The sequence below is a fragment of the Notolepis coatsorum genome (genome assembly GCF_963971535.1).
Source record: "Notolepis coatsorum genome assembly, chromosome: 16".
In the NCBI taxonomy this organism is placed as follows: domain Eukaryota; kingdom Metazoa; phylum Chordata; class Actinopteri; order Aulopiformes; family Paralepididae; genus Notolepis; species Notolepis coatsorum.
Genome location: NC_140180.1, coordinates 34,212,954 through 34,357,132, shown reverse-complemented (window position 1 = coordinate 34,357,132; position 144,179 = coordinate 34,212,954). Strand labels below are relative to the sequence as shown.

The 144,179-nt window shown below is 44.8% G+C and overlaps 1 long non-coding RNA gene across 1 annotated transcript; it reads left to right on the top strand.

Moving 5' to 3' along the window:
* The first annotated feature begins 55,011 nt into the window (after window positions 1-55,011).
* Window positions 55,012-55,802, top strand: LOC311242816. Its single transcript, XR_014620640.1, has 3 exons — window positions 55,012-55,082; window positions 55,344-55,509; window positions 55,695-55,802. It is a non-coding gene; the product is annotated as an uncharacterized lncRNA (long non-coding RNA).
* Window positions 55,803-144,179: the final 88,377 nt, after the last annotated feature.

Below are 144,179 nucleotides of genomic sequence, written 5' to 3'. Positions count from 1 at the left end.
AATTGCTCCATATGGATTTTAAATAATATATCATGCTTTTAAGTACTGTAGTTTTTTTTTAATATAGTGGTGATTTTTACTGTAGTTTTAATGTAGTTGGTGTTTTTTTTTTTTTTTTTTTTTTTTTTTTTTTTATTGGTGAGTATGTATTGTGACTGTATGTTTGTCTTTTAACCACTGCACAAATGAAGTTCCGAAAGGAAAACAAAGTAGTTTGAAGTTGAATATTTAAAATGTAGAACTGAGAGACTGATTGGAGGAATGGGGAAGTCTATATATTGAGACTATTGGAAGGAATAGGGGAGGGGATAGGTGGTATTGCCATGTGTGTCCTGTCCGCCTGTAGCTGTTCCGCAACCGTTCCTACTTCCGGGGTAGGCCTGATTGGCCCCGACAGGCACGTGACCCGCCGCGGCCACGCCCCACGGCAGCCCCAGGAGCAAGCGCGCTACTGCTGGAGTTCGCTTTGCGCGTCCTGTCCTCTTCCTCCCCCTCTGTATCTCCCCACTGAACCTATCACAGACACTGGCCATTAACTAGGCTTGTAGCCGAACCCCCTGAGGAGGCGCATTTCATTGGACAGCTTTGGAATGAAGAATATCGATGCGGAACTGACACAGACAGAGCCCTGCCACGGAGAACCGCCCAACCAGTGAGGAAGCCCTAGACCTAGAGGAGAGTCCCCCCCCCCCCCCCCATGGAAAAAAAATTGTTGTGATTCATTGCCGTCTAGCCCCTACTCTGAGGGACGTGCAAGTATCTTTTACACTATTTTTATACAAGTGTGTATTAGAATGAGAATAGATTTCCTCTGAGAGCAAGCTCTCCTATCTTGCCCCAGTTATTCCTCTCTCCAACTTCGCCCCCTGCTGCTGTCAACGAAGGCCAGACCGGTGACGAAGTCCCTCTCGCTGCGTCCAGACAGGAGTTACTGAATGAGGACTTGTGGGGGTATACGCCGTGCACTATTCTCCACTCTTAACACATTAACTGCCACAGAGTTTGCCCGTCTCATACCACTCTCTGCCACCACTCTAAGCCTATGGAGATGTTCACCTTCTTTGCAGGGCTATAACTTTTTAAATTGTATTGCTAAATTGACATTACTATGGCCCATTCAACATCGATTATCTATCGTTCAGGATGTAGGAACGTTATACTTTTTCATTCATAGATTCATACGAAAATACAGTCTAGAATATAAATATGTTTTTATCGTTTTCTGCAGTAATTCCTAGAACGTGAGTTATAGGCATAAACGCATATATAGATTATCAACTGCCGTTTATTGCCGATACACGCTATATTAAAAATTTCAACTGTACATGATCCTAAACGTTATGACTCATCATACGCGGATGAACGGGGGGGGGGGTCGTTTATAAATCCGTGATCGTCAGTAAATGCTTTATGTAGTATGGGTGATATATTGATGAGAGCAGTTTGCATTAATAGTTTCAAGTTTCTTTAATAGTTGTCATACAGAAGTACAGAATACTTTCATACAAAATGCTTCTTACTGTTACGCTCCAGAGACTGTGCTAGACAAGATAGTATCAAATAACATAGTATAGCATGTAAATTAGAAGTAGAAAATGAGGTCACAGTGTTCAGTATAGACATATGTACAATGTTCGATGCATAATAGACGTAACTGAGTTACCATATAATATACAATACTATGCAGTGTACTAATGTACAATACTATATAGTGCAAAGCAGAAATGGGATGAGGTACAATTTAGGTACAATTTACAGTAAGGTGTACGAGTTGTAGTGCAATCCTTCATCAATAAATATAAAGTGTGGGGAGTGGGTGCTACAGTGTGTTTGTTTAAAGTGAGTGTGTGCTATAAAGTGTGGGGAGTGGGTGCTACAGTGTGTTTGTTTAAAGTGAGTGTGTGCGTGTGGATGTGTGTGCTATGCGTTTGATGGTTGTTGTGTAGTGTTCATTGTTCGTTGAGCAGCCTGATGGCCTGGGGATAGAAGCTTCTTCTGAGTCTTTCTGTGCTTGCCTTGAGACTCCGGTATCGCTTGCCTGACCGCAGCAGTTCAAAGAGGCAGTTGTTCGGGTGACTGGAGTCTTTAATGATTCTCTTAGCCTTGCCCCTGCACCGCTTGTTGTAAATGTTCTGGAGGGTGGGGAGCCCCCCTCCAATTGTGCGTTCGGCTGAACGTGTCACTCTTTGTAGTCTGCTTCGGTCTTGTGCAGTGCTATTCCCAAACCAGGAGGTGATGTTGCCAGTCAGGATGCTCTCTATTGTACATGAGTAGAAGTTCTTAAGGATCTTCTGACTGACTTGGAACTTCCTTAGGCGCCTGAGGAAGTAGAGGCGTTGTCGTGCCTTCTTCACAACACTGTCAATGTGTGTGGTCCATGTCAAATCCTCGGATATGTAGGCTCCGAGGTACTTAAAGCTGTTCACTCTCTCAACCGGTGCCCCGTCGATGCTGAGGGGGCTGTAGTCCTTGACCCCCGATCTCCTGAAGTCCACAATCATCTCCTTTGTTTTGCTGACGTTCAGGGAGAGGCTGTTTTCCTGGCACCTACTTCGCTGAGCCACACAGTCGTGTGTGTACAGGGAGTAGAGGAGGGGACTCAGAACACAGCCCTGGGGGGCCCCTATGTTGAGGTTGATGGATGAGGAGGTGCAGTTGCCTGCTCTCACCACCTGGGGTCTGCCCGTCAGGAAGTCCAAGACCCACTGGCAGATGTCTGTAGTCGATGAATAGCATTCTCACATAGTTCCCCTTCCTCTTGTCCAGGTGTGATGCTGCTGTGTGCAGCACATGGGCTATGGCGTCCTCCGTGGACCTGTTGGGGCGGTATGCAAATTGCAGGGGGTCCATGTTGATGGGGAGGGAGGAGCAGATGTAGCCCTTTACTAGCTTCTCAAAGCACTTCATGGCTATGGAGGTGAGAGCTACAGGGCGGTAGTCGTTGAGGCAAGCAGGCTTGGACTTTTTGGGTACAGGGATAATAGTGGACTTCTTCAGGCAGGTGGGGATGACAGCCTGTTGTAAGGACAGGTTAAATATGTCAGTGAGTACCGGGGCCAGTTGGTCGGCACAGACTTTTAGGACGCGGCCAGGGATGCCGTCCGGTCCTGCTGCCTTCCTGATATTCACTTTTTTAAAGGTCCGCCTCACCTCATGCTTGATTGATTGATTGAAAACTTTATTAACAGATTGCAGAATGGGTACAGTACAGCTCAATACATACAATTGTTAAGGGGATGCAGACCAGAGAAAGACTTTCGTCTTGTTTACATCAGGGTCCCCCATTTTCAATTCATCGTAACATATATGACATACAGATAGACAGTACTGCTACATCTATACATTTATGACATATCAGATTTGCAATTACAGTACTGTTTGTGATACAAAAAGAGTCCAGAAAAGAGTATATACATTTGACGTAGAAACTGTACATTGGATTGGGTAGGTGGGGGTGGACTGTACATTGGAGGTGGTTGGGTGGGTAGGGGGGGGGGGGGGGTTGGGTAGGAGGGGTGGGTGGGTGACACTGTACAACTGTACAAACAAAACTGTACATTGGATTATTGACAAGACCATACTTGGTAATTTACTGTACATTGGAGGGGGTTGTGTTCGGACATTTACAGGGGCCAGTTTCGAGTTGCAGTCTCCCTTAGGTGTTTTTTGAGAGTGTTTTTGAAAGTGGGTAGTGATTCACATTCCTTTACAGCTTTGGGTAGGGCGTTCCACATTGATGTGGCATAATTGCGAAACGTGTTTAGTCCCTTGTTTGAGCCGAATCTGGGTTTAACATGATTTGTGGAGCTCCCTCTGGTGTTGTGATCGTGGTATTCACTGACCTTTGGTAAGTATTTTGAGTTTTGACATGTACATGGGTACCTTGGTCGTGTAGTCATTGCAAGTTGCTGTACTCTGTCGTCTACTCTAAGCCATCCTAGGTTGTCAAAGTGGGCAGGGGTGAGGTGGGTTCTAGGAGTAAGGTCAAGCAGTAGTCTGACCAGTTTGTTTTGAGATGTTTGTAATTTTGTTTTTAGCGCCTTTGAGGTGCTTTGGTACCATGAGGTGCAAGCATAGTCGTAGTACCCTTGAATGAGTGCTCCTGCTAGTCTTCAGGGTATTCTTGTTTACCAGTGAGGAGATCCGGTACAAGAATCGAGTTCGTTGGTTGAAATTTTTTATTACATTGGATGCCATTTTGTCACAGGAAAGATTTGCCTCTAGGATGGAACCCAGGTAGGTAATATCTTCTTTCCTTGTGACAATATTGTCACCCACTGTAACTGAGAAGCCGTCTGTCTTGCTGAGTTTGTTATTTGAACCGAAGAGAATGGACTCTGTTTTGCCCATGTGTAATGATAGTTTGTTATCAGCGAGCCATATGCAGATTTTGCCTAGTTCTGAGCTGAGGGTTTTTTCAACCTGTAACTTGTTCTTGTCAGAGACCAGCAGGGCTGAGTCGTCCGCAAACAGGAACAAGTTGCAGTCACAAGCTGACGACATGTCATTTGCATAAATTAGGAACAGTAGCGGACCTAGTATGCTTCCTTGTGGAACACCACAGCTTACTGTGAGGGGGGGGGGGGGGGGTAGGGTACCGTTTACCTCCACCATCTGCTCTCTCCCCTCCAGGTAGGATTGCATCCAGCTCACTGATAGACTATCAAAACCAATTGCTTTTAGCTTGTCAATCAGAATGGTGTGATTGACAGTGTCAAAGGCCTTTTGTAGGTCCAGCATGACCATGCCGCAGTATTTGCCCGCGTCCACCTCTTGTTTGATGTGGTCGTTTAAATAGAGAAGGCATGTGTCAGTGGAGTGGGATGTTCTGAAGCCAGATTGGAATTCGTAGATTAGATTTTTTTCCGCAAGGTATTTTTCGACCTGTTCGTATACAATTTTTTCCATGACTTTCGAGATGGAGGTAAGGATAGAAACAGGGCGGTAGTTGCCTGGGTCTAATTTACTGCCTTTTTTGTGCAGAGGGGTCACTCTCGCAATTTTGAAGTCCTTGGGGACGTGTCCCTGTTTTATGGAGAGGTTTATTATGTGTGTGATGACTGGGGTGATGGCGGCTGCTGAGTCTCTGAGGAATTTGGAGGGGATGTTGTCATGGCCAGTGGCCTTGTTAGGTTGGAGGGCGCTCAGTTTTTTGAGTACCTCATCTGTTGTTACCATTTCCAGTTTGAAGTCGTCTTTGTGGACCCCTAGGTTCTTGTAGTATGCTACTATGTGTTCTACCCCATAATGCCCTGAGTGGGAGGGTAGTTTGTTTACCAGTGTTGTGGCTATGTTTGTAAAGAAACTATTTAAGTAATTGGCTACATCCAGCTTTTCTGTGATGAGCGTGTTGTCCGTCTTTATGTTTATGTTTGAGAATCTGGTTTTAAGTTTTTTACTGCAGCCTAGTTGGTTATTGAGTAATTTCCAAAGTTCACATGGTTTGTTTTTGTTTTCCTCGGTTTTGTCATTGATGATTTTTTTTTTTTGCTGTTTTGATCATGGAGTTTACATCATTTCTTAGTCTGTTTCTTTCCAGTTTGAGTTCAGTCACGTGGGCTTGGAGTTCACTGCTCGTGCTTATGGTAAGCTTTGACTGACTTTTACGAAACTCAGAGCATTTTTTGTCTCTGGTTTTCATAGCGGTCATTATTTCAGCGTGCATCCACGGCTCTGTGCAATCTTTTACCCTGGTGGTTCTTAGGGGGGCCATGTTGTTTAGTATCGTTGAACATTTGGTTTTGAAGCCAAGCCATGTTTCTTCAACCAGTGTACCATTGAGCTCATCTGACCAGTCCAGACCCTCCAGTTCAAGGTTAAAGGCCTCGCTAGAGTAGGTTTTGAGGTCTCTAGATGTGACTGTTTTGTGACAGCCAGCCTTTTGTTTTAGCTTTTTGCGCATACAGAATATCATATAATGATCACTTAACCCGCATGCTATAACCCCTTTATTGGCGATCTTGGACTTGTCAGAGGTCAGGATGAGGTCAATGGTAGTCTGAGTTGACTCACACACACGTGTGGGTTGTGTGATTAGCTGGCTGAGGCCGTGCAGATCACAAAACCTATTGTAGGATTTGAAGACGGGTGCATTTTTGTTGCATATCCGTGTTCCAATCCCCAATAAGAATCATTTCTGTATCCTCAGCTCCAGCTAAGCACGCATTCCAACACATCATAAAAGCCATTTTGGTCTAGCGGTCTGTAAATTGTGCCGACTAGAACAGATTTAGCCCTTTCAAATAGAATTTCTACAAAAACAGTTTCAATAGCCTCGTGATCTAGGTCTGTACGGTTAATACATTTGGTGTCTTTATGGATGTACATACAGACACCTCCTCCATGCCTGTTCCTGTCATTGCGGACTAAAGAATAGTTCTCTAATTCAATTTCCGGGTCTGTTACTGATGAGTCCAGTTTCGTTTCTGAGAAACATAGTATGTTTACCTTACCGCTACTGAAATGTTGTCTTATTTCTGCCAGTTTGTGCCTGAGGCTATTTACATTAAGATGAAAAATATATAGTCAGTTTTTTTTTGCTGTGTTGTCAATATCCTTGAGATAAAGGTAGGGTTCTTCTTCTGTGGGAAGGGGGGGGGGGGGCTCTGTGATGTCCGGAGGGGGGGTGGGGGATCCTTTGATCAAGGTGGGTGTCCCGCGACGGGAGGGGGGTGGGGCTGTGTTGTTATTATTTGGTCCGTGTGTGGGAGGGGGGGGGTGGGTGAGATTCTTTGTCATGTTCATCTGCTGGCTGTGTTGCTTCCGCCTGGTGGTGGAATTCCGTGGGGAGGGGGCAGGGGCCAGGGGCTGTGTTTATTCCATCCCGCCGGCTCCCTGCTGTGGAGACGTCTCGTCCTCCCGTGTGTTCCTCTGCGGCGGCGCCGGGTGTGTTGATTGCTCCGGCATCGGGTGGAAAGTAGGCACCCGAAGCCATCGTTGCATCCTGTAGTGCCAGACCCAGTCGTCGCGTCTGGGTTCGCGTCCTGACGGGGGTCCTGACGTGGCTGGGTCCGGGGTTGACACTGTTGTTGTTGTTGAAAAGGATGTTGTTGTCGTTGTTGATCGCGACGGCAGTCATCACCGCTCCGGGTGGAATGTATGCACCCGACGCCGGTGTTAGGATGTTGGTGTTGTTGAAAAGGATGTTGTCATTATTGTTGATCGCGTCGGTAGCCGTCACTATTTGTGGGAGCCTCTGATTCATCACTTTCTGTTGTAGTCGTGTAGTCGGGCCCGGGTTTAATTTAATATCTCCCGCAAGGAGTAGATAAAGGATGATTATCGTCCTTCGATCTAGTTTACCTGCTGGGGGCATTTTCTTCCGCTCCGGATTTGCCGTTAGGAACCCGTGGATAGCTGCGGTTCCAATGGCCAGATGTTTCTGCTCCGAGCCGTCGAGGAGGTAAAAGTCATTGTGTCTACCGCTTTGTCTTTCTCTTCCGATTTCTCTTTTATCCGTTTGGTTTAGCTTTCTTGATGAATTAAAGTAATCTGTAATCCATAGTACGAAGATGATGAAATGTATGAAAAACCTTGTTGGTTTTCCGTGTTGGTTATAGTTGTTGCTGGAGTTCTTGCTGGAGCTCAGAGATTTGCGAGCGTCCATGGCGAGCGTCCATTAACTCATGCTGTTACCCTGAACACTGAGTCTCCATCAGCAGCAGACCCCCCCCCCCCCATTGCCGTGGCTTGTGGGCTGGTGTTGTTTTTACCAGCATCAAACCTCGCATAGAAGGTATTGAGGTAATTTGCTAAGGAGATGTCACTGTTCAGTTTGAGGGAGGTGCCTTTGTAGTCTGTCATCGTTTTGAGCCCCTGCCACATAGCTCTGGAGTCAGCCTGTTCAAACTGGAGTTCAATTTTATCCCTGTAGCGCCGTTTTGCCTCTGTCACTGTCCTCCTTACGTTGTATAGCGCCACCTTGTGGTCATTCATGTTGCCTGCCACCAGGCCGTCGTTGTATGCTTTGGTGCGCGCTTTCAGAGCTTCACGGACGGATTTGTCTACCCAGGGTTTTTGATTTGGGTAAACTCTAATTGTGGTAGTGGGGATTGTTTCTTCCACCAAAGTACGAACAAAGTCCAGCACTGTCTCCGTGTAGACATTAATGTTATCTGTGTCGCGGAACACGCTCCTCCAGTCTGTGCACTCAAGCGCAGCTTGGAGCGTCTCCTCTGACGTCACATCCCATTTCTGCACCTCTCGCGAGACTACAGGAGTGCTCTTGATTCTTTGTTTATATTTTGGTGAAAGAAAGATGGATCAGACTTACCAAAGCCACTAGCAGAATGAGCCTTGTAGCCACCCTTGAATTGCGTGTAACAGTGGTCTAAAATGTTACCGCCTCTGGTGTTACAAGTCACATGCTGATAGAAGTCAGGCAAAACCTTTCTCAGATTGGCGCTATTGAAATCACCCACTACTACAATGGCGGCGTTAACGTTCGCTGCTTGGATTCTATTTACCTCGTCATGGAGTCTGGAGAGCGCGGCACTATTGCTGGCTTGCGGTGGAATATACACTCCGACCAGGATGATCGCCGTTAACTCCCTCGGGAGGAAGAAAGGACGGCACTTGATGGTTATATATTCCAGGTTGGGGCAGCAGTGGTTCGATAATTCCTTCACGTTGGCTGTTTATTGTTTATTGTTTAAAAAGGATCCCCATTAGCTGTCACCTAAGTGGCGAGCTAGTCTTCCTGGGGTCCACATAGAAAGACAACACAAAACACAAAACATAACAACATAAGATACATATGACAATCACAATTAACAATGATAATCTAAAAACAGTAAAACATTGTAGACATCATTATCTAAAAACATTGTAACATTGTCTAAAAACAGTAAAACATTGTAGACATCATTATCAACATCAGAATATTTTGCTCACATATTTAAGTAGTGCATTCTCAGGTGGTATTTGAAAGACACTTTACTATTCAATTTACTTATGTTCAGTGGGCAGTTATTCCAATGATTGATGGCACGATAAACAACAGTCCTCTTTAAAGCATTTGATTTTGGACGTGGTAACATAATCTGTCCATCATCAGCTGACCTAGTAAAATAAGAATGAACCTGACTGCATCTGACAATTTGTTTGTATAAGAAAACAGGTTGAGACGAAAAGACAGTGTTCCTGAAAAATTTAACTGTGTTGAAAACCAGCCTATTCTCTACCGTTAACCATGAGAGTTGCCGGTGCATAGTGATGGTGTTTGTTCTCATGGAACAATGTAAAACTAACCTTGCAGCTCTGTTCTGGGCAGTTTGCAATTTCTTTAGTTGACCTTTGGATGCAGAGGACCATACTGGTGCACAATAATCTAGGTGACATAAAATTAAAGATTTCGCCACTTGTCCCACAATATATGTAGGGACATAAGAAAGACATTTCCTCACCATGGAGATACCACTCCCCATCTTCTTCACTATGGTATCAATGTGTTCTGCCCATGACAGCTGGCTATCAATTATTATGCCCAGTAATTTTACTTTATTTACCTGTTCTATGGGTTCATCAGACACGTTCAAACTCATTTTTGGTATTGATGACAATTTATGACTCGAACCCAAGATAATTTATTTGGTTTTTGAGATGTTTAGTACCAACTTATTCCGTTTTATCCAATCAAACACCATATTTAACTCAGCTGATAAAACATTGTCCAGTTCACTGACAGTTTTTGCAGCATAGTACAATGTGGAATCATCAGCATACATTTGTACAGTTGCTTTACACAGAACTGATGGTAAGTCGTTTGTGAAGATGGCGTATAGGAGTGGTCCAAGGCAGCTCCCTTGCGGGACCCCGCAGTCTAAGACCTTAGAGTGAGACCAGCTGCCAGTGTAATAAACCCTTTGTGTCCTACTTGTGAGATAACTCTTCATAAATATGATGGCTGTTGGACAAAACCCATAGCATTCTAGTTTACCGATGAGCAGATCATGGTCTATGACATCGAATGCAGCACTAAAATCAAGTAATACTACACCAGTCATCTTTGAGTTATCAATTTCCTTGAGCCAGTCATCTGTCATTACTGTAAGGGCAGAACAAGTAGAATGATTAGGTTTGTAAGCATGTTGAAAACTTGTGTTCAAGCCATTACAGTCAAAGTAATCCTGTATTTGTGAGTGGACTATTCTCTCCATCAGTTTACTGAGAACTGGGAGAATAGCGATAGGTCTACTGTTCTTCCCAGTGAGTGCTAGTCTGCCATCTTTAGGTAAGGGAATAATTTTACCATTATTAAATGTATCGCTCCAATTGTTGTTCAACATGATAATAATAAACAATCACGCTGAAAATGACGTCAGCGTCCTCTTACCGTTCGCCGATGAGACTGGAGGAAAAAGATCCCACTTATTTGACGTGGATCGACTAGATCCATTTCCGGTTTGTATAATAATAATAAACGCCCAAATCATATTGATTATTGAGTTATGGCAGCGATCCATATACACGGATGTGTGTCTAGAGTCCCGCAACAATATGTGAGTGCCGGACGCATATCCCAGATGCACGGAGATCACCAGAGATCCATTTCCGGTTGTAACTCGCCGATCATCTACCAGGCGGCAGTATTGAAGCGTTGCAGAGTTGTGCAGGCTCCCACTGTATCAGCCGAGGCTGGGTGAGGGAATTATGAATACCATGGCGAAAAAATTAAATATGATCTCAATAACGTCATACGCCGTGGAATGGCAGAATTAGCATGACCTTGAAACACGTTGTACGACATTATTGGCGCCCAATGTGTTAACGGTATATTTTTTTAATGATTCGTTACGGCGAAATCAATACTTCCATTTGTATAAATTGCGTTAAGCGGAGCTTAGTATTCCTGCCTGGCTGAGGGGCTTGTCGCGGCTCATACGCATGCGCGCGCTCGGCCAATCAGAGCAACGCGGAAGGGCTTGTTGCTTGCCGAAAGTATTCACGCCTCCCTGCATCCGGCCTCACACACACAGCTGTCGGGCCCCTTGATTTGTTGGGTTGTTGTTCGGCCAGCGGAGACTTGTAGGGGTCTCTCCCTACATCTTGAACCCATTACTCCTAGCCCCCCTTCTTCTGACACACACATACAATACACACACACTCTCCCCTCCCTTCCTTTGTCTACGAGAGTATAAGTTCTGTCTTCATTCTGTGAGACGCGGAGCCCCGTGGAGGGCGACTGTTCTTCTTCTCTGTGTGATCAACAATAAAGACTCCGTGAATACAACTTTGCCGCTTTGAATATCTGGTCAGCTGGTTCATACTAATATCAATTAAAGGACTTGGGTGGCTTGAATTCCCTGCAGTACCATTGTGTACCGTTACACCCCTACCTATTATATACCTTTGAATTGGAAATAGCGTGTCCAGGCGAGAAACGGCAACGACTTTAGTCAAATTCACAGTGCCCTATAAGGGGCCGGCCGTTTCCACAGAAATAATTTGATGTAGCCTATACCGTTGAACTTGGACCTCAATCTGCTTGAGTCTCGCGGCTCCGCCACTTGCTCGATTTTGATTGGTCGTCGAAAAAAGTTACCTTGATGAGCGGCGCTCCTCTCAAAGTTTAACTATTTTCAACTTTATGCGCTGGGAGCGCTCCGCCCAATAACGCTAGCCGCTGAGAGCGCTAAAACGCGAGGCACGGCGCTGGGAAATGGAGCGCACCTGTCGCGTATTTAGCATAGAAATGAATGACAGAAAGGAGCTGGCAACTCATAAAAAGCTGGCTGTGGATACGGCCCCTAACTCAGCTTTTCAGGAATTATCCCAGATCACTCCTAAACTATACAATATTCACTACGGGATAATGCTGGAACCTATACATGAAAGAATGATCTCTTTTTTGCATGTTCGACGGGAGAAAGTGACTGTCAAATGACTATAGTATTGTCTCCATAGCTATAATATAGAATATAGATATAGCTCTCCAAACATAGTGATGCACAGTGAAAATAGGCTATGGAAAGCTGGCACATTAGTTACAATTCTAACCATATACTCAATACAAACAATGTTCACAGCACATTCAATTAAAGATATATTTACCATACACTCCAGCAAGAAGATTACCACCATACACTAAGGTTAGTAATGTAACTCGACAATGAACAAATATCATATACCACTAATAGTGGTAATAGTGCCTAATAGTGGTTACCATCTACTGAATTTGGACTAAAGAAAACAATAACCTAATTACCCCCAATACTAACATCAGTTTAAAACATGGCCAAGACACAACTAAAACACATTTAAGAACAGTACTACAACTAGTTAGGCCGACCCTGGACTCCAGCACCAAACATAGAGCACGGTTGAATGCAGCACAACAGTCTTTTCTTCTTCATTACGACCTCCGCACTGCAGTAGCCTCCAATTTGTTTAGCCATGGCAGATGTAATGGCTAACGGAGTCCGCCTAGTGAGAGCCTCGCCTACCCGCTTGTCCTCACACAGGTAGAGAGAGAGGGAGCCAGGAGGAGGGGAGGCGAGAGTACGGGAGAGGAGAAAAGTGCACTTAACGACTGTCATTCTTATTCAGCCATTATGTTTATTCAGGCCGGTACTTATAACATCCCTTAACTGGAATATGTTGTTTCTTTACACATATGTTGGATTATGTAATTGGTTTGTCATGACACGGACAAGTTAAACTAACCTAAAGTTAGTTGTTCACCAACAATCTACAGACACAAACAAACACAGAACCAGACTGTTATATTCAATGAATTGATTGCTGTTTAACTTGTCTGTGTCCAGTCCTTTCGATTAGCCCCACCGTTCATTGTAAACAATGATGCATGTAGTTACTGTGTTGTAGCCACCGGTTAATTCGCGATTTGTCATGACAAACCAATTACATAATCCAACATATGTGTAAAGAAACAACATATTCCAGTTAACGGCAAAATCAATACTTCCATTTGTATAAATAGCGTTAAGCGGAGCTTAGTATTCCTGCCTGGCTGAGGGGCTTGTCGTGGCTCATGCGCATGCGCACGCTCGGCCAATCAGAGCAACGCGGAAGGGCTTGTTGCTTGCCGAAAAGTATTCACGCTGCAGGGAGACGCCCAGGCCCCCCTCTACAAGGGTGCCGCCTGCACAAGCACAGATATCACCAGACATTAATGAACTGAAAAACCTATCAACTTAAGATATTCGACATCAAATATTACTAGATCAAGTACGTACCTCGGTTTTGAAGTCAAGGTTCGGTACGGGTTTTCGGTACAGTGGGGGAAAGTTTGGCTTTCCATGTTCCACTCAGGGGTGATGCAGTGTGCAGTAACTAATTGTACTTGTAGGGCTGTCAACTAATATTCTATATTGAAATTAATAATCGACTTGTAATTTTTTTTAAAGATAATAATAATTATATTAGATTGTGAAAACGGTTAACATACCATTGTATTCGTTCGGTACACTACACAGCCGTTCGGTACGGACACGTGTACACCCCTAATAGGTATTATGTTTCATCATGAATGCATCAAAGGGGGGGGGGGGGTAATTTTTTTATGCTCTGATCGTCATCAATGGCATTCGTTTTAAACACCACACACGCTGATCAGCTGGATCGATATGAAATCATTGTAGGATAAAGGTGGAATTGACGTTCAGATAGTCCTTACCTTTGATCAGGGGTATCCCAAAAATAATATTCCAATTGTCTGATCGCGATTTCCAGTATTGGTGTCCATCGTGTCCCCGACATAATCCGGCACAACACATGCATCGAGGGGCAGGGACGCGTTCCAATGTGATTGGGTGAACCGCTAGGCTTGCCTGTACCAAAATTCTGCGCCCGGAGGGGTTTAGATGTAACACACGGTTTTATTGTTTTATTGTGGATCCCCATTAGTCTACACACCAAAGTGAGACTACTCTTCCTGGGTAATCTTATAAATTGCCAATGTTTATCATTGTTTTCTAGCAATGGGGGTTTGTATCAATGGGGTCTGTGTCTCTAATTCTCATTTTGGCTCATCAGTCTAGTCTCGAGTTCACGAGATCCTCACTCAACTAAACCATTCTGATTTTACTGTTTTGCTGACGTGGTTAAGGCACTGGTTGTAGTCACCGCCCACAATCAACAATTCGCTCAACAACATAGCGAGTAGAAATACTTCCTTAAAAGGGTTGACGTGTGCGGGTGCCGACAGAGACAGCAGAGAATGAGCGAGAGAGATAGAGGGAGAAATAGAGAGAGAGGGACACAAGCATTTACACACAACCTCCCGACCGCGTGCGGGAGTGTGTGTGTAAATGTGTGTTCGTGCGGGGCTGGAGCTTCTCCACTCGCATATCACTGTCAAAATATTGTTGCGCACGCTCCCACGCACGTGCCCGTATTCCAATCTGTGCAATAATATTCAAAGGGTTATATATTGTCATTTCAAAACTAGTTAAACTTTTGGAGAGGAGCACCGCTCATCAAGGTAACTGTTTTCGACCGACCAATCAACATCGAGCAAGTGGCGGAGCCGCGGCAGTCACAAGACTCAGGAAAACGCTGAGCTTTTTTTTTTTGCTTTTCAAAGCGGTCCGTCTTGAAAAAAACGTCCCCGGTGGACACAAAGCCTTAGAGTACTTGATTAGAAATACAAAACAATTAATTATTTTGAAAAAAACTTTACAGATGTGTTCCATAGACTCACAGGAATTGTGTAAAGTTGCCCAAATAGTGAAAGGAATAGCAAGACATGTCCCCTTTAACACATTGAGTGCCACGCCCCTTCCGGGAAGTGACCTGGCCATTAACCCCATGTAAACGTAGTTGTACTTTGTAGAGCTAAACCTATATTTTATAGTATAGCTATGGGTCTAATAACGCCGTTGAGTCATTGAGCTGCTTCTGGTCAACGTGCAAAAAACTGATTCTTTTTTCATCCGTACATTTCCGTTTTATACCATTTTGAATATGAACATAGTCCGGCCGCTTCTGAGCAATTCCAGGGAAAAGACACGAAAACAGCGTTTTTATGTAATTCAATAAACACGTTGTCATTTTTCGCCTGATTATCGGATCTTCCTGAAATCAACGCTAGATCATCACTATTATCCTTTGTCGTGCACGCATGCAATGTGATTTAGACCGGCGCCCCCCCCCCCCCCCCCCTCCTGCAACCCAACGGCAGACAGCCAGACACATAAAACACATATAGCTTCAATCGCAGTAGAAATAAATATCAGATCAACACAAGCTTTCATATATGGTGTCCTTACCTGGTCTCTGAAGTAATGCAAAAAAAAGAATCCAATAATCTCATCGCCATTCCAGTTATCCACAGCAATCCTGCCTCCGACGTTGTTGGGCATTGCACTTCAAAGGGGCGGGCGGGGTCAGTAGTCCAAACCATCCCTACAAGCGTGTGTTTTGCCGGAGTGTTTAGGACCCGCCCCCATGCCACAGCTCAGTAGAGAAAATAAACAAACCTGTTTCTAACGGGGTGAAATAATGCCGGAAGGTGTTAACACTTTGAGCGCCACGCCGTGTTTTCCTTTTTACCCCCTTGAATGCCACGGTCCACTCCCAATGTTAACGTTAATATCGCCTAATCTATGTTTTAAATTATGGCTATGTGTCTAATCTGCCCGTCGCTTATCAAAGAATCATTTTCCAGTGTGTTGTCAAGGCAGATTGGTTTTTTATCGCTTCATTTCTGTTTGAGAGCATTTTGAAAAGCACCCGTTTTCAGGTGAAAAACAACATATTCTATGATAATCGCCTTTTACTGGAATATTCCAGAACGTTGATATTTGTCGGCCTATTTATGAATTGTTTTCAAATAAACGCTAGATGATCAATAGTATACGTGCACGCACGCACGTTCGAGCCGCGCGCTGATAATAGCTGCTTTCATTTCCTCATGGATTTTACAGTGAAACAGCTAGAGCACAAAAAAGCTTATATCTCCTCGAAAACGAGTCTGATTATCCTAACACTGATAACATAGATTCCTTACCCGAAATCAGATGGTATCCAAATGGTATATTCCAATTCCTGATCACCATTCGAAAAAATCGATAAGTATATTGATCCAACGTGTGTACAGTATAACCCATGCTTGCCGCGGCTCAGAGGATCCAGAATGAACTCTGGTAACTCCGGCTGCATCAGTGGACTGGAAAATGTGGACTGGAATATTTTTTTTCCCCCATCCATTTTAATTGAGTCCATTCCAAAAGGGTGATTTACCATCTGGGAGACGATAGGGGGCGCTTTTTTCACATCTGATCGCCGGCGGCCCCTGGGTAGACTAGGGTAGGCTCGCGTGATGCAATATGATTTCAGATCGCAAAAAAAAAAACAGAGAAAAGCAGTGACGTGGCTTTTAACGTAACTATCGTAAACACGAGATTAGCCGTGAGTGGCGCTCAACGTTTTAAGAGGGTGGTATAAGACCGTCTGCCAGCTCAGACACACTCAGAACAGTATGCACAAGGTGCCCCGCTGAATTATGAATGGCAATAGATAATAAAATAAATACCGTGACAGAACCGTAGATCTACGTTTTCGGCAATCAAAGTGTTAACTCGTCCTTGGCGCTGAATGTGTTAACTCATTGACTGCCAGCTATTAGACGGCATAGCAATGCCACGCTTTAAAAGATAGGAGTGCGTCACCTTGTTTGTAGAGCTATAACTATATTCTATATTATAGCTATGGGTACAATACTATGGCCCATTTGACATCACCTATCTATTGTTCAATATGTGAAAAATAATGAAGTTTTCCATCCATACGTTCCCCTTATACCGTGGTGAATATAAGTATGGTTATAGCGTGGTCCGGGGTAATTCCCAAAGGGCTGAGTAATAGCCTTATACATCAATTCTACTATAAACGTTGCCGTTTTGATGAAATATGACAATGAAATATGATATAGCAGACATTCCTCACACAAAGGGATCACTCTCTTCCTCTCCCCCATGCCCCATACAGATACACACTCTGACCTTCTGACACGCTCATACACATAAGGCCCCAAACTTCTCTCTCTCCCTCTCCTTATCCCTCCCCTGCTCCCATCTCTCTCTCGGACATCCTAGTACCACTTAACCAGGGTGAGGATTCTAATTCAAATAAATCCCACCAAATGTGTTTACACCAAATGCCACAACAAGCTAGCCAGATGGCTGCACCACATATCAACACATAGTCTTATCTCAACTCATTTGACACGAAATGCCACAAGTCACTGCCAGATATAGGTTAAGTACCTCACCACAAGGATCACAGATCATTGACGATAAGACACACACACACATAGCTCAAAAAACACACAGCCCCCTCTCCACTCTCTCCCTCTATCTCAGCACACGCGCACACAGGCACACTCACATGCACAAAATGTGCACACCTCCAACGCAGACTCGCCAACACACATTAAGTTGACACATGCACTGAATGTGACAGATACACACACGACATGCACTCAGGACAGAGACACATACACACTCGACTGTGGGGCCGCTAATAAAGAGCACCCTGACAGGGAGGACTTCTCTGCTTTGACTTCTTCTCTGCTTCACGGACTGGACGAGACTGCTGGACACTGACTGGACGGACGGACTGGACTGACGGGACAATGACTTGACTGCATTTTCTTTTATACACTGGATTTCAATTGTACTTTGCTTATTCACTTTTTTATAATACTTTGCTTATTCACTTTTTATAATACCTTGCTATTCACTTTTTATAATAAATACCCTCAAAAGTGTTTCATCTCTTTAAATGTCTTATTACAACTTTCAAGTATCCGAGTCAAAAACGTGACAGTTTCTTGCCTGTACACGCTACTATTCCCAAATCAAATCTATGTCATAGGTATTATGTTTCATCATGAATGCATGAAAGGGGGGGGGGGGGGGGGGTTTGATGCTTTGATCGTCACCAATGGCATACGTTGTGGAGTAACGTTACACATTCACGTTGTGACCCTTGTGGCTTCCTGGTCATGTATTCTACTTTCTTGAAATGTTTTGTGTGTGTGTGTGTGTGAGCACAGCGGTGTCTGTTTATTATTATTTCATGAAATTGGGAAAATAACCACATTTTACATATATTTTCATTATGTCAAAAGCTTATGATTTGAAACACTCTAAAACAAAACTTATTAGCATAGGGTACCTACGGTGGACCTGGCGTCAGTTTTCATCAGCACCGCTCCCATGTTAAAAGGCATTTTTTAATCTGCTCTCATTCGTTCAATTCTAGATATAATTATAAAATACAATGTTCTACACACTGTCAGTGATCAAGCTTTCGACCCATGATGCCGATTTCGAACACAAGGTGGCGCAATTACACTGCAGACCACCGGCTACTAACCATGCAAGAGGCGGGGATATAATGGGGAATGTGGCTGCAGCCACCATACTGCTCCGGTGTGTGTGTGTGTGTGTGTGTGTGTGTGTGTGTGAGATGAAAGAGCAGCATGGGGACAGACAGGGTCACTTTCAAACACATTCCCCCGAAGTGGGCCAAAACAATATTGGGGTGTGTGTGAGATACAGGTCATGCACAGAAGCTTCAAACATGTACGGCAAAGTGGGCCAAAACAATATTCGCGGGAGGCAGTGGTTGTTTACGCAGGTGCGACTGATGAAAGCAATTGTTCGGGGAGGTGGCCCGTTGTGGGGACCTACAGCTTGTGGGGACCTACAGTTGCCGGAGGGGGACGCGTCGCTGGCCGATGAAATTCTTCTCCAACATGCTGGACGTGTCCCTCTACAATGCATTGGTGCTGTGGCTGGCCATAGAACCAGGCTGGACCGTCGGGAGGAAGTACCGAAGGAGGCTGTTTATTGATGAGCTGGCAACCAAGCTTGTCATGCCGCAGGTGGCCATCAGAGAGAGGTTGTCCCGTGGGCTAAGCGCTGCCGGCATTGTGCAAGATTTTGAGAAGATAATAGCAAACAAATCCATCGGATCCCTCACTGCACCCATATCACCAACTGACACAAGCAGTGCAATTACACCACCCGACTTCAACTCACTGACTATCCTGATGAAAGAACAGATGGTCGCTTTAAAATTACACATCGATTCTAAATTCGAACACATCGATGCTAAATTAGAAGAAGTTAAGAAAGCGGTCGCTGTACAGTCCGAGCGAATCACGACAGTGGAGAATACGGTGACAGATATTACACGGGCAGTCAAAGTGAACGAGAACACCATCAACGTTGGCATGACAGAGGTAACAAAGGAGATAAAAAGGGTGGAAGAGGCATGCCGGAGGAAAATACAAGATGTTAAAGATGAAGCGATGGAGAGGCTACTCGAAACCCAACGCTACTACAGGCGAAATAACATCCGCATTGTAGGACTTGATGAAGCAGTCAATTGCGCAGACGACAACTTTCCAACAGTGCTATCAGTGATTTTGGGTAACAACTTTCTAAACACAGTGCCGACAGTGGACCAAGCTTACAGAATCGGTACTCGGGATCAAAGAAGCAACGGGCCAAGAGTCATCATTGTTACTCTGCGGAAGACGGCAATAAGAGATGACATCATCAAAATTGCTCGCATCCAAAGGGGGAAGCTGAAACATGGTGAACACTCAATATTTATCTATGAGGATCTTTGCAAAGAGGCCATCGCTCGACATCTCCCCTACAAGGAGGTGATGCAGAAATTGTTCATGTCTGGCCTCAGACCAAGGCTAGCATACCCGGCGCTGTTATCGATCGTGGGCAGGGACAGCCGTAGGGTAGGATTACACACGCCTAAAGAAGCCGAGGAATACTGGAACCGACATGGAGCAGAACCCCCAAGGCAGAACGAAACACTGTCTGAAAACAGATAAGCCTTCTCATCTCTCTCTTTCTCTGTGTATATCAGTATTAGAATGACTTTATCTGGGCTCAACAAAAGTAGCAGATGATATGCAGGCCGGCTACACCAAAGCATATTGTGTATAATATGATTCGTAATGCATTATATTTTCAGACCTCTGGTCTCCGTGGAGACAAGAACATATCATTGACAATAAGAACAATCTGGAATATTCTGGGCTTATCGCTCGACTGCTCTGGGTCACTAGTCATGAACCCTGGGTAGGAAGATCATTCTGGAACATAACAACAGTCTGTTAGTATATACTAGTGTATTCTACAATCTTCTAGAATATAATGCACCATAACAACGAAGGCTTGCAACTCTAACATTAACATCCGGTGTGTATAAACATAAGCATATGATCAATTGACTGAAGTTTAATCGGGCCTTAATAAAACTTTAAAAAAAAAATCAACCACACCTAAACGTATGCGCACAACAAGGTTATTCTAACAATTTAAGTAATCACTCCACTGATGTAGAGATTGGCACATTGTAGCTCTAAAAGGCTCTGTTTTTTTCTCTTATCTAATTACTCAATTCTGTTCTAGTGGCTTCTCCACGTTGAGTTTTATTCTATCTCTCACTCCTTATTTTTATCTTTTTTTTCTCTCTTTTATCTTACATTGTTCTTTCCCATTGTTCTTCATATTAAGGTGTTAATGTTTCTCTACAATATTTTCCTTTTTTCTGATGTTTCCTACATAAGTTAGTAGAGGGTTCAAATGAATATATCGATGAACTTTTTTTTTTTTTTTTTCATTTTTCATAATATTTCATTACAGTAAGGGAAGGCGCAAGACCAAAAGCGACATTCTATTGTATTAGAATGAAAATGTTAGATCCTATGGCAATTAGCATAGGAAGATTAGGATTACAAAAAGTTTGGGCAATCCGGTGGCCTAAGGGAGGGAGTCATACGCGGAGGATGTGTTTTTGGAACACAGGCCTGTACGACTCTGGGTGAGGGGAAAATAGGGGATTTTTATTTGTATATATATATGTTTTTAAGCTCGGCTATCAACGGGACCTCAATAATTGGATGTACATCTATTGTAGCTTCGCACTCCAGAAGCATTACCAAAAACTACACAAAAACATGTATAGATTATGGCTAGTTTGAATATAATGATATGGAACACTGGTGGGATAAACAAACAACACAAACGCAAAAGCGTGCTCACACTGATGAAAAAAGAACATGTGGACGTGGCTCTACTAAGCGAAACGCACATTTTAGAGGAAGACATAGATACGTTAGCGGATAACACATACCATAATATTAGTCACTCTTCTTTTGGTACGAGAACTCGAGGTGTAGCCATAGTCGTCAGACGTAAGTTAAATATCGAATTAAAGGGGGTATGGTCGGATGCGGAGGGGCGTATAACTATAGCTAGGATTGTACACAATAACAGGAAAATAGCGTTGGCAGCGGTATATGCCCCAAATTTGTACGAAGAGGGTTTCTTCACTACACTAACCGATGAAATGTTAAACCATCCCGATTACTCATTTATAATAGGTGCGGATTTTAATGCCATTTGGAATCCAAGGATGGACAAATCTTACCTCACCTTTTCCAGCGAACAAAACAATTCATCTAAAGCATTAAAGGATTGGTCAAAGACTACAGGTGTAAATGATTTATGGCGTTCACTTAATCCCACGACCCGAAAGTACTCTTGTCGATCGGCGAGACATAACACATTATCCAGAATTGATTATGTCTTTGCATCCCCGAGACTATTTGATAAATATGAAGTGGAAATGATACCCAATGCACTATCAGATCACTGTTATTTACTCCTAAAAGCAACATTTGGTATACTATCTTCCCGGGCCCCAAGATGGCGTTTTAATTCGATGCTGCTTAATAACAAGGAATTCATTACACAACTCAAAGAAGCTCTCACAGTATTCCTACGGGAGAATGCAAACTCGGTGCAAGACCCCAGAATAATATGGATGTCGGTAAAGGGTATGATCAAGGATTTCACTGATAGATTTTCCTCCATAATGCGCAAGAATCAATGCACAAAACTGTCTGAACTGGAAACGCTTTACTCAACGTTATTTAATTCTTTAAAATACAACAACTCAACTAGACTAGAAAATCAAGTTAACATACTAAAAACAGAGATCAATGCCATATACAGACAACAATCGGAAATGCAAATACGCAGCACAAGACAACAGCAGTACTCCCAAGGTTCTAAACCTAGTCACCTATTAGCCATGCGATTAAGAATTAATGCAAAATTTGCAGATATAACTGCCATTAGAAAACAACAAGTACTTGAAACAGACCCCAAAATAATAAACGATACATTCAAATAATTCTACTCCGACTTATATAAATCAGAAACAACCTTTGATCAAAACAAAATGGACACATATCTTAATCAAATTATTCTCCCTAAACTTTCGGAGGATGACGCTAAACAGTTAGAAGCACCGATCACACTAGAGGAACTCAAGAAGGCCATATCCGAAATGAAAAATGGTAAGGCTCCCGGAAGAGACGGTATCCCATCAGAAATGTACCTTTCTTGTTGGGACATAATTGGACCCTTATTACTAAATATGATCTTATACTCAGTCAAGGAGGGGAGCTTCCATAAACACGACAATATTGCACTCATTTCAGTCCTTCTCAAAAAAGACAAAGACCCCACCGAGTGCGGTAGTTACAGACCCTTAAGCCTCCTCGGAACCGATGTCAAACTGTACTCTAAGGTATTAGCCATCAGATTACAAAAGCATATGACGTCTTTAGTTCATCCGGACCAAACTGGCTTCATAAGAGGTCGCCTGATCACTGATAACATAAGACGAATACTGCACATACTAGATGCAGACAAAGAAGACACCATACCTAAGGCGATGCTGTCCCTGGATGCTATGAAAGCCTTTGACAGGCTGGAATGGTCGTATCTATGGGCAGTATTAGAAAGGATGGGGTTAGGAAAAGGATTCATTGATATGATTAAAGTATTATACAAAGACCCATCGGCCATGATTACATTCATCTCCAAAATCTTTCCGGTATCACGCTCAGCCAGACAGGGTTGCCCTCTTAGTCCCGGACTATTCGATTTATCATTAGAGCCTTTAGCACAATATATAAGACAATCCCAATCCATAGAACCAATCGTAATCAAGGGCACACAACATAAAATTAGTTTATATGCGGACGACGTAATATTGTTCATGCAAAGCCCCAACACCACATTGCCTCATCTCAAGTTGATAGAGAACTTTGGTGATTTATCGGGATTTCAAATAAATTGGCCGAAGTCGGCTTTCCTTCCACTTAACACCCATGCAAAAAAAGATACAAACCTCCCAGGTGAGATACCCATGGTAAAACATTTTAGATGCTTGTGTGTGGAAATATTTCCCACCATAAGACAAACGGTGAAGCACAATTACACAAAAATACAGAACAAAATCAAAGACGACCTGGACAGGTGGGCAAAACTTAAAAACTCAGTACAGGCAAGGGTATCAATAGTTAAGATGGATGTACTACCAAGAATCAACTTCATCAGTTCAATGCTACCGTTACCCCCTCCAGAGGGTTACTGGAAAAGATTACACTCCTCCACATACAAATTTATTTGGAATAACAAACCACCTCGCATAAAAAGATCCACCGCACAGAGAAATAAAGCAGACGGTGGCATGGCAGTTCCAGATTTTTTCCAATATTTTAAGGCATACACATTAAGACCATTGACTATATGGTTTGATCCCCAGGCATTGGTATCCTGGAGAAAATTGGAAGAAAACATAGTAGCCCCACATAGACTGAAGGACATAGCACACACTAAACTACCAATCAAGCACTGTGAGCGGAAATTTGGCCCCATAATTACCCATGCAATCCGGATATGGCGTGAAACACAAAAGAAATATCCTAACCCACAAAAATGGCATAATCACACTCCCTTATTCAATAACAATGCACTCTTAATTGAAAAACGTCCTATAAGATTCCCTATATGGGAAGAGCAAGGCATACACTCATTAGGGGATATTTTTTAATAACCAGGGTTTTTGTAGTTATGGAGAAATATGCACAAAGTTTAACCTCACCGAGTCCACATGGCTTTTTTACATAGTTACGCCTATGTTTGAGGTCTCACGGTGTTCCATTAGACAAACCAGTTGAACACCACAGATACCACAAATTCTTCTATATGTGCCGGAAGGTTTGGTTTCTTACATATCTCGATGTGATTTATCAAGAAATATCTACAGCAAGAATTCTGGGTCTCAACGAATCCAAAATGTCAATGTGGTTAGAAGTGGTGGAGAGAATAAAAGCTAGCTTATAATGGTAGTGTCTGGTTAGGAGTGAGGGATAATGGAGGTACTATCCAAGGAGGGGTCCGGGAGGGGGGGGGGGGTTCGAGCTGGAGCATGTGTGTAGGGTTTTAGAAAATAGGTATTAGGGGTATATCCTGTATAAGGCATTTGTATAATTGGTAATTTCGTTGGATATACACTGTATACGGTAAAATATTATTATAGACTTTTTTTTTGTTTTCTGTTTCTGTACTTGCATGTCATTTTAGCCACCTTGATTGTTAGTTTCATTATGCATTGTGTGTTGAGTACTGACTTTTAATAATTTTTGTTTTGCAATAATACAAAAAAAATAATAATAATATGAGGCATAAAATGGTAATGCGATTAAAATGCGATTAATTAGATTAATTAATTACAAATCCTGTAATTAATTAGATACATTTTTTTAATCGCCTGACAGCACTAATATATATATAAATCATTTGTGAAATGGGCTGAAACTCTCGCCCCGTAATATACCTCTTTGCACTTTGTAATGTCAAATGGTACAGTAACAATTTCCTCAGCTCCTCAGCATCAAGTCCTGTGCTGAAAGGCTAACTGCTAACAACTGTTGTGTCCAATGACCTCCTCTGAGGCGCTTAATTCTTGCACTTGTGACCTTGATTCATATTTAATTGCTGTTCCATGGTACAAATGAATGAATGGAGACTAATCAGAATGTTCTCTGCACTAATGGCAACATGACCATCAACACACAGACGCACACACACACACACGTCTTCAAAAATATTCTACAGTTTAAGCTTTGTTTAAAAAAAAAAAAAAAAACTAAACAAAAAAAGTTATATTTCACATTTTCATCGTAATAATATCTCCAGACAATCTTCCAATGTCTTGTTTTGTAATTGTGATTGAAAGGTTGAATGAATAAAATTGTCATTCCCAATTTGAAAAAAAAGAAATAAAAATAAAAAATTTAAATGAATTATAAAGAAATCTATTTGTCTTTTTTCTTCAGGTATTTTCATAAACGTGCGTTTCGCCATATCCTGACCAATATGCGTAAATTCTTTTTTCTAATGAGCACCTAATGTGAGTATAATGTGCAGCTGGTTGAAACGCTGGGATATATTATGTATAAAATGTAGAAATGAATATTTGTATGCACGTCAATATACTTTCCTCACAGAGCGAGCCCACTTGTGTGAGTTGTGTCACCAGCCAGCTAGATCACTGTGATTGGTCACGCCCCTCTGCTCCCGGCTGCTCACTGGTGAGACGAGAGAGGGCTCGCTCTATCATGGGAGGGGCTCTGTGTTGAGAAATATACCGGCAACTAAGGCTACGTTTAGACGGAAACGCTAGCAGGTGAATCCGCAAAAAAAAAAAAATTCGGATGTGCCTTTTGTTTATACGGAAACAGCGTTTTTACGGGGTGAAACCGCAAAAAAGTGAAACCACCTTCCAGGGTGGAATTCCTAGAAACGCTAAACGTTTGCGCTCTCATCTAAACTGTCAAACCGCATAAAACGATGACGAAAGGGTTGTCAAGGCTCTCGTTGCGCGTACTGCTTACGTCACAGGTATCAGGTATGCGTCAGTAGCCGAGAAGCGTAAACAAAGCGAACAAGTATGTCTGACTATATCAACGGAGATCACTTGAAGGCTACATTGGCAGTACTTTTAAAGACACAATAATCAGTCCAGCGCCTATCACAACTATTTACATACAGTATTACCGACCAGAGAAGACGCATAAACTATCTGCATCAAAAACTTTGATGCACCAATTTGACGGAGGCAAACCAGACGGATTTGGACGAGACCTGGAAGAACAAGTCAATGGTGGGACAATTTCGTGAATGACGTGGTCGATGAGCGTGCATGGCATGAAAACTTTCGCATGTCAAAAGAGTCTCCTCTTTTTCGGCCATATATTGAGGGTGAAATCACCAACATGCGAGCACCGGTTGACGTCCTGAAGAAGGTGGCATGTACACTCTATTACCTGAGTGATGAGGGACGCCTAAGGAAGACTGCTAACGCCTTCGGCTTAGCGAGATCCACTGTGTCAATCATAATCGGGCAGACGTGTACAGCCATCACTGTCCACCTCGGACCAAAATACATCAAGCTGCCATTTACTGCCCCCGAGGCAGAGGAGATAGTGGCTGGATTTCTCCAGGATCATGGATTTCCACAAACGCTAGGCGCGGTTGACGGGACCCACATAGAGATCAAACAGCCATCGAGCAACGCCATGGATTACATAAACAGGAAGGGCAAGTTCTCCCTGAATGTCCAGGCTGTATGCGACCACAAATACAGGTAGGTCTAATCATATATGCACCCCCTCTTCTGTTCAACTGTGTCTGTGAGATAACACTGCTTCCCATTGCCATTTGCCAGTGATAATGATGGCATAACAGTAGCCTAGACTTTGATCTGGGTCACCTTCATTTGTTTTCAATGTATTTCTATTGCATTGACAGGTGCTATATTTCTGTGTCTTACAGATTCATGGATGTAGTCATCAAGTGGCCTGGAAGTGTCCATGACGCGCGTGTCTTTGCCAATTCACAAGTGAACACCTATCTCAAAACCGGGAAGATACCTTCACTGGAAAAGCAGATAGTGGAAGATGAGGAACCCATACCTATCTTTCTGTTGGGTGACCCTGCCTATCCCCTTCTCCCTTACCTCATGAAGGAGTACTCAGGTGGAGGCTCTACCCCATCTGAACAGTATTATGGACTTTGTTTGTGTAGGGCCCGCATGGTTATAGAGTGTTCATTTGGTCGTCTCAAGGCCAGGTTCTCAGCCCTGAGGCGGCCCATGGACATAAATCTTAGCGACCTGCCAAGTGTGATTTATGCATGCTTTGTCCTACATAATTATTGTGAGGTCAGCAACAACCCTGTAGATCACCACGTTGAGCAGGAAGCCATACAGGGTGACAAGGATCTGCAGCCTCCCACACAAACAAACTGCTATATCACGGACTCTAATGCGGAACGTGGAAGGAGAGTGAGGAGAATCCTCACCATGTACCTTGACCCTTAATGGACTAAAGTATGGATGTGTGTACAGTGACCAAGGTAGTACTCAGTCCCACCATTGACTTGTTCTTCCAGGTCTCGTCCAAATCCCGTCTGGTTTGCCTCCGTCGAATTGGTGCATCAAAAACTTGATGCAGATAGTTTATGCGTCTTCTCTGGTCGGTAATGCTGTATGTAAATAGTTGTGATAGCCGCTGGACTGATTCTTGTGTCTTTAAAAGTACTGCTCAGTACTCAGACCAAGCTCATCTGCTTCCTGAAAGTACACTAGCATGTTTGCTCCCTGTCTTATATTATTGGATTAAGTGATTGATCAGCTGTGCAGCACTACAACCCTACAACACTACAACCCTACAACGCTACAACACTGCAACCCTACTACAATACTACAACAACACTACAATACTACAACACTACAACACTAGTATGAACACTACAACACTAGTCTACTCTGAACACTACAACCCTACAATACTACACCACTCACCACTGTATCCTTTATGCTAAGGTCAGTTGGTCCTCCTCATTAACCGACAGGCATGATAACAATTGGTATTTGTATATTTATAAAGCCCTACTCTGTAAATTGCCATCTTATATCTCAGCTATGTTGCAGTGGAATACTGGTCTGCGTGTGACGCGCTCCAGTGACTGACTGGGTCTTCAGGCACCCTGTGTCAGGACTGAACTTGGAAAGACGGCTTTTTGTGTTGATGCATGAGTCTCTTGCAAACGGACCTAACATGTTGTACTTTTGTCTCATTAGGGAGCTTTAGATCATTAATCAACAACAGAACATTGTCAACTTGTAACTGTTTTAGATCATTAATCAACAACAGAACATTGTCAACTTGTAACTGTTTTAAATGAATAATCAACAACAGAACGTTGTCAACTTGTAACTGTTTTAGATTATTGATCAACAACAGAAGAACATTGTCGACTTGTAACTGTTTCCCTTGACCTGCTACTGTCTCATCATCTTATTTATTAATACTATACTGTTGTTTTTGAATGTCCCCTGAATTCCCAAGGGGATCAATAAAGGAATATCTTATTTTATCTTGTGTATGACTGCTCTTGTTTTACTGTTTACTTTAAATTATTGAATGTTCTGTAATGTATGATGCTATCATTGAAAATGAGGGTCCCCCTCAATTGAAAAAAAAGTATAGTACAATTCCTAACAGATATAAACTATTGTTAATAGTTTCCTTGGCCTGTGACTAGTCAAGATATACAGTCCAGTCACCTTGGCAACAGCAAGTTGTATTAAATAGATAATGGCTTAAATTAAAGAAGACACGTGTATAATGTGCATTATTTTGGGGAAACACATTTGGTACAATTGCTGGAATGTAGGCTACTCTTGGCTAGATCCACAAAGAATGGATTGCACGATGCTAGTTGCACCCTTATTACAATTCATTATGAATTGAAAATGGGGGACCCTGATGTAAACAAGACGAAAGTCTCTCTGGTCTGCATCCCCTTAACAATTGTTTGTATTGAGCCTTATTGTAGTACCCATTCTGCAATCTGTTAATAAAATGTTCAATCAATCTGCACAGTGATTGAATGAAAATTGTATTAACAGATTGCAGAATGTTATTACAATTCATTATGAATTGAAAATGGGGGACCCTGATGTAAACAAGACGAAAGTCTTTCTCTGGTCTGCATCCCCTTAACAATTGTTTGTATTGAGCCTTATTGTAGTACCCATTCTGCAATCTGTTAATAAAATGTTCAATCAATCTGCACAGTGATTGAATGAAAATTGTATTAACAGATTGCAGAATGGGTACAATACAGTACAGCTCAATACACACAATTGTTATGCAGACCAGAGCAATGAATTGTAAGTAAGGGTGCAACTAGCACCATGCAATCCATTCTTTGTGGATCTAGCCCTTGGTTGTTATATAAAGTCAGTTTCCCCATGAGCGTTTCAGTGCAACCTGAGTAAGCAGAAAATAGCGACAAGTATACTTAAACAAGTGTAAACATTAAAATAAGAATAGGCAGGTAACATTCAATACTGTATATAAAGTCAGTTTCCCCATGAGCTCAATGTTCAGGAAGCGGGAGGACTACATTGGTCTATTGAAACAAATAAACATTTATTTTATTGCAACAACCGTTCTCACATGTGCATTATTTTGGGGAAACACATTTGGTACAATTGCTGGAATGTAGGCTACTCTTGGGGCTAGATCCACAAAGAATGGATTGCACGATGCTAGTTGCACCCTTATTACAATTCATTATGAATTGAAAATGGGGGACCCTGATGTAAACAAGACGAAAGTCTTTCTCTGGTCTGCATCCCCTTAACAATTGTTTGTATTGAGCCTTATTGTAGTACCCATTCTGCAATCTGTTAATAAAATGTTCAATCAATCTGCACAGTGATTGAATGAAAATTGTATTAACAGATTGCAGAATGGGTACAATACAGTACAGCTCAATACACACAATTGTTATGCATACCAGAGAGACTTTCGTCTTGTTTACATCAGGGTCCCCTATTTTCAATTCATAATGAATTGTAAGTAAGGGTGCAACTAGCACCATGCAATCCATTCTTTGTGGATCTAGCCCTTGGTTGTTATATAAAGTCAGTTTCCCCATGAGCGTTTCAGTGCAACCTGAGTAAGCAAAAAATAGCGACAAGTATACTTAAAAAAGTGTAAACATTAAAATAAGAATAGGCAGGTAACATTCAATACTGTATAAAAAATAAAGTGACAAGTAAACTGAACAATTGAATGTCCTTCCTGAGCCCTTCTTCAGGACGTCAACCGGTGCTCGCATGTTGGTGATTTCACCCTCAATATATGGCCGAAGTTCATTACTTAAAAAGAGGAGAGACTCTTTGACATGCGAAAGTTCTCATGCCATGCACGCTCATCGACCACGTCATTCACAAAATTGTCCCACCATTGACTTTTTCTTATGTCGGACAAAAATACGGGATGGTTTGAACGCTCAGCGTTGCTAATAAACATTTAAAAAACAATTTATAAACTGGTCGACACTGCATTATTTCCGGCATTGGGTGCATGATGCGCAATGCGCTGTGATCACAGCGCAGGCGCACCAGGCAGCCAATGCCGGAAAAAAATGCCGCTTTGAGCAGTGTTGACCAGTTTATAAAAAAATATTTAAAATGTTTATTAGCAACCCAGAGCTTTCAAACAATCATGTATTTTTGTCCGAATTTCTCTGTGATACTTGTATAACGAACGGTTCGGCCAGAACCAGTCCTTCATGGTCAACATACGTTGGTTTCCTATTGAGGAGCAAGTGACTGTGGATTCACTCGGTGCATCAGTCACTTTCTCCTCTCATCACTCCTCACTTTCTCCTCTCCTTCTCCTCTCATCACTCCTCCTCTCCTTCTCCTCATCACTCCTCCTCACTTTCTCCTCTCTTCACTTTCTCCTCTCATCACTCCTCCTCACTTTCTCCTCTCCTTCTCCTCCTCCTCTCTTCACTTTCTCCTCTCATCACTCCTCCTCACTTTCTCCTCTCCTTACTCTCTCTTCACTTTCTCCTCTCATCACTCCTCCTCACTTTCTCCTCTCCTTCTCCTCTCTTCACTCTCTCTCTTCACTTTCTCCTCTCTTCACTCCTCCTCACCTTCTCCTCTCCTCCTCTTCTTCACTCTCTCCTCACTCTCTCATCACTCAAATAGAAAATGGGAGAAAAAAATAAGGCAGGCAACATTCAATACTGTATAAAAATAACTTGTGCAGTAAACTGAACAGCGAGCATCAAACTATAAATTGTCACATGAACATCAGTGGTTCAAGAATAGGCAGGTAACATTCAGTGCTAAACAATCTACTTATTCATCTGTGTGTTCCTCCAACAGTGCATGCATGTAGGAATATGACGGTGCTGGGTCCATCATGGGTGGTGGGGTGTGTGCTGAGACCATGGATGGAGTGTAGTGGTCAAGTGCTGGTGTGTATGTATAAGGCATAGGGGCATGTGTAGAACGCACAGGTGGGACAAACCTGGATGTCAGGGTGGGCACGACAGCATACGCTTGTGGCTGAGATGTCATGTGTCTCACAAGGATGTCAAAACTGTTGCTCATTCTATTTTGAGACTCGGCAAGTCTATCTAACCTCTCACTGTTTCTTCTCTCTGCCTGCTCCATGGTGTCCACAATCTTCATCTTTATATCAAGGTCGGCCTGCACTTGATCAACACGAAGCTTTTTCTTTATCTTTTCCCCTTTGTAACCATCGAGCCTTGACTGAAAAAAAAGCAGAGGGAAGATATTTCTATTAATTAATTTGTGATGTATGGGCAGCACGTGGCTCAGTGGTAACACTTGTGCCTCACAGCACGAAGGTCCTGGGTTCGAGTTTGCGTGTTCTCCCCGTGTCTGCGTGAGTTTCCTCCGGGTACTCCGGTGTCCCCCTCTCACACACAAGACATGCATTGTATGAATGTGTATGAATTTGTTTGAAATGGGAATGAATGCTGTGGTGGTCAGAGGGTCTGGTAGGCACTGTTTGCTAGCCACGCTTCTGCCACAGTGTGGTATGATTGTGTGTGAATGATTAATCACATACATATGTAAAGCGCTTTGAGAAATGGGATGATTATCATGATTAAATGTCTGTGGTATTGGAAATAATACACAGTATTAACAACAACATACCTGAAGCATCTCTCTCCGCTGCTTCCGGACATTACCAAAGGATTCATCGATTGAGCTCGACAGATCAGATGATGTGCTGGCTGCGCTCGGGGAGTCTGGACGGTGAACACTGTCTTCAGATGTGAGTTCAGATGATTCCTGGGCTGCCTCTATAGTTGTAGTGGCTGGAGACCCACCCCATATCTCATGACACAGGTCAAAATAAAGATGGATCACACGTCCGTGCCCACTCCGTCTAGCAGTGTCCACAGCCTGTCTGTATTTTATTCGAATGACTTTGAGCTTTGAGGTGATCTGATTTCTGGAAATCTGTTCTTTGTTGTGTGGATAGGCTGTCCCTCGTTCTCCAGATTCACTTGTTTGATACTGCTGTAGAAACTCTTCCCAGATGTCAGCATACTTCGACTGGCACGACTCCCAATCTACGCCTTCTAGGGTCCTGGAGGCTTTATAGTCCAGGGTCGTCTGGAGCAACAATTCCACTTCCTCGTCCGTCCACACAAAATGATCGCCCTTTGTGGGTTTCTTCGCCATAGCAGCGGGGTCTGGCCTGCACCTGGACAAGAGGCAGGGGAACTATGTGAGAATGCTGTTCATCGACTACAGCTCAGCATTCAATACCATAGTCCCCTCCAAACTCATAGCCAAGCTCAGGGACCTGGGCTTGAACTATGACCTCTGCCAGTGGGTCCTGGACTTCCTGACGGGCAGACCCCAGGTGGTAAGAGCAGGCAACTGCACCTCCTCATCCATCACGCTCAACATAGGGGCCCCCCAGGGCTGTGTTCTGAGCCCCCTCCTCTACTCCCTGTACACACATGACTGCGTGGCACAGCGGAACAACAACACAATCATCAAATTTGCTGATGACACAGTAGTGGTGGGCCTGATCTCTGCCAACGACGAGAGGGCCTACCTGGAAGAGGTAGAGAATCTGTCACAGTGGTGCCAGGAGAACTGCCTCTCCCTGAACGTCAGCAAAACAAAAGAGATGATTGTGGACTTCAGGAGGTCGGGGGTCAAGGACTACAGCCCCCATAGCATCGACGGGGCACCGGTTGAGAGAGTGAACAGTTTCAAGTACCTCGGAGCCCACATATCCGAGGACTTGACATGGACCACACACATTGACAGTGTTGTGAAGAAGGCACGACAACGCCTCTACTTCCTCAGGCGCCTAAGGAAGTTCCATGTCAGTCAGAAGATCATTAGGAACTTCTACTCATGTACAATAGAGAGCATCCTGACTGGCAACATCACCTCCTGGTTTGGGAATAGCACTGCACAGCCGAACGCACAATTGGAGGGGGGCTTCCCACCCTCCAGAACATTTACAACAAGCGGTGCAGGGGGAAGCCGAAGAGAATTATTAAGGACTCAAGCCACCCGAACAACTGCCTCTTTGAACTGCTGCGGTCAGGCAAGCGATACCGGAGTCTTAAGGCGAGCACAGAAAGACTCAGAAGAAGCTTCTATCCCCAGGCCATCAGGCTGCTAAACGAACAATAAACACTATGCAACAACCATCAAATGCACACACACCCACACGCACACACTCACTTAAACCACACAAACACACTTTATATTTATTGATAAAGGATTTGCACTACAACTCGTACACCTACTGTAAATTGTACCTAAATTGCACCTCATCCCATTTCTGCCTTGCACTATATAGTATTGTATATTAGTACACTGCATAGTATTGTATATTATATGGTAACTCAGTTACGTCTATTCTGCATCGAACATTGTACATGTCTATACTGAATACTGTGACCTCATTTTTTTTTTTACTTCTAATTTACATGCTATACTATGTTATTTTATTTCATACTTATATTGTCTTGCACAGTCTCTGGAGCGTAACAGTAAGAAGCATTTTGTATAAAAGTATTCTGTACTTCTGTATGACAACTATTAAATAAACTTGAACTTGAAACTTGAGATAGAGACAGCACCACTGTGACATGAGACCAAAACCAACAGAGAGAGAAGGAAGCAAGAAGTCAACACGCTCCCCATAATTAATTACCCCCGGGCAGGGGGCTTGGTGGTTAGAGTGTCCGCCCTGAGTCCAGGGAGCTGTGAATTCAATCCCCGACCGAGTCATACCAAAGACGGGGTCCTTGCGACATACTAGCGTCATATCCAAGGGGTGTACTTGTACATCAAGCTGTCTCACGCTATGGAAATAGATGATAGGCTCTCGCCCCTATGGGTCTGAAGGCTTGAGAATGTTCTCAAGGTTACTTCTTCTAGCAGGGGTGAATAGAGCAGGTGCGGCTGTGAAGGACAGCACCTGGCGACAGACAGCATCACAATAGCTAACATTAGTATGTCTATGTTCCCCTCTTTAAGTGTTACTGGGTTAAACCTAACCCTTCCCCCTAACCCTATTCAACAAAAGAGGGGAACATAGGGATGACCCCACTTGGGACAAATTATGACATCAGAAGAAGCAGGGGTGAACATACCACGACGACTCTACATGGGTGCACTGCAGATCAATATCTTCAGCTGTGAAGGGGGCTGGTGGAACCTGGAGACAGACAGCATCACAATAGCTAACATTAGTATGTCTATGTTCCCCTCTTTAAGTGTTACTGGGTTAAACCTAACCCTTCCCCCTAACCCTATTCAACAAAAGAGGGGAACATAGGGATGACCCCACTTGGGACTAGCACATATGACATCAGAAGCAGGGGTAAGTGTTACTGGGTTAAACCTAACCCTTCCCCCTAACCCTATTCAACAAAAGAGGGGAACATAGGGTTGACCCCACTTGGGACTAGCACATATGACATCAGAATAAGCAGGGGTGAACATACCACAACGACTCTACTAGCTACATCTACACCATGTGCTCCAGTATATACCAACTAGCTACATCTACACCATGTGCTCCAGTATCTACCAACTAGCTACATCTACACCATGTGCTCCAGTATATACCAACTAGCTACATCTACACCATGTGCTCCAGTATATACCAACTAACTACATCTACACCATGTGCTCCAGTATCTACCAACTAGCTACATCTACACCATGTGCTCCAGTATATACCAACTAGCTACATCTACACCATGTGCTCCAGTATATACCAACTAGCTACATCTACACCATGTGCTCCAGTATCTACCAACTAGCTACATCTACACCATGTGCTCCAGTATATACCAACTAGCTACATCTACACCATGTGCTCCAGTATCTACCAACTAGCTACATCTACATGTGCTCCAGTATCTACCAACTAGCTACATCTACACCATGTGCTCCAGTATCTACCAACTAGCTACATCTACACCATGTGCTCCAGTATCTACCAACTAGCTACATCTACACCATGTGCGCCAGTATCTACCAACTAGCTACATCTATACCATGTGCTCCAGTATCTACCAACTAGCTAACGGAACGTAAACCAATCCCGGTCACCCTCTTTATCTGGGAACGCCCAAACCCAACTTCGGTCACGCCCCATCTTGCGCGGCATTCTGGATCTTTACTCACAGCCCCACCAGATTTTGACGTCGAAAGGTAGGTGATATGAAATCATACTTATTTTAGAGTATATATATCAAATGTCATGAGTATTCATCTATATTTAGTCATCTAAAGATGTGAACGTTTGTACCACTGCGACGTTATAATTGTTCGAATGTGTTCGGGGCGACGCTGTTTTCCAAGTAAAAGTAGCACCCTGTTCTTTAACCATTAACTCCCACTCGCCCCAAGATGAAGTCAGATTGTTTGTTTATGTTGCTAGCATATATAGCCAGTGTTTTGTCCGACGAAATGTGTTGTACATTTGTAATTTTTTTTTTTTTTTTACTTTATTTTTTAGCGTTTATCGCTTTTCTGGTCAAGCATGACCGACAGAAACAGGTTGAAATGGGATGTAGAGTAGGGGAAGACATTCTGAGAAATGACGGCGGGTCCGGGAATCAAACTTGTGTCCCCCAGATCCGTGACGAGCACGGTTTTCCCCGACGCAGAAATAGCGCCGAGATATGCTGTGAGCTACGGGAGCTCCCCTACATTTGTAATCTTAAGAAGAGATCTAAGTTTGTCTGAAGTGATGAACTGAGGTCGCGCGAAAATAAACGAGAACAATTGTCACAGGGAAAATAATGAACTGGTTTTCTCTCTCTCTCTCTCTCAATCTCTGTATAAAAAAACATCTGAAGCATAGACAGAGTGACACAAAGTCCAGAGACAGCACAGCACAGACGGTAGGTTTGTGTGTGCTTGTTTGTTTCTCTACAGATATTCCTTTATTGATCCCCTTGGGGAAATTCAGGCATCATAGCAGCGAGGGGGGGAGGGGTACAGGTAGTAAAACAACACAGTATACAGGTAGTAAAAGACAACACAGGCAGTGTAAACAATTTGATCAATATGGTCAATATAATTTACTATCTGACTAGCTGAGGAATATTCACATTATTCACAGTGTCACATAAGGTGCAGTATGCATGAGGTAGTGTTATAATTTACTATCTACTGAGTATACATTAATCAAAGTACCAGGGTAGTCTACTACTTTGTCCCCCTTGGGTTCATATAAGTCCCAGGTCAATGTCTGGTAGCAGTCGCTGTCCCCTGTTGTGGGGCCTGGAGGCTGCTAGTCGCTGCCCACTGTTGTGGAGCCTGATGGCCGCTGGTATGAAGGACTGTCCGAGGCGGTTAGTTGAGTGTCGGGGGGGGGATGAGTCTGTGGCTGAACGAGCTTCTCATCTTGACTAGCTCGTCGTAGAGGGGGTGGTAGGGGTTCTCCATGATGGCATCCAGCTTCCTTATCATCCCCCTCTCTACCATCACCTCAAGTCTAGGTAGCTCGACTCCCACCACAGAGCTAGCCTTCCTCACCAGCTTGTTGAGCTTGTTGGTGTCCCTTGAGTTGATGTAGCCTCCCCAGCATGCCACAGCATAGAAGAGGATGCTGGCCACAACAGACTGGTAAAAAGACTGCAGCAGTTTGTTGCACACATTGAAGGACCTGAGTCTCCTCAGGAAGAACAGCCTGCTCTGTCCCTTCCTGTAGAGGGCCTCTGTGTTGTCCGACCAGTCCAGTTTATTGTTCAGGTGTACCCCAAGGAACTTGTATGAGTCCACCATCTCCACATCCACCCCTCGGATGGAGATGGGAATCGGGGGGGGCCTCTTCTTGCCCCTCCGGAAGTCCACCACCAGCTCCTTGGTCTTACTGGTGTTGAGTTGGAGGTGGTTGCTGTCGCTCCACCCCACAGGTGAATGGAGGTGTGTGTGTGAGGCTGCCATGCTGAACTGGGTGAACGTAAGGTTGTGTGTGTTTGCATGTCTGGTAATATTTCAGCATAATCATTTTGGTTTCATGCTCATTCATATTCAAGTTCATTAACAATAGGCAAGATGTTCTTGATACCTTCCATTGTTCATCTTTTCATCAGAATTTCACTCATATCCAACAAACCATAGCAATAAACTAAATTCATCATTGAGGTCAACAACCTCCTTATCCATATTTAAAAAAAACAATTCAAATCTAATTTCATTTCATCATAAATCACTCACATAAGTTCCCTCCTAGCACTGTTTTGTTTAAATAATGTGCTAAATAAATCAAATAAAATAAACTTGTCAGTCGTACAATAATAATAAAGTTCATATTATTTTACTTTCTTGTTTAAAATATTTTTGTGTGTTTGCAGAGCATGCCTAATATCCGGCAAATGCGGAAGAGGGAGAGGAAGGTGCGTCTGTGGGCCCCGGAGGCCATGGATCAGGCCATTGCAGAGGTCAGAGCAGGCAGGTGGAGTGCGAGGCGGGCAGCCACGTTGTTTGAGGTCCCTAAGTCCAGCCTGATCGACCGACTCAGCGGAAAGGTGTCTCTGGCCTGCAACATCGGCCGGAGCACCTATCTTACCCCTGAAGATGAAAGTTCCCTGGTGGAGTACTGCTTGTACTCTGCCAGTTATGGGTTTCCGCTGACGAGGTCGCAGGTCCTGGCCCACGCCCTGACCATCTATAACCTCCGCCACCCAGGGAACCTAAAAACATCCCTTGGCCAGGGGTGGTGGATTAATTTCAGGGAGAGGCAACACCATCGCCTCACGATCCGGATCCCGACACCATTGACCGTGGGAGGGCAGCCTGCGCCAAGAGGGGGGCCATAGAAGACTACTTCAAGCTCCTCACCACCACCTTGGAGGAACATGGGCTGAGGGAGAAACCCCGTCATATTTACAACTGTGACGAGACAGGGTTTCAGATGGACTCCAACCGGAGGAAGGTCGTTGTGCCCCGTGGGACGAAGCACGCCTACAGGCAGGCCCAGGGAACCAGGGAATACATCACGGTCTTGGCCTGCCTCAACGCGGCTGGGGAGGACGTCCCCCTTTATTATTTATAAGGGGGGCTACCCAGGAGGGCCCTACAATAGGGAGGGAGTCCCCAATGCCCTCTACGGGAAGTCGCCAGCGGGGTACATTGACTCAGAGCTTTTTAGGAAGTGGTTCACCGACCACTTCCTGAAGTATGCCACGGAGGAGCGCCCGCTGCTGCTTGTGATGGACAGTCACCAGTCCCACCTGGATCCAGAGCTGGTCCGGACGGCACAGAGGGAGAGGGTCATTCTCCTGTGCGTACCACCACACACCTCTCACATCCTTCAGCCTCTGGATGTGAGTTTCTTTGCACCCTTGAAGGCAGATTTCTCCGGGCTTGTGGGAGATCTGTCGGCAGTTAGCCACTCCTTCATGATTTCTAAAAAGGAGTTTTCAAGGGTGTTCAGAGACACCTACCAGAGGCAGAAAGATCGGAGTGTGGTGGTGGCTGGCCTCAGGAGGTGTGGCCTCTACCCTCTGGACCCTGCGGCTATTGATTGGTCGCGGGTCATGCCGTCTGCCCCTCCCCCTGCATCTCCTGGTGCCAACCCTGCTGTTACCCCCCAGCCCAGCCCCCCACTCAGCCCCCGTGCTCCTAGTCGGACTCACCCCCCAACCCCTACCTCAACCACCCCCTTGTAACAGCAGGGAGGATCACAGCGGACCTGGGACAACTCCTGGCCCAGATAGAGTTCACCCGAAGATCTGGAAAGGTCAGGAGGAACACCACCAAGGCCCGCCTGCTCACCGCCCAGGAGATGACGGATGCCATCGACAAGACAGAGGACCGCGCCGAGGCAGGAGCTCTGGCCAGGGCAGACCGACAGCGGTAGCGGGCTGAAACATCAAGGACTCCCACAACCTCCTCCCGTACCCCGCGTGGCGGCTCTCTCCCCAGCCGCAGAAGAGGAGTGTCCCCCCGGGCCGCTCCCACCACCAGCTCCGGTCTTGCCATCGCCGGTCCCTCAGCCTCCATGCCCCCCCCTCCTGCCTCCCACAGTCTGCTGCCCGCCTGTAGCCTCCACACCAGCACTCGCCTGCCTGCTTTGAGAGGGGAAGATTACCACCCCTCCACCTCTTCCTCCCCAACAGCCATAATGGATGGTATTTATTTATTTGTTTTCTTTTAACAGTTATTTGGGAGACAACATTCTCAGTTAGCAAAAAAGTATACATTTTCATATGAATAAATAATCATGTTTTATTGTTTCTTAACCATTTACTCAGAGCCGGCAGTCCCACCGCAGTCCCACTGGGTGTCCCAGCCAACTTCCTCTCCCTCCCACCGTAAGCTTTTTCAAACTGTGAAAAAAACATGATCTACAAATGTCCATGGCCAAAAGGAACAGGAAGAAAAACTCTTATTGTACCTGCCCCTACGGCCTACACACACACAGTACACTGATACTGTTCATAGCGCAATATTTACCAAACCAAACAAAATTAATTTTTTGAGTGGTGCTCCCTTTTTGTGTCTGCAGCCTCCTGTATTCCTGGACCAACAGGAGCATCGACGTCCTCCTCCTCCTCCCACGACACCCATCGGCATGTTACTTATGTTTTTTTAGTTTGTCAGGGCAAACTTATGAATTGTTATTCATTTTGTAAAAAATTTGCTGATTTTATACAAATTGCTGTGGGGCACTTTGAACTGTGGTCCATGTGTGAAAAGTACTATATAGATAGTTATTCATATTTATTATTGGTATATTGTAATCAAGCAGCGTCATAATAATACATTTCTTTTTAACTGCAGGTCACACCACCAAGAGGCAGAAGCTGGGGATCTGGCGGTGTGGCCGGTGTAAAAAGGCGAACCCCCCTGTGGACTCTGAGGGTTTGGTGTCGTGGGTCCAGTGTGACAACTGTCACAAATGGTTCCACACCATCTGTGTTCAGTGGGAGGAGGAGGAGGACGAAGATGCTAGTTTCTGGTGTTACTGGTGTTTGGATGAATGAGTGAGCGTATGAATGAAAAAATGTATAAATATGTATGGTGTGCTGTAAGTTATGTTTATTATATATTTTATATATTGTTTATAAAATTTTATGAAGTGCTGGCTGTTGTGTTAAATGTCATATTTTTGTTGAAAACACATGTACTCACAAAGGTTAATGTGACAAGTGATTGTGATTAATATTTTGTTTGTTAGACAAATAAAATGGGGATGTTGTTTGCTCCTGAGATGAGATGGTAGACAAATGATTTATACACTACCTTCCAGTTGACAGTAGATGGCAGCATTGATTAAAAGGATTTAAAACAGGTTCAAACTAAAGAACTCTATTTTCCAAGATCTTTTTTCACAGTTCACAGGTCAGTAAAAGGTGATGAAAATGCGATCTGAACATGGGAGCGTTAAACTATGAATGCGCCCTCACGTCACCTCTACAGTGACCGTGAATGGCCACCTAATTATCATAATTAAAGTGCATCATTAGCATTATGTTTGTTGTCTAAAGGGAACCAAAATGGTACAATTTAAGTTTTTAAATGATATCCGCATATATAGGACAAATAAAACAGCGTTAATTTGTAAAAAACTCCAATGAAAACGGCGCAAGGTACGTAATATTCGCTATTGTTATGCAAATGTGATAGAATCCTATAAAAAGGTGGACGCATTTGGGCACCATGACGTTACATCTACACCATGTGCTCCAGTATCTACTAACTAGCTACATCTCTGGACTGCATCCCCAATGCTGCATCGGGCCACGCTGAATTATACTAACCTGTAACGCTAGGTGTGCTATTGAAGATGAGAGCACAGTTAGCAGACAAGGGAGAATGAACGTAGGCAGAGACGAGGAGCGATGCTTGAAGAAGGGTGTTTACTTCTTATCCAAACGTAAATACAAAACAACACTACTAACACATGACAGAAAACAAGAAAACGACAGAAGTATACAGGACTCACTAGACATCAACGGGAAAGGCATGCACGACACGGGGAACACACAGGATACTGGAGGAATGTCGCCACAAGGAAGTGAGGAACAAACAGACACCTAAATACCAACACTAATTAATAACGATCAACACCTGGCAGGGCCAGGCCAAAACACAGAATCACAAACACAACCTAGACACAAAAGCACTGACACACTAAACACAACTAGACACTTAAGGCAATGACACACAACAACTCAACAGGGGTGTAACATCAAACACAGACAGGGATGGCCCAGCATAACATAATATTACAAAGCAAATCAACAATGTGCAACCAACACAAAATGGCCGACCGCACCATCGGGCTTAGGTCACCAGAGGGAGCAATGTCAGGAGGAGAGCACTGTCCAATGTTATTCTCCTGCCGGTCAGCAGGACCGGCCCTTGGGTCGTAACACTAACCTCCACAGCCTGGCTAGCTATGCTAAAGTAGCTAGCTAGCATCCCCCTTGCTAATACTAATAGCAACCCGATATGAGTGCAACAGCATAGGAGCAAGGACTAAAACGTTATGTCGCAGTCCGGTGCGTTATTTGAATACACAATAAGAGCATTTTGAATTAAACAAACAGCTTACCTTTTGAAAGTCCGGGTGTATGTTTTTAACGCCGCCAGCCCGCCAACTTGCCAAGGGTTCTGAGCGTGTGTTATATTCACTCAGCAGCGGAAGTGACTCGAAGAAAGTGTTCTACGCAGGCGCGTGACCTATCCACCGGCATGACTGCAGCACCCCCTATAGACCTGGCATGCATATTACATCAATAACGCCGACATTTACTCACACTTTTACAGCTTCGTCTGCACGCAGAATTCCATCCCAAAATGCTAGTCTAAACGCAAAATTAAAAGTGAGACAAGACGACTTTTGTGGTTTCTGTTCAGACTCTCTCCGTCTAAACGTAGCCTAAGTCTACTGTACCCCCGCTAGAAATATTTGTTATAACCGGTCCTTTCTAACGTTAGACTCTTCTGACCGAAATAGTCTACCTTTCTTTTTTATAATGGGTTTTTTCAATAAAAACTGACGTGGTATCAAACGAACACTAATTTAAGTGGTTAAAATTCGAAAATATGTGTAATTTGTTAGATATCTTGAGATTAGGCTATGAATGTTAATCATGGGAAATAAATGTTTTAAAAATAGTAAACAGTTAAAATTATATGGCTTTAAACATGATCCATAATTTCATCTCTTAAGCCCAGTGAGTGTCAGCAGTTCTAGGAAGCCACAAGGGTGAAGACATGGTTGGATCAACGCAGGATTGATATAATATAGTCCTTACCTTCACTAGGATGTACCCCAAAAAGAATATTCCAATTATCTGATCGCGATTCCAAATATTGGTGTCCATCGTGTAGCCAACATAATCCATCACACATCATGCATCGGGAGCATTTGGCACTTCTCAATCCGATCGTTATAACTGCTCCGCTCGCCCGACAAAGAAAAGTGAGCCCGGAGACATTTGGCCATTACACAGGCCAAGATACAAGGTTACAAAGGGTGCTCGATACCGCCGTCTAGCTGGATGCGGCCGGTATTGCACTTTAGCTATCTCAGACTCATTCCCTGGATGAATAATGAATAAAAATATCGAATAAAAGAATAAACGACCAAAACCTTTTCCAAAATGGCCAACTTTCACAATAAAAACAGAAAAACGAAAACTAAAATCTATCTAATAACACTTTAACCTATTGGTAAACTAACGTATTGATGATAATATACATTATAACTGCTGTTGTGACATCGTTATGTTTATACTTGAATACGTTTGAAAAATTAAACGATAATTTTGTCAGACATCTGCGGCGGACCGCATGGGCGGAAGAGGTTAAATGTGCTATAGATCAGGGGTTCTCAACCTTTCTGCTGCCAAGGCACCCCTGTGTCCAAAAAAATATTCCAGGGCACCCCTACATACGATAAAGACTTTTGCGGTCCTGTCTTTTTTGCTACAATGATGACAAACGTGCTTGCTTTCAAAATAACGTTTATTTAACCCATTGAAACCGGGAAACAAACAGAAAATCATGTATTTTATTTTTAAATACAGAAAAATATCAAAGTGCTCTGTTGCAGCTGCACTGTTTTCCATAAAAATAACATAGTGTGACCATTTATCAAACAGAAAATCATGTATTTATTTTTTTAAATACAGAAAAATATCAATAAAGTGCTATCTGTTGCAGCTGCACTGTTTTCTATACAAATAACATTGTGACCATTTATCAAACAGAAAATCATGTATTTGTAATGGCCATGTTTTGTCTGTAAATGTCTGATTAACTTGGAGGGTGCCAAAGACTTGTTGGACAGCACTTGAGAACAAATGACACACTGTGGTTGTGGTGAGCTTTTGCTCCCAGGGAATACAACAAAGCCATAATTAAGGTATCCATCTTCATATTTCCGACATTTTGCCAGTTTTGGTTTAGCCGAACATTTTAGCTTTTTGTTATTAACAGCTTCTGTGTCATCATCTTCTGTGTCCAAGACTGGGTCAATCTCAGCAGTCGAATTGGTAATAGAAGGTACTGAATTGGTATTGGTAACTGTAACCTGTTTCGATGGACGAGTCAGAAACTTGTCCATTTTGTGTGAAAATTCAGCTTTGCGTTTCACGTTGGAAATATTATTCTAGTGAGGTGACGCTTGTTTATGACATCACATCCTGCCATTCTTTGTTGACGGCCAGGGACACAATGTTGACTTATAAAACAGCTATATATAAATGTAATCTGCAGAGTGCCTTTTACTGTTTATCTGTTAAATACAGTTTTCATTCATTCATTCATTCACATTTTGTATCATAATAACAGCAGCGGATACACTCACTTTGTCTGCACTTGGCGAGTAGCCCATCACCGTAGCCCAAGCGTGTAATTAGCACGCTTGTGATCCGGTCTTGAACTTTCCATAACGTGTCTCGATAAATCCATTTGATTAGATCCAGCACTGAATGCATTTAGTAATTATTATCACGACAGCCGCCCGCTTTGCAATTCATTGATAACGGATCAGAGCCGGCTCTGTAACGGAGATAGGACCCGCGATGTGACGTCACACGAATGCGACTTCTCTGGAAATGCGTTGGAAAATCTGTTGGTAAAAGCAATGACGCCTGACGCGGACGTTAAGTTGTTTCTATAATAACTTTACGAAACGTGTGAAGACATTTTGATTGATTTCTTTTTTAGTTCATGTTATTAGATTAGGCAATTATTGTATACACATGAAGCACTAGATAGACTATTTGTTTAGTTAATAGTTGTCATTCTATATTCTTAAAGAAACATTCCCATCAGGCATCTCGCGGAACCCCAGGCAGCTCTCCGCGGAACCCCTGTGTGCCGCGGAACCCCTGTTGAGAACCGCTGCTATAGATAGCATATAGTTTATTTAATTTATTAATTATTATTATTATTTGAATATAGAAATAATATAGAAATGTTGATTGCATGTGTTGCATGCATGTATCCCCTCCCTACTTCCCATTTCTCGCATGTGGAATGCACCTGATTGGATAAATTGCATGCTGGTGCTCCAATGTGACATCTAGTGGCTGAATGTTATCTATAGCACCTTTTAAAGCCACCGTCGTCTGTCCATCCTTCAGACATTGTTCTCGCCGTGATTCTTGGATTGTTTTGCTGGAAGGTCCTTTCAGGGCATTCAGATGCGCTCTTGTGAAAAAATGGAAATGTGATTTTGTCCAAAGGACTCCCAGCATCCACCATAATCCAATGTATTTTTTTTTTTTATAAATCTTATCAAAGCTAAGGGTCTGCGGAAAAGAAAGGAAAGCAGTTGACTGCAAAGCACAGGCATAGTCAGGAAGCTGATCAAAAGAAGACAGCCAACAAAGACAAATCATCTTCATTGGCTGCACATACTTTGGCTGGAAAATAAATATTTGCTTTAAAAAGGAGATAGGTACATGACTCAGCTATTTGAGCACTTATGATCCAGGGTTAATTTGCTGTTTGACATCAAACGGGGGCTATACAGGCCTTATACAGTATGTTGCTTAGGCACTGTGCTGCTATTTATTTAATCATGGACCGTATGGAGAAGGTTATTCTTGTTAGGGTGGCGTCTGGTTTTGAACCCAAGAGCAGAACACAAGGCAGAGGAGAATGAGGCGGTTTAGGATGTTTTAATTAGGTACCATGCAGACAGGGTTAGAATTACTGGAATGTGCAATAGGAGAGAGGAAGGTCACATGTGATTCCCAGGGAGAGTCCAGACTGGTGATGTCTCGGGGTGAAGCGCAGACCGGGGGTGTGCAATCCTACACACAGAGAATAGGACAAGGCAACAGTTAAGATGCATTTGATTTTTTAACTGTAGCCTGTGTAGGGACAAAGCGCCATTGGATTTGGTATAATACACGTCGCGGCTTATAAATACCCTCACAGGAATTAGCCCCGATCATTCAGAAATAACACTCATATTCACCACGGTATAAAACGGGAACATATGGATGGATTTTTTATTTTTTTTTGCATCTTGAACGGAAGGTTCTTACTGTCAAATGACCATAATATTGTATCCATAGCTATAATATAAAATATAGATTAATCTTTTGTTTCGCACACAGGGACATTGAGGACAGGAAGATACCCTGGTTCTACATTTTGCATCACATAGGTGACCTGATGTTAAAGACACCAGCTTTAGAGTGAGCACCACCACCTGTACTTTTGGGCGCCAGCGCCTGTAAGGGGGGTGGGTTTCATTTCCTTTTGGTATTTCATTTGGTGCCACTAGGTAGTCCTCCTTGCTCTGTGTTGCTGAGTTTTTTTTGTGTTTTTAAAAATAAATACTATTATTTAGCTAATTGTTTCCTTGGTTTTGTGTCACTGCACCCTCACCTACCCTGTCTGTGGCCTTGTGTTGCCAGGAAGATACCCTGGGTCTACATTTTGCATCACGTAGGTGACCTGATGTTAAAGACACCAGCTTTAGAGTGAGCACCACCACCTGTACTTTTGGGCGCTAGCACCTGTAATGGGGGGTGGGTTTTCATATCCTTTTGGTATTTCATTTGGTGCCACTAGGTAGTCCTCCTTGCTCTGTGTTGCTGAGTTTTTTTTGTGTTTGTAAAAATAAATACTATTATTTTGCAAATTGTTTTCTTGGTTTTGTGTCACTGCACTCTCACCTACCCTGTCTGTGGCCTTGTGTTGCGTCTCCTTACTGGGGTACGTAACAGTTAACAATCGTCTGTATTACAAGCCGTATTGTATTTTACCCATTCTGCAATGGCTGCGCGTACCGCACCGTGACGGCCGTACCGTAAATTCACGGGACGAATACACGTAGTTACACCCCTAATACCTATATTTTTTGCCTTGCGTGATAATATGTGACCCAGCAGACATTGGGTCCTTTAGAGGCGTCTTCATTTATTATAATAATTTTTTTAATACCTTCAAAATAAGCCATCACTTGTACAAATCGGGCGGATACTTTTCAATATATCATGCTGATAACATACTACTCATTCCTGAGCTACGGGGCTTCTAAGAAACCATAGCCATTTATCTTGTCATGCATAATGACTACTCTACCTAGAAACCAATGTAACCCCCCCCCCCCCCCCCCGGACTTGACACCAATGACAACACAATGGCAACACTGTGTCGTCGACTCCAACAAAGTTAATTATTTCATCTGCAAAAACGCTCTTAAATGGCTTAAAGAAATAATTTTTTCATCAATACGTTCTCATTTGATAGCGTCTTGAATATAAGCGTTATAAGGGATTCCGGCTAGGATATGGTGTGGGTGAATTGGGATGAAGGGCGTTTGTTTTCACTGTAGGCTCCTCCCGTTTTGCCAGTACTGTGGTACGACTGATAGCGTGTGGTTTAGGAAGAGGGCGTTTTACACAAATCCAGCGCTCCCTTTCTTGACTGTGACGTAGCCACGTAAGTTTCGAAGCAGCGCAGATGTAAAGAAAGATGGCATCAGTAGTGTGGGAATAGTTTCAGAGGAAAAAAGTTTGCTTGCTATTTGTAACAAATGCTATGCAGAAGTTCCACGAGGAGGTTAAAGGGCAACAACTTATAATACATCCAACCTAACAAGTCACCTGCAATATCACCACCGCTACGATGGTGTGTTAACACTTTGGCGACCACAGTCTTGCGGCGATTTATGCCTCAGAGGACAGAGGTTTGTTTACAAACCGATGTACTTTCTAAGAGCTATATATATAATTTATAGTATTGCTATCTGTCCATTCTCATTGTCACTTGAGTGCATACACCGTGCCTTCATAATGGCTTAAAGAAAATAAAAATCTATCGGTTGGTTGTCATTTTATAGCGTCGTGAATATAAGGTTTATCGTGCTTTTCGTCTCGTCTTTTTTCCAGGAAGCTAGATAATAGGCTAAACGTTGGCGCCGTTCTATCAAACGCCATTTCTGCTGTATATATACGAATGAAATAAAACAAACTGCGTAGCATCCGGACTATTACAGAGCATCTATGGATGAAATGGGGGCGGCGGGGAACGCCGATTAGTATTATTGATTAGCAATAGAGTGTGCGTTCAGGTAGCCAATGTCAGTGATCAATCACGTTAGGTTTTAAAACAATGTCCAATCCAGCTGTAATTTGGGGGAATAGTATCCTACCGTCAGGCCATGTGATCGCCGGCAGCATTTCTTCATTAGTCATCGGATTCTGGTAGATCGATATGTCCATTGGCTAATCATAAATCCCATTATTCCAGGCTGAAATATGCGTTCGGTAACGGGATCAAAGATGGAGGGTCTTCGTTTGCAATCAAGGCTCATATGATCTGCCCACAGACTGTAAACATTTTTTTTTTTTTTACAATCGCCCTCAATGATACTGCAGTGGAGCGATGGCGCCCCTAAGCGGATCTGGCCGGTATTGCATGTTTCGAAAATCAAATATGTGGGTAGGTCATGCATCTCGATCGCGGACGTTAATAGAGTTATAAATATGGAATAAAACAATAACAACTTGCCACGGCTATATACGTGGCTCTCTGGTCCACAACGCATGGAATCGAAACACGTATATATACGTGGATGGTCCTTAAAGTATTAAAAGCATACGACGACGCGCGAGCAGCTAGAGCTGCTGCAAATCTATCCCCTTTCATGACTGTGATCAGGGTTCGAATTATCATCTGAGAGCTATGGGGGCCCCCTGAATTTTATTTTTTTACAATTTTTTTTCCTGAAATTGTGGCTGAAAAATGAGACCAAATTTATGAACTTGAATTAACATTTATTTGTCTCTGCACTTATAAATCAAAAACTAACAAAATAATCTAATGGAAAATAAATAGTTGTATGGCACAACAGCAGCATTTATCAGGATACAGTAAGTAACATTATCATCTGTTATTACATGGCGTTTTCACATTCGCCGAAATGCTTGCTTGTGATTGGTCAATAGCCCCCCGACTGCGGTCATTATTTTTCATAATGACCGCAGATTTTTCAATAATGACCGCAGAGCGCAGCTGTTCGCAATCAAGCCCACTGACACACTGTTTCAGTGCAATTAGACACTGCCGTGCCGGCGATGACAGGGGGCGGAGCCAGAACACAGCGGAGCCAGAACACAGAGGCTGCCCGCGATAATAATAATCACTTTATTTGGGCTGACAGAGCCACAGAACTGCGATTTGTCAAATGAATTAGGTATATTGTTAGTAAGTTAGCCATGTAATAAGCGGGATAATGTATAGCGCTGCACTGACAGCGGAGCCAGAGGCTGCCCGCGATAATAATAATCACTTTATTTGGGCTGACAGAGCCACAGAACAACTGCGATTTGTCAAATGAATTAGGTATATTGTTAGTAAGTTAGCCATGTAATAAGCGGGATAATGTATAGCCTACTCGGTCATTGTCGCAAAATAATTGACCTTCACTACGTTTAAAACACCTCGGTGCGGCGCCTCGGTATTTTAAACTCTGTGTCGGTCAATTATTTTGCGACAATGACCTCTCGTAGGCATACATTATCCCTTACATAATAAAATGAACATAAAATAAATACTTGTATAAATCAAAATAAATAATGTTATAAACAAATGTGCACAGGTAATCAAGAACTGAATGAAAAATAAATGAGAAGTAGCAGCATCTTCTTAGAACAACAAGAAGAAAAGTAACTACTGCAGCATGTCACCGACATGCAGACTGAAAGAGCCGGGATTCAAACCACTGACCTCTTTTATCCAAAGCGAGTAGTGACGACTAGCTCAAACCACTGACCTCTTTTATCCAAAGCGAGTAGTGACGACTAGCTCTACCTCCTGAGCTACAGCCGCCACATCATGACCTCTTAAACGACTTAAAGTGTCACACAGGCAGCCAGGGGTTGATGCCTTTCTATCTCAGACCACGAGAGTAATAACAACATCTGCAATTAGAGCTCTGCATTATCAGAAGCCATTACATCAAGCTATAGATATAGATATAGTAATCTCAAGTGGCAATTATTACGTTTTTCTTAACACTTTCTCCCACAAATCTGTCAAAATGCAAAAACTATACAATGATCAAAATACCAGGAGCATGTTACCAAATAAGCAGGAACATTACATCAAGTAAACAACAGTAACAACAACTTCCTCAGTTTTTCCTCCTACAGCTCTATGTCTCATGTCAGTCCAGAATCCAGAAGACCCATCACGCCCGCTCCCTGCAGCTGAGTTTTTCCTCTTCACTCATTCTCTCTTCGGTTCCGTCTGTCTGCCTGTTGAAGGACAGCACATTTGAGGTTTATTGTTTATTTATATATGTATAGTTGTTGTGTTACAAACATACATTTACTCTATATCCGAGGGACAAATTGTATTAGTGTAGGGTTGAATATTGGGGGGCTTGGAGTCTGGACAGTGCTGCTTGTTAGTCACGGCCAATGCTTTTTTTGCCATTTTTCTATAGATACGTTATGCTTACACAGAGGCAGATGAGGGGTAAATGCATATAAATAGCCTGGTTAAAAGTAAAAGCCATTCTCTTACCATTACACAGAGAAGATAGACCAAAGTGCTCTGTTTTCAGGAGGCTTTGGTTGTGATCCTGGAACCCATGATGTTGAAGTACGATGTCCTTTCTTTATCCAGGATTGTATGTATGGGAGAGGGTTGAATTTGTTGATAGGAGGCCCATTCAGGTCCACAAACAACAGTGCGGTAAGGCTCCTAGCTTGCAGCCGATTCCTGGTCTTACGGTCTGTGTCGTTGCAAGCAGAAAAGCCCCTCTCGCACTCTGCAGAGGTCAGAAGGATGGTGTTGCTTGCCACTATGAGTCTTTTCAAGGTTTCACCCTGTCCCTGATGTGCCTTGCCTGAAGATAAGATCAAGATTCCATTATTGTCATTGCTAGTGCATACACCAAAATGCAGGCGCACTGCCAGTGGAGCAAAAACAATTAAATAAAGAAATGTATATAATAATATAGATACAAAATAAAAAAAATTATGCTTTCAAGACTATTCATGCATACATCTTCACACATCACACACGTACAGTACACACTGAGTATTACATGAAGCTATAGCTTAATTAAGATCTAAAAGAAGAGGCATGTTAGTTGTCATGCCTTTCACTCTCCCGTAAGGAGAAAACATTTAGTTGTCACACCCAAACTTTTATACAATCGTATATTCTATTAGGCCTACTAAAGAATAATTACACACCTTGTAGTTTCCAGTCTCCAAACACATTGACAGCGTCATTGGCAGACTCTCCGAGAAGTTTAGCAAACTTCACCACCTCACGTTCTCCAAACAGAATAAGTTCTGCCCTCTCTTCCGGCCAGAAGTGCTGATCCATAGGCTTCAACATGGTTACCAGCTCACTATCAGGGAGACGCCTGGTGAGGTTATCGATAATTGGGTTTTCTTTATCTTAGGCAGCGTTTTGGTGAGATCGACCTCTTTGAAGTGGCTGCTGGCTATGCCTGTTTTCACTTTAATTTCCGTTTTCCCTCCTTGGTCCTTCATGGCAGAGAGCACCTCGATTGTCACGTCGCTGTAGTTTCAGGGAGAGACGTTGTAGTTCACGCAACACGTCTTTCATTGTGGCCAAATCAGCAAGAAATCCAGTAGATGTCAGATGCTTATGTAAACCAGTGTACTTGGCCTTCTCAACACCGGAATGTGAGTCATCTTCACTAGCAGTTTTGAAGTGATGTGCTAACACTGGAAAATCCTTCAGCACAGCTTTGACAGTGTTGAAACTGCTTGACACCCATCTTATTGTAAACACTTGTCCGATCTTCAGAATCTGCATATTCAGTTCAGCAGCCGCTTCCTGTAGCTCCCTTGCATTTTTCGTGGACTGGTGGTAAAGAGAATAGTTTTGCGAGGAAAAACTCTAAATGATTGCAGCCAGCTACTTCCTTCAAGGAGTCATTCACTGCTAATTCTAAACGATGAGCCAGACAATGAACTGACTGAAGTTGACGGAAATCCTGCTTCAGTCTAGCTATGAGTCCAGTCTTTCTCCCAGTTAGAGCAGCTGCCCCGTCTGTGGCTATGCTGATTAGATGTTTCCTTAGAAAGGCTTCATCCATCCCCACTGCCTGAAGGCTGGTTTTCAGCGCATTACACAGTGACTCTGCATCTGTGCCCTGATCAAGTTCAACAAGGTCAAGAAAAACTTTGTCCACATCTCCATCCCCAGTGACATCACATCTGACATAAATGATCATGTAAGCTTTCCCATGAATTGTGCTTTCATCCAGTGTTATACTGATACGTGAATCCTGCGATTTGACATGAGATTTTTTTTTTCATCTCTGTGGCAATGTGCTCTATGATCTTTGCACAAGAAGGATCGGATCGGTGAGCTGGCCCGACTGCGTGTACCGCTTCAGCAACGGATCCTATTTCCGGGGTTGCCCTGATTGGCCGTGACGGCCACGTGACACGCCGCGGTCACGCCCCGCGGCAAAACGCAGAGGCTGCTGTGTTTCACTGCCGCTTCACCACTTCAACGCCAGTGCAGCAGCAGCAATTGTCGCGCCACATTTTTTTTCTGAGTGCAGAGCTGTTTAATCACTCGCCCCACTGCCTTTCACATCGCGCCACGCTTAATCATTTATCATTTAACATTTGAAAGGCATACATTGTTGTCATACAGAAGTACAGAATACTTTTATCCAAAATGCTTCTCATTGTCGCACCACATCTCCCGAGTGCAGAGCTGTGCCCCACTGCCTTTCACATCGCGCCACGCTTAATCATTTATCATTTAACATTTGAAAGGCATACATTGTTGTCATACAGAAGTACAGAATACTTTTATCCAAAATGCTTCTCATTGTCGCACCACATCTCCCAAGTGCAGAGCTGTGCCCCACTGCCTTTCACATCGCGCCACGCTTAATCATTTATCATTTAACATTTGAAAGGCATACATTGTTGTCATACAGAAGTACAGAATACTTTTATCCAAAATGCTTCTCATTGTCGCGCCACATCTCCCGAGTGCAGAGCTGTGCCCCACTGCCTTTCACACCGCGCCACGCTTAATCATTTATCATTTAACATTTGAAAGGCATACATTGTTGTCATACAGAAGTACAGAATACTTTTATCCAAAATGCTTCTCATTGTCGCGCCACATCTCCCGAGTGCAGAGCTGTGCCCCACTGCCTTTCACATCATGCCACGCTTAATCATTTATCATTTAACATTTGAAAGGCATACATTGTTGTCATACAGAAGTACAGAATACTTTTATCCAAAATGCTTCTCATTGTCGCGCCACATCTCCCGAGTGCAGAGCTGTGCCCCACTGCCTTTCACATCGCGCCACGCTTAATCATTTATCATTTAACATTTGAAAGGCATACATTGTTGTCATACAGAAGTACAGAATACTTTTATCCAAAATGCTTATCATTGTCGCGCCACATCTCCCGAGTGCAGAGATGTGCCCCACTGCCTTTCACATCGCGCCACGCTTAATCATTTATCATTTAACATTTGAAAGGCATACATTGTTGTCATACAGAAGTACAGAATACTTTTATCCAAAATGCTACAATTGCTGCTGCTGCACTGGCGTTGAAGTGGGGAAGCGGCAGTGAAACACAGCAGCCTCGGCGTTTTGCCGCGGGGCGTGGCCGCGGCGTGTCACGTGGCCGTCACGGCCAATCAGGGCAACCCCGGAAATAGGATCCGTTGCTGAAGCGGTACACGCGGCCCGACTGTCGCACCGTTCAACTCATTAAGTGTCATAAGGGGGTTCAATTTGGTATAAGGCAACCTTTCTTTAGCGACAGTATATGCTGCCCTGAATGAACTGGCTGTCTCCTTGAGCAAAGCAGATGTGATTTCGCTCACTTTTTTTGGAAGTACTTCCTTCTGGTTTTGACTTTCTATTTCTATAGCTTGCTTATGAGCAACGCTATCACTGTGCAAGTATATGTTCTTCCTAAACTTCTTGCTCTGAGAGCTAGTCACAGTCACATTCCTCCACTGCTCTGCCAAATGGGCTCCAAATGATTTATTTGACAATATCTTGGCGTTTTTACATGGAAGGCAGACAATGCATCCCTCCTTGGCAAATAACCAGCTATATTTATTTTTCCAAAAGTTCCACTGACTCGGACCCCAGCATTGTGGTGGTTGAGTAGCAGCGCAAGTCAGGTCTGGCAGTGGCAACCGGCGCGGTTGCCAATAACAGGTGCACTGCACTAAAAGGTTCTACCCCCGTGCCTTCCCTTATAATGTAACCTACGGTGCCTCCAATGAAAAGGATCATGATATACTCTCGGATCTTCCACTTATACTGTAAATTAACCCTGGGTTCTTTTAATTGAATGTCGGCGAGGCGAGCAGAGACGAGACACGAGTCAGATGTGGTAGTCTGCAGTTTACTGAACTCTCACAGACAACGCATATAACACAATCTGGACCCCATTTGACATGTACTCCCCTCGCAGGGAGGGCACAGTTGCAAAGAGGCCCCGATAATACAGAAGTCAGCTCATTTATACATTTGTCGTTGGACACACCTCTTTCTGGTTTGATGATTGATAGCTGTCACCGTCATCGTTGAGGACAAAGAGAATATGAGCGGGAATAGAAGATACGAGGGAGGGGGATTCCGGGGGATTTTCAGTACATGCTTCCTCGTAGAGGTGGGGGCTTGAGCTAAATGAGCCATCTGCAGTCCTCCGGTTGTGGGGGCCTGCATGTCTGTGTGTATATGAGTGTGCTCATTGTCCTACCCTAGTCATTACTCTTTAAGTCCGTTCTCATCATGACACTTGAGGCAGATCATTGAGAGTTCGAAGCAATTATGCTTGTATGTAAGTGCACGCGAGCTATGTGTGTGTGTGTGTACGTGAGTGTGTGTGCGTGTGCGCGTCGGAAGAGGAGGCAATAATGACTAATGCCCGCTCTTAACTGGGAGATATTTTGCATCTTATAAGTTCCTTGCAAGCCACACTGTGCGACACAAATTGAATAATCTTGGGTACGACCATCAATCTGATGCATGTACACTGCGATGAGAATCGTAGGCTACGACGCAGACTACGTAGCGTCATAATAAAGCGTAGCATCATCATAAAGCGTTATCCTGTGTGTCATCAGTGTGCGTCAACCTGACGAGTTGTAAACAAGACGGTCGTGATACGAAGAAGAAGCAGACTGTGAACATGCCAATGTCCAGGAAGCGAACACTTGCCATAGTGGCTTTTATGTGCCCAGAGAGGCCGGCTATATTTAAAAAAAAAAGAGAGAAAGAGAACAAAGTCGTGGCTAGGGAAAAGAGGCCAACTGGGAATGCCAGTCCTGCAAATGGAACTTGAGGTAAGTAACGTTATTAACGTCAGCATGCTAACGCTACATGTGTCGTAGCCTCCTAATGAATGTTGAGCTTGTTATCACTGCTAGCTTGTGTTGTTCCCAATGCACTCATTAATGTCTGCCTGTTGTACTTCTAGATACTAACGTCAGCATGCTAACGCTACATGTGTCGTACCCTCCTAATGAATGTTGAGCTTGTTTACCTCACTGCTAGCTTGTGTTGTTCTCAATGCACTCATTAAAGTCTGCCTGTTGTACTTCTAGACAGATGATCGAAGTGGATTCAGAAGTCTACTCCGCATGGATGTGGAACAGTTCGATCATCTGCTACAGCTGGTGGCTCCTTATATCTCCAAAGCAGACACCCAGATGAGGAGAGCGATCACTGCCAGAGAGAGACTGTCCATCACACTGCGATACTTAGCAACAGGTAATAATCAGGGGTTGTAGTGGAGGGTAAACCCAAGTGAACTCAGGCTACAGTGTATCCGCGGTGACCAGAATGTAACTATAGAATGTGTCAGTCTAATAGTTCTGATATGCTGCAGTTTGGCACATTTATTTGTCGACGCGCATACATAAATGATATTCTACAATCATTCTCCATGCTGAAAGGAGAGTCGTTCACTTCCCTGAGCTTCCAGTACCGTATTGGACAGAGCACTGTTGGTGTGATTGTCAAGGAGACATGCAAGGTGTTGCACCAGGTCCTGAAGAAGGATCACCTGGCGGTAAGATCCATTTAGAAGCAGCTAGAATGTAACATATGGGACAATCATACCTAGATCAGATAAATATTGATAGATTCATGTCACTGTTCTGATGCAGTCTGTCTGTCTGTTTGTGTAGACACCGACTACAGAGGCTGAGTGGAGAGCAGTGGCCAGTGGCTTCCAGGAGAATTGGCAATTCCCTCACTGTCTCGGAGCCATAGATGGAAAACACATCACCATCCGCCCACCAGGCAACAGTGGGAGCACCTTCAGGAACTACAAGTCTCGTTTCTCTGTGGTCCTGATGGCTGTTGTAGACGCCAATTATCGTTTCCTCTATGCGAATATTGGAACCCAGGGCAGAGTGTCTGATGGAGGTGTTTATGCCCACTGTGACCTGAAAAAGGCATTGGACAGCAACCAGTTAAATGTCCCGCCAGCCCAAAGTCTGCCAGGTACAGATGTAGTCACCCCTTTCATGTTCATTGCAGACGAGGCTTTTCCGCTCCACACACACCTGATGAAGCCATACCCCTTCAGACAGCTTGACCATGACCAGCGTGTCTACAACTACAGACTGTCAAGAGCGAGGCGTGTTGTAGAGAATGCGTTTGGCATACTTGCCAACAAATGGCGAGTCTTTCTCACCATCATTCCCCTAGAACCAGATACAGTGTCCCAGGTAACCCTGGCTGCTCTCTCCCTGCACAACTACCTACGAGCCCAGGCCACAGACACCTACATCCCCCCTGCTCTGGTCGACACGGAGGATGAGGACCACCACATCATCCCTGGGAGCTGGCGCAGTGATGCCGCCCTGGCATCAGTGCCTGCTAGCAGGGATCGGAATGCCAACAGAACTGCAAAGGAGCAGCGCGACACACTGAAACAATACTTTGTCTCACCATCATGTTCTGTGCATTGGCAGGAAGACATGTTGTAATGTCCTTTTGTACTTTTTTGGTTATAAAGATGGTGTTTGAACACTAGGCCTATACACCATAGCCTAACTGTTGGGCCTAAAATCATTATACATGTCCTAAAAGAAAATAACATATGCCTAGGCCTACTAGTCCTCTGTAGGGCCTATCGAGTTCAAATGTAGGCCTACATGTTAAGCTACGTAAATATCCACACGTTAAATACGATAACCATATAGGTAGGCCTACAGGCTAACCTTGTTGTTCTGTTTTATTTAAAGGCACATAGGGACATGCATGACATACAGGTATATAGTACTGTTACATTTGTGACATATACGATATGCAAATATACACTGTTGATGATATAATGTTAATAGACTAGGTCCCCACAATTAATTAAAATTAATGAGGACCCTGATTCCTGGGAGGAATGGACAACAGGGACAGTGGTCACTAGCTTACTTGTAGATGTTCTTGGATGGAAGTAAGACTGCTGGACATTGACCCTGAAGTTCTACAAAATTGAAATATCAATCTAACACGGGTCATTGATAATCCCGATACAAGTTACCAGCAGTAGATTTGGCAGACGCCTTCTCAAGACTATAAACGAATTATTTTATTTACATATTGCCAGCCTACTTGTACCACAGTACCAGTACCATTCCGTGCTATATTATTTCCATGGTCTAGGAAAGTTCAACATGAGTTACTCTCCCAAAGCCAAAACTGCTGTTTGTCCTGCAGTGGAATGCAGCCCCTGATTGGTACGTGAAATACTCTGCTCTGGCATAACAGTAATGGTGTCTCCCAATTAATCATTTTCTTTGTCTTTATTATAACTGCTTTATTATTAATTTCATTCTATTTCCTTGTTTGTCTGAGAAATGTAAATAAATGAAACTGGAATGGTTTATCAAAGTAATTATTTTTTTATTTGAATATCAAGTGCTTCAAGATATCAAAAAAATTAAGAAATTACAGTATTTCTATACAGTATATACAAATACAGTATATATACGCTCTGCTCCCCCTTTTGATCACAAAAAAAGAATGTAAAATAAGGTGTTTCAGAATGTAAGATAAGGTGCTTCAAGATATAAAAAAAATTAAGAAATTACAGTATATGAACTTACTGTTCACTGCTCAACAGGGGCTAGAAAACTTCAAATAAAGTGCAAAGTATAAGGAAAATAAAACTGTTACTATAAAAAAAAAGGGCTTCCTGAGCCCGGCAGCCGCGAACCCCAACCCCGGAGGACCCGGTGTCCGGCACCCCCGCGGGCCAAAGCATCACGCCTCTTTAATGCCTCGACCCGCAGAGACCCCGAAACACGCCCCCCCCCCCCCCCCAGTGAGAGCCCACGGCCACCAGACCCAGAAAATATACATCATTAAAATTACAAGAAAAAAAACAAGTGGACAATGGCACTCGCTCGCTCTGCTCCCCCTTTTGATCACAAAAAAAGAATGTAAAATAAGGTGTTTCAGAATGTAAGATAAGGTGCTTCAAGATATCAAAGAAATTAAGAAATTACAGTATATGAACTTACTGTTCACTGCTCAACAGGGGCTAGAAAACTTCAAATAAAGTGCAAAGTATAAGGAAAATAAAACTTACTATAAAAAAAAAAAGGGCTTCCTGAGCCCGGAAGCCGCGAACCCCAACCCCGGAGGACCCGGTGTCCGGCACCCCCGCGGGCCAAAGCATCACGCCTCTTTAATGCCTCGACCCGCAGAGACCCCGAACCACGGCCCCCCCCAGTCAGAGCCCACGGCCACCAGACCCAGAAAATATACATCATTAAAATTACAAGAAAAAAAACAAGTGGACAATGGCACTACCACACTACCAGTTGTACTGATTATCAGAAATCATATTCAGCCTGCGTATCTGAATTTTCACTGAGCATCCCCATGTAGCTACTAGACGGTTGAGAACTGGGAGTGGCAGGAGGCTGGTGGTAGGGTTGAAAGGTTTGCCGCTGGTGTGGTGTGTTGTGTGGGAAGGTGTGATACATCGGCTGTGATGCAGGACCCTGCATCTGTTGACGTATTGACATGCTTCTGTCCTGAGCTTCATAAATCATCCTCATGATGGACCGTCTTGCTCGCATTTTTTCAACAGGATCTGTTACGTGATGCATCTCACTGCCCACCTGTTTACCAAAAATTACATCTTCATCATCATCTTTGTTGTCTGAAACTACTTGCTTGAGGAGGTCAATTTTCTCTCTCTCAAGGTTCAGCCCTCTCTCCCATGGCTTGCTCCTTTGCCGGACCACTTTTGCCTGACCACCCGGTGTGGGTGCGGGTGAGGGTGTGGATGTACGGCTACGGTACACGTTGGACACTTGGGTTGGTGGGTCCTGTGCTGAGGATTCTGACGCCGCTGATTCCCCAAGGTCATCACTCTCTGGATCTTGTTCAGCAGTGTCAGCACAGCTGTCCGTCACTGGCATTGAATCATCTAGCTGGATGAAGGACATAGGATCAGAATAATCTTTATTGACCAAGTATACACACAATGATTATGCAGGTGACACCATTTGTGAACTGTAGGACACAGTACAAGGTGATAATTAAGCAATAAACCACGAGAGGCAGTGGGTTACAGGGTATTTTACAAAGGCTAGGGGGCTACAGTATATAGTTTGTAGATATATGGAAAATATATAGTTTGGTATAAAATTCCAAATAGAATGGGTTACAGAGAAACGTTCATCCAGTTGATTTTAAACGTGTAATTAAAAGAGAAATTTAAGAAGTCAAGGCCACCACAGACTATAGTATTCATTATTAAGAAATAAACGGTCTGACAACTTTAGTGGTATGTACAGTAAGTACGTTATTATTGTCAATTTCCAAATATACACATACCTCCAGGGTGCTGTAGGACTGACGAGGCAATACATGATGCTTGAGGAAGTCCAGGTACTTCAGTATCCATGTCTGTCGCTGGGTTGGGTCTTTTGTCCCACTTCTACTCGGTTTGGGATGCAATAGCTTCCCGTATTGGGTGCGCAGGGACGCTGCATGAGTTACCACCTCTTCGGCTGTGAAGCGCAATAACAACATTACGTTAGTTAATGTACACTGAAAGTGGGCTGACAGAAACAAGACTGTACTTGCATAGTGTGTGTGTGTGCTAGCTAGCTAGCTAGCCAGCCGCTAGCTAGCTAGCTAGCCACTAACGTTAAACTCACCCGGGAGCTGCAATTCCTCCGCTATTTCCTTCCATTCTTTGTCCTTCTGTACGCGGTCATGGTAACAGCTGGAGGACACATCATACAGACATGGCTTCTGTTGCCACAACTCAACAAGCCTCTCCTCTTTGATATGACTCCACACAATTGGCGTCCGTTTGCGGTGCGGCATATTGGATTTGTACAGTCTCACATAAACGCACATGTGCGGTCGCACTGATCACACGTCATCATGCGGTCGCACTGATCACACGTCATCATGCTGCATTTCTATTGGTTGGTAGCTGACGCTGGTCATAGAATATCAAGCACTGTCAGATATTTGTCGCAGGCATCTTTGATCGCAAGACTTGCACGTCGGTCATCTTTGAACCTCTCTCACTGTGCGACGTACGACCAGCGTCTTGGAGCCACGATTTCACCCACGACCACAGATTATGCCATGATTGGTCATCTTTCGTCTGGGACGGCCGAAAATCGCCCAGTTAAGAGCGGGCATTAGTGGAGGAGATGTGTGTGGTGTGTGTGAGGGAGGCCTAGGGCCATGTGTGTCTGAGACTATCTGTGTGTATGTGTTTGTAAGTGTGTATGAGTGTGCGTTGTGTGTAAGGGAGACATGTGTATGTGTGTGTGTGAGGCTATCCGTGTGTATGTGTTTGCAAGTGTGTGCAAACTATGTGTGTGTGTGAGGCCCGCATGTGTGTGTGAGAGGGGGCTAGAGCCACAAGGTCACCAGGTCACCCAAATGCAGGAGAGGGAACACAGACTTAGCAAGGGTGGGTTTAAATATAAGATATTAATATCAAAGGGTATTAATTGATGGTTGATATTATCCTTTCAGCACGCAGGAGCAGCAGAGCTAACACTAGTACTAGCACTAGCAGTGTCAACTTCAGTGACAGTAGTGCTGCTAGCTGCTACACTAACAGCGTCAGTCTTTGGCCATTTTATAAAACCAAAGCTGTCCAGCTTTGTACAGCCTTGCGGCGGGTTGAGCCTCTTTTTTGGCGGCATGCGGTGTACTGTTTAGTGTTTATGTTTTCAGTTCCAGGACACGGACCGGCAGCCTTCTGTTTACAGCAGCTGCTTCTTCTTCACTAGGTTGGAGTAGCGTTGAACTTATGGGCGACGCTCATGGGCGACGCATATCGGCTTGGAGGTGAAATGCAGCCTATTCCACAACATTAATTACTCTGTTCTTTTAAAAACTGAAAAGAAAAATATGATCATTAACAATTTATTTAGGTAACATAAATAATACTAATTCGTACATAAAAAAAAATAAGAGATTATATAATTTTTTTGAGAGACCCCCACAGGGGGTCTTGACTATGGGGGCTCAGACTATAGCATTGGCCCCCTCATAATTCGAACACTGACTGTGATGCAACCCTCGGTTGCATATGCAGTCACTTATTTCTCCGTAGTAGCCAGGTTAATTTGCACCACCAAGCACTGCTTAAAAGCTAGCGGCTTGAGCCCTTGGGTCATTTCTGTCAAACTTCTTTAATTTAGCAAACGTCAATAGGTACAAGCGCTGCGGGTTCCTTTGTAGCTGGCTTTGGATTCACAGCAGCTTTAGCTGCTCGCGCGTCATCGAAGGCTTTTAACACACCATTGTAGCGGATTGATTGATTGATTGAAAACTTTATTAACAGATTGCAGAATGGGTACAGTACAGCTCAATACACATAATTGTTAAGAGATGCAGACCAGAGAAAGTATTTCGTCTTGTTTACATCAGGGTCCCCCATTTTCAATTAATCAGGAGTTGCAACGGTGGTGATGTTGCAGGTGACTTGTTAGGTTGGATGTATTATAAGTTATTGACGGATTGTGAATTTTCTGATTCAAATTATATTTATTTGGAAAAATAAATATGGTCACTTATCAGTCAAAACTGTTGTCTTGGCTTTGTTTTGTTCATAGTAGTAACACTCATGTCATGATAAATCTGGTTAGGTCAAAACTACAGGAATATACATTTAAAAAAATATATATAATACAATAAATATCGGTTATCGGTATCGGCCTTGAGGAGCAGAAAGTTATCGGTATCGGGGTCAAAAAATCTATATCGTGCACCCCTAGTTATATCCAATGGCATTTCGGTTATACAGAAGCTACAGTTAAAACTCAAAGTGCATATGATCCGTACGATCCTCAACCATGAATGCATGAAAGGGGCGGGGGACGTCGTTTCTGATTATTGATTACCAATAACCGTGTTAGCCACAGTAGCCACATTCATTGATCGGCTGGTTGAGTATGATAACAATGCCTGATCAGCGTGTCATTTACGTGAAAAAGATCTTACCGTGGGCCGGTTGGATCCCCAGAGCATTTCCCAGGAAGAGGAGGGTAGATCTGCAGTGCCGCTCGGTGACATCGAGTAGGTTATTACAATGGAATAAAAGCCAAAACAAGTTGTTGTTCCGATACCAGTATCGGAAATGTATCGGTATCGGCGAGTACCCTCTAATTATGCGCTCCGATACCATATGACGTAATTTATCAACAACACTGCGGTCTGCTGAGTGAGCATTATAAAACAAACGTGTTTTTAACCGACCGTGAATGAAAGTGTCAATGCCATTTGTCATTTTAACAGCAGATACTTTCATGCCATCTTCCCGACAGAGTGCGCTGTTGACGGGGAGTTCTGATGGGTTCGCTTGGTGGTGTTATTAGCATTGAACAGCTAACCGAAAGCTAGCGTTAACTAACGTTAAAGTTTTAGCTTTAACGTTACCTTGGCTAAAGTTGGGGCTATTCATAATCCAGCAATAATGGCTGCAGACCTGCCTACCAAAGTACAGCAAGTTGGCATAGGAGTATTCCAAGGTAAATCACATTTTCACCAGTAACGTTACAGACTTTCCATCTACCGGTAGCTCATGCTAGCTAACCTAGCTCACGTTAACGTCGTCACTGATCGACCACCTCGCGTACACAATTAATGACATTGCGGACAGCCATATCGGTGACAATGTTTAGCTTTTAGTGCCAAATGATAAGAGTCTGAGGCGGAGTCTCAAAAGAGAATGTTGAATATTTATTTTGCATTAAAAATCACAACGAACTACTGCTACTTAAACAGCCTTGTGGAAGCAAGTGCAGCAACGAATAATGTCAGTGTGGAACTAATGTGCCAACAACCTTTCTGTGGGTGAACTCATTGAGATAATTTTCAATTACTGATACTAATACTAATCTATACAATCACCTGTTGTTGAATACATACCATTACTTTATAGTTATTACTAAAACACAGTATATATAAAACAGTAGCTGTAAAAAAAAAAGTATGCACTGGTATCGGATCAGTATTAGGGATGCACGATATTGATTTTTTGACACCGATACCGATAACTTTATGCTCCTCAAGCCGATAACCGATATCGATAACCGATATGTATTGTATTATAATTATTTTTTTTAAATGTATATATATTTTTTTTTAGTATTTATAAGCTCCGACGTCATCGGTACTGCTATCGGTACTCGGGAAATTATGGAGTTTTTTTTGAGGAATTTAAACGTCGCAAACTAATCTTGTTGGCCGTTTTCTATATCTCGCCTGCCTCGGTGTCTCTGCCTGCGCGAGGAGCGGGCTGTGCTCACACACACACTCACTCACACACACACACGGGTGCTGCCGAGTACAGACAGCTCTGCTCTCATCATGGCGGACAGAACGAAACGTTCAAAAGTCTGGGTCTATTTTACTAAAGTCGATGCTGACAACGCTCGTTGCCACAAGTGCAACAAGACATTTGCCAGTAATGTATAAGCGCTGGTACTTGTCAATGTGGCTGGCAGGGAGCTAATGTTATTAGCCTGAGCTCCGAGTAGAATAATGGCCGACAATCCGGAGGTAAATAAACGAACGAGAGCTTCTGATTGGTGGTAAGAAGAAGAGGTGGGTGCAAGCGGTGGGACGTAATTGGCAGATCGACTGTCTGCCTCCGAATGTAACGTGACTACGTCACAGCCAAGAAAGGGAGCGCTGGATTTGTGAAAAACTCCCTGTTCCTAAACCACACGCTGTCAGTCGTACCACAGTACTGGCAAAACAGGAGGAGGCTATAATAAAAACAAGCGCCCTTCATCCAAATCCACTCACACCGGATTTCTTTTAACCAAAAAATGTATTATATATTATCGGAGCTATCAATAACGTTATCGGGTTTATCGGGATGACGTCATAATTGCTGATATCGGCCCGATAATTATCGTGCATCCCTAATCAGTATCGGTATCGGCCGATACCCAAAGCTTAGGTATCGGAATCGGATCGGGAAGGAAAAAATGGTATCGGAACATCTCTAAAAACAACATGTGGTTGGTCCTCAACCGGTGGATTCGAAAGTGGCCCGTCCCGAATGTGTTAAGCGGTGCATCTTTCTCCTTGCACACAGCCTCCGGCACAAATTCACCTGTAGCGTTGCTTTCCGGATCCGGGATAACGTCATCATTGTCGGATTCACTCTCGCTCTCTGGCTCGGCCTCAGTGTCTTCATTGAGATCATCTAAAATAAATTGGCCCAATTCACGTCTGTCCTCTTCGCCGTGAACACCAAATTCACCAATTCGGTTAACCCTTGAGAGCCCAATGGGGCTTTTTGAACCCGTCGGCGGAGAACAAAAGGATTTATAATTTCTCCCAAATGCTCAAAAAGTACATCTTTTCAGAAATCTGTCAAATAGAAGAATTACAATTTAGAGTGCTTTGAGATGTAATCTATATGTCTCCTTACTTGCTAAACGTAATACGACTTGTAAATATGTTTAATTCTTGCTAAATTGTATAGTTCTAAATGATCTCCGTATTCATGGTACTACAACGTGTCACGTACATGCACGCGCGCACACACAAACAGCGGCGTGTGCGCTGATAGGTGTTAAATCACTAAGTGATCTAATATGCATATCATTCTTCAGAGCGAGCGGGGGGAGGGGTTGTTTGTTTCTCACATTGTCGCTGTCTGTCGTTGAACTCACTGCTCTCAGCTGAAAAGCTCTCACTCGCGAGGATATCTCGCCATGGGGCTGCATATTTCTCCAACAAATCATACCGTCTATAAGATCTATTTTCTGGTATTCCAAGTTTAGTCAGGATAATATAACCTGCATTATCATTCTCGAGAATACACACCGTTTTTCCAGCTCCTCAGGGACCCAAACGTTATGAATTAAAAGTTTATTCTGGAGAATTATGAGCACATTCAGTAACTTTCTGAACTTGTAAGTCGCTTTGGATAAAAGCGTCAGCTAAATGACTAAATGTAAATGTACATGTACATATCCCTTATTAAAACGAATAACAGCTTGAAAAAACGATTCAGCCTATTAAATTGTTGTAGAATGGCTATAGCCAATTTCACGCACCGCATAGCCTATATTTTATGCACTTTACGAGCTCCCATTCTGAAATGTTATTGCTAAAGATTGAGAAGATTGGATAATAATTTTTTTAATACTTGAAACCCTTTTTTTGTGGAATATTTGATGTGGCTGTGTTTCCAGCTCCTCGCGGACTCGACGGAACGTTATGAATTAAAAGTAGTCCAATATGCTTTGCAAACCTCACCAGTGTATATACCCACGTCGCGCTAAAACATTAACTACTGCAATGTTATCTGCTAACTGAGTATTTCAACTAAGCTAAGCAGAATAATGCTCTGTAACTCATCCCGAGTCTGCTTCTATGTGCGACAGAAACTGCAGCAGCGGTTCCAATACTATAGTCTAACATGCTTTTCATCCTCGCCAGTCCTGTATACCCACGTCGCGCTAAAACATTAACTACTGTATGGCAGAGTGCGCGTGAATGTTATGAATTATCTCTCGCAGTTCATTCAAGCGGGCTACGTGAACTACAGTATCAGCCACTGGCTGGTGTGTGACGAGTTTGGTGTTTTGGTGACCCGCGCTGTCTAAACACGGACTGCTTCATTTGACAGCTTACGCATCGATGCACTTTGTGAAGGAAAGATGACGTCGCCTATCTCTCTCTCAATTCAATTCAAATGGGCTTTATTGACATGGGAAACATATGTTTACATTGCCAAAGCCAAACAAAACAAAACAATCAAACAGAGAAATCAAAAGAAATCAGTACATTACAGAAGGAATTTCTTGTACAGTCTTTATGGTGGTTGTATTCCGTTGGATGTCCTTTTCTTGTCACAGCAGCTCACAAATCTTGCTGCTGTGTTTGCATTTCAATTTGCTCTGGTTTTGGGTTGATTATTTCCAATGTGTTTCTTTTTGTTTCCCTATAATTTGATTTAGTCCAGTGTGGTTTCTGTCTGGTGGCTCTGCTTGTGTTTGTGAGGGGCACTAGGCAATTCATTTACTCAGTGAATGCCTGAACACAGAATGACACAGAATGATTCTCTTCGGTTCAAATAACAAACTCCAAGACTGACAGCTTTTCAGTTACAGTGGGTGACAATATTGTCACAAGGAAAGATGAAATTACATACCTAGGTTCCATCCTAGAGGCAATGTGAGGGCTGGGTAAACACTGCACGCTTCTCAACGAGGGGGTGTGCCGAACAGTCTGCTTCACGCACCTGAGAGGAGTTTGCAATCAGCTCGGATGAGAGTACAAGTATTGCAGACTCCCTTTCACTCCTTGCCAGGTCATCTTGTTGCCACCATCTACTGCCGCGTCTCCGGCATGAGACGTCGTGCCATCTACATCCTACCCCCGACTGCCGCGTCCCCTGTGTGAGACGTCGGCGGCCATCTACATCCTACCCCCGACTGCCGCGTCCCCTGTGTGAGACGTCGGCGGCCATCTACATCCTACCCCGACTGCCGCGTCCCCTGTGTGAGACGTCAGCGTCGTTTTCCTGCTGGGACGTTTTCATGCTCCTGTGGATATTCCCTGTGTGATCACCGCTTCTGTGCGGTCAAGTCCCTGTCGGCACCTTTGCCTGGTGAGTCTCTTGACTACCTGAACATTTCCGTGATGTCCTGGATGTTTTTTCGAAGACTCTGAAGACTCTGGCAGGAGCACTCATTCAAGGGTACTACGACTATGCTTGCACCTCATGGTACCATAATTTTTTTTTTAATATAGTGATACACACAATGACCGGTCTGAGAATACTTATGTGTGTGTGTAACTGTGAGGATTCGCCTGTTTCCTGAACTTTTCCCTGTCTACTCTCCCTCACCAGCCCCCACCCTTGCGATGATTTACTCTCCTCTACTCTTCACCAGCCCCCACCCTTGGACTACCTTCACGCAGCTGTCATAGTTTATGATTAGCGCCCCAGAGGGCTTTATATACCTGGACCTCCCTTCCAGTCCTGGTCGGGTCGTTCTGTATCTGTGTTCACTCTGTGTTCATGGAGTTCTGTACGTTACCATCCTGTACGTTACCATCACCTGCCGCGTCTCCGGCGTGAGACGACGTGCCAGCCATCACCACCTGTCGCCGTTTGCCTGGAGTGGGACACCGTCTACGCTCTCTAATTCTCTACGGGAGGTTTTCCAGTGTTCCCACTCCAGACGTCAAGCCGGCGCGTCATCGCTCCCTATTTCCACGGGAGGATGGCGCCTCTTTCCCCCGGCCTCCGCTGTCGGGCCCCTGTCTCAAGTCAAGTCAAGTCAAGTCTCCGTGCCCGGCCCCCCGAGGAGGAGGAAGAGGATCTCCGTGCCTGGAGTGGGACACCGCCTTCGCTCTCTAATTCTCTACGGGAGGTTGCCAGTGTTCCCACTCCAGACGTCAAGCCGGCACGTCATCGCTCCCTATTTCCACGGGAGGATGGCGCCTCTTCCCCCCGGCCTCCGCTGTCGGGCCCCTGTCTCCGTACCAGGCCTCCGCCGTCGGGCCCCTGTCCCCGTGACAGGCCTCCGCCGTCGGGCCCCTGTCTCCGTGCCCGGCCCCCGCTGTCGGGCCCCTGTCTCCGTACCAGGCCTCCGCCGTCGGGCCCCTGTCCCCGTGACAGGTCTCCGCCGTCGGGCCCCTGCCTCCGTGCCCGGCCTCCGCTGTCGGGCCCCTGTCTCCGTGCCCGGCCCCCGCCGTCGGGCCCCTGTCCCCTTGCCAGGCCTCCGCCGTCGGAACCCTGTCCTCATCCCTGTAAGCAGCCCTGGCCCGTAGCCCTGGCCCTTAGCCTTTGTCCCTGACACTTAGCCCTGTCCCTTAGCCTGTTCGCCTCTTAAAGGCACAGTGCCGCATTTTCCTTATTTCCTTGACTCTAGTGTTTTGTGTTCTCCCCTGTTCCCCTCCCCAGTGCCCCTGGTCCTGGTCCTTGACATTTAGCCCTGGCCCTATCCCTTAGCCCTAGTCCATTAGCCTGTTCGCCTATTAAAGGCACAGAGCCGCATTTTCCTTATTTCCTTGACTCTAGTGTTTTTGTGTTCTCCCCTGTTCCCCTCTCCAGTGCCCCTGGTCCTGGTCCTTGACATTTAGCCCTGGCCCTGTCCTTTAGCCCTAGTCCCTTAGCCTGTTCGCCTCTTAAAGGCACAGTGCCGCATTTTCCAGTTTTCCTTGACTAGTGTTTTTGTGTTCTCCCATAAAGGGACTGTGCCGCCTTTGTTCTATAATAAAGATTTGCCCTGTTTTGGCTTACTCTCATACCTGTCTTGTGTTGTGCGATTGGGGTCGGTTACAAACCATAAGCAGTAACCAAATGCATACCTACATGTATGACCTATATCTATCTACTACTTTTGGATATGAGCATTTTTTCAATAAGTATGGATGCCTGAACACAATGACACCAGTATCACTGACTACCACGGCAAGCCTATAGAATTTTTTTTTATTTAATAATAATAATTATTATTATAAATGTCTCTCTCTCTGTCTATCTCTTTTTTTTCTATATTTTCTCCCATCCCAATTTCGTATCATCCAATTCAACCCTCCCCTGTCACAAACGCTGTTTCTTGCCTCCCACAAGCCGGCTGCAATGTGGACTAAGACTAGTCATACATAGCACAAGTCCCCTCCGGTACTTGAGGTAACAGCAGTCGCATCTTTTCACCTGCGCAGCTCGATCTCTCAGTGGCGAGGAGTAACGCGTGGGAGGCTCACGCTGCCCCCGACACTTCCTGATTCTACTGCGCAGGCGCACCAACCGACCTGTAGGAGTCGCTGTCCACAACGCCCGATCCCCACCCATCAGTTTCCCACCCCCTAATACGGCCAATGTGTATTAGTATGAACGACCAGCTAAACCAGGGGTGGCCAACCAGTCAGAGACTAAGAGCCACAAATTACTGTGGTACCACAAAGAGCCACACAGCGTTTCTCAACCTTTTTTTTCAGTCACGGCACCCTTCATGTGTTTATAGGTCTCACCCTCTGGCCTCTGAAGTTGCTAATGTCTTTTTTATTTGGGCCTCACAGGGTTAAAAGTACCCTGTGAGACCCACGGTTGCAAAATTACAAAATCACTTTTAGCCATTTAAAAAAATAATGTTTATTTAAATTTTTTTAAAGGGGAACTGTTGTGAAGGGCCAGATTAAACTGAGAATCTACCTTTATTGTTTGATATACTTTGTATATTATTTATATATATACACGGAATATCCCTTTACCTGCGTTCAAACCAGAGTAATATTCGCTCTCCTATTGGACAGCGCCCCCAGGCGCCAGCGCGCAAGCCCCCGACGGCAGGTTCAAAGACAAGTTCAAAGACAAGTTCAGGCATGTCAGAACATGCCCGGAGTCAGCGTATTGATACCAGACAAAGACTGCGGTTTGGGACTAGATATTCACTTAAGTATAAATACAGCGCAAGGTGCGCACACCAGTAGTTCAGTTCAGCCTCGTTCAGTACCTTACCCACCTTCACCACGAGTCAACGTGCAGTGAAGTGAGCAACCTTGCGTCTAACAGAGCATTGAGAACCACGTGCGAATAGAATAGTAAAAGTGTCAGAGTTTAATGAAGTAACGTCGAGTTCGACCTAATATAATGTGAAGTAAATAGTCGTTCATTTATTGTATATCGTGCGGCCACAGTTCGTTCGTGTGTAGCATTACCCAGCGGTTCGTCGTGTCTTTAGCTAGTGTACTTAGCCAGGGTGTGTGGCCTAAATACGTCGCCCACACCCGAGGAGTCCTAGTCGGAGAACCGTTGGACATGTACACAGCAGAATCGACGTCGGCGATTGCAGAACCATTACTGGTTGGATTATATTGATTTGGAACGTGGTACCCGGAGAAGAGCATCGGTGATTTCCACTGTCGTTTGGGATTCAACCTCGTGAGGATTACAACTCGGGCCGGCCTCGTGGACGGAGGCTGGCTAGCTGTCATCAATGCTATCTAGCATTTGGATTACAATTATTACTTTGCTGCTGATCAAGGGAGTTTACAAGGACCGACTCCTGTACCTGGAGTCTCTTTATTCCTCATTGAATCAGACGGAGTACCCGAGCATTCCTCTACCCTCCAGGCCTTACACCCCCGGAGGGAACCCATTGTCTCCAGGCGGTACCAGTGTTGCCCTATCTAGTTGCTACTATACGACAGGTGGTGTCAACTTAGACCCATCGTAGGATTCCTGCTATTCTTAGTGACTCATGCTATTGACTGACTTTACGTATATTCTTCGCCATACAAGCGCGACCCTAATTCTCATTCTGTAACCTAATGTTGCCTAATAATAATAAATTACCCTCAAATACTATTTCTTTGTCAATGCCGTGTTCTTGTGGGTGTTCACCATCTATATTTGATGTACTGTCTGGCCAGTAATTAAAGTACATAACTAGCAGTGGTTTAATCTATCACAATCTTTAATACAGTCAGGGTTTTGTAACCCCTCAGTTACAGGAACTATTTTACTATTTCTTTCACTATTTGGGCACTTTTACACAATTCCTGTGAGTCTATGGAACGCCTAGGTTTTTTTCAAAAAAAAATGCATTGTTTTGTATTTCTAATCAAGTACTAAAAACCGCATTTTTCTACCTCAAGATCTTAAGCCGTTTTGAGGCTGGGCTCCAACCACTGTGTGGCCTGGTGCCAACTGCCACATTATTATGCAGCTGAGAAATCTCTGACATCACAGATATGCACATTTTCAGATGACTCAGTTCAGTGAGGGTGAATATTGTGAGAGGAGAATTGGAAGAATTCGCCAATATGAGAATTAGAGACATATATCCTATTAATATAAGTCCACATAGCTAAGAAACAATGGTAAACACTGAAAAAAGCCATTTATAAGATAGTTCCCCTTTAAGCACATGTATAGTCAATTGGTCCTGTTGTTCAGCCTCACAATGCTATTTGATAGTAAATGTGTTTATATGTCCCACCCTCTGGCCTCTGAAGTTGCTAATTTCTTTTTAATTTGGGCCTCACAGGGTTAACCTCTTAAGCCCTAGATATACAGTAAAAGTGTATATTTTCAGCATTACGTTTGTTTACCAATTATTTTAACTGTTATTAGTGAAATATAAGATTATAGAAATCTCAGGGCATTGAGTCGGAAACCAGCGCATATTGACAGGAGGAAGTGGCACAGCCAAAAGTGAGTGTAGTCTTTTGAAGGAAGAGACTCGGGGCTTTCAAATTTCGAAAAACTACCCTACCCAGCTCACACCAGCCCCTGTCAATCATCTGACTTCTGGATTTACTTTTTAATTTCTCTTATTTTTTGGGATTATCTCCCACAAACCTGAACGTTATTGCCATAAAACAGAACGCAGTTAGTTTCTCTACCTTTCTGTGAACGTCTTGCAAAAAACCGTGTTGCAATATGATGAAGAATGGTGGAGAAATTTACATTATAAAAAAGATGGCCGAATTCAGTACTGTATCTACAAAACCTTCTGTTTAATCATCTTCCCTTTATTCATTTGCTTAGATTTTTCAGGTCTGGTCAATTTTAGCATGGTGTTATTTACAGTCAAAGATAAAAAAATGTTTAAATAGAATTGATATTTGATTTTATTACGGATCCCCATTAGCTGGTGCCATGGCAACCAGCTAATCTTCCTGGGGTCCACACAAGAAAACATACAAAACAATTATTGCAAAACAGAATTATTAAAAGCTAGTACTCAACATACAATACACAATGAAACTAACAATTAAGATGGCTAAAATTACATGCAAGCAAAGAAACAGAAAACAAAACAACACAAAATACAAAATACAGTGTTGAATACAATTTAAGATTGTTTTTAAAATTGAGTATTTTTTATAATTGCTTTTAGAATGCTCATCAATGTTACTAATTATTGAAAGCCAGTACTCAACATACAATACACAATGAAACTAACAATTAAGAGGGCTAAAATTACATGCAAGCAAAGAAACAGAAAACAAAAAAACAAAACAAATTACAAAATACAGTGTTAAATACAATTTAAGATTGTTTTTAAAATTGAATATTTTTAAGAATTGCTTTTAGAATGCTCATCAATGTTACTAAAACATCAATTTCACCATACCTTTAAAAAGAAAAGAAAACAAAGTAATCAGAAGAAGTTTTGGATAACATGGCTGCAGCTACACTCATGCATGACATATATTAATCTCCTTCCGGATTATGGCTCCTTTGAGTTTCTTTTTGAAACTGTCCTTGTTTTCCGTCCGTATAATATGTAATGGGATCCTATTCCAGTATGTTATGGCTCTATACATTGCAGTTTTCTTTAGAGCGTTGGTTCTAGGCAGAGGTAGGGTGAAGCGACTACTTGAAGCATGTCTGGTATTATGGTCATGTCTATCATTGGTGGATAAAAGCATAGAATACAATTGAGTGGGTTTACCCAAGGTACAAATGTTCTTTAAAAACCTAATCAAACTGCATGCTAGTCTCTCCTCCACCCTCATCCACGACAGTCTAGCATGCATTCCCTCCACACTATTCCTTATAGAGCAGTGAAGAGTGAGTCGGGCAGCTCTATTTTGAGTGAGCTGGAGTTTACTAAGCTCTTGCTTTGACGCGCTAAACCAAATTGCTGGGCAGTAGTCAAGATGGGACAAGACTAAAGATTGTACTACCATTTTAATTGTTGTATTCGTTAGGAGGTAGGCATTTCTTATTATGGAGATGTTTCTACTCATCCTGGTAACCATATTGTTAATCTGGGTAGACCAAAGTAGTGCCTCGTCAATAGTTACACCCAACAATTTGGCCTCCTTCACTTGTTCAATACCAGCGTCTTGTAATGAGAGACTCAGTCTATGCTCCGACCTTAAGGCATATTTAGAGCCGAGTATAAGACATTTTGTTTTTGCTACATTTAGTTTTAGTCTGTTTTCAGTTATCCAATTCAAAATCATAAATAATTCACTCTGAAGTATCTTATTCACTTGTTCTGTGCTCTCAGCGGATGCATATATAGTTGTATCATCAGCATAAATCGCTGTACCTGCACTTCCCAATACATAAGGCATATCATTTACAAATATAGAGTAAAGGAGGGGTCCAAGACAACTTCCTTGGGGAATACCACACTGGAGTGTTACCATATTTGACATGGAACCATTAAATATAACACATTGTTGTCTATTAGACAAGTAGCTTCTCATCCATTCCATGGCAGTGTCTTCAAACCCATATGTGTGTAATTTCAATAATAATAGCTAATAGGTCATGATCTATGATGTCGAAAGCCGCACTGAAATCCAAGAGCACTGTACCCACTACTAACTTCCTATCAATCAGCTGTAGCCAGCTATCTGTAAGAGATGTTAAAGCAGTTCCTGTAGAGTATCCTGCTTTGTATGCATGCTGGAAATCAGAATTAATGTTGTTTTCATTGAAATACTTTTGAATCTGCTTGAACACAATTCCTTCCAATAACTTACCTATTACTGGTAAAATACTAATGGGCCTACTGTTTGAACCTGTAAATGGCTCTTTACAGTTATTTGGTAGTGGAGTTACTTTGGCTATTTTCCAAGGCTGAGGAAAGACCCTCTCTTCAAAACATAAATTAAATATATGTGATAGTGGCTTAGCCACAAATTTTGCAGACATTTGTAGCAGTTTGCCATTCAGATTATCAACACCGCAAGGTTTATCTGGTTTAAGTGCTATGAGGAGCTTTTCAATATCATTTGGACTTGTGCTCCTGAATTTAAATCGGCATTTCTTGTCATACATTATATGTTTTTTAATTACAGAGTCTGACAGCTTACCACTCATTGGCAACATTTGATTTCTAATTGTGTTTACCTTGGAAACAAAGTAGTTGTTGAAATGGGTTGCAATGTCAAATGGTTTAGTGATGAATATACCATCTGACTCAATAAATGATGGCGTTTTGCCCATTTTATTTCTACCCATAGCTTCATTCAATGTTTTCCATAGTCTCTTACTGTCCCCTTTACACTCCTCCAATCTGGTTTGATAATAATGTTTTTTCTTCTGCCTATTCATTTTGGTTATTTTGTTTCTCAATGAGCGGTAAACTTTCCAATCTTCTGGATTCTCTAATGCAATAGCTACTTTTTTCAGTCTGTCTCTTTCTTTCATGCCATTTTTCAACTCAGGATCCAGCCAGGGTGTTTTAATTGCTCTGACGGAGAGCTTCTTTACAGGAGCATGTTTGTCACAGACATCTGTAAATAATTCCATAAACTTCTCTAATGCAGCCTCTGTATGCCTTGTCTCTAGCACATTATTCCAGAGTAAATTTTTTACATCATTAATAAACTCATCCTCAGAAAATGTCTTATATATTCTTTTATAAATTATTTTTGGTCCTACCTTAGGAACCTTCATCTTTAAGGTTAACGCAATAATGTTGTGGTCACTGAAGCCCACAGGCTCAGATACAACTTTTGAACATTTTTCTCTGGCATTTGTAAAACAATGGTCTATACAGGTCGATGAGACTGATCCTGCACTATTATTAATTCTTGTTGGTACATCAATAATTTGAAACAAATTACATACAGCGGCCGCATCATTCAGTTTCTTCTTCAGTGTACAACTTCTGGAAAACCAATCAATATTCATATCTCCTAATATACAGATTTCATTATCTCTGTCGGTTACATTCTGCAGCATTGTACATATATTGTCTAAGTATACAATGCTAGAGCTTGGTGGCCTATAGCAACAGCATATAAGCAATGGTTTCAAATAAGGCATGTGAACTTGTAGCCATAAGGCCTCCACCCCTGTAATACTTAAGTCCTTTCTTACTTTGACCGGGATATGATTTTGAACATAGAGAGCAATGCCCCCTCCATATTTGTCTCTATCTAATCTAAAAATATTATATCCTTGTATATTCAGTGGTGTATCCTCTATTATTTCATCTAGGTGTGTCTCTGAAATAGCCATTATGTGTAAGCTGTTATCTAGCATTATAGAGCTCAGCTCATGCACCGTATTCTTCAAGCTACAAATATTCAAATGAGCAAGTCTTAGACCTTTTTTAGGTATTTTAAGTGACATTGTCATGATTTAGTTTAATTAAATGAACAAGATCAAATAAGAAATAAAAATAAAATAAGATAAAAACAAAATAAGATAAAAACTGGAAAACCGTGTTCCTCATACTACACACATTAAAATGAGCAAGTAAAGCCTTGGGCGACAGTTTATTACTTCTACTTATTAGAGCTGTTTTGCTGTTCTCCCCTGGGTTGTTAATGCAGGAAGCCTTGGTAGGCCTACCAGTCATAAAATAAAAGATCAGTTCATCTACCTTGACATTAAAATAACCAGGGTGTGATGTTGGAGTCTCTGAAAAGTTGGTGTTCAATGTACAGTCTGTCAACTACCAGAGCGACCCATCTGCCTTGGCTTCGATGTTCTTTCAGGATAGGGATAAGTACTTTACGCCTGTCATTAATCTCATGAGGGAATTGGTCATTCATGCCAAAGGTGGTATTTCTCAGCTCTTTGCCCCTCCCCTTGACAAGTTCCTTTTGCTTATAGTGTTCGAAACGAGCCACAATTGCACGGGGTCTGTCCTTTGAGGGTCTTCCCATTCTGTGCACCCGAGAGAATGTGATACCCTGAACAGTGTCCGTAGGCAAACTAAGCTGGTCTGACATGAACTCCCTAATGACAGTTTCACAGTCCTTTCCCTCCTTCTCTGGTAACCCAGTAAACACAATATTGTCTCTCATTGAGCGGCACTGTACATCAAGAAGAGATTCTTTCATCTTTTTGTTTTCGGTTTCAATTATGTTAACTCTGGTTTCCATGAGTTCCATCTTACCCTTCATCTCCGCATTATCCTTAACCAACTCGACAATTTGTTCCTGACTGAACTCTAAGCTTTCTCTAAGGCTTATTATCTGCTCCATCATCAAGTCTAACATTCCCAGTTTGTCCAGTTTCTTGTTGATGGACTCTAATGTTATCAAATTAGTGTCCCCCTCACTGGTTGCCTGTGCACCATATGTGGAGTTCTCCTCAGTACTCTCAGCATCAGAGCGTGCCCTTTTACATGGAGAAGGCTTGACAGAGTCTGTGATCTTCTGTGATTTAGCACCTTGAAGCTGCCTCTGTTTGTTAGTCTTTACCGGTGATTTGACCATGTTGTCGTAGTGTAAGTCAATGAAGTTCTCAAGCTTACTTAACTGTTTAGCCTGTTCCAGTGTGCCTGGGCTTCACCTGGTAGTGCCAGGTAAGCTGCTGAGGCTTTGGGCTGTTTAGGTGGTTGGAGGCTAGCTGCTGTGCTGTAGCCCGAGATAGTCCTGGTGGTTCCAGGCTGGAAGGCTGCTTGAGAATGGAGATGTCCAGTGGAGCCTAGGGCTAGCAGCTAGTAGCTCCAGTAGCCTGGGCCTGGTGTTGGTAGGTTGCTCCAGAAGCCTGGGTGTAGCCTGTCGGAGTCCAGTGGAGCCTAGGGCTAGCAGCTAGTAGCTCCAGTAGCCTGTGCCTGGTGTTGGTAGATTGCTCCAGAAGCCTGGGTGTAGCCTGTCGGAGTCCAGTGGAGCCTAGAGCTAGTACTCCAGTAGCCTGGGCCTGGTGTTGGTAGGTTGCTCCAGAAGCCTGGGTGTAGCCTGTCGGAGCCAGCTGGCTGAAGATCAATTAGTGCCTGGCTGCCACGCATACAGCATTGTAGTATCCACAACTTGGGATTAAAGAAATTAAGACTACTACTTACTTACTAAAAATGGATATTTAAAAGTATTAAAAACCAACAAAAAGTACTAAAAACCAACAAAAAGACCAAACATTAACAAACAATTAGCACAGACAATTGGGATGCTGCCATCTTGGAGCTGTAGTCAGCCATGGGTAAATCTCTTCAGTGGTACACAACTTCACATTCCTCCTATCGAGAAATGATAGCCTTCTCTGAGATGCACTGAAACAAATGAGGGAATTATAAAATTACTGCAAAAACAGGCAGGGAGACTCTTTACATAAAGTTCCAACTGAAATCTTAGGTTTCGCTCTTCATACACGTCATTAATATACAATCAGCCTAGAGTGGTTTACATTGTTTTTCGCCAATATATATTGTAATGTACAGTACGACCCTTGTAGAAAACAGTATTTGATGTATTGTCAGGATAACCCTTGCTGCCAAAGAGCCCCCTCGCCCGACTGCCTAACTGAAACACTCGGAGAAGAAAAAGAAAAGCTATTAACCTTTAACTTCACATCAACCTCAAAGTACTATCTTGCTCAAAAGATTCCCATCTGAAGACTGAAATGCAATGGACAGCTGAGCCAGAGCTCCCTCCCTATTTAATCGTCTGTCTAGGTCTAGGAAATGATGAGATGCATCAAATAATATGTTTCTGTCCTTTGTGTTAGCCAGTCAGTTCGCCACCAGATCTGTCATTGTTCAGCGTGGGTAGATTAATCATGCAGGGTGGCAATGCAAGTAATTGGGCAATTTTTCATTGTAAGAGGAAGTTTAAGAATACGTCAGCATGCCAGCATGTATACTCTCAAAGAAGGCGGTTTATCAGCATTAAAACCTCTTGGTCAATGTGAAAGCTTTATTTGTGGGTTGGTATTCACTAAAGGCATTATATCAAATGCAAATGAATTATGATGGGCATAGAACATACCACGTAGTTAAACCAAGTATTAGCATATTGTGAGAAATTATAAATTACCTTTAACTGTAGTTTTCTTAGATCAAACAGGTAATGATAATTTGTTAATTTTGGGATCACGGAGTGGGCAGATACCATCCTGCCAAGCAAGCTGTAACCGACCTACGAGGATGGAACCCTCTGAGCGCACCAAGGATGTCTCCCTGGCACCGCTCCGAAAGAGTTGCCCTCATAGACCTTGAGTTTAGGATCAAACCCAAAAACTCCACCTGCTGGCTGGGAAGAGGAGTGCAGTTCATAGCAAAGCCCATACTGGACAGGTGTTCCACTACCCACCTGGGACCTGGCGGCTTCCTCCTCAGAGGATCCGAATGTAGTCTAGGTAGAACAAAATCCTTATTCCCTGACAACATAGAGGTCCTAGCGCAGTCTCCAAGCACTTGGTGAAAGTGCACAGGGCCAGAGAATAGCCGGATGGCATCCTCTGGTATTCGTGAGAAAGCACAGAAATGTCCTGTGAGGAGGAAACATCGGGATGTGAAAATATTAGGGCTGGGACTTTATCCCGTTAATTTTATCGCACTTTCTACTTGTTACACCGCGGAACGTTTCTCAGTGGACGAGTTCCAGGCATACTGTATACAGTACTGTTGCACAGTGAAGAGTATCAAAACAGCCCAAGTCCGTTGGATTGATATGTATGAGCCAGCTGACCAGAGATTCAAAAGACAACAGTGAATGCAATCAGTGTTTTATTGTCTGGTACACACGGAGAAGAAGAACAGTCAGCCCTGAGCGTCTAGCATAGAATGATGACACAACCATTTATACTCTTGTGGCAGACAAAGAGAAAGAGAGAGAAGGGAGGGTTTGTGTGTGTGTGTGTGTGTGTGTGTGTGTGTGTGTGTGTGTGTGTGTGTGTGTGTGTGTGTGGAAGAGGGGGGGGGCATGTTTCCAGATGTAGGGAGAGAGACACAGAGACGCCAGGGTGCAGCCTGGGCTTCGACCAGAGGAGCTTAGATATAAGATATATTACTAGACATTAATGAAAAGCTATCAACAGTGTGCTTTGGTTGACGTCCGACAATTGTAGACTATCATGGGAAGAGTTGAGACTGCGTTGCTTGGCCCGTTGAATGGGAGATTTAGATATAATACAAAAAAACAGATGGAAATTTTTATACGAGAACGGTTGTGTTTGCAAAGACTTTGCATATCACCAGAGCATTTCAAGCCTACGTTATCACCTCAATGCTAAGCATGTTGCAGCTAACGTGGAGCTAATAGCTAATGCTGAAGCAGGGTTCAGAGCCAAGATGAGTCAGACCACATCTAACGAAGTAACAAACACACTGGCTGGCTCACTGGATTGCCGTGGACTGTAGACCACCAAAACACAGAAGCTGTAGACCCTCCTTGAACCATGCAGGTAAACAAAAACCCACACACAATAACAATAACTGTTTTATTGGGATATAATGGGATTTATTACAAGTTACTGTCTGTAACTGAGGGGTACAATTCCCTGACTGTATTGTTAAGTATAGTATTAAACCACTACCTCTTGTACTTTAACTTCTGGCCATCCAGTACATGATATAAATATGATGAACACTTTCCCACCTGATGAAACGAAGTCCACACAAATGTACAAATCGAATATTTAATATAGCAAAAGGTATATACAACGTTCACTTGTTTACACTTATGATTTGAAATGCACTTGTATGGCAAATGAGTATTCGTAGGTAAATCAACATTGAATGTCCAGTCTCTGGTTACGCAGGGAGTAAGTATACAACCCGGTTCTTTAGGAAACTATAGCGATGGTACTTAAATGATTATAGCTGGATACACTAAGGGGGGGGGGGGGTCCCGCTGGTTGTAAGACAGTAGGAGGGGGGGGTTAGAGAAGCCGCTGGCGGTATCCCATCTGGCCGACGATTTCTTGGGAGAATTCAAAGTCTTGAACACGGTGCCCACAGAACCTCGGTCCGCAGACGAATACAGCTGGACCCTCTGGTGGACGGTAGCTGCCGGTCCACAACGGAGAGACGTGAGGCGACCTCACTGGTGTAGAGCGCCGTCTCACCTGGAGTCCTCTCCGGGGGGTAGTTCCAACACTCCGCAGTGTTGGCCGTTATCCATGGAATAATCAAAGCACCCAAAGCATAATCCAAGCCGTGGAAGGCTCGCCGTCGTCCGGGTAGAGTAATCCAATGTACAGGTCCAGTCGCCCTGGCCCGGAGCTCCTCGGATGCAAGCACCACTAGTGGTCTGCCCAGCCTGGTTAAGACTCCAGATAACGTCCGGAACGATGGGGGTGCTGCTCACTTTATAACTCTAACCGACGATGCACCATACATAATAGACTATTATTAGCTTAATAGAAATACGTCCAACTCGACGGTATAGTGCCAAACTATGACAATTCAACTATTAATCCACACGATATCTCAATGCCTATTCTGAGGCCAAGTAGGCCTTACTGCACCACACGTGCGTCGTGGGTGAGGCTTCGCGTCTGTTACTCGGTTGGAGGGTAAAGAACTAATGGACTAAAAGAAAGTTCTACTTTACTTGCGTCATATATATATGCGCTGTGAACAAATAGTACCATTCGTATTTCGCCAGACGTATTCCTACGCGGAACCGGGCTTGCCTCGGCATGTTGGGCGGCACGATTGAACTTGAACCTAGGGGTATGGCTGCTGGCGCCAGGTTCTCGTCCAATGATAGAATGAAACTATTATGGGCTGTTTAGTAGACTAAAGGGATATTCAGTGCATATTGTACAAGGAATATACAGGGGACATCAAACGATACACAAATACTATTAAACATATATATATAAATAAATATATATATTCGGTTTAATCTGATCCTTCACAACACTGTCCATTAAAGCTTTGTGAATTGACAGTGAATTAGTGAAATATAAATTTAATTGCTTTTCCAAAATGAAAATGTACTGAATATTGATCACAATAGTAAAATGTAGCTGCTGTTTTTATTACCATTTTTTTTAATAGACTGTTAATTGATACAATAATGAATCACTTTCCTAAACTATCTACTGCAGATATGTGAAGAACCCCAGGGTCAATCCAGAACCCACAGAGGAGCCAGCAAAGAAGAAGAGCCTCCTGCTGTTTCCTTCAGAGGATGCATAGAGGGCTAACAGTGCTTTGGTCCTCTACAGAGCAGAGCCAACCATTTCTTAGTCTGGTTTGTTCATACAGAATATTGAAAAAATAAGAGAAATTGAGATCAATCAAGAAGTTTTCCCCCAATGGTCAACTGTTCTGGAATGTACTTGAACGTACTGAGTTTTACTTTTACCTCGAAAGTGCTTGAGTTTACAAAAGGTCCTTTGCACTATATATATATATATATATATATATATATATATATATATATATATATATATATATAAAATTCCTAAAAGTGCTGCACTTTGTTAACACTTTCAGCGCCACGCCTGGTTTTCCGTTTTACCGCTTGAATGCCACCATCGGCGCCAATGTTAACGTTAATATCGCCTAATCTATGTTTTAAATTATGGCTATGTGTCTAATCTGCCCATCGCATTATCAAAGACTATTTTCCAGTCAGTGCTGTGAAGACAGATTGTTTTTTTATCGCGTCGTTGCCGTTTCAGAGCAGTTAGAAAAGCCCCCGTTTTGATATAAAAAACAGCTCATTCTGGAGCATTCTATGAAAATCGTCTTTTAGTGGAATATTCCACAACGTTGATATTCGTCGGCCTTTTTATGAATCGTTTTCAAATAAACGCTAGATGATCAATATTATACGTGCACGCACGCACATTACGGCCGCGCACTGATAATCGCCTCGTTGATTTCCTCTCGGACTTTTACAGTGAAACCGAAAGAAGACATTTCACAAAACAGCTTATAACTTCATCAAACTTACTCTGATTATCCTACCACTGATAACATAGAGTCCTTACCTGACATCAGATGGTATCCAACTGGTATATTCCAATTCCTGATCACCATTCGAAAAAATCGATACGTGTATGGATCCAACGCGATACAGTAGAACTCCATGATCCGCGGGGATCTGAGGCTCCTGACACTTTGATGAACATTGTTACTCAGCTGATAGAGTTATACCCTTCTTGCTGTCTTGTCGCACAGAACTTGTAAGTCGCTTTGGATAAAAGCGTCAGCTAAATGACTAAATGTAAATGTAAATGTAAATGAATGAACTCTAGTAACCCCGGCTGGATCAGTGAACTGGAAAATGTGGAGTACCGGATTTTTTTCCCCATTCATTTTCATTGAGTCCATTCCAAAATCACTTATGTCATATGGGAGACGACAGGGGGCGCTTTTTTCCACAGTGATCGCTGGCGCCCCTCGGCTATACTCGGGTAGGCTCGGGTGATGCAATAATTTTTCAGATCGCAAAAAAAAAATAATAATAATAATTCCGAGAAATCTCGTGAGTGGCATGCAACCACCTAAAAAAAAACAGAGAAATCTCGTGAGTGGCACTCAAAGTGTTAAAAATTGCATTCATATGTAGTAGCTAATAAACAAGATTCTGCTGCTTAAACGTATGTATAATGTATATTATATTGATTCACTTGTATACCTAAATCCATTTGAATTGAAATGTTTCTTTTCGCATAAAATATTGATATGCTATTAAAATGGGATTAATTTCTATTAATTAACTAAAGTCTCGAATTAATTAGATAAAAAATATTATTGAGGTGAGCTTCCGGACCTCGACATGAACGGTTGCCAAATACCCAGCTACCCAGGATATCAACAATACGGAACAGCAACAAGAACATCAACAAGGATATTTGCGAATTTTTTACTTGCCATACTGTGGATTACAGACGTGTACTTGAATTCAGCACATAATCGTCAAGAAACAACGGTGGAAAGTAGCAAAAGCGCAACAATAACATCACGACCAACGGCAGCAGTGACATCACTCCACCGAAACCACAACAAATTAGTATACGAGAGGCAGCAGCGAGAAGGAAGGACCCAGGCTTAAGCGCCCAGCACGACGCGGGACTCAAGACGGTCGTCAAACAACAGCCTTCTAGCTAACAGTGAAATCTACCATGATTGGAACGAGTCCTTTGTTGTTCCAGCACGGCGCGGGACCCGACCAGAGAGGAATCACCCAACAGCCCAGCCAGAAACTCACAACAACAAAAGACCCCCCCCCCCTTCCCACCCACGACAACAAAGACCCCCCCTCCCACACCGATGAACAGAACAAATGAACAATACTTCGAACCGGACAACATCAACGAAATAACCAACGCAAATGGACTGAACATTTTCCACCTCAACATAAACAGCCTATAAAACTAATTGGATGAAATCAAACAATTATTCATTAATGGTAAGGTAAACATATTGTGCTTCTCAGAAACGAAGCTTGATGATTCTGTAAAGGATCCAGAGATAGAATTTGAGAACTACTCAATCAGGAATGATAGGAACAAGCATGGAGGTGGTGTCTGTATGTATACATTTAGATACCAAATTCATTAACATACGGTTATCCTATAACCATAGTTATATGAGTATAGCGAGCGATCTGCGCTCTAAGTGGAACATATCCTATATCAGTCTAGATACTGAATACATTTCTCCACATGTACACACCCATCCGCCTGGCCACACCCCCATCCGCTCCTCTACATAAGCAGGGGTGTGGCCATACTAACAGCTCCTTCCCAAGTCTTTCACCACCGAAGGCTAAGACCACGGTGTCCTCAGTGAGTCCAGCGCAGATCGCTCGCTATAATATAACTATGGTTATAGGATAACCGTATGTTATATTTCGTATGAAAGCTAAGCATATGCACAGCTGCACTCATCAGTGCAATCAAGTCCACACACCTGCCCGCTGCCGGCGATGACAGCGCGGAGCCACAGAACAGAACAACTGCGTCTGCATTTGATCTCGTCTTGTCGATGGTGTAAAATGAATTAGGTATATTGTTAGTAAGTTAGCCAAGTAATAAGCGGGATAATGTATAGCTAATACTCGGTCATTGTCGCAAAATAATTGACCTTCACTGCGTTTAGAACACGTCGGCGCAGCGCCTCTGTGTTCTAAACTCCGTGTCGGTCAATTATTTTGCGACAATGACCTCGTAGCTATACATTATCCCTTACTTAGCTTACGCTCTGCGCTCTAAGTGGAACACAAGAGCTGAGCAGAGCGGAAGCTCGAAAATGTACCCGCTGAGGCACCCCACAGCCATCAGAACCGGGAAGGACCCGAGCCCCCGGACCCCCCTAGTGGAGGATGGGAGGGAATCGGATCCGACCATGCGAAGAGGGTTTAGCAACTCAAAGACAGGGTGAGCAGACCGTGGGACTTACCTTCCCACAGAAGAACCCACGACTACACAGGCGCGCAACCCACATGCCACTAGGGAACGAACAGGAAGGGAAAAAAACATTACAACCCCTAATATTATGGGGTCAAGGTCAAGAACCCAACCCTGTGGCAAGGCCGTAGCAGCGGAGCACAAAGGAGGACCCAGCCCCAGGAAGGGACTGGACCCCCCGGAAAAAGGGGGCCTGGTGAGGTCAACAACGCCGCAGCATCGAGACCCCACCAGGCGGTCACTAGTGACACCACCCCCCACATCGCCAGCGTATCGGACAGGGCCCATCCAAGAGCAGGCCCTTCCCCCCTACAGCACGCTGCCCCAAAAACCTCAAGAGGCTAGACCCCCCAGGGGGACCAGGCAGCGCGCCGGGGAGACAACCCCCAAAGAGGTCGGTCCCTCAATCCAGGCAACAGGTAAAAAAAACTCGACCTGTGCCTGGAGCACTGCGGACTAGACAGGCGCCTAAGGGGTCTGCTGAAAACAGCACCCCGGCGGAAGGGGCATTCGGTATGCTGTGCACTGCAGATGAATCTTTTCAGAATCAGGTCCCTTCTGCCACTCATATGTCACTCCGATGTCACTTTAGAACTAGCACTAGGTGTTAATTTTCTGCAGTAAACAAAGCGAGGGTACTTAACTTAAGTGCTTAAGTAAATTGTCTGCAGTAAACAAAGCGAGGGTACTTAACTTAAGTGCTTCCCCAGGGAGGGGGTCGGGGCTACTGCCCTCAGACCCCCAAGAATTTTTTTATATGGGCAGTCTGACTTGGGCTACTGTACCATATATTAGTGTTGCAATACATGATAAATAAACAGTGAAAAAAGCTAAGAAATTGGATGGGGCGAATAAAAATGTAAGATAAAAATCTCCCCAGCCTGTGGCAGGCAGTGGAGGTGTGAAATCCAGAACAATAGGAGTCACAAAGTGGAGTGGTGGAGTAGTGGTAGAGTAGCAGTAAATGCTGGACTTCTAAGGGCTTCTACTGTATGTCGCACTCGCAGCCTCCACAAAAAAACCTAACCCTCTAGAGGGGCCAAGGCAGAGAAGGCTGATACGATTGGCAGATGTCATGAAGGGTGCGGGGGCACACTCGCAGGCAGACGGGGTCAAGCCCGGCCTAAGGAGTCAACTCTGCTACCAACACACCTGGAAACCAACCACCACCTAACAGGAGGCGGTTGTTCCTATAACCCCCCCAAGAAAAAACTCCAAAACACAACTGCGGGTATACACCGGCTATACAGCAGTACAAGTGTTTCAGTTCTCAAGGAGGGGTTAACCCAGGCCAACAGGTCGACGAGAACGAGTCCGGACCTGGGCCGGGCGGACCGGGACGTACACAGGGATGCCAGAGGGGTACAAGAACCACCTCGACAGCCCCCTCCCAGCCCCACCAAGCAGGAGAAGAGAGGGGTGAAAAAAGAATGGAGAAGGACCAGGCTCCTTTAGCACAGCGCAAGGTACAACACAATATGGACCAAGCAATAGTGAAGGATAACATGCAGTGACATAACCACGAACACCTCCATAACATCAACCCCTGCAACGCCCGGGCCAACCCGGCATTTTCCCCCCGAAAAAGCACAAGTCCTTCAGGGTACCAGAACAGCAGATCTGCGCCCCGGCGGACAACGGGTTAACTGACCTGGTCCGGCGCGACCAGAACCAGTCCTGTGTCTTAATCACGCCACCATCCCCAGTCCTAAGAGGGGGGTAGGTACGCGTGTCGATCCAAAACATCACAGAGGGCGCCACCAAGACGGTCAGAACATAAAGCACCGTGCCCGGTGGCCCACCCCAAAAGCGTGAGACCCCTCCGCCAATGCTTTGATCTATTCCGTTATCTCCCCCCAGAGATGAACGAGACTAACCTAGTACACTGGCGCTCGGAAGAGACAAACTCCATCCTAGTTGCCCCAATGATGAGCAACCAAGGCGTGCAAGCCCATGCGTGGTTCCACACAGAAGCACCCAGGGCCAGCACTACGTACACGTCGAGACCCAAAACATATCAATGGTAATTCTAACAAGAACCCAGATAACGTTCCCTCCAAGCCGCCTGGGAGAGCGGCAGGAAGCTGGCCAAGACACAGATATGGGTCCCATATGACGCGTCCGAGGGAAAACACCCCTGTCAACCCTGCCCTGTATAAAAGAGAGGAGACAGGGAACCCCCAGAGAGACTTCCCACATGAGTAATAATTGAAAAGATATATGTAACATTGAGCTACGTGACCAAGCTCAAGACATATGCAACAGAGCGCAGAGCAGAACTTCTTTTTAAGTTCTCACGCACCGCATAACTCATCTTGACAACAACAGAGGTCCACAACATGGAGCCTGAAAAGAACTCACGGAAGTCTCACAACCAATAGAAACGCGCCCAGTGACGTACTCTATGGCGGGGGGAATTCCGTGACCCACCTGCCCAAATATGGCGTGGGACCAGGGAACTCCCTCCCCCCCCTCTCCCTACCCTGTGACGTGCTGACCCAACAGCGTGACAGGAAGCCCGAAGGACAGGAGGTCCAACCCCCTGACCAATCAGAAAAAAGGGGAGGGAGGGTTTATCAGTTAACCCCCTCATGACCCCTCACCCCTGATACGATGCAATGACAAAGCAGAGCCATGACACCAATCATAGCGTGCTACATGAAGCGCATGTATACCTGTTCAAGGTAACAGCTTCACATAGGCTCATGTGCGAACCTGCCACCAGAATTTTTACACCTTTACCCTAAAGGAAGAAAAAACACAGACCAAGAAGGGCCCTGGTACATAACGTGAAAACGATACACACAACCCTCCATCACAACAAAAAAAGGGCAAAAGTACACTCTCACTACTGTAAGAGGAACGCCGTTTTTCATGATGAGAGAAGACACAAGTCCTTGATTAAGTACTGGTCACAGGCCTTGCTAAGTCCACATGACAGCGACCAAACAATTCTCAGAAAAAATTGCCTCTCTCTAAGCAAGAGCACAACCCCAGCAGAAGCTGAGGGATTACACCGTATCCCCAAAAACATAGTGAATCAACACACATCTTGTAAACAAAATCATGTTTGAGGGGAGGCGGGGGGGCCCAGAGGAAACCGGGGAAACCCACCCCTCACCACCTTACCCCTGATACGACGCCAATGTGTAGAGTAAGCTTTACATCATGCACGCCAGCACAGCCGAAGACCTTGTTTGAACAGGCACAGCCCTGCTCATGTGTGAAAAAAACTTGCCACTTGTTATTGTCATCACAAGCTGAGAGAGGGACTTATCCCTCGATCACATGCCACTATGCACAGTATTGTAGGGTAACCCAGCCAGTTGTGGGCTCAGCCACGTTGTCTAACGTTACAAGAACACACACAACTTCTCATCATACAACAAAAAACCCAGTACATTTTTACTCACGTAAAAAACAACGCTGTTTCTAGGTAGAGAGAAAAGCACAAGCTTTGGCCAACGCTACCCAAGCTATACAAAGCGACCAAGATAATTCACACACAGCACATGTCGTATCTCCAAATGTAGTGAAGTAACATATGTTTAGCAGACAAAGACATCGTTATTAACAAAACATTCGGGAGGGGAAGGAAGGAAGAGTGGGGTAATGTCCAATGGACATCTTACCTGCACCAACGAACGCAGGACGAAAGGCCGCAACACAGCTTGGTCTCCACGTTGACGAGGCCTCTCGCTGGCAGGGCAAAAAGAAGCTATGGCCGGAGCGAGGCTCCGGCGAGACGCCCCCCTCCTGCAGCCGGTCATGGAGCAGGCCCGACTACATCTTCTGTCAAAGATGATGTCGTAGTCAGAGTGCCAGGGCCTGCTATTCTCACGGCTAATGCCAATGGTTGTAGCACAAGCTAACAGCTAACTCTAGGCTAACTGATAGCATCAAGCAAAAAACGGTAGCTAACGTCGTAGCTAACAGTTAGCTCAACCCGGCTATCGCTAACCACCAGCTAACGCAGAAGCAAGCTAAGCGGCTACCACTGAAAACTATACAACGTGAGAAAAGCAATACAGGCCAACACTTCAGACAGCCGCTGTCTCTTCCTCTTCTCATCCGAAGAAAGAAGGGAAAAAAAGGCAATACACGTCCCTCTACATAACGGTGTTTACCAGACACAGCAGTGCCGGCAACAAGTCCCTAGCGGCATAGCCGCCTGGCCCTAAGAGCACCGGGAGCGGCTGCTCTCTCACTATTGAACTTGGGGGAGCAAGGTTATGATCTTGCTCCACCACTTTTTGATCATATGAAATATGATATATAATATATATATAAATCTAACCATAACTACGTAATTTCAATCAAATTAATAATACGCAATGACACTTAATAACAAGTTTTTAAGTTTCCAAAGATTGCGAACCCCCCCCTCTGCCCCATTATGGTTTGATCCAGTACCTCCCATCTCCAGCGCGTAGACCTTCAGCACACAGCGCTGCTGTCTGGCTGCACGGCTGCAGCGGGTAGGCTATGAGTGTAAATCAAAGCCCACAGAGTGTGTCATAATATTGGTGATAGGCAGGCAGGCTTTTCCAGTAAGTTGTTCAAATAAAAGGATTATGTTAGACATAAGTTACTATTGAGTGGTAGTAGAACTTCTACGGACTACGGTTCTACCACGCAATACAATAAAAGTGTTTCACGGTCCCGAATTGCGATCTGGTCATACGGTTTCCTCGAATAAATAATAATAACGTTTCCCTCTCTGGTTGGCGTTAGCTTTAGTGCTAGCCGCTAGCTAACGTTATCTAGATATGTGGTGTGAGGCACTGTGAGCTGGATGACGTTGACTTCATTTGCAAACGTTAACGCTATTTATATGGCAGACGAGCAGGGCCGTATTAACGACGGCCGCGGCCCGTGGGCCTATAGTGACGAGGGGCCTCCATTTTTTTTTTTTTTTTTTTTTTTTTTTGAGATCGATGTCATGATTGTGCACTGCAGACTCAGGGAGGAGGCAGAGAAGGAGAGAAAGAGACACAAGATTTACAGGTAATGGAAATATATCTTTTTTCTCTTTCTTATTAAAAACTTGGCCTATTTGAAAGGAGATTGATTTAATAAAAATGAATGAGCGAAAAATCAATATACAGTATATATATATATATTAATATATTATTATTATTATAGTAATTGGCTATCATACTGCAATATAAACTGAGTTTTATAGTGAAAAGAGCAGCTTTATTGGTCAAGATTGAAGGCTCTATATTGCAGGAAATTGCACGTACAGGTTCATTAAATTAAAAAAAAAAACTGCCAAACCACCCCTTGCCTGTCAAAAAAAATTAAAAATTTAAAAAAATATTTGCACCCCCACTTTCAACTATAACTAGGCGGCCATGCCTAGCGGACTATAGCCGACTTGAGCATGGAGATATTCTCATAATGAAACACCAAGCTCACCTCCCTCTCAGCGGGTGCTTTTAATAATTTTTTAAACGGGGCCAGCACGGCGACAGTGGGTATCCGTTTGTCCAGAGACCCGGGGAATTGAACCGCAGATTCGGAATCACGGTCCCAGGAAAACAAAGCTCTCACTCGAAGAGGAGCTCATGTTAACGTGGGCATCAAACTAGAACCCCCTCCATGCCGCTAAGGGGCAGCAAAAAAGATCCTAGCCTGGAGCCGGCCTTCGTAAGCTGTGTAGTTGTTCCCCCCACAACCAACACACATGGCGCCCGCGTTGCAAAAACATCACCCGCCCCAGAGAGGCCGTCAGCCCTCACACGGCAGAGCGCCTCCCAAGCAAAGTGTCCAACTGCAGAGCCGGAGGTAATGCCGGCAGGCAGGGCCGCCTGGGAGAAATGCGAGGCCCTGTGCGAGATTTAAACGCGAGGCCCCCCCCCCCCCCCCAAAAGGTAAAAAAAATAAAATATATATATATAATTTTTTATTTTTTTATTTTTTCATACAGTCAACATATTCTTAAATAATAGCGCTGCCCGAGGCTGGGCATGATACAGTCAACATATAGCAAGAGAGAGAGCGAGAGAGAGCTCCCGTTCTACAGTCAATATACAGTGTACAGAGAGAGAGAGAGAGAGAGAGAGAGAGAGAGAGACACATTTGAAAGAAATTGAAATGCTATTTGGCCCTAAACAGAGAGTACACAGTGGCAGAATACCTGAGCACTGTGACTGAAGATCCTTGACTACAGGGGCCGAAACTAAAGCCCGCCGCCCGCCAGGGGCGGTCTGTTTTTACCTTTGGCGCATGACACTTAGAGGGCTGCCCGCCGTGTGGCGTGTAGACGTGTAGTTCATAACCATAGATATCTATGTTCATAACGATACTCTTGTGCGAGTACAGATTATAGCCGCTCGTCCTTTTTTTCTCCGCCGCGAGATCGTTAAAAAACTACAAGTCCCACATCGCACTCAAGTCAACGGTCCAATCACAGTAGAGTGACGTGACTGGTTTCATGAGAAAGAAAAAAAAATGACCAATCGGAAGCTATCATTTGGCTTGTTTACTTCCGTCTGCTCTAGTCTATATCGGACCTCCAAGAGCTAACGTTACTGTTTAAACAATGACCCAGTCAACTATTCACTTTTAGTTTAATACATGACGAGGCATTGTCTAACGGTATCTAGCTGGCTAGCTACTGATAGCTGCTGATATCAACAAATGCTCCAGCAATAGTCTACTCGAGTGCATAATACCTCCGTTCCCTCGTTAGCTAGCTTAGCTAGCTCACGGTAGATCCACCTGTCCCAGTAAACTAAATTGTCTTAACGTTATCTACCGGGCTAGCAGTAGCTACAGATAGCTCCTGATATCAATGTCTTATAACATTGATTGAATGCGTATTCTAGCTGAGGGCATGTTGAATGTGATTTGACAAAAGAACCGTAACGTTAAAATGGGGTCCAGCTGCATCGCCGGAGAATCCTTGCATGCTGAATGTAGGGTCTAGCTGAATATAGGGTCTAGCTGCAGGGCCGGAGAAGGCTACTCAAGTATACACACAGACAGTGGAGCTGTTTGCAGATAGCAAGCATTTTGACTTATTGCGTGGTGGCGATGTCTCGCAGATAATACAACTACAAGTATGATTATATAATATATATTTTATTTAAAAAAATTTTTTTTATATAAAATATATATATATTTTTTTTTAATCAAAAATTTTTTGGCAGGTAAGAAATATGCTTGGCGGGTAGACTCTTCCCATCTACCCGCCACTGGCCGGTGAGTCAAAAAGTTAATTTCGCTCCCTGATTGACTAGGTACAGACTCAGCGAGCACAGCCTAGCCATCGAGAAAGGCCGCCATAGGCAGGCTGTGTGTTTTAGAAAGAGAGAGAGAGAGATAGCATGTGTGTTTGTGTGTTAGAGAGAGAGAGCATGTCTGTGTGTCATGTGTGTGTGTGTTAGAGAGAGAGCATGTATGAGAGAGAGATAAGCAAAGATGAGCCCCTAAAGGATATTCAACTTTTAATGGAAGAACAAAACAGAAGGAAAAGATAACTTCACAAAGGCAACATGAATATACATAGATCCAAAAGGACAAAGATCAACACTTAAATCCAAAGAGAAGAGGGTCTATACCAGAGAAAACAAAGTAGCAAGGAGCCAAGGGCCGACATCAGCTAAATAGGCTAACTGCAAATAGAGTAGCCAGGTACTGACACCAGGCCACACACAGCTTTGGCCAACGCTACCCAAGCTACACAAACGACCAAGACAATTCACACACAGCACATGTTGTATCTCCAAATGTTGTGAAGTAACATATGTTTTGCCTGGAAAAAAACATCGTTATTAACAAAACATTTGGGAGGGGAAGGAAGGAAGAGTGGGGTAATGTCCAATGGACATCTTACCTGCACCAAGGAACGCAGGGCGAAAGGCCGCAACACAGGTCTCCATGTTGACGAAAGGCCTCTCGCTGGCGGGACAAAAAGAAGCTATGGCCGGAGCCTTGTCATGGTGCAGGCCCGACTACATCTTCTGTCAAAGATGATGTCGTAGTCAGAGTGCCAGGGCCCCCTGCTATTCTCACGGCTAATGTCAATGGTCGTAGCACAAGCTAACAGCTAACTCTAGGCTAACTGATAGCATCAAACTAACGTTCCCAGCCGAGCGCAGCCGGCAGCTAACGTCGTAGCTAAACAGCTAACTGGCTAACAGTTAGCTCAACCCGGCTATCGCTAACCATTAGCTAACGCAGAAGCAAGCTATGCGGCTACCACTGAAAAACTGTACAACATGAGAAAAGCAATACAGGCCAACACTTCAGACAGCCGCTGTGTTTTCCTCTTCTCATACTAAGAGAGCAGGGAAAAAGAAGGCAATACACGTCCCACTACAGAGTGGTGTTTACCATAGCGGTGCCGGCAACAAGTCCAGGCCACACACCGTTAGCTACTAGTACTACAACAGCTAGTCAGCCCGGTTGGCTCCCGAGAGAGAGAGAGAGAGAGAGAGAGAGAGAGAGAGAGAGAGAGAGATATCCACGGCGGGAATAGAATAGAGTGCATTAAAAACTCACCAAACGTCCAAAAGGATGGAGACAACCGCGTGGAGTTGACAAAGTTCATCTGCCGAACGACCATCCTCTTCATCTTGGCATAACAATGCTGCACGTGCTGTCTCTAGGTTAGCTAACGCTAGTTAGCCTTTAGCTAAGCTAGCTACTAGCCGACATCATCATGGCTATATCCCGACTGAACCACACGTTAGCACTCAATATTATAACGTAGCTAAAGCTAACTAGCTGTCCCTGTCTTTAGCCGGGATGGCTAGCCTGACTGAACTGTCTAACATGCAACAACTTTCATCTTCAGTCCATCTGCCGAACGATGTCCTCTTCATCTTGGCTGGCATAACCTCCAATGCTGCACGCGCGAAATAGTCAGACGCTAGTGATGGGTCGGTCATGAGCCACTCGTTCATAAGAGCCGATTCATTGCCATGAGCGTGAGTCGAATCGCTCACGTCTGGCAATGAGTCGGTTCACGCCCCCCCCCCCCCCCCCCCCCCCCCTCAACAGACGCTACCTTACCTGTAACCCCTCCCCTCATTGAAACCAATTCTGCTGCCTGCAGAGCATCAGAGCTGCATGCAGAGCCTCAGAGCCAGGAACAAGTCAGACACATTCTACAAACGTGTCTAATGTGAAATATATAAGCATATAAGCAAAACTAGATTTTAGGTCTGTGATGAAAAAGGGCCTCGCGGGAAGGGGGGCCTCGAAAAAAAAAAATAATAATAATAATAATAAATAAACGTTTTTTTTTTTTTTTTTTTTTGCGAGGCCCCCCTTCCCGCGAGGCCCTGTGCGACCGCACTGCTCGCACACCCCCTGAGGCGGCCCTGCCGGCAGGGATTGCTCAGCGACGCGAGCCCCTAATACGAAGCGCCCGTGGAAGTCAGAATGATCATCATCTTCTAGACACTCCGGTGGCGAAGACATTATCGCTGTATTTCCTCGAAAAATTGTGAGAGAAAACAAAGATATAATGTCAACGCAGCTCCTTCTCTTCAACGTAGCTCCTTTCCAACTATTTCGGCACTAAACTCAAGTGGTGTATACAGACACTTGTCGGTGGTTAAAATAAGGAACGAGCTGTTAGTATGGCCACACCCCTGCTTATGTAGAGGAGCGGATGGGGGTGTGGCCAGGCGGATGGGTGTGTGCATGTACATGTGGAGAAATGTATTCAGTATCTAGACTGATATAGGATATGTTCCACTTAGAGCGCAGAGCGTAAGCTAATATGAAATATAACTGACCTGAATCATGAATCAATTGAAACTGTATGGGTTGAAATCCTGTTCGAAAGGGCGAAATCCGTACTAGTTGGCTCAATCTACAGACCGCCAGATCATAGTGGCTTTTATGATACACTTGACGGGTGTTTAGCTGGAGTTGAGGATGTAGACACAATTCTTATTGGAGACTGGAACAGTGGAACACGGATATGCAACGAAAAGATGCACCCGTCTTCAAGTCATTCAGTAGGTTTTGTGATCTGCACGACCTCAGCCAGCTAATCACCAAACCCACACGTGTATGTGAATCAACACAGACTACCATTGACCTCATTCTGACCTCTGACAAGTTCAAGATCTCCAATAAAGGGGTTATAGCATGCGGGTTAAGCGATCATTATATGATATTCTGTACCCGCAAAAAGCTAAAACAAAAGGCCGGCTGTCACAAAACAGTCACATCTAGAGACCTCAAAACCTACTCTAGCGAGGCCTTTAACCTAGAACTGGAGAGCCTGGACTGGTCAGAAGAGCTCAGTGGTACACTAGTTGAAGAAACATGGCTTGGTTTCTAAACCAAATTCTCAACAATACTAAACGACATGGCCCCCCTAAGAACCAAATCGCTCTGAGCCTTGGATGCACTCCACTATGAAAACCAGAGACAAAAAATGCTCTGAGTTTCGTAAAGGTCAGTCAAAGCTTACCAAAAGCTTGAGCAGTGAACTCCAAGCCCACGTGACTGAACTCAAACTGCAAATAAACAGACTAAGAAATGACGTAAACTCCATGATCAAAACTGCAAAAAAGAATTTCATCAATGACAAAACTGAGGAAAACAAAAAGAAACTCTGTGAACTTTGGAAATTACTCAATAATCAACTAGGCTGCAGTAAAAAACTTAAAACCAGATTTTTAAACATAAAGACGGAAAACACGCTCATCACAGACAAGCTGGATGTGGCCAATTACTTAAACATTTTCTTCACAAACATAGCCACAACACTGGTAAATAGACTACCCTCCCACTCAGGGCATTTTGGGGTAGAACACATCATAGCCTACTACAATAACCCAGGGGTCCGCAAAGACAATTTAAAACTAGAAATGGTAACAACAGCTGAGGTACTCAAAAAAACTGAGCGCCCTCCAACCTAACAAGGCCACTGGCCATGACAATATCCCCTCCAAATTCCTCAGCAACTCAGCAGCCGCCATCACCCCAGTCATCACACACATAATAAACCTCTCCATAAAACAGGGACACGTACCCAAATACTTCAAAATTGCGAGAGTAACCCCCCTGCACAAAAAGGGCAGCAAATTAGACCCAGGCAACTACCACCCTGTTTCTAGTCTTTCCTCCGTCTCGAAAGTCATGGAAAAAATACTATACGAACAGGTCGAAAAGTACCTTGTGGAAAAAAATCTAATCTACGAATTCCAATCTGGCTTCAGAACATCCCACTTCACTGACACATGCCTTCTCTATTTGAACGACCACATCAAACAAGAGGTGGACGCGGGCAAATACTGCGGCATGGTCATGCTGGACCTACAAAAGGCCTTCGACACTGTCAATCACTCCATTCTGATTGACAAGCTAAAAGCAATTGGTTTTGATAGTCTATCAGTGAGCTGGATGCAATCCTACCTGGAGGGGAGAGAACAGATGGTGGAGGTAAACAGTACCTTACCCCCCCCCCCCACCCTCCCAGTGAGCTGTGGTGTTCCACAAGGAAGCATACTAGGACAGCTACTGTTCCTAATGTATGCAAATGACATGTCGTCAGCTTGTGACTGCAACTTGTTCCTGTTCACGGACAACTCAGCCCTGCTGGTCTCTGACAAGAACAAGTTACAGGTTGAAAAATCCCTCAGCTCGGAACTAGGCAGAATCTGCACCTGCCTCACTGATAACAAACTATCATTACACCTGGGTAAAACAGAGTCCATTCTCTTCGGTTCAAATAACAAACTCAGCAAGACTGACGGCTTCTCAGTTACAGTGGGTGACAATATTGTCACAAGGAAAAATGAAATTACATACCTGGGTTCCATCCTAGAGGCAAATCTTCCCTGTGACAAAATGGCATCCAATGTAATAAAAAAAAGTCAACCAACAAACTAGATTCTTGTACCAGATTTCCTCTCTGGTAAACAAGAATACCCTGAAGACTCTGGCAGGAGCACTCATTCAAGGGTTCTACGACTATGCTTGCACCTCATGGTACCAAAGCACCTCAAAGGCGCTAAAAACAAGATTACAAACATCACAAAACAAACTGGTCAGACTACTGCTTGACCTTACTCCTAGAACCCACCTCACCCCTGCCCACTTTGACTACCTAGGATGGCTTAGAGTAGACGACAGAGTACAGCAACTTGCAATGGGCCTGGTCTACAAGATACACTACACCACTAAGGTACCCATGTACATGTCAAAATACTTCCCAAAGGTCAGTGAATATCATGACCACAACACCAGAGGGAGCTCCACAAATCATGTTAAACCCAGATTCGGCTCAAACAAGGGACTAAACACGTTTCGCAATTATGCCACATCAATGTGGAACGCCCTACCCACAGCTGTAAAGGAATGTGAATCACTACCTACTTTCAAAACCACTCTCAAAGAGCACCTACGGGAGACTGCAATTCGAAACTGGCCCCTGTAAATGTCCAGTCCCAACCCCCTCCAATGTACAGTTCCCCCCACCCCGCCTACCGAACCCCCCCCCCCCCCCCACTCCATCCACCCAACCACCTCCAATGTACAGTTTCCCACCCCACCTACCCAACCTCCTCCAATGTACAGGTTCTTCCCCCTCAAATGTATATACTCTCTTTTTAGACTCCTTTTGTACACATAATCAGTACTGTATATTTGTAGATCTGGTATGTCATAAATGTCTAGATGCAACAGTAAAGTCTACCTGTATGTCATGTATGTCATATATGTTATGATGAATTGAAAATGGGGGACCCTGATGTAAACAAGATGAAAGTCTTTCTCTGGTCTGCATCCCCTTAACAATTGTGTGTATTGCCACCCTCAGGATCATCATCGAGCAATCCATAGAATGGCACGCACCTGTCTATGTCAATTTCATAGATTTTGAAAAGGCATTCGATAGTGTAGACCGCGAGCTGCTTTGGAAACTCATGGCACACTATGGAATCCCTAAAAAATACATCAGCATAATCAAGAACATGTATCAGGACATGAAATGTCAAGTGTTACATAACGGATGTGCACAAGAACACTTCAAAGTGCTCACCGGCGTGAAACAGGGCTGCCTACTTTCCCCCTTCCTCTTCCTCCTATGCATCGACTGGATCATGAGGCAAACCACAACCAATAAAAAGACTGGCATCCAGTGGAGTCTTAACGGAGCACCTCGAAGACCTGGACTTTGCGGATGACATCGCACTACTCTCACACAACCATCAACAGATGCAAGACAAAACCCAGCTGCTAGAAACAACTGCAGCTGGACTTGGGCTAAAAATAAATGGGCAAAAGACTCAAGTAATCAGAGTCAATAATAAAAGCACAAACCCCATAACCATCGGGGGCCAGACACTGGAAGAGGTTGACAAATTCACATACTTGGGTAGTGTTATAGCTGTTGATGGCGGGACTGAGGAAGACGTAAGGGCAAGAATAGGAAAAGCAAGAGCAACATTCAACATGTTAAACAAGATATGGAAAACCCGAAACATCAAACTCAACATCAAGCTCAAAATCTTCAACTCCAATGTCAAATCCATTCTGCTATATGGCTCTGAAACCTGGAAAACCACCACTAACATCAACAATAAACTGCAGACCTTCATCAACCATTGTCTGAGACGTATCCTCAGGATCTTCTGGCCACACACAATCACCAACATCAAGCTGTGGGAATGCACCAAGCAAGAATCAGTGGAGGTTCAGCTGACCAGGAGAAAATGGAGCTGGATTGGGCACACACTTCGAAGACACAAAACCGCAATAACCAAACAGGCATTAACCTGGAACCCACAAGGCAAGCGAGGCAGAGGAAGACCCAAAAACACCTGGAGAAGAGACACTGAGCAGGAACTCAAGACAAGGGGACTGACGTGGAAACAGCTGGAGAGGATGGCACAAGACAGACGGGGGTGGAAACTTTTCATCAATGGCCTATGTTCCGAAAGGAATAAAAGGCTTAAGTAAGTAAGTAAGTAAGTAAGTAAGTAAGTAAGTAAGTAAGTAAGTAAGTAAGTAAGTATTGAGCTGTACTGTATTGTACCCATTCTGCAATCTGTTAATACAATTTTCAATCAATCAATCAACCACTAGAAAATATGCATCCTGACTGCACGCAGTGGGTGTTTGACGGTCAACATTCGGAACGGTTTCACCGCAATCAACCGATTGAACGGAGAAAAGTCCAGTATGGGTCTGATTCCCCCCATTTTCTTGGGTACCAGAAAATACAGGGGAATAGACACCTCATCACGTCCTCGGGTGGTTGTGCGCATTGCTGGTGCTGACCCGCTAATAACTCTAGATAAGAGAACCCAGTCCCTACCTCTGTGCGCTGCTTCTCAACAATCAACAAACAATTTGCTCTCTGTAGTTGCAGGTTTATTTCATGTGAAAGAGCAAGGAAGTTTGAGCATGGTCACTTAACCTGGTTATATAATAGGGAAGTGGGCGTGGCTATGTGAATGGTAGGTGCATGAAAAGTTATTTCAACAAGCATACTCCAATAGGCGAAGCAAGACACGAAGCCAGTATGACATATAACTCAATGAGGAAAAACATGGGGAAACTAACCCAGCACAGGTAATACCAAAGTATCACGAGACACAACCAAAACGTATGGTAAGCAAACCAACACACAGAATAAGGGCTATCAATCAAAGAGTGAACCAACCAGTTCACACAGTCAACCCGAAGTATGTATTAATGAGTAATGAGCCTCAGCTGGAGTCAATCACCAGGCATTCTGGAGGAATGGAAGGGGCGGGCAGAATAGGAAGGGGCGGGCAGTAACTGAGAAAGGGAAATATAAATGAATGTTACTACAGCACCATCAACTATAATATGAATACAAAATAGCTTACCTATACTAACCTGATATTTAACATGGTATGACAAGGTTACAATAAATGCAACAAATACAACAATAGTAATGGCCATTGATGCAATTATTCAGCTTATCTATTGCTGTATTATGAGCAGACTGTATATGTATCTCTTTGTGCATGTGTGTGTGTGTTAGTCCATTAAACAACACAAGTGGTTTATGTTTGCACTGTATATTGCATAATATGGTGAGGCAGATGCAGACATAACAGTCCTACATAGCAAGGTCTCTTGGATACCTTGAGAGCAGTACAAAGGCAGCAGAGTCACATGAGTCACAGCCAGCATATGCAACAATCATTTTATCTACCATCAGAAATAACACCAAATCTCATCTTTTTTGGCTGGATCTGGGGGATGGCCCTACGATTGCGGATGTCCCTTACACAACTCGCATGCGAGCCGTGGTTAAACAGGTTAAAAATCTGAAGCATTTGTCAACCAATCAATGTTAAAATCCCTTGTAACTATTAATTCAGAATTACTATAACAAGAGAGTAATTCAGCTAGAAGACCTAACATCAGCTGGAGGTCTATAAATCCCTACAAATGAATGATTAGACCCACAATGGGTAAGGTAAGTATAGAACAGATAAATGGCCACCCCACCGCCTCTACCAATTCTGTCTGTTATAACCAGTATAACCACCTCCAAATCGCAAACACTGCTCTCAAACCATGTTTCAGAGAGAACCACAATGGCAGCATCTGCTTGATAAACTAAAATATTCAGGTGGTGAAGTGTCTGATGTTGGAGAAGATATTTAAATGAAATCAGCCCTAAGCCTTTTCTAGCTCTCAATGTAACTGGGTTATTCAGATTGGAGTAGAGTGAGGAAGACATTTAGTCTGAGGAGGAACAGGATTACAGGGAGAGACAAGTTATATTTCATTACTGGCATCGCGTCTCGCTCTGCCTTCTGAGATATCATTATCTCCAGCACCTACTGTGCCACGGAAACCAAAACACATGCACCCACTTGTATGTGACCACGCCACTCCCCTGCGTGCCCCTATAACAGGTAGGAAGTGGTCACGCCCTCACCCTTCCTAATTCTTTTCCAAACGCGGAAGCTGCGCATGTGCACTTGCGAACAGGTGGAATTTTGTTATGAAGCGTAGGGAGAAATTACGCAATGTTGGGCTTTTGCCAGAAGTACGCCAGCCCCCGGCACCTTTTCGGCACGTCCAGACAGCACAGCGGTCCTATCCTGGGTTTTCCTCGTCGTTTGACAGCAGACGATGGACTTCGCGTGACGTTTGGCAGTCGAGCCACGTCGCACCCAGGTAGGACCTGCGCTGGCAGGCATTGGTACTGGCATGTTTAATACTGCTTGTTGTCTCGTGAGACGACCGGGTGATGTATTGGCGCGGGGGGTGGGATATTTGGATAAACGTGGTCATCATGACTCACTGTTGGATGTTTTCCAATTATCTTAGCGCGCGCAGCTCGTGCTAATGCTACAATGTTGGGGCGCCGTTTCCCATGTACCCCGCCGGGGCTGTCTTTACTCTTCCCACCTCTTAACCATTCATGCTGATGGTCAATCGGTGTCTAATGTTGGGGGTTTTAGCTGAGGCTTATTTACCCTTTACATGGGTGGATGGGCTGACGACAGGGCTCAGGGCAGGTGTGCATTTTGTGAATCTGAATTGAAAATGGGGGACCCTGATGTAGACAGGACTAACGTTTTCTCTGGTCTGCATCCCCTTAACACTTTGAGTGCCACTCACGAGATTTCTCGGGTTTTTTTATAGGTGGTTGCTAGCCACTCACGAGATTTCTCTGAATTTTTTTCTTTTCTTTTTTTAGCGATCTGAAAAATTATTGCATCACCCGAGCCTACCCGAGTATAGCCGAGCGGCGCCGGCGATCACTGTGGAAAAAAGCGCCCCCTGTCGTCTCCCAGATGACATAAGTGATTTTGGAATGGACTCAATGAAAATTTATGGGGAAAAAAATCCGGTACTCCACATTTTCCAGTTCACTGATCCAGCCGGGGTTACCACAGTTCATTCTGGAACCTCAGATCCCCGCTGATCATGGAGATCTACAGTATCGCGTTGGATCCATACACGTATCGATTTTTTCGAATGGTGATCAGGAATTGGAATATACCAGTTGGATACCATCTGATGTCAGGTAAGGACTCTATGTTATCAGTGTTAGGATAATCAGAGTAAGTTTGATGAAGTTATAAGCTGTTTTGTGAAATGTCTTCTTTCGGTTTCACTGTAAAACTCTGTGAGGAAATCAACGGAGCGATTATCCGTGCGCGGCCGTAATGTGCTTGCGTGCACGTATAATATTGATCATCTAGCGTTTATTTGAAAACGATTCATAAAAAGGCCGACGAATATCAACGTTGTGGAATATTCCACTAAAAGACGATTTTCATAGAATGCTCCAGAATGAGCTGTTTTTTATATCAAAACGGGGGCTTTTCTAACTGCTCTGAAACGGAAACGACGCGATAAAAAAACAATCTGCCTTGACAGCACTGACTGGAGAATAGTCTTTCATAATGCGATGGGCAGATTAAACACATAGCCATAATTTAAAACATAGATTAGGCGATATTAACGTTAACATTGGCGCCGATGGTGGCATTCAGCCGGTAAAACGGAAAACCAGGCGTGGCGCTCAAAGTGTTAACAATTGTGTGTATTGGGCAAGCCCATTCTGCAATATATTAAGAGTTTTTTCGTTCATTCATTCATTTATCCCTTCACGGGTGCACACCGCAGTGGAAGTTATTGCATGAGTCGGCCCGGCTGGTGGCTGGTGGGCTGATGAAGCTTATACCGCAGTGGTACAGAATTTTCCATCCTAGGACATACCTACGCTTCCTTTTTCAGGGCTTAGCATACGAGTACCAGGGGCTGCCGTTCGGCTACTCTCTGGCTCCTCGCATCTTCACCAAGTGCGTGGAGACCGCGCTGGGGCCTCTACGTCGTCAGGGGATACGATTTTTATTCTACCCTGGACGACGTTCTGGTCCTTGGCCGGTCAGAGGAGATCGCCAGGTCTCATACCAGGCAGGTGGTGGAATTTCTCACCAGCCTGGGTTTAGCTGTAGACTGGAACAAGAGTGCTCCTCTTCCCAGTCAACGGGTGGAGTAGTTGGCCTTATTTCTGAGCTCAAGGCCTATATGGGCATCCCTCTCAGAGCGGTGGCGAGAGGATATTCTCGGCGAGCTCGGGATGTTCCGTCCTGGCAGGACGGTTACGGCGCTGACCGTGATACGCCTGCGCGGTATTATGGCATCTGCTCAAGCTGTGGTCCCTCTTGGCCTCCTCTTCATGAGGAGGATACAGAGGTGTTTTCAGTGTGAAAGTAGACCCTGTGAGTGTCAAGTGGAAGCTGCTGAAGGTTCCCATGTCAGTACTGGGGGACCTCGCCCTCACCAGCAGGGTCCCCATGGGCAGCAGGCTGTCACACGTCACGGTCTTCACCGACGCCTCCCTCACGGGATGGGGGGGGGGCGTGTCGGACCGACACAGTAGGGGGCAGCTGGCAAGGACCATGCTGCCCGGTCTGCACTACATATCAATGTGTTGGAATTGAAGGCAGTGCTTCTAGTCCTCGGACGGCTCGGCCATCATGTGATGGGCGAGCATGTTCTGATCAGGACGGACAGCACGACGTCGGCGTCGTATGTCATCAGACAGGGAGGAGTACGCTCCCCCCGTTTCCACCGGGCGACGGCCGATTCGGTCCGTGGCCGACCGGGATTCTGTACGCGTTCCCCCCCATACACCTGATAGCTCAGCTGTTGGGGCGGGTACGTCAGGAGCGCGGGACTTTGATCCTGGTCGCACCGGGCCGGGGCACGGCTGTCTGGTTCCCGGCCCTGATTCAGCTCTTGGTGGCCCCGCCATGGCCTGTTCCGTGGTCACCGCGGGCCCTCTCTCAGGCACGTGGAACTCTGTTCTGCCTCCTGTTCTGGGGCAGCCCCTGATGGCTTGGCTGCTGAAAGAGTGAATCTGGTGCGGATGCATCTTAACTCTTCTGTGGTTAACGCCATCCGGAACGCGCGCGCTCTGTCCACTACCGCGGCTTACGCAGGGAAGTGGCGTATGGTTCGAGAGTGGTGTGAGGTTGGGGGCCTGGACCCAGTGTTTATGTTTATGTTTATTAAAGGATCCCCATTAGAGACCCATGAAAGAGCCTCTAGTCTTCCTGGGGTCCTAGACAAAAAAAATACATTACAAATGTACAACAAAGAATACGAATAAAAATTTTAACAAAACACAAATTAAAAATTAATACAAATATACAAATTCACATTATAAAATCTAATATTCCTGTCAAACAAAAAAAAAATATATATACACAGATAACAGTTACATACTTGACATGTTTGCAAGATATCTCTTAATATTTGTTTTGAAAGTAATTTTATTATGTATTGTGGATGAGATGTTTTTCGGCAGAGCATTCCAGAGTGCTATTGACCTATATATGCCAGTGAGTTTGAGAAAATTTGATTTTGGTGCTGATTTTGTTCTGATGTTACCAGAAGCGGCCCCTCTAGTGTTGTAACTAGGGCTGGGCGATATGGCCTAAATATGATATCACGATATTTTCTGACCTTTCGGCGATACACGATACGCATCACGATGTTTTTCTTTTTTCCCCCAAACAATTCATTATGAGGCTTACCAAGACAGTATTTGAGTTTGCAAGCTAACATTAAAGACAAAATAAAATACCCATGCATTTAGCATTTTTATATTATATATTAGATTTAGATTATTGGATTATTAGATTATATATTGCATATATTTAGCAATGAGATATTATATGATTTAGATATGAAATATGATGAATTGAAAATGGGGGACCCTGATGTAAACAAGACGAAAGTCTTTCTCTGGTCTGCATCCTCCAGTCCACTGTTGACTGTTGTTGTATTGAGCTGTACTGTATTGTACCTATGCTGCAATCTGTTAATAACGTTTATATTCATTCAGTCGGCAAACAGAATCATTTTGATTGACAGTCGCGTCTGCCAATTACGTCACATCGCTTGCACCCGCCCTGCTGTTCTTAGCACCAATCGGCAAGCGCGTATTAATTTTTTACTTCCGCCGTTGGAGAGCTCAATGAAAACAACAATGGCAGCGGTAGCTCGCCGCGGCCGACGTTTAGCTTTTAGCTACGCAGAATGACTAAACGACTGGAGGCATAATGATTTTACTGCAACGGATGTTATAATAAAAGCCTTTCCATACATCTGTCTGATTGAAAACGTTATTAACAGACCGCAGAATGGGCACAACGGAGTCAGCACGGGCTGAGATATGAACGGCTAATGCTTGCTATATCTAGGTCGACCTCGGTCGTTGCTATGTAAATACGCTGATGTTATTTAAAGTGTAACTATATAACGTCAATGCCACAAAACGAATGCCTTTGTTATCATAAGTAGTAACTTTTGATGCAGTAGTGTGTGTGTGGGGCGGCGCTGTTCAAAAGTGTCAACGTGTGGACCAGATTGACGCTACACAAGCCTCTTGGGCAAAACATCACGATGTCCACGATACGTTTAAAAAGTGTATCGTTAATGAACTGTACCCGATATTTATATAATATCGTCATATCGCCCAGCCCTAGTTGTAACCATGCTCAGAAGTCATTTCTAACTGCTGAGCCAAGCTAGATGGCTTACCAGTGCTAATAATGTTCCGCAGCAGCATTAGAAGACTCATCGATACTTTATCTTCAACCATCAGCCATGCCAGATGTTCATGCATAAAACCAATACTTGTCCTGTATGAACAGCCTAGTACCAGGCGAGCCGCTTTATTCTGAGCAACCTGCAACTTTTTTTAATTCGATTTTGTAGCTGACGACCAGATAACAGGGCAGTATTCTAAATGAGACAAAACCAAAGAATGAATAACAGATTTCATTATGGAGGGAGTGATAAAAGCAGAACATTTCCTAGTCATAAAAATTCCTCTACCCATTTTAATGACAATATTATTTATATGTTTAGACCAAGATAAGGAGCTATCAATAGTAACTCCGAGAAGTTTTATTGTGTTCACTTGTTCAATTTGTGTGGTACCAATTGACAGTTTTAATTGAGGATGCATGCCCAACATGTGTCTAGATCCAAGCACAATGGCCTTTGTCTTAGAGATATTTATCACCAACTTGTTGCACTCAATCCATTCATAAATGTCTGTTAAGGCCCTGTTTAAGGTGTCAGTTACATCTTGCTCAGCTGTAGCTGCACTGTATAATGTTGTGTCATCAGCATACATAATTGTTTTAACATTTATTACAGCCAACGGTAAATCATTGGTAAAGATGGAGTATAACAAAGGCTCTAGGCAGCTTCCTTGTGGAACCCCACAGTTAATGGGATTCCATTTTGAAAAGCTGCCATTAAAGAAGACTCTCTGTTGTCTCCCTGAGAGATAATTAATAAACCATGATAGTGCATTGGAGGTGAAACCGTAACACTTTAGCTTATCTACAAGCAAGGTATGATCAATTACATCAAATGCTGCACTGAAATCCAACATAACGGCACCTACTAATTTCTTGTCATCCATACTTGATAACCAGTCATCACTCATTTGCAAGAGTGCAGTGCTCGTAGAATGACCTTCCCTGTATGCATGCTGAAAGGCTGAGAGCAGATTGTTATTGAAAAAGTAATCCATGACCTGTTTGAATACTATTTTTTCTATTATTTTGCTTAGCAATGGTAAAATACTGATCGGACGGCTATTTGGACCGTTAAATGTTTTATTTTTGTCTTTCGGAAGTGGGATGATTTTAGCTTCCTTCCATGCTGTAGGATGAACCCCACTGATTAAGCACTGGTTGAATATAGGACATATAGGAGTAGCTACAGAGTTAACCACAAGTTTAAGTATTTTGCTGTCTAAGTTGTCTATACCGGAGGAAGTGGAATCAGCTTGAGACATAATTAATTTCAAAACTGTTGCTCTATCAATCTCATTAAAGCTAAAGAGACAGTTTTTGCCTTTCATTATTTCTTTCTTTATTAGTGAATGAGATAGTGAACCATCACTACTTTGTAGACATCCTCTTAATTTATCAACTTTATTTTTAAAGAAATCATTGAAATAGTTTGCCATGTCATGAGGTTTTGTTATGAATTTACCTTCAGATTGTATGAAGGAGATTGATGTATTTGATTTCCTGCCCATTATCTCATTCAGTGTTGACCATAGTTTTTTCCCATCATTTTTTGTTTCACTAATCCTATGTTTATAATACTCTTTCTTTTTAGTTTTATTTAGCCTCGTCACTCTGTTCCTTAATTGACAGTAGATTTGTCTATCTGACTTGAAGCCTAGTTGATGTGCTGTTTTCTTTGCATTATCCCTCAGAGTCATTAGGTCAAGGATTTCTTTATCCAGCCATGAAGCACCTTTCGACCGAACAGTAAATTTTCTGAATGGTGCATGCCTGTTCACAATTTCCATGAGCAGATTCATAAATACATTAACTGCTATTTCGGGGTTGTTCTCTTTGCACACTATAGACCAGTCTACCTTGTCTACCTCACCAACAAATACTTCCTTATTGAAGTGTTTGTAGGATCTTTTGTTGATAATTTTATTACCTCCTTTTGGGATTTTAGTACTCCTAGATAATGCAACCAAATTATGATCACTAAATCCCACTGCTATAGAGACTACTTTAGAACAGCGTTCTGGAAAGTTGGTAAATACAAGGTCCAAACATGTAGAAGAAGTTCTACCGTGCTTATTGGTAAAAATTTGTGTTGGCTGCGATACCATTTGTGTCATATTGCATGTTTGAGCCATAGATAATAACTTGCTTTTCATATTACACTTATCAGAAAGCCAATCAATATTCATGTCACCTAAAAAGTATACTTCTCTGTTTCCATCAGAGGCTTTATCAACCATGCTGCATACATCTGACAGATAATTCATGCCAGCATTAGGGGGTCTATAACAACATCCTATAAGAAATGGCTTAGTATGTGGTAGATGTACCAGGACCCATAGTGCCTCTATATCATCTATAGTTAGATCATTCATAGGTTCAGCAGGGATATGACTTTGAATATATATTGCCACACCACCACCATATCTATTTCTGTCTTTTCTGAATATATTGAATATATATATATATATATATTGAATATATTGTCTTGCCCCCTGGACTCGGTTCTTTCCTTCCTCCAGTCTATCCTGAATAAGCTGTCGGCCTCGACAGTGAGGGTATACGGCGCAGCTATATCCTCTTGTCACTTGGGCTTTGAGGGCGGTACGCTGTTCAGCCACTCTCGTGAAACGTTTCCTGCTTGGCGCTCGGCGTCTCAAGCCTGTAGAACGTTCTCTGTCTCCGAGTTGGGACCTCCAACTGGTCCTGGGCCAGTTGTCGGAGGCCCTGTTTGAGCCTCTTGAGCAGGCGCCATTGGATCGGCTGTCTTTAAGACCGCGTTCCTTTTGGCCATCACCTCCGCTAAGCATGTGGGTGAGCTGTGTGCTCTCTCGTTGCGGCCTGAGTGCCTGTCTATTCGGGCCGATAGCGGTGCGACTCTGAGGCCTAATCCGGTCTTTGTGCCGAAGAATATCCGGAGCTCTTTTCGCTCCAGGGATATTGTGATTCATGCGTTTCATCCTCCTCCTCACGCTAGTGGGTTGGAGGCGAGCCTTCAACTGTCGTGTCCTGTCCGTGCACTGAGGGTTTGCCTTAGTCGCACGCAGGATCTCAGGGCTTCCGATCAACTGTTTGTTTGTTACGGTGGCCCTCGCGCAGGTAAGGCGCTGTCCAAGCAGCGCCTGTCACATTGGTTGTGCGAGGGCATTGCCCTTTACTACACGTTGGCTAGACAGGTTCCCCCCGGGGGCGTCAGGGCACACTCCACTCGTGGTGTGGCGGCCTCTGCTGTCCTGTGGGGGGGGCCTCGGTGGAGGACATCTGTGCTGCGGCCTCCTGGTCCTCCCCGAGTCTTTTCGTTAGGTTTTACCTCAGGGACATGACTGGGGGTTCTGTCTCCCAGGCAGTCCTGAGGTCCGGGATCTCTCCTGCATCCCGCCATCAGGTGGGCTAGCAGGAGTGTGTGGGTGTGGACCATGGAGTGCTGTGTCACACGTGGTCCCGCTTGCGCTGTGCGTTCGAGGGTGCCTGGTTCCCCTTTTTTCGCACTTTGTTTGTAGTTGACTGCCTCCCCCCCTTCGTTAGGACGGACGGGTGGACGGGACTCCTCTCCTCCCTGGCTGGAGCTTATGGGCCCCTCAGGGGGTGCATTTGTCATGGCCACGCGTCCGCTCTGCCCTTTATCTCAGAAGGCAGAGCGAGACGCGATGCCAGTAATGAAATATAACTTAAGGTTATCCTATAACCCTAGTTATATGAATACTGGCTGAGCGTCTCGCTCTTCAGCGCCCTGAGGTCCCTTGGATGTTTTCCGCGTATGGAATTCGAACTTGGAAGGGTGAGGGCGTGACCACTTCATGCCTGTTATAGGGGCATGCAGGGGAGTGCCGTGGTCACGTACAAGTGGGTGCATGTGTTTTGGTTTCCGTGGCACAGTAGGTGCTGGAGATAATGATATCTCAGAAGGCAGAGCGAGACGCTCATCCAGTATTCATATAACTAGGGTTATAGGATAACCTTAAAGGCCAACTTGCAGGTTGTATTTGTGTTCAATAAACAATGTGGACTAGGCCAACGGTGACTTTCATGAAGAAGAAAAAAAAATTGAAATTGACAGTTTTAGCGTTTTTATCAAACATTTTGTCTGCCCAACACAATCACCACGCACGTGGATATTTTAATCAATGGTTCATAACGTGCGCGTGTAATCGAAATTATGTTGTCACGGCAGGTGCAGGTGAGAGTCACACACACACAGAGAGTCTGAGAGTCACACACAGCTAGTGGCAGCAGGCAGAGAGCCTTGCTACTACTAGCCGAGGAGTAATGAATGAAAATGTATCTGTTTCACCTAACAACGTACTATTGCTCCATGATCATAGCCATCCATCTCTAAAGCTAACCACTATTTGTAAAAGCCACAACCATGTTACCATATTTGTACTAATGAAAATCATTGTGTCGTTGTACATATTGTGTATACACCGTTAGAAGCTAGCTAAGTTAGCTAACGTAGCTTAGCTTGGTAGCCGAAACTCATAACATCACCCGATTTAAAATGGTTCTCTCCTCTTTGTATACCTTTGTCATCACAAGTATTCTGCCAAGGAACTTATGGACACGACAATAGTCAGGGTGTCCGCGGGACCTTAAAAAGTCTTAAAAAGTCTTAAATTCAACTATCAACTATTAAGGCCTTAATTTGTCTTAAAATGTCTTAAATCTGACTTTCGGAGGTCTTAAAAACATGCCATGTCATCTTTTGTTTCATTGTGAAATCTGGGGGGAAACTATTAACGGGAGATAAATCACCCTTTTTTTTTTGTCACGCAAACGGTACGCAGTGGGGCGGAACCAATAACATGGTCCTTAATGTGTGTCGCCGTCGGGAGCTATTTCAGAACACCGGAGCATAGGTAACACGTTATTCAAGCCGTAGCGATAACGCTGACGTTTAGTTTAGTTTAATTGATTTGTATTTATTTGCACTCGTTAATTTAACATGGGAAAGTGCAAATTTAATGAGAACTGGCTCGAAAACCCTCTGTTTGCACCGTGGTTGGTCCCAGTGAAAGACATGTACGAGGCCCGCTGCAAACTCTGCAAAAAGGATTTTAAACTGGGAACGATGGGAATAAAAGCAGTCGAGTCACACATGCACAGCGCTAAGCATGTTACCTCTGCAAAAACCTGTCTGCAGACAACTTCAATATCAAATTTCTTTTCGACGCCGACGCCATCCACATCAACTGCTCAGGGACATGTAGGTCTACCACCAATTACATCTGCACCTGTCCGGGTAACGTTCGGCTCCACGCCAACGTTTGAAGCTGAGGTACTGTGGGTTCTAAATACGGTCGCAAAGCATCAGTCCTACAATGGAAATGAGGGACTAGGAGAGGTATTCCATGCAATGTTCCCTGACTCGGAAATCGCTAAAACATTCACATGTGGCAAAGACAAAACGTCCTACAGGTTTGGATTGGCCCCTTACATCCAAAATAATCTATTCACGGATGTAAACAAGGACACGTTTGTGTTGATGTTCGATGAGAGCTTCACCCCACCGTATGTATTTTTTTGTCTCCCACCCACCCACCCCCTCCTAATGTACAGTCTCCTCCCCATCATATGTATATATATATGTTAGGATCTCTGGGTAACAGTACTGTATATTTGCATATCATATATGTCACAAATGTAACAGTACTATATACCAGGTATGTCATGTATGTCCCTATGCCATAAATGTCATGATGTCATGTATGTTGTGTATGTCATAAATGTCACTATGAATTGAAAATGGGGGACCCTGATGTAAACAAGACAAACGTCTTTCTCTGGTCTGCATCCCCTTAACAATTGTGTATATTGAGCCGTACTGTATTGTACCCATTCTGCAATCTGTTAAATAAAGCATTCATTCATTCAACTAAACCACAAAAACAAAAAAACTGAATGAATGAATGAATGAAAACTTTATTTAACAGATTGCAGAATGGGTACAATACAGTACGGCTCAATACACACAATTGTTAAGGGGATGCAGACCAGAGAAAGATGTTTGTCTTGTTTACATCAGGGTCCCCCATTTTCAATTCATAGTGACATTTATGACATACACAACATACATGACATCATGACATTTATGGCATAGGGACATACATGACATACAGGTATATAGTACGGTTACATTCGTGACATACTGTATACGATATGCAAATAATATACAGTACTGTTACCCAGAGATACTAACAGAAAATATTATATACATATGATGGGGATGATACTGTACATTAGGAGGAGGGGGGGGGGGGGTTGGACATTTACGGTGGCCAGTTTATAATTGCAGCCTCCCGTAGGTTCTCTTTAATAAGAGCGGTTTTGAATGTGGGCAGGGGTAAAGTGGGTTTTTAGGAGTGAGGTTAAGCAGTAGTCTGACCAGTTTGTTTTGTGATGTTTGTAATCTTGTTTTTAGTGCCTTTGAGGTGCTTTGGTACCATGAGGTCCAAGCATAGTCGTAGTACCCTTGAATGAGTGTACTGAGAGTACCCATGATTTTTGCCATTTTGTTATTGTGAAATTGGCATTACATTTTATTCTGAGGGGCATTAAAAAGTCTTAAAAAGCCTTAAATCTGACTGGGCTAAACCTGCAGATACCCTGAATAGTAGTAGTTATAAGGTGTTTGAGCTTGTAGCGTTAGTTAGCTCATAGCTATCGTCACTGATGCACCGAGTGCAGCTAAAGGGGCTACTATCGTATCAACATGCCGGGGCGCATAGCTTGCTAGCCGGCAGGATGTGTGTGCAGCAGTGCTTTGCCTCACAGGTCTGAGAAGAGGACCTACACATTTTACTCGTTCCCAAAACTCTTTTACATGCACAACAGTAGACATAATGCTAACGTTAGCGGGGTAACGTTAGCCAGAGCCATATAGCCAGCTTGATACTATGACCTGGGGATAAGGCGACAGCCCACAGACCAGTAGCGCTGCTGTACTGAACAACAGGCTGCCTTGTGGTAAATACAGTTATTTTTTTACGACATTAAAAACATTATAACTACCTTGTTTCAACCAGTTTTAGCTGGTCCATCAAAGTCTCAGACGATTAAACCCATTTGCGTCTTGTAAGGCGTCCATTTGGATCAAGGAAATAGCTTTCTGCACTCGTCAAAACTCCTTGTAGTGGATCAGAAGTAAGGGAAAGTTGCCTCGAGTGATGTCATGGCCTTGATAGCTCTGATAGCATGTTATTCGTGCGTGGACCGTTTTACCCCTTTCGGAGTGGCATTTCTAGCGTCAAATGGAAAAAAAATTATAATTAAATTAGATACCAATGATGTAAACTACCCATAATTGAAGAGTAGGGTTTAACCTGCAAGTTGGGCTTTAAGTTATATGGAAATCAGCGAGGCAGCAGGTACAGACGCTGCCATAGTTCCGGATCTGTCCAAAGGAAGGGTCTCTCCTGGTTCCGGCCATGTCTGGTCAGTCCCACAGGATTAATCCACCTATCAAAGGGAAAACCCAATCAGTGGCGTGTTGTTCACAGTTTAACATCCAACCATATGCATTTGGAAAAATAATAGCACTAAACCAGTGGGAAGATGATTTGTAGACCTCTGCCCTGGAAGCAGTCTGCAATCTTAGTGCTGGGCTGACATTATAAAGCCCAGGTGTGCAGCCATTAAGCCCAGGTGTGCAGCCATTACCTCATCATGCACCTATGATAAACTTAGAAAGCGGCAAGGGAGGCGCTTGGGGACCATTCCTCTGCCAATCCCCATGCCCTCCCCTGATGAGCCACCCACAGCTGCGCTCATTCATGTATCAATTTGTCAAACGTTCTGGGCTACAGCTGTGGGTAAAAATACAGGGGGTTAATCCATGCGTCTTCCTAAGTTTTTCATAAATAATAAATCATAAATTATATTCATAAATAATCCGCCAATGCATTGTTGATAGATCCACAAGGAATCAACTGGTCATATTCCCACAGGCAATTCCTGTCAACCTGTCACATACATTATATAAAAATATGTAACCTTGCCAACTGTGGTTTAATGAGTAATTTTGAGAGCGAATTATCTACAATAGCAAATGTCCCTAACTGATTGACTGACTCCCTATTATTGAGACGGCTTAACTGCCTAGTCCTGTTTTTAATTATATTGTTATTGTAATTATTTCCGTTGTTGTAACAGTTCTGAGAAATGCTTTGCTGTGGTCACATTAAAACAAGTTACACTAACTACTTTATATCCAAATTCATTCAGGGAATCGTCCCACTGAAACCCCATACACCTAGGATAAAATCAGCATACATTTTCCCTACGATTTAGATCAATTACCGGCAAACAACAGAGAATCACCTCCAGCTAATGACTCCTCATGCCCCCCCCCCATACATATTCCACCAGGAGTGAGAGAGAGTGATATGGGGTGAGGTTTTGTTGCTTACCCTTATTGCTTTTGCTGCTGAAGATGCAATATTATCTCCAGCTGCAGGCCTCAGAGCACAACTTGTAAATAATAAACAAAGCTGGACAGAAGCCTGTGAGGCCTGGACTAATCCGGGTATTATTCTGGTTTTATTGTGCCATTTGTTCATTACTCCCCCCCTCTCCCTCGGCTGAAGACGCCAGTGAAATGATTTTCACCCCACTGTTTTCTTCCGCCACAAAGACCATATTAGCACTGAAGAATGGGCTTCGTTTCGATATTTCTTCATTCTGACTGGCACCTCCTACCTACCTCTTGACCCTGTTCATACCCAGGAGGCACCGCAAACTGCCACTGTGGGTATTAGTAGAGAGTTAAGATTATGAACACAATTTCAAATCATGCCTTCCCCCCAAACCCACCTCCCCCAATTGCATTCTATTTTTAACATCTCACTCAGACAAACGGTATCAATCAACAGATTCACATAACCTGGTTGTGGGGCCCTAGGGATACTGGTTCTGGAGCGAGTAATGTTTTACTAGGTTTACACAAAGTTAAATGTGGGGCTGTTGTTTTACCCAATATTCACTTGAACTGGTGACAGTTAATCAGTTGTGGAACGTGTATGAGCCTTGGGAGAGTAGTCATGTGACTCCTCAGTAACATGATTCTCTTCATAAATGGTTGCTGCAAGTTGCGAGGAGATCTATTGACAATGGTCCCATAGATTGTATTGGTTGTGGTTTATATCAGCTTGCAAAGATGGGTATCTCTGTTGAAGATAGATATCGATGGGCGAAGAACAAAACCTCCTATCTGCATAACAAACTAAAAAGTAGGGAAAAACCTCATATCTGCACTTTGCGAGGCCTGGTCGGTATTTAACACATATATCGTGATATAGTCCAAAAACAGTGTATTGTATTGGGTGTCCTTAAAAAATTGCATTCTGAAAGAAAACAACACGAAAAGAACCCTCTCAAAAATGTGATTTTTTACAGATAGGTTTTGTTCTTCGGCCATCTATATGACAGTTCTATTTCGTTATGGATCTCGCTCAGCATCATACTTGCACTGTACTTCACTTCGTGCACGAGCACTGAATAAAAAATTCCACCTTTACATCCCAACATTCGTCTGGCCACACCCCAATCCGCTTACCTTCATAAGCAGGTGTGTGGTCACCTACTCGCCTCCTTCTTCACTTTCACCACAAGGAAGTGCCTTCGGTAGATCCCCACATGACGAGGTTGTTAGTAGAATAAAGTTGGAAAACAAAAGAACGGGAAGATACGTTGACATCATATCTTTATTTTCTCTCACTATTTTCGAGAAAATACGGCGATATTGTCTTCGTTACTGGAGTGTCTGGAAGATGATGGTCATTCCGACCTTCAACGGCTTTTTCGTATTAGGAGCTCACGCCGCTGACATGCTCCCCAGCTACAGGCCTCCTTGCTGCGGCTGGATGGGGTTGCCTTCCGGCCACACAGCTGGACTGTGGGAAGCACCGACTGTTGTGAGAAGCGGTTGTTTCCAGGATGGGTACGTACTGTTTTGCTTGCAAGCTCTGGTTGTTGTTGATGCTGTGGGGGTTAGCTGACAATTTACGAAAAGCCGACTCCAGGCTGGGGTCCTCTGCTCGGCTTAAACGGCGGTCGGAGGATCTTGGTCTGACGCCCATGATGGTCAATCTAGTGGGCCGCGACCAGGTCCTGGTGAACCCAGGATTCTCGAGCGGATGCTTCTCTGTCCCGTGCAGGCCCCACCTTTCATATAAAAATGAAAGTATACCCTAATGAGGAAATGTGGGCATAGGATCTTCTTTATCGGGAGTTCCATGCTCAAAGTCGGCTGCAGCCCGAAATGGGAACTGTGCTGGCCCCGCTGTATGTCTGGGGTTGTGCTTTCCGCTTGAGAAACTATATTTTCCCAAAGAAAAGATTGTTTGGTCACTTATCATGTGTGCTTAGCAAGGCCTGTGGCCAATACATAATCGAGGATTCTGTATTATCTCGTTATGAAAAACGGTGTTCCTCTGTAGCAAAAGTGTACTTTTGCCATTTTTTGTTGTGATGAAGGGTTGTGTGTGTCTTGTGATCTACAACTGGGTTAGGTTTGGCCACAGAAGCACATGTGTAAGTCTGGTACCGGGGCTCTTAAAAGGGGCCCTCTCTATTCTGTGTTTTTTCCTTAGTAGAAATCAGATAGCAGGTTAGCACATGAGCTATGTGAAGCTGTTAGATACTTCATGTAGCAGACTGACTGTGTCATGCTCTATTTGTCATTACATCGTATCATGGGTGTGGGGTCGTAAAGGGGTGAACTGGTAATCCTTTCCTCCCCTTTTCTGATTGGTCAGGGGTTAAAACCTCCTGTCCTTCAAGGTTCCTGTCACGTTGCTGTTCGGCATGTTACAGGGTAAGAGGGGGGGGGGGTTCCTGGTCCCACGCCCTGGAATATTGGGCGTGTGCACCGCAGAAATTCCCCCGCCATAGAGTACGTCACTGAGCGCGTCTCTGTTGGTAAGACTTCCGTGAGTTGTTCAGGTCCATGTTATGGATCTGTTTCAGGGAGTTGTCAGAGCTCCTCCTCACGAAGCTCCTCCTCGGGCCTTCTGTGAGTTCGGACTCTCCTTCCCAGTGAGGGAGCCTCCTCAGAGTTCAGAGCCTCCTCCTCAGATTGTCAAGGTGAGTAGAACTTCGAAAAGGAGTTCTGCTCTATTGTGTGTGTATTCGATTAAATTCGATTATTGAGTGTGTATTGGTTCAGTGCCTCCTCCTCGGAGAGCCCTAACCCAAATATTACATAGCTCAATGTTGCAATATATTCTTTTCAATCTATACAGCTCGCGTGGGAAGTCTCTCTGGGGATTTCCGTCTCCTCCCTATGGCAAGGGTGGTGGGATGTAAAAATGTAAAAAAAATTACCCTCAGCTGCGTCACGTGGGATTCATGTCAGTCTGTGTTTCGTTCTTTTTTAAATAAAAAGAGGAAGGAACATGAAGCACGATGGCTCCGTGTCGTTCTCCCAGGCGACTTGGAGGAACAATGTTTGGTATCTTGCTAGACTATCCATTGATGTGTTTGGGTCTCGACGCATACATAGACATCAAGCATCAAGACACGTGAGGTCAATTTTAAATGCTCCGCCCCCTGGTTCACACAGGAACTGAGGAAAATGAAAAGAGCTGGTCGTGCCCTGGAACGTCGACTCAGACACTCTGGACTCACTGTCCACAAACTGGCTTTCCGTGACCATCAAAAGGTGTACTGCAAGTCCCTGAAAGATGCACGGTCAAACTTCTACTCCAACCTCATCAATAAAAACACTGGCAACTCTAAGCAGCATTTTTCCACCATAAATCACCTACTGAAGCCACAACCATCCTCATCCACTGAAGCTACAGAAGAGCGATGCAATAACTTTATGGACTTTTTCAGATCTAAAGTAAACAGCATCTGCTCTCTGATGCCCAGCTCTTCCTCTCTGTTTCCCCCTGCCTCTAACCCACCACCTGAGAGCTTGCCATCTCTCCCATGTTTCACTGAGGTTCAGCAGAGCCACATTGAAAAAACACTCAGAGGAATGAAACCATCCACCTGCACCCTGGATCCCATTCCAACTGCCCTGCTCAAATCAAACATCCCCAGCATCAGCCCAATCATCACCCAGGCTGTTAACCTCTCCCTTCAAACTGGCCATATCCCATCCACCCTCTAAGTTGCCATCATCAGCCCCCTCCTAAAGAAGCCCACCCTGGACCCGGAGGTTCTTGCCAACTACAGGCCTATCTCGAACCTTTCCTTTCTATCCAAGGTTTTGGAAAAGGTAGTTGCCTCCCAGCTCCAGGACCACCTTAAAAATAACACCCTGTTCGAGAAGTTCCAGTCAGGCTTTCGCTCATCCCACAGCACGGAAACAGCTCTGCTCAGGGTGACGAATGACCTCCTAATGACCGCTGACGCAGGATCACCATCACTCCTCATCCTCCTCGATCTGACAGCGGCGTTTGACACTGTGGACCACACCATCCTCCTGGAGCGCCTCCACAACACTGTTGGACTGTCGAGCCATGCACTACAGTGGTTCCAGTCCTACCTCTTAGGCAGGACAGAATATGTCTCACTGGGAGGACACAAGTCCAGGCTGCTCGAGGTCACCTGTGGTGTTCCGCAGGGGTCGGTTCTTGGTCCCATTCTATTCATCACCTACATGCTCCCCCTCGGTCGTGTCATCGGCAGACATGGAATGTCTTTCCACTGTTATGCCGATGACACACAACTCTACATAAAAACGGCCCCAAACCCCTCTGCAGCTCTGTCATGCCTCTTGGGGAGATAAAGGCATGGATGAACAGCAACTTCCTCCAACTAAACAGCAAGAAAACCGAGGCACTCCTAATTGGCACCCCTCACCAGGTTCAGTCTTCATCCATATCACATCTCACCTTTGACGGCCAGGTAATCCCCCTCTCCCCCTCAGTCACAAATCTGGGGGTTCGATTTGACCCCCACCTGACCTTCAACACCCACATAAAACACCTCTGCAAGACCTCATTCTATCACCTAAAAAACATATCAAAACTCCGTCCCATTCTAACCCTGTCAGATGCAGAGAAGCTTGTCCATGCCTTTATCTCCTCAAGACTGGACTACTGTAACGGACTCTTCATCGGGATTCCTGGCAAGAGCATCCAAAAGCTGCAATACATCCAGAACAGTGCTGCCAGGATCCTGATGAGAGTCCGTAAACACGATCACATAACCCCCATCCTCCACTCACTACACTGGCTCCCCGTCTCATCCCGGATCAACTACAAAATCCTTACGATCACCCATAACTGCATAAACGGACACGCACCCCTCTACCTTCAGGAACTCATCACTCCACAATCCTTCACTCGCACCCTCAGATCCGCAGGTAGCCTGCTCCTTCAGGTCCCCAATACCCGGCTCTGCACCATGGGTGACCGAGCCTTCTGCACGGCTGCACCACGCCTGTGGAACAGCCTCCCCATCCAGCTGAGGGCACCACAGAGCCTGGACTCTTTTAAAGCAGGCCTGAAAACATATCTGTTCAAAAAGGCCTTTGACTGTTAGCTTTTTATTTAAATTTGATTGCACTTTGTTTTTAAATTGTCTGTTTATACTATGTTTTTAATTAACTATGTTCTATTTTTATTCTGTATTTTATTTGTTTTACTAATAACTATTTTATTAAATTTTTTTAACTGTTTTAACCATGTAGTGTAGCACTTTGGGATCCCAGCGAACAAAAAGTGCATTACAAATCCAATCTATTATTATTTATTATTATAGTGCTGGCTCGGTGTGTTTCTGTTAAGGAATCACGCAGGGGCTAAGTGCGCCTTGGTTGCTTGTTATTAAAACAGCGTTTTTATTGGGCAACTGGGATGGAGTTTTGTCTCTTCCGAGCGCCAGTTTACTAGGTTGTCTTGATGAATTCTCGTTCATATTTGGGGGATGTTAACGGAATAGATCAGAACATAGGTAGAGGGGTCTCACGCCCTTGGGGTGGGCCACTGAGCACGGTCCAAATGGGACCGTCTCGGTGGCGCCCTCTTTTCATGTTTTAGATCGACACGCATACCTACCCCCTCTTCTGGAGTGGGCATGTCGGCGTGGTTAGGACACAGGACTGGTCTGGTCGTGCTGGTCCAGGTCAGTTGAACCCGTTGTCCGCCGGGGATGCAGATCTGCTCTTCTGGTACCCTGAGGGACTTGTGCTTTTTTCGGGGGGAAAAATGCCGGGTTGGCCCGGGTATCACAGGGTTAGGCGTTATGGAGATCCTTTGTTGGGTACACGTTGTACCTGGCACTATCCTAAGGGACTGGTTCTCATTTCTTTCGCTCCTCTCTCACGCATGGCGAAGAGGGGGCTGTTGGGGTGGTCTTCTGGACCTCCTCTGGTAACCCTGTGTGCTTCCCGAGCCGCCGGGCCCGGTCCGAAGTAAGGTTTCGTTGATACCGTAGGCCTGGGATAACCCTTTTTTCTTGAGGGGTTATAGGAACAACCACCGTCTGTACCGAGAGGGCCCCTGCACGTTCATGACATCTGCCAATCATGTCAGCCTTCTCTGCCTCGACCCCTCTGGGTGGTTTTTTTTTTATGGAGGCTTTGTCATGGTGATCAACAACGCCAGCATACGCCCCTTCCGCCGGGGGGGCTGTTTTCAGCTGACTCCTTTGGCGCCTGTCTCGTCCGCAGTGCTCCAGGCTCAGGTTACAGCCTGCTGCCTGGTTTCCCCGGTGCGCTGCCTGCTTCCGTTGGTTAACCTTTTTTGAGTGCTTACGGCCATGCTGACTGCCTGTTCTGCAGGGTCAGTGTGCCAGGCGGTGTGCTATTGGGGGGAAAGGGCCCGCTCTTGGAGGGGCCTTATCCGAATACGCTGGCGATGTGGGGGGCAGTGTCACTTAGTGACCGCCTGGTGGGGTCTTGATGCCTGGCGTCATTGACCTCTCCGGGCCCCCTTTTGCCAGGGGATCCAGTCCCTTCGGTGGGTCTGGGTCTTCCTTCGCGCTCCGCTGCTACAGCCTTGCCACGGGGTTGGGTTGCTCTTGACCCCGTGATTTTGGGGGCAGTAACGAGGTTTGTTCCTTCCGTTCGTTCCCGGGTGGCATGCGGGTTGTGCGTGTGTGTAGTCGTGGGGTCAAGCCACGGTCTGCTCACCCTGTGCATTGGGTTGCTTGAGTTCCTCTTCGCACGGTCGGATCCGTCTCCCTCCCGTAAGCCTCCAATAGGGGGGGTATCCTCCATTAGGGAGGGTCGGGGGGCTCGGTCCTCCCCGGCCTGATGGTTGTGGGGGGCCTCAGCTGGGTACATTTGTTGGGCTATGGCTCTCGCTCAGCCTCCCTTGTGCAAGTATGATGCTGAACGAGATCCATAACGAAATAGAACGTAAGGTTATGTATATTACCAAGTTCTATGAGTTAAGGTGACGCTCAGCATCAGACGCCGCTGCGGCCCTTGATCTCGCCTTGTGGTGAAAGTTTGGGAAGGAGGCGAGTAGGTGACCACACACCTGCTTATGAAGGTAAGCGGATGGGGGTGTGGCCAGACGAATGTTGGGATGTAAAGGTACATGGTGGAATTGTTTATTCAGTGCACGAAGTGAAGTACAGTGCAAGTATGATGCTGAGCGTCACCATAACTCATAGAACTTGGTTATATACATAACCTTACGTTTATGTTTGTGTGTGTGTGGGGGGGGGGGTTCACTAGTACATCTCTGTTGCTTGACTTGAGTTTGCCAACTAGTGAAGTTATTTCACAGGCTTTATCCTCAATGTTTCTCTTATGCCACATTGAAATAATTATGTTTTTTGAAGGTAGCTTCAGGTTGAATGGTTTTTGAAGGTAGCTTCAGGTTGGTTTTGTGTCATTAGGAGTTAACGCGTGGTGATAGCCACGATGAGTTAGCCGGTAATTCAAGTTTGGTCACAAAAGGAATAGGCTAAATATTCCCACTTAATTTAACCCTTTCACTGCCACACTACATAATGTTAACCCTTTACTAGCACACTACCGACGGTAACACTACAGAAGGTTAACCCTTTACTATCACACTACTGACTGTGATAGTAAAGGGTTAACCTTCTGTAGTGTGGCAGTGAAAGGGTTAACCTGCTGTTGTGTGGCAGTGAAAGGGTTAACCTTCTGTGTATTGTCGCAGTGAAAGGGTTAACCGTTTGGTAGTGCAGCAGTGAAAGGGTTCATTTGTATTTATTTTCCGTTCATGGTAATGGACAGTAATACACAATACCATTAAATAAAATAAAATGTTTCATAATCAGAACACATCTGAATTTATAAAATTCATGAGCGAAAAGGAGTGTCAATTACAATTATTTAACAATCAATACTTACAATAACATTATAAATAAAAAATACGGAAACGATGCGAGTCATACGAAATCCTGTCACCCCTCAACTTCATAAAGTCTAATCGTTCTTTCTTTATATATACATTTTCTTGAACTGAAGGATATCTGTATAACTCATTCTGTAGATAATGCTACATACTGAAATACACTTCCTATCAGCAACCAAGGACTATTTACTAAGGATACATCAGACACCATGAAAATACCAGCAACCTATCAGAAAATTAAGCTACATGGGAGTCAAAATCTAAATGGCACTGCATTGGCAAGAATCGAGTTCAATGCGGGAAAGGCGCTGTTTGATACAATTTATCCTAATCTGTTATGGTTTGTAACCGACCCCAATCGCACAACACAAGACAGGTATGAGAGTAAGCCAAGAACTGGACATTTATTGAAACACAAGGAAAACGGCACTGTCCCTTTAAGGGAGAACACAAAACAATGGATAACAAGAATGGGAAAAGGCACAGTGCCTTTAAGAGGCGAGCTGGCTAAGGGGAAGGCTAAGGGAAAGGGCCGGGGCAAGGGACAAGGCAGGAAAAGGGAGGACTAGGAGGACTGGACAGGGAGGACTAGGAGGACTAGAGAGGGGAGACAGGGACAGAGGCCCGCGGAGGCGGGCTGGGGACAGGGAGGACTAGGAGGACTAGAGTGGGGAAAACAGGGACAGAGGCCCGCGGAGGCGGGCTGGGGAGAGGGAGGACTGGAAGGACTAGACAGGGAGGACTAGGAGGACTAGAGAAAAACAGGGTAAGGCCTTGGAACAGGGCGAGGGCTGGAGCTGCATACTGGGACAGAGAAAACAGGGTAAGGCCTTGGAACACAAGCATTAATGAATGTTGCTGCTCTGCAGCTTCTCCCGGGATGGTTCGTCTGAGGAAGCAGACGGTGGACGTCAGAACCGCTCTGCAGATCTCTCTCGGCAGAGTCTCCGAGGTGGTAGCGGGACCGAGAGGGAGAGAGGGAGCGAGTTAGCTCAAAGTGCAGTTGGAACAGAGCAGGTGACAGGAGAGGTGACTTGTACCCAAAAACAGAGTTATCCAAGTGACTGAATCTTCGGTGTATGTACACACTGTGAGTAACGTCCCAAACACAATTCCACGTGATAGAAATCTTCGGTGCAAAATAAACACTATGAGCGAAGTCCCAAAAATACAAATCCAAGTGATAATATCTTCGGTGTGTAAACACACGGTGAGCGATGTAAAGGCCAAATATTATCCCAATGAAACAATCCAAAAAAGCTGAACGCTGGGTGAGTGACTGTCTGATAAAAAGCAGGAAATCTTCAGTGTTATATAAACACACGAAAAACGGATAGGATCAAAGACAGTCATAAAAACTCACCCAGGCGCTGTGCGTAAAGAGAGTAGGATCAAAACGGGGCGAGCGCGTCGCCACGGGGAACGGGTTGTCCAAGCGGAGGTCAGAGTGGTGCGCGACTGCTTGGAGTACGCGCCGGTACGAAGGGCGCATCTGGCGCGGAGGTCTGAGTGGTGCGCGACTGCTTGGAGTACGCGCCGGTACGGAGGACGCATCTGGAGTGCGTCTGAATGCGCGTCAGGAGTGAAGAGCGCGTCTGCGCGGAAGAGCGCGCCGGCTCGGAGAGACGCATCCTCCCGTAGAGTATTAGGAAGCGATGCGCGTCTGGAGTGAAGAGCGCGTCTGCTGCGCGGAGGTCTGGATGCGCGTCTGCGCGGAAGAGCGCACCTGGCTCGGAGAGACGCATCCTCCCGTAGAGTATTAGGAAGCGATGCGCGTCTGGAGTGAGGAGCGCGTCTGCTGCGCGGAGGTCTGGATGCGCGTCTGGGCGTCTGCTGCGCGGAGGTCTGGATGCGCGTCAGGACGTCTGCTGCGCGGAGGTCTGAAGTGGAACACTGGGATACCTCCCATGGAAGTTTAGAGAGCGCAGTCCAGCGTCTCCCTCAGGCAACGGCGACAGGAGGCGAAGGCTGGAGCGCATCTCACGCCGGAGATGAAAACAGCATAAACAGACAGAGGACCTCCCGAAGGAGTCTTGGTGATAGAGAATATGATACGGAATGAAACGGCACGACCCGACAAGGGACAGAGGGGAGAGCGAGGTACTTAAAGCCCACAGGGGAACTAATTAGAATGCACAACAGGTGCGTGATGGTAATTGATACTCGAACTAAAAGTGTGTGTTCGGCACCAGACCAATCAAACACATAATGACATGTAGTCCAAGGGTGTGGCTGCTGAGAGCAAACGAACGCGAGGGTGGGGGCTAGTGAGGTGAGGAGAAGGGAATTCAATTGATTAACAGAAAACTAAGGAACAGAGCGAGTAGGCTTAAAGGAACAAAGCGAGTAGGCTTAAAGGAACAGAGCGAGTAGGTGAGCAGCGGTCAAAACCTCACAGTACCCCCCCCTCCACGGGAGCCACCCGGCGACCCAAAAAAAATACAGACAGAGTGGCAGGGGACAAAACAAGGCAACAACCAAAATGTACTGGCCAGGCCAGCAGGGGAAGCCACAACAAAAGTGGGGCTAGCAACTGGGGCAGGGTAGCCGAGGGGTAACTAGGGAGCTGAGGGGTAACCATGGTAGCTGAGGGGCAACTAGAGGAGCTGAGGGGTAACTAGAGGAGCAGAGGGGTAACCAAGGTAGCTGCCAGGGCACTGATAGCTACAGGGCCTATGCTAGCTGTACTGCTACAACAACATAGAGGCTGCGCTAGCTGCCGGAGCTAGGCTAGCAGACAGGGCCGGAACAGGGGCACCGGAGAGGGGAACAGGGAAGGGGCTAGCAGAGGGGAAAGGGTAGCTGCCAGGGCACTGATAGCTACAGGGCCTATGCTAGCTGTACTGCTACATTAACATAGAGGCTGCGCTAGCTGTCGGAGCTAGGCTGGCAGACAGGGCTGGACCAGCATGAGAGAACAAGCTAGCTGGAAGGACAGTCCTAGCTGTGGGGAACTGACCTTGCTAGCTGAAGGGGCAGTCCTAGCAGTGAGAGAAAACTGACCTGGCTAGCTGAAGGGGCAGTCCTAGCAGTGGGAGCAAACTGACCTTGCTAGCTGAAGGGGCAGTCCTAGCAGTGGGAGAAAAACTGACATTGCTAGCTGAAGGGGCAGTCCTAGCAGTGGGGCAAACTGACCTTGCTAGCTGAAGGGGCAGTCCTAGCAGTGGGAGAAAAACTGACATTGCTAGCTGAAGGGGCAGTCCTAGCAGTGGGAGATAACTGACCTTGCTAGCTGAAGGGGCAGTCCTAGCAGTGGGGCAAACTGACCTTGCTAGCTGAAGCGGCAGTTCTAGCAGAGGGAGGAAACTGACCTTGCTAGCTGAAAGGGCAGTCCTAGCAGTGGGAAAAACTCTGACCTTGCTAGCTGAAAAGGCAGTCCTAGCAGTGGGAAAAACTGACCTTGCTAGCTGAAAGGGCAGTCCTAGCAGTGGGAAAGCTGACCTTGCTAGCTGAAAGGGCAGTCCTAGCAGTGGGAAAAACTGACCTTGCTAGCTGAAAGGGCAGTCCTAGCAGCGGGAAAACTGACCTTTCTAGCTGAAAGGGCAGTCCTAGCAGTGGGAAAAAACTACACAAAAAGTGGAGGCCATGCAGAGGGACCGGGTTAGCTGCCTGGGCATGGCTAGCTACAGGGCCTATGCCAGCTGCAAGGGCTGCATTAACATAGAGGCTGTGCTAACAGCCGGGGCTAAGCTAGCAGACTGGGGCCATGCAGAGGGACTGGGTTAGCTGCCAGGGCATGGCTAGCTACAGGGCCCATGCCAGCAGCAAGGGCTGCATTAACATAGAGGCTGTGCTAGCAGCCGGGGCTAAGCTAGCAGACTGGGGCCCTGCTGAGGGACTGGGTTAGCTGCCTGGGCATGGCTAGCTACAGGGCCTATGCCAGCAGCAAGGGCTGCATTAACATAGAGGCTGTGCTAGCAGCCGGGGCTAAGCTAGCAGAATGGGGCCCTGCTGAGGGACTGGGTTAGCTGCCTGGGCATGGCTAGCTACAGGGCCTATGCCAGCAGCAAGGGCTGCATTAACATAGAGGCTGTGCTAGCAGCCGGGGCTAAGCTAGCAGACAGGGGCCCTGCTGAGGGACTGGGTTAGCTGCCTGGGCATGGCTAGCTACAGGGCCTATGCCAGCAGCAAGGGCTGCATTAACATAGATGCTGTGCTAGCAGCCGGGGCAAGGCTAGCAGACAGGGGCCATGCTGGTAGTAGAGGCCTAACAAGCTGCAGGGGAGCCAACAGGGCTAACAGGGAAGCTAACAGGGCTAACAGGGGAGCTAACAGGGCTAACAGGGAAGCTAACAGGGGAGCTAACAGGGGAACTAGAGGGAACAAGAAAAAAAAAAGGCAAACTCAACATACACCGTCTGTGCTGGCTGGGGTCGTCGATTTGGTCGGGTCGTACTGTTATGGTTTGTAACCGACCCCAATCGCACAACACAAGACAGGTATGAGAGTAAGCCAAGAACTGGGCATTTATTGAAACACAAGGAAAACGGCACTGTCCCTTTAAGGGAGAACACAAAACAATGGATAACAAGAATGGGAAAAGGCACAGTGCCTTTAAGAGGCGAGCTGGCTAAGGGGAAGGCTAAGGGAAGGCTAGAGAGGGGAGACAGGGAGGACTGGACAGGGAGGACTAGAGAGGGGAGACAGGGACAGAGGCCCGCGGAGGCGGGCTGGGGACAGGGAGGACTAGGAGGACTAGAGTGGGGAAAACAGGGACAGAGGCCCGCGGAGGCGGGCTGGGGAGAGGGAGGACTGGAAGGACTAGACAGGGAGGACTAGGAGGACTAGAGAAAAACAGGGTAAGGCCTTGGAACAGGGCGAGGGCTGGAGCTGCATACTGGGACAGAGAAAACAGGGTAAGGCCTTGGAACACAAGCATTAATGAATGTTGCTGCTCTGCAGCTTCTCCCGGGATGGTTCGTCTGAGGAAGCAGACGGTGGACATCAGAACCGCTCTGCAGATCTCTCTCGGCAGAGTCTCCGAGGTGGTAGCGGGACCGAGAGGGAGAGAGGGAGCGAGTTAGCTCAGAGTGCAGTTGGAACAGAGCAGGTGACAGGAGAGGTGACTTGTACCCAAAAACAGAGTTATCCAAGTGACTGAATCTTCGGTGTATGTACACACTGTGAGTAACGTCCCAAACACAATTCCACGTGATAGAAATCTTCGGTGCAAAATAAACACTATGAGCGAAGTCCCAAAAATACAAATCCAAGTGATAATATCTTCGGTGTGTAAACACACGGTGAGCGATGTAAAGGCCAAATATTATCCCAATGAAACAATCCAAAAAAGCTGAACGCTGGGTGAGTGACTGTCTGATAAAAAGCAGGAAATCTTCAGTGTTATATAAACACACGAAAAACGGATAGGATCAAAGACAGTCATAAAAACTCACCCAGGCGCTGTGCGTAAAGAGAGTAGGATCAAAACGGGGCGAGCGCGTCGCCACGGGGAACGTGTTGTCCAAGCGGAGGTCTGAGTGGTGCGCGACTGCTTGGAGTACGCGCCGGTACGAAGGGCGCATCTGGCGCGGAGGTCTGAGTGGTGCGCGACTGCTTGGAGTACGCGCCGGTACGGAGGGCGCATCTGGCGCGGAGGTCTGAGTGGTGCGCGTCTGCTTGGAGTACGCGCCGGTACGGAGGACGCATCTGGAGTGCGTCTGAATGCGCGTCAGGAGTGAAGAGCGCGTCTGCGCGGAAGAGCGCGCCGGCTCGGAGAGACGCATCCTCCCGTAGAGTATTAGGAAGCGATGCGCGTCTGGAGTGAAGAGCGCGTCTGCTGCGCGGAGGTCTGGATGCGCGGAAGAGCGCGCCTGGCTCGGAGAGACGCATCCTCCCGTAGAGTATTAGGAACCGATGCGCGTCTGGAGTGAGGAGCGCGTCTGCTGCGCGGAGGTCTGGATGCGCGTCTGGGCGTCTGCTGCGCGGAGGTCTGGATGCGCGTCTGGACGTCTGCTGCGCGGAGGTCTGGATGCGCGTCAGGACGTCTGCTGCGCGGAGGTCTGAAGTGGAACACTGGGATACCTCCCGTGGAAGTTTAGAGAGCGCAGTCCAGCGTCTCCCTCAGGCAACGGCGACAGGAGGCGAAGGCTGGAGCGCATCTCACGCCGGAGATGAAAACAGCATAAACAGACAGAGGACCTCCCGAAGGAGTCTTGGTGATAGAGAATATGATACGGAATGAAACGGCACGACCCGACAAGGGACAGAGGGGAGAGCGAGGTACTTAAAGCCCACAGGGGAACTAATTAGAATGCACAACAGGTGCGTGATGGTAATTGATACTCGAACTAAAAGTGTGTGTTCGGCACCAGACCAATCAAACACATAATGACAGGTAGTCCAAGGGTGTGGCTGCTGAGAGCAAACGAACGCGAGGGTGGGGGCTAGTGAGGTGAGGAGAAGGGAATTCAATTGATTAACAGAAAACTAAGGAACAGAGCGAGTAGGCTTAAAGGAACAAAGCGAGTAGGCTTAAAGGAACAGAGCGAGTAGGTGAGCAGCGGACAAAACCTCACATAATCACCAGACAGTGTAAGCTCCCATGTAGCTGCATTTCCTGACAAAACGCTGATCTTGTTATGACATCTGATGTATCCTCTCCCTCTCTCTCTCTATCTATCTCTCTCTCTCTCGCTCTCTCTCTCTCTCTCTCTCTCTCTCTCTCTCTCTCTCTCTCTCTCTCTCTCTCTCTCTCTCTCTGTGTGTCTTACACTGTACTCATAACTACCTACCTCACTGTACTCACAGCTACTGTCAGATCCTGGCAGGTTTTTTATGAAAGAATATCCATAAAAAGTATCTAATTATAAATCTACCATATCTATCTAACTATTCCTTTATTTGGTATTGTGTTAGCCCTGTATTCTGCGTATATTTTTAAGAAGCATGTTCATTGGCTTAGTGACGACATAAAGGAAGCTTGATTCCTCCTGCTCTTGGCAGAATGTAGAATGTCTGCCTGTTGCAATGTTAATTTCATTGCAACGTATCCTGTCTGTTACTTATGCTTCATTCACTTTGGAATAAACCATTGAAAGATGTCTTCTACCTTTCATTATTGGATATTATTAACCACTTGACTATAGAAGCTGATAAATGTATTGGTCTTTTTCTTATATTTAAAATAGAAGAAAATGTTATCTGAATTTAAAACCTTCAAACCAGCCAATCTCTTAGTTACATCAATATTGTGCTGTCAAAACGGTCTCATATTTGTAGGTTAACTCAATGGACGGCAACTACGTATATATATGTAGAAGGGTGGATTATCCCTGCTTGTGGGAGTAGTAGTACACAGACACTGGGTAGTAGGATACTATAGAATTGGACCTATATGTACCCCCGTCTTTGGCCCGGAACGTTTTTCTGGAGGGCTTGCAGCTGGAGTGGATGGGGCCCAGGATTTACTAACCTGGGGACTGGTACTCTGGTCTCCCTCGCCTTCCAAGGCGGTCAGCAGTAGCTCCCCACACACTTTTACTTCCCCCAGTACCTCCGACAGCCCTCCCACACCCAGTGACTGTCAGTTCAATAGTATTATTGGGCTTCCCTTTAAGCAGTACCCTTCCTTGACCACCTGTATAGACCCTTCAAATGCTATTCTGTGAATGGGGTGTAAGGGTTAAATAATTAGGCAGTCACAATATTTACCCAGGGGTTAGAATAGCAAATGGAAGAAACAGACACACAGACAATGCTCCCAATAAGGTCTACTTTATAGAAGCCTGGGCAGGTTATCAGTTACACTTTCCATTTATTCATACATGGCACCGGGTGCTCTCACTGTTAATGTAGGGGAAGCTATTCCCACCATAGGCACCGCGTGCTCAATACATTAATAACACCCCGCTTGTACTAGGGGAACCCAGGCATAAAGTAGAGAAACATTGGGAATTCAAATAACCAAATTACAAAATTACAAAATAAAACCAAGTAAATGTGGGCCCACGTTACCAAAATAAAACCTACACTAAGCCGGCTTAAATTGTTTGGGGTACCCCTTAGACACTGGTTGTTAGCGTTCACTTGAATGGACGTTGCTGTTGATACACGAGGTACCGTTAGTACTTAACCAAGATGGCGGACCCACTCTTATCACCACTCGTCCAGGTGACAAGATGGCGTCGGCGATCCCGCGAGCACAGCCAGCGGGCTGGGCGAACAGCATAGGCAGTGGTTAGCTGGAGGAGCGTGCTGTGATGGCGACCTCTGCTGGTGGGAAGAGGCGTCCTCTGTACCATCGGGGAGACGTCCACTGCTGGCTGTCGCGCGAGCTAATACTGTTGCTACCCTAAACACAGCTAAGCTACGGGTCTGAATGCACCCTCCTGCTATATCGGTTGTACTACTAACGCAACGTGGCTGGCTATACCACCGGTCTTCAGCGCCGCGCGCCCGGTATAATATAATTTATAATTTAAACTGAATAGTCTACTGAAGTCAGACGGAGCCGTTAGCAGCATGCTAATACACCGCACACTTACTACTATAACCCGCTAACGATAGACGTTAGTCCTGTTAACTCTAGACGTTAGTCCTTCGGTTCTGTATCGCTTACTCACACACTATCGCTGGTACTTCTAGGATAACCCGTCAACTAGCAAGTACTTCTCATCACCCGTTGTTCGTTCCAACGGGGCTCTCTTCTTATCACCCGTCGCTTGTTCCGACGGGGCTTTTCAACAGCACTCCTTCAACGGGGCTCGTTTGAGCACCCGCCCGCTGCGACTGTTCACGGCTCGAGTTCACTGCCGAAGAGAGCTTCCTGGTACTCTCGCTCCCAGGTAACTCCCTCTTCTTCGTTGCTTTCCTCTCTCCTCCGCTCCACCTGCCACTTCGCCCCCTGCTGGCAACCGCCACTGATCCCACTCTAGGATCACTCCAGAAAGGGAAAAGGTGCTCCAATGTTATTGTTAGTGATCCATACTGAAGCCGGAGAAGAGTAGCACCTCACCTCGTCATTAGACTGGGCGAGCTATCCAAAGGAACACTGTTTATCACACGTTATACACACACAGGGAAAGTAACAGTTAGTTAGCACTTCTGAATACTTAGTAGAATATTCAGGCTGCTACATATACGTTATTTGATAGTTTTTCCTTTTTTTCCGATTTTAATTTGAATATCTTATTCAATGTCAGGGACCCGTATGTTGCCGGTAGAAGGCATACTGCGACGCCGAAGGTGCAGTACCAGCCAGATCCTCCCAGATGGCGGTATCGAGCACCCTTTGAAACCTTGTAACTTGGCCTGTGCATCGTTTTTTTGTTGTTGTGGCAAGCTGATCGGTTATAGCGGTCGGAGTGAGAAGGATCAAATGCTCCCGATGCATGATGTGTGGTGGATTATGTTGGCAACACGATGGACATCAATACTTGGAATCGCGATCAGATAATTGGAATATTCTTTTTGGGGTACATCCTAGTCAAGGTAAGGGCTATATGATATCAATCTTGCGTTGATCCAACCATGTCCGAACGTGTGTGTGTAACGTTACTCCACAACGTATGCTGTTGGTGACGATCAAAGCATCAAAAAACGACCCCCCCCCCCCCCCCCCTTTCATGCATTCATGATGAAACATAATACCGATGATATAGATTTGATTTGAGAATAATAGCGGGTCCAGGCAAGAAACGGCAACGGTTATAGTATAATACACGCATAAGGCTATTCCTCAGCATTTTGGGAATGACCCCAGACCAATCTAAAACCATACTCATATTCACCACGGTATAAAACGGGAATGTATGGATGCAATTTTTTTTCTTTTTCACATATTGAACGATAGATACTCTATGTCAAATGGGCCATAGTATTGTATCCATAGCTATAATATAGAATATAGTTATAGCTCTACAAACAAGGTGACTCACTCCTATCTTTTAAAGTGTGGCAGTGCTACCACAGGGCCAAGGCTAATAGCTGGCAGCCAATGAGTTAAGAACCTCTTCTGCCCATGCGGTCCGGGGGCGGACCGCAAATAACATCACGTCATAAATCAATCTGTCTAGACTGTCTGACAAAAGTATCGTTTTACTTTTCAAACGTATTCAAGTATAAACATCATAACCATGTCACAACCGCAGTTATAATGTATATTATCATCAATACGTTAGTTTACCAATAGGTTAAAGTGTTATTAGATAGATTTTCGTTTTTCTATTGTTTTGGTCATGAAAGTCGGCCATTTTGGAAAAAGTTAACGTCGGGAATTGTAGTTGTTTTGACGGCATTTTGAAGAGGACATCGAGAGCTTTCGATGAGCGTTTGAATTTTTTCGAACGACACTTACCAAAGGCCTCTATGGGGCTTCAAGCTAATTCCTTCTGTATGCATTTTTTTAATATCTCTTTAAACTATTTAAATCTATTTGACCTAGGCCCCACACCGCCTCACACCGCGCAGCCAGAGGTGAGAGCATGGCCTTGCCAGCGGCTGTGGCGAGGCCGTCAACCAGCGGCCATGTTTCCCCCGCCTGAGGTACCCTGGGCACAACGTCAACAGGTGACTGCAAGGCCGACAGCCTTGGCGGCCGAGGGATCGGCTACATTAGATGAGCACGCCCTAAAAAAACCGTTGCCGTCTAGCTGTGTGCAGCTCGCTCTCCGGTCACTCCCCCCCCCCAACACCAGCGGGAAAAGGGCTCTGATTTGTTTCCTTTGGTTGCGGGTCGCGTGTCTTCAATGAAGCGCAAGCGGCCCCACGTTTCGCTTCTCATGGGGACAGGGGCTGACACCCAGTTGATGGCTGAGACTGGGTCTGTCCGTGAGAATGTTGTGCTGTCAAGCGGCTCCCACGCCACACGTTCTGCGTCTGTGTTTGGTTGAGCCTGGTGTTACGTCTGTCAACTACAAAGGTTGTCAGCAGGGGGCAAACAGTGCAGGTTCCCCCGAACTCCTCAGCTGTCCATGCTGGAGGGGTGTTCAGTGGGGGAGCTTTTGTCACCTAGTATGATGTCAGCTTCTCCCGTATCAAACCGGCCCTTTCTGTTGGGGTCCCCCCTTGGGTGCGATTGCCTCGTGGGTAGTGTCAGGGTCCGATGTCCCGACTCCACGGAACGCTCTGCTCGCACGGTTAGCGGGTCCAGGGTTGGCTACGCACAGCGGGCGGAACCGGGCCGCCTATCTACAGTTCCTAGCAGACCAGCGCCAAATGGCGGCGGGTGCGTTTTGGGAGTATCATCACATGTGGCTACAGCAGAGAACAGAGAACGCTGAGGCGGGGACTTGTGTTTACACAACCCCACCCGTTTTCAGGTTTGGTACAGACCCTATTGTCAAGGTCACCAGCAGTGACAGCTCTGGCCAACGAGATCCAATCTCTGTGGGCGAAGCAAGCCATCGTCGTGGTCCCAAAGGAGGATGCGATGCGTGGCGTTTCCTCCCGGTATTCTCTGGTGCCCGAGAAATCGGGAGGGGGGGTGTCAGACCCATGCTGGACCTGTCCCATGGAAGGTTCAGCATTTTGGACCGTCTCCCACCTGTTGAACACTGTCAGGTGGGGGCCTGGTTCTCCTCCATAGACCTGTAGGATGTGTATTCGCATCCCCGATCTTCCATCCTAGGGCTTACCTACGCTTCCTTTGCATGGTTTAGCGTATGAGTACCAGAGGCTGCCGTTCGGCTATTCTCTGGCTCCCCGCATCTTCACCAAGTGCGTGGAGACCGCACTGGGGCCTCTGCGTCGTCAGGGGTTACGAAGTGTATTCTGCCCTGGACGGCGTTCTGGTCCTTGGCGGTCAAGGTAGATCGTCAGGTCTCATACCAGGCAGGTGGTGGAATTCCTCACCAGCCTGGGTTTTGCTGTAGACTGGAAGTAGAGTACTCCTCTTCCCAGTCAACAGGTGGAGTACTTGGGCTTATTCTAAGCTCAAGGTCTATAGGGGCATCCCTCTCAGAGCGTGTTATTGGCACGCTCGGGAGGTTCCGTCCTAGGACGGTTACGGCGCTGTCCGTGATGCGCCTGCTCGGTATGATGGCATCTGCTCATTCCGTGATCCCTCTTGGTCTCCTCTTCACCTCATGAGGAGGATACAGAGGTGGTTTTCCAGTATGGAAATAGACCCGGTGAGAGGCAAGTGGAAGCGGCTATGGTTCCCATGTCAGTACTGGGGGACCTCGCCCCCAGCCGGGTCCCCATGGGCAGCAGGCTGTCACATGTCACGGTCTTCACCGACGCCTCCCTCACTGGGGGGGGGATGCATCGGGCCAACGCAGTAGGGGGCAGCTGGCAAGACCATGCTGCCCGGTCTGCACTACATTCAATGTGTTGGAATTGAAGGCAGTCCTTCTGGTCCTCAAACGGTGTTTTGATCAAGACGGACAACACGACGTCAGCGTCGTATATCGACAGACAGGGAGGAGTATGCTCCCCCCGTCTGCACCGGGCGGCGGTTGGTTGGCTATGGGCGTTCTCCATCTGCGCAGCCTGAGGGCTCTCCACATCCTCGGCAGGGTGAATGTGGGTGCAGGTGTGATGTCGCGGGGCGGTCCTCACCCTGACGAGTGGGGATTACGTCCGGACATAGTCGGGCAGGTCTGGGACCGATTCCGTGGCCGCCCGGGATTCTGTACGTTTTTTCCCCCATACATCTGATAGGTCAGTTGTTGGAGCAGATACGTCGGGAGTGCAGGACCTTGATCCTGATCGCGCCGGACCGGAGCACAGCTGTGTGGTTCCCGGTCCTGATCCAGCTCTTGATAGCCCGCCGTGGCCTGTTCCTTGGTCGTCACGGGCCCTCTCTCAGGCGCACGGGTCTCTGTGGCAGTTCCCTTTGGTGGTTTGGCTGTTGAGAGGGTGAGTCTGGAGGGGATGGACCCTTCTGTGGTCGACACCATCCGGAACGCGCATGCTCCCTCCACTATCGCGGTTTACGCGGGTAGGTGGCGTATTTTCCAAGAGTGGGGGGCTTGGACCCGGTGTCCTGCCCCTGGACGCTGTCCTTTCCTTCCTTCAGTCTATTTTGGATAGACTGTCGGCTTCGACGGTGAGGGTATATGCCACGGCTATATCCTCTTGTCATGTGGGGTTTGAGGGCATTACGTTGTTCAGCCACCCTCTTGTGAAGCGTTTCCTGCTTGGCGCTCTGCGCCTTAAGCCGGTGGAACGTTCTCTGTCTCCAAGTTGGGACCTCCAACTGGTCCTCGGCCTGTTGTCTGAGGCCCCGTTTGAGCCTCTTGAGCAGGCGTCTTTGGAACAGCTGTCTTTCAAGACTGCATTCCTGCTGGCCATCACCTCCGCTAAGCGCGTGGGTGAGCTTTGTGCTCTCTCGGTGCGGCCTGAGTGCTTGTCTATTCGTGTCAATAGCGGTGCGACTCTGAGGCCTAATCCAGTCTTCGTGCCAAAAAATATCCGGAGCTCTTTTCACTCCAGGGATATTGTGGTTCAGGCGTTTCATCCGCCTCCTCACGCTGGTGAGTTAGAGGCGAGCCTTCACCTGTCGTGTCCAGTCCGGGCTTTGGGGGTTTACCTCAGCCGGACTCAGGACCTCAGGGCTACCGATCAGCTCTTAGTTTGTTACGGTGGCTCTCGCGCTGGTTAGGCACTGTCCAAACAGCGCTTGTCACATTGGTTGTGCGAGGGCATTGCCCTTTGCTACACGTTGGCTGGGCTGGCCCCCCCCCTGGGGGTGTCAGGGCGCACTCCACTCGTGGGGTGGCGGCCTCTGCCGCCTTGTTAGGGGGGGCCTCTGTAGAGGACATCTGTGCTGCGGCCTCCTGGTCCTCCCCGGGTCCCTTCGTTAGGTTTTACCTCATGGACCTGACTGGGGGTTCTGTCTCCCAGGCGGTTCTGAGATCTCCCCTGCGTCCCGCCCTTTGGTGGGTTAGCAGGGGTGTGTGGGTGTGTGCCATGGGGTGATGTGTCACACAGGTTCCGCCTGTGCTGTGCATTTTTAGGGGTCTCTAGTTCCCTTTTTTTCGCACTTTGGTGTAGTTGACTGCCGCCCCCTCTTCACTAGGAAGGGCGGGTGGACGGGACTCCCCTCCCCCCTGGTGGTAGGGCTTGCGGGTCCTCAGGGGGTACATTTGTCGGGCCACGCGTCTGCTCTGCCCCATATCTCGGTATGGCGAAGAGCGAGACGCGAGGCCAGTACGAATATATAACAAAAGGTTATGTCTATAACCTAGTTATATGAGTACTGGCTGAGCGTCTCGCTCTTAGCGCGCCCTGAGGTCCCTTGGTTGGGTTTTTTCTATGATGGAAAACTTTTCCCGAGGAAGGGCGAGTGTGACCATGTCCGGTGTCTTATAGGGGACACTAGGGGCGGGGCCTGGTCAAGTGCATGGGTGCATTGTTTTTGTTAATGAAGTACAGTAGGTACTGGAGATGAGGTATATCTCGGTATGGCGAAGAGCGAGATGCTCAGCCAGTACTCATATAACTAGGTTAAAGGCATAACCTTTCGTTTTGGTGGAGGCCGGACTGCCCCCCCCCAAGGACTTTGGACTACTTAAAATATAGACTCCCCGTCTACCCGATGGACACATATCACCTGTATTATTATTATTTATATACATATAGAATTGCTCCATATGGATTTTAATATATCATGCTTTAAGTACTGTAGTTTTAATGTAGTTTTTATTTTAAATTTTTTTGTCTTTTTTACTGTAGTTTTAATGAAGCTGGTGTTTTTTTTATAGTATAGTGTCTATGTATTGTGACTGTATGTTTGTCTTTTAACCACTGTACAAATGAAGTTCAGAACGGAAAATAAATCATTTGAAGTTGAAGTTGAAGGCCCGACAGGATTATTTGACAATTTATAAGTGATTATTTCACACTACCTACGTTAATATATATATATATATATATATATATATATATATATATATATATATATATATATATATATATTAGAGCTGGGCCGTTAACGCCGTTAACGTGCTGCGTTAACGCAAGACTAGTATCGCGCGATAATATAATTGACGCCATTAATCTAAAAAAAAAATGTTAACCTTTATTTACCCAGGGTAGGTTCGCTGAGCACAGATGCTCTTTTTCAGGAACGCCCTGCTTCACATTCACACTGTTCCATTCACACCTGGGAGCTGCTCAGTAGACACCATTGGCCACTGAGCAACTCCACTGGAGCAGTTGGGGGTTAAGTGCCTTGCTCAAGGGCACTTCAGCGGTTGGTGTTCCTGCTATAAGTAGACACCACTACATAAAACAAGCTGGTCTGCCTGAGTGACTGGTGGAAGAAGGAGAAATAGAGATTGGACTGATTGAGTCAAGCCATGTCACATAGTTCAAGTTTGAAATGCTTCTTTCTGTTTTGCTCCTGAGAGTGTGCTAGATACTGTACTGTTCTGTACTGGTAATATTATTTATTTGTGTTAACTTCTGAATAAAACAACTTATTAAACACAAGTACATCTTATTGAACATTATTTTGATATTTCATTACCAATTATCATAGCAAAACAGCTTTTTCAAACAATCTGTAATGCATTTTGGAAACGGGAGATGGGCTCATGGTGTAATGGGCCACCTGGCCTGAGAAACGTAAGGAGGAAAGAAAAAGTAAGGACTTACTTCTGGTCATTATTTGGGTAGAACACACATATTTTGAATGCAGATTTTTATAAAAAGATTTAGCCATTTTAATCTAGATTAATCTAGATTAAATCCAGGATTGCAGATAGATTAATCTAGATTAAAAAAAAAGTATCTATGCCCACCTCTAATATATATAAATACCCACACTGTACACACTTTTATCTATATCTATATATTTTCCATAACTACTCTTATTAGTTATACCACTGGCTAGTATGTCTTATTACCATAGTGTATTCATACTTGTACCACTTTATATAATAATACTGTATTAGCTCAGCTATTTACTCTCCAGCTTAGTCATATACTCCACATGTTCACATATTACACTGTATACTGCTATGCACGTTACTGTTACTATGTCTAGTTAGTGATAGATATTAAAATATACGCTGAGATCTTTTGGTGATTATGAGGCGGCTGGACAGGAATTTGAATCAGGAGTCAAGGGTGAAATTCAATCGATGGTTTATTTGCTGGAGCACACGAGAAGAATACAGTCCTTTGACCAGAGCCCTCCACGGACTAAGGCCATGAACAACAGAAACAAACACGGCTTTATACTTTTGGGCGTTCCATTTTTAGAGAGGATGACCGACTGGTTTGATGACTGATGATCTAACAGATATTGGCATACATGGTCTGGGGATGAATATGATATTATGTTCAGGTCTGCTCCTCCTCACTGGCCGGTTAGGTCACACAGGTTATCAGGTCAATGTATTCTAGTCCTGAGTGCCTGGCTTGGCTAGGGAGACATAGTGTATGTTTTGGAGGGAGAGAGTAAGACAACTATATTGCATGCTTCTGTCCACATTTCAAAGGAATGAGAGATGCTCCAAGGGACTGTGTGACTCCTGCTTCTGTCATGCTGTGCCTTGACAGAGAGACATGCATTTAGGGATATTCATGAAATATGAATGAAAATTATATCATTAGATACCAACTTAATTTCATTGTGCAATGACAATGCTCCCTCACTCAACTAAACTGTTCTGATTTGACGGTTTCCGTGACGTTAATATAGCATTGATTTGCATAGCTCCGCCCCTGGTTGTACTCACCTCCACCGCCCACATCAACCATTATAGTGCAGAGACCGCATTGTAACCCGACACTTCCTTAAACGGGGTTTGACAGGCAGAGAACGAGCGAGAGGGAGAGAGAGAGGGACGGCAGGAGGGACTGCAGAAGTGTGTGTAAATGTGTGTGCGCCATCTCTCCCTCGTCGGACACACGCACACAAACTTGACTGCGTGTGTGTCGGGGACGTAGGCATAGTGTAACCCGACACTTCCTCAAACATGGTTTGACAGGCAGAGAACGAGCGAGGAGAGGGAGGGAGAGAGAGAGAGGGACGTCGGGAGGGACTGCAGAAGTGTGTGTAAATGTGTGTGCGCCATCTCTCCCTCATCGGACACACACACACACAAACTTGACTGCGTGTGTGTCGGGACGCATCTCTCCTCTCTCTCCCTTTCTCGCTTGCTCGTTCTCTCTCGCTCTCTCTCTCGTATGTATCACGCTGTGTGGGTGACTGTCACTGAAAGCGCTTATGGGCGGAGCCCATCCAATAACAGGCTGAAATCCTGAGGCTGGAAAATGATGCTTTTGAGTATTCCATTAGAAATATAAAACAATTCTTTTTTTTAAATAAACCTTACAGATGTCTTCCATAGACTCACAGGAATTGTGTAAAGTTGCCCAAATAGTGCAAGGAATAGCAATGCATGTCCCCTTTAAATGATCACAATGAATATAATTGTCACCATTCGTAATTTTCTTGCATAGTGCTAGCCTAATAAACATTTAGTATCCACCAAGAGCATCTCAACCCCTGCCGTTTATTTATATTAACCTCTTAAGCCCTAGCCATATTTTCACTACACTCAGCGTCGATTATGTGTTTTGGACTATAACATTGGATCAATAAACGCGATCGATATTTGGAATGGCAATCAGGAATTGGATTAATCTTTTGGTCCAAACATCTGATGTGAGGTAAGGAATTTATGTTACGAATCTTGGGTTAATCAGATGTTCCTATCACCGCCATCGGAGCGTGTGTGTGTGACATGTGTGTGACGTTTCTGGCGTAACACAACCCGAGCGGTTGGGAGGGGAGTTATGAGAAGGCATTGCTGAGCTAGTTCAGTAAACAGGCCTAGTGGTGCGTGGCTGGTTGCCTCCGTCATCGGTGTGTGAATGTGTGAGTGAATGGGTGAACGTGAGGCATAAATTGTAAAGTGCCTTTGATAAAAGTGCTATATAAATGTAGTCCATTTACCATGGTGAAGCACTGTTATAAACAAAGAGAGTAAAGAACCAAACAAGAAGTGAAATCTTTTTTATTGTTCTTTTGCGCATGTGGGTAAGTTCAGGACTCTGACCAGTTCACACTGGAATCTGATATTGGCCACATCAAAAAATAAAATCCTAACAAAAACAATAAAAAATCTAAAACAAATTGATCTGAGTAATAAATTCGAGCACTAAGACTTGCAGTGTGAACTTCGCCTAAATGTCCTACCTCATTGCAAAGTCAATTCTTTCTGTTTTTATTTTTGCCTTCACAATGTTTATATTAAGTTTCACTTTCAGCTTGTGTGTAGAGTAGACCAATCAATTTGACGCACAGGGAGGGACATACTTACGTACATGCCTCCAGTGCACTCTTTGTGTGTCGTACCCTGTGCTCGTGGCGTGCCTGTGCAATCGCATGTACTGTGTGCAGGAAGACACTTTTCTCCCTGTTACTTCCCTGCTTTTGCTGAACTCTGAACGAAAAGGAAGTTTGTGGCAAAGAGACAGAAATACATTGTTCATCCCATTACATTCAATTCAACCATCCTACACACATACTGTACACACACACACACTTAAGGCCTCTGCATGCTACAGAAACTTCAAAGCAACTGCAACACAACATCGACAAAGCAACGGTGTTTTAGACACTCTGCCTTTATGCTTCTGCAACATCGACGCGCAAAGTTAGTTTAACTAAAGTTAGTTTAGGTTCGTGTTAACGTTAGATAATGTACAAAATAAACGTATTTCCGGTGATTTTAGACGTCGCTCTTTTATTTTGAAAACCCCCGACCGGAAGTGTTATAGTGTCTGTTGCTAGCAGCTTAACTTTCTGTGCTTTTCGAGCTAACGTTACCGTAACATCATTAGTTTCCAATGGAGAGGACCTCGGCTCACATGCAGCTCAAACTACCTATTGGAATAAATTAATTGATTGATGTTTAACTTGTCCCTGTGTGTGTCCAGTCATTTCGACTAGCAAACGTTGTATTTAACGTTACCTCAGGACGGATACCATTGTATTTACTTGGTTAGCTATATAGCTAATGTGGATAGCATTTTGAATAGACCCAATGCTAGCTGGCTGGCTACAGCTTTATTTACTAAATTATGGAGGCTTTTTAATCGTCAAGGTAAGAGAGGATTTGTCATGATCAACTGAAGGCGTATGCTATGGAACAATATGTGCTTGGGTTTTCAGAAAAAGGCGAGCTATGTGACGCTAATTATTTAGCGTCAACGCTGGCTACAACAATGGAGGATGTTATTCTCTGCGGGACTAATATTATTCTATGACAGCCCCGCCCCGATTCACTAACCAACCAATCACTGCTACGCAATATCAACGCAACGGTTGTTTAGGTTAGATTTGGGGGACATGTACGCAACGTCCAAGCAACACAGTCTACAAGACCCTCTAAAACAACCGCGCTGAAATCGCGCCGATGTTGTGTTGCAGTTGCTCTGAAGTTTCTGTAGCATGCAGAGGCCTTTACATGCACACCTACACATGCATGCACATTTGCACTTGAAGCCACCCACAAGCAGACACCCACACACAACAGGCACAACATGTTCAGAGAAGTGCTGTATATGCAGAACGTTTACATTGGTAAATATAACGTATATCTGACTATATCCAATAATGAAAGGTAGAAAACATCTTTCAGAAGTTTATTCAAAAGTGAATCAAGCAAATAGTCACAGACAGGAAAAGATACGTTGCAAGGTGGTTCATTGCAACGGGCAGAATCCACTTCTACATTCTGCAAGGAACAGGAAGACACAAGCTTTCTATATGCCGTCACTAAGCTAATGAAAATGCTTCTTCAGAAAATGGAATCAGAATACAGGGCTGACACAAGTCTATACATGGTTATAGTTAACCCTTTGGGTGCCATTCACGAGAATCTTCGTTTCTGTGGCCCAGCCGTTGAGTGCCGGAAACGAAGATTCTCGTTTCTGTGTTGTTTTTCCTTTTTTTCGATATTAATATCCTATTCCATGTCACGGAGCTGTATTTTGGAAAAGGCATATTGGGACTCCGAAGGTGCAGTACCGGCCAGAAACCACAGTATCTGAAACCGCTCCGGGCGGACTTTTCTGAAGCAAGGGCTTCACCAGATCGCATGTAATAATTTTTGGGACGCCGGATTCATTATGCTGTATAACCAATAGTTAAAAAGGAGAGACGATTGAGCTCAGAGAGAGTCTGCAACACTAGCGTGAGGCTCGATTGCGTTGGTGGCACTTCGCCTCTATTCTCAACCTGTTAAGCCTTAAAGTCCCCCTATAAGGGGACCCTGCTTTTCTTTATCATAAATCGATCAATAGAGACCGTATTAGATCCCCAATTATCATATCATGGGGTATCATTGGAAAGCCACCCTCATTGGCTACAACCCTGTCCAAATTCTTTTGAGATCGCCAAATGATTGACGGAGCTAGAGCCCCCGGAGTTCGGGGGTGATAATGTGTACTTTGGCGCACGCCTCACATATCGGCATGTAACTCGAGAACCGCTGAACGGATTTTGTCACCTGAAAGGGCAATTGACAGGCAACAAATAGGGCTTTAATTCTATCTATATATTGTATCAAAAAATGCACACCTGAACCGCTAGAGGTCAGCAAAGTGGCACGTCCTCATGAGGGCCCACATGTGGGCCCTTGGATGTTAAGAGGTTAATGTTTTATTTTTTTGTCAAGAGTATAGACCATAACCCTATCAAAACAGCAGTCAAAGTGTATATTTAAATTTTTACCGATGTTTTGTACGATTTACCGAAAATAAGAATTTATCGGAAAAATGCTAATTATATCTCTTATCGTAAAACCGTGAGGAAATGACTAAATCCAGATTTAACCCTACCATTGGAAAGATGAGCCTTTTCCCTATCCATATATGTATGATTTGGCCATAATAAGGTTAAGTTCAAGGTCAAATATGAATTTATAATTAAAATCGATTATCATTTATTACTGTATCTACAAATCCTTCTGTTTAATCATCTTCCCTTTATTCATTTGCTTAGTTTTTTTTTACACATGGTCTTAATAAGGTGGTGAATGAGCTCAGTGTTTTTTTTGTTCAATAAACAATGTGACTAGGCCAACGCTGACTTTCATGAAGAGGGAATATTTTTTTACGAAATTGACCTAGTTTTAGCGTTTTTATCAAACATTTTGTTGACCAAACCACAAGCTCCACGCACATGCATATTTTAATTGCATGTTTCATAGCGTGCGTGTGTCATCTTAATGCTGACGTCAGGTGCAGGGCAGCGAGGGGCTCTGAGAGTCACAGGCAGGTAGTGGCAGGAAGCAGAGCCTTGCTACTACTAGCCGAGGAGTGATGAATGAAAATGTATCTGTTTCACCTAACACTATTGCTCCGTGATCATAGCCATTCATCTCTAAAGCTAGCCACTATTTGTAACAGCCACAACCACGTTACCATATTTGTAATAATGTAAATCATTGTGTCGTTGTACATAATACAACGTTAGCAGCTAACGTAGCTTAGCTTGGTAGCCACTGTTCTTGAAACTCCTAACAAAGCCTGAATTAAAATGGTTCTCTCCTCTTTGTATACCTTTGTCCTCACAAGTATTCTGCCAGGGAACTTATGGACACGACAATAGTAGTTATAAGGTGTTTGATCATTGTGTCGTTGTACATATTGTGTATACAACGTTAGCAGCTAACGTAGCTTAGCTTGGTAGCCGCCGTTCTTGAAACTCCTAACAAAGCCCGAATTAAAATGGTTCTCTCCTCTTTGTATACCTTTGTCCTCACAAGTATTATGCCAGGGAACTTATGGACACGACAATAGTAGTTATAAGGTGTTTGATCATTGTGTCGTTGTACATATGCAGGGAGCATGTCTATGTTCCCCGGGTCCTATGTTCCCCAGGTTCTATGTTCCCCGCTTTGATTGATTTATTGAAAATTTTAGACCACCAGCCCTGATTCCAAACTCTAACCTTAACCAGTTCGAAAGAGGGCCTAAGCTTAACTGTTCGAAACAAGGCGGACATTAATAATTGAAAATGTTATTAATTTTTATTATTTTATTAATTATTAATGTCTATTAATCAATCAAAGCGGGGAACATAGAACCCGGGGAACATAGGACCCGGGGAACATAGGGATGATCCCCATATGCACCGAGTGCAGCTAAAGGGGCTATCCACCGAGTGCAGCTAAAGGGGCTATCCACCAAGTGCAGCTAAAGGGGCTATCCACCGAGTGCAGCTAAAGGGGCTATCGTATCAACATGCCGCGACGTGTAGCTAACGTAGCTTGCATGATGCGTGTGCAGTGCTTTGCCCCACAGGTCTGAGAAGAGGACCTGCACATTTTACTCGTTCCCAAAACTCTTTTACATGCACGACAGTAGACATAATGCTAAGCTAACGTTAGCAGGGTAACGTTAGCCAGAGCTATATAGCCAGCTTGATACTATGACCCGGGGATAAGGCGACAGCCCACAGACCAGTAGCGCTGCTGTACTGAACAACAGGCTGCCTAGTGGTAAATGTAGTTCTTTTTTTATGACATTAAAAACATTATAACTACCTTGTTTCAACCAGTTGTAGCTGGTCCATCAAAGTCTCAGACGATTAAACCCATTTGCGTCTTGTAAGGCGTCCATTTGGATCAAGGAAATAGCTTTCTGCACTTGTCAAAACTTCTTGTAGTGGATCAGAAGTAGGGGAAAGATACCCGACGTGACGTCATGGCCCTGATAGCTCTGATAAGCTTTTTAATTTGCTTGTGCATGTTATTCGTGCGTGAACCTTTTTAACCATTTCTGAGTGGCATTTCCGGCGTCAAATGGAAAAAATATTATAATTAAATTAGATACCAATGATGTAAACTACCCATAATTGATCAGTAGGGTTTAACCTGCAAGTTGGGCTTTAACATGGTGTTATTCACCGTCAAAGATGCAAAAATAAATCATAATTTATATTCTTCTTTTCTTCATTACAATATACTCAAGCCTAGTAACAGACACAATATTTCTGACACTGGGAATACATACCCCCAGGTCCCTAGATGTTCCTAGATACCAAGAACATGCAAATTGACCTTGTAGAAGTGGAGCAATCTTCCATTTACTTAGGCATGTACCTTTAGGCGAAATTTCTGAAAAAAGTCTACAGATTAACAGGTTAATCACGTTAATATC